Genomic DNA, 142,670 nt, shown 5'->3' on the forward strand with positions numbered 1-142,670 from the left:
ATTGGAGATAAAAAGGACACTCCAAGTTTTCCCAGACAAAGAGAGTAAAGTTCATACACAAATAAACAGGAATCAGAATAGCCCCAAACTCTTAACAGCAATCCTGGAAATGTTGCAACTCTGAAGGGCTTGAGCCAAGCCTTACTATGCCTTCAAAAGTCTGGAAGAAAACTGTTCTCAAATGAGACATTTTATATTGAGCTAAATTATCCACGTGTGAGATAGAATGGTGTTTTCAGATATTAGAAGTTTCAGAAAGTTGCCTCCTATATCTCTCATCCCAGCAACTCCTGAAGGAGGACTTGTTCCAACTATACAACAGCAGCATCAACCATGAAAGATGAAGGCCTGGGACCCAGGAATCGGGGACCTACCATCGCCGGGACCTACCATCGCGGGAACCTACCATCGCGGGAACCTACCATCGCGGGGGCCTACCATTGCGGGGACCTACCATCGCGGGAACCTACCATCGCGGGGAGCTGAAAGCTCATCCCCAGGTGGGCTGAGGGCAAGTTCCGGCCACAAAGTAGGCCTAGAAGCCACAGAGAGGGAACCAGGAATGGCGGAAAGACTAAAACAGAAAGAAAGTCACCCAGTAAATTACCTGATGTGTTTGTGTTGAAAAAATTTTAGATTCTCTTGGAGAGTTGGAGAAAGACGTAGTTAAAGGCGCAAAGAAAAACGAGTCTGTTATTTTCTAGAGGCGATCATAAACTTCAGGAAAAACAAAAGGTTGTGCAGGAAAGGAAACAATGCCGTAATTTGCTACATGGCCTCAAGGTAAACAGTGTTTCCATGGCCGTAGTAACACAAACACTAAACATTCAGTTCACCAAAAATTGGGATCAATGGATCAACAGGATGTGGGAAAGGAGAAATCTATATATGGAGATAGTGTAAGGCGTTCCATCCTCATGTTCCGTATGAGAGGTCAGTGAATAATGCTTAAAATAGGAAATCAAGAAAGAACAGCATGAGTCTGTTTCTTAGAAATACATAGGTGTATGAAAAGAAAGAGTCAAAAGAGTCAAAGAAAAGTGGTTCCTTCTAGAAGACACTAGTGCCCACCTAGCAAGTGCTCGTCATGTGCCCAGTGCAATAAAGCTCAGAATGATGGCTACCCTTCCGTACCCCTGCTGAGAGCGGGGGCCGGTGCTGGAGTGAGGCTAGACCACAGCTGCTCTTTAGTGTAAACTTGCGTTCAGTGTAACTTTTTATTTACCTCTGCATAAATAGAAATTAAATGTCAAAAGTAACAAAAGCGCAGTTCTCTATGGGAAGGACAAATAATTCAAGGAATTCATTGGCGCACACATCTGTGAGACAGGGGTGGTGGCCTGATTACAAGTACAGCTGGATTCAGCAGCTCACGTGATGTCACCGGGGGCTGGGGTGGCGGACTCAAGTCAGTCAGTTCGCCTGGGACTTTCTCGGGTGTAGCACCCAAATTCCCACCCTCGGAGGAAACTGGTCCGTCCCCGGCAAAACCAGGACCGGTCACTCTAGCGAGCGCCCAGTGTGTCTGTTTCTCTGGTCTGCCTTCCAGGGGACCGGCGTCACGCTCACCTCCCACGGGGTGGCCCCTCCAATATTCGTGTGGCTGTCCCACCCCAGGGGCCCCAGGCCATTGACTTCACCATGCCTTTTCAAAAACCGCTACTCCAATTTCATTTTTAATCTTCCTATTTTTTTGTATGTTTAAGCTTTTTGTTAAGCCTCCCACGAAACCTTTTTTTGGGAAGCAGTCCATCTATAAATCCTAAATAAATAAACACATCACTCTCCTTCCCACAGCTGTCCTGGCGAGAGCGGCGTTCCCAGCGGACGTGCCAGGCTTCCCGTGGGTGGGGGCTACCGCAGCAAAGTGAATTCTTTTGCCTGAATTATCAGGTTTGCTCATCGAGCGTGGTCAGTGAGCAGGAGCCCTGCCAAAACCCCTCTTCATGCTGTGCTTGGTAGATGACCAGTGAGGTCATTGTTTTCGTTTTAATTCATCCACGGACAGGTTTGGGCAAGAAGCCGTTTCCCTGGATTGTGGTTCAAGTTCTTGGATGCGGGGTTCCAGCATTGGTGACCTTCAAGGCCGGAACAGGACCAGAGGTCAGAGCAAAATTTGAAGCACGACAGACCTGGGTTCAAACCCCGTTCCTGGCTGTGTGACTATAGCAAGTGACTTGCTCTTTCTGGACCCACAAACTTTTTCCCTGGGGTCTATTCCAAGCCTGTCAAGTACCTCTGTGTGAGTAGGGATTGGGGGGCTCCTTGGTAGATATTGCCCTCCACACATTCTTGGGGGCCAGTCACAGCTTCTCACACGGGGTGGACTGGGACAGTGAGTGGAAAGGCCCAGACCAGCCCCTGGCCACAGCTCACAGGGCAACAATGAGTGGAGAGATGTCCCCCCTCCTGTCTCTGGTCCTACCCCTACCTCTAAAGTGTTTTGTGTCTCACCAGAAAACCGATTCAAAACAGAACGCTCAGAACAGAACGGAATAACTCACAAGACTATGCAGACTAAAAATGACGGACAGGTCAACCACTGGCAAGGATGTTATGCCGGTGGGACTCTCACCTGCTGCTGGGGATGTCTTAGTGTCCACCACCCCGCACAACAGCTGGGCAGAGTCAACTCCAGCAAACAATTCACAGGTCCTTGACCCAGCTCTGCCGGTCCCTTCCGAGCACCAGAGCTGATCGGCAGGGGCACAGTTCACCAAAAGGCATAAATGCAAGGATGTTCGTGGCGGCAGCTCCTCCTGCAGGAACTGTAAGCCAGCACGTGCCCACTAGCAGGGAAGAGTGGGTGAACGAACTTGCTGCATTCCCGTGTTGGGAATAGGGCACGGCAGTGAGAATATGTAGATGACGACCGCATAATGTTTAGGGAAAGGGGCTGGAACGCAGGAACAGGTATCATTCTGTTCTGTTTGTAGAACTTTCTTGGACATGCAAAACCAATATGGGGACAGGGCTTACAATCAGGGCAATGGTGACCCTGGGAGGCGGGGCTCTCTCAGAAGAGGTCTTTTGGGGCCATGATGCTATTTCTTGCTTTATGCCCAGTGCAGAGACCATTGCTTGCGGCTCACTTGGTGACTATTCACTTTTGCAATTTTGTGCCCTCTTCTGCGCGGATGTCGCCTTTCGGTAGGAAATTGAGAATAAGTGCCATGATAGGATCTTGCCGTGTTTCCCTTGTCCAGGGCATGGCAGGGGCCTAGGCTGATGAGAGATCCGCTTGGCATCTTGTCTCAGCTGGAATGTCACTGTCTCTGAAAGCCTGTTTTAACTCGGCCAGAGTACTGCCAATCCCCCTGTGATGGTCCGTTTGTCCCTAGCCGCTGTTTCTCTTGTGAGCCACTTTCCATGGCTGGTAGGCTGTCCCTTGCTGGTTTGGGGCATCAGCGGAGGGTGTCTTCTGTCCACCTGCCAGCGTGTCTTCCTTTTGCACTGGAAGGTGCATTTTCTGGGACAGTGCCGGGTGCGGAGTCAGAGTGAGGTCCTTGCAGGTGTCTGGTGTGTTGAATGGATCAGACATTTATCAAGAGACCAGAGGAACAGAAATGTGCATAGCATTTTACGTGCAGTGAGAGGAGAAGGTTGGCTTTCTCTGCAACGTTTTACCTCTTCCTGGGAGCTGCTGGCTGTTTCCAGGTCTAAGAGGAGGAATAACTCCGTTCGCTCCAGGAGCGTTCTGATGATCAGCTAGATGCCGCCAGACAGAGGCTTCAGACTGCCGCTGACGGTGAGCACGTGCAGTGGACGGCCGGGACAGGAGGTCACCACGGGGCAGAGGCCAGAAGAAACACCGTCTGGGGCGAGGTCACTGAAGCCCTCCAGCACCCAGCGGCCCCGCTCCGGCTGAGGACATGTGGTAGGAGCAGTGTCAGGTCTCTGTGCAAGCATGACTCCATGGGTGTCAGGGGCCACGTGGTCCAGACTCTGCCACCCATGTCACACCTGCACAATCAGGCCTCCAGCCCCCTGGGCTATTAATACCCCTGGAATGTCACCAGGCTGGCTGGGAAGCAAAGACCCTTGCTGGCATTTAGCCCACAACCGCCGCCCCATCTCAGGCCAGGACTTCCGAGGAGATCCGCTCTGTGTTATCAGCAGACCCACTCCAAAGATAAGGAGCCTCCGCTTGGCCCCACTAATGGTATTATTTTAGGGACCACTCAGAAGGACAGGATGGGATGGGGCACAGGCAGCTGTCATCCTGTCCTTCATCAGCACACTACGCAAGAGTAGAACAAAGACCAGCGCTTGTTGGGAGAAACCATCCTCCCCAAAGGCAGTCGGGGGAGAGCCGCGCTCAGACGCTCAGAGCGGTTATTCCCAACCCCTTCCTAGGACCTCTGGGTAACCCACCCGCCCACAGGCAGGCGGGGTGGAAGGTCGAAGCCTCTGCTCTCCAGCTCCGGGCTAGAGGAATGTGTAAGAGGACTTGTGCTAAAGCCTCCTAAAATAGAAAGATCCCAGATCTGGATTCGGTTAGAGGGTCAGAGCTCAAATATGTAATTTTTCTGTTGGCTTTAACAATTGAAACCATTTTTATTCAGCGCATTTCTATAACTTAATTAAGTTGGATATGTACCATTGAGGGTCAAGCACAAAGGTGCAGGCCTCTGAGCAAACTGTGGTCCCCACCTCCACCCTCCCCACCCCCACCCACTTCCACCTTGGTCCCCACCGCTCTCCCCACCCCCATCTGACACACGCACAAACCATTCTTGGAATTATGTCATCTTTTACTCAGAGGCATCATTTAATGCCGCAAGTTTGGGAGAACAAGTTCCGAGGCATTATTCCCAATTTCCCCAGCCACTCTCTGTCACAGAGCAGCAAAAGCAGAGAAGACAGCCACGGGTCTCGGATGAAGTCAGCGAAGAGGTTCACCACTCCACTGGTGTGCCTGGACACACCAGAGAAAACTTCTCGCTGGTGATCCCAACATGTGGCCGAAGCTGCCCATCAGGTGAGGCCGACTAAGAGACCCCAGGCCCTCGCCACTGGGGTCCTTTCCCTCTGAAAGGGAGGGACACAGAGGGTCATGGTTAAGGCCTCCCCAAGTTCATGCAGCTACAAGAGGCAGACCCTGTCTAATTCCAAGCCTGTCGAGGAAGCTATGCTATGTGCGAAGGGAACAACACAGCCAACGAAACAGACAAAGGTCCTTGCCAGGAGTAGGACTCCTGCACAGGTGACCTAGGGCGAAGAACAGATGAAGCTTAGGGAACAGGCTGAAGCTGTCCTGAGGAACAGCATTCCTGGGAAGGGGCTGGAGCCAGTGCAAAGGTCCTGAGGCAGGGCACGCCTAGGGTGTTGAGAAGGGCAAGGAGGGTGTGCAGCAGTAGCAGAGTACATGCAGGGAGAGGAGATGGGTGAGGTACAGGGGGCTGATGAATGTCTCCTTAAAGCTGTCCACATCCTAATCCCTGGAATCTCTGAAGATGGTACCTTGCAGAGATGACATATGCTACTTTGTGTCAACTGCTTTCACCTATAGAGCTTCCGACACCAAACATGGTAGTAAAGTTGGGGAGTCCCCCAGACCAACCAAGTCTTCAAATCTTCGGACACTACCTGGGTGTCCCATGTTGCACTGTATTTCTGGCGCTCTTCACCTGGAGCTTGGGCCGACCCCCAGGCTCAGGGCTCATCTGTAGACCACCCCCACACCAGACACCAGGTGTAAACCCAGGAAGTCACCTGCACTTCCGACCACCGGCTATAAATCAGGGCGTTCCACTACCCCTCCTCAGTTTTGATCGTTGGGTAAAACAGCTCACGGAACTCACAAGTTAATTTTCTTATGACGGTGTGCTCTAAAGGGTATGGGGCAGGAACAGCCAAATGGAGGCGATGCCGAGGGCCAAAGGGGGGCAAAGGGCGAAGCAGAGCTTCCAGTCCCTCTCCGGCACACCACCCTCCCTGCTCTCGCCTGTGATCCCCAGTCAGGAAGCTCCCCAAACCCGGGTTTTCAGGGGTTTTTATGGATGTCCCATTAAGTAGGCAGGATTGGGTAAACCATGGGCCAAAGGAGAGTAACTCAATCTCCAGCCCCTCTCGCCTCCCGGAGGTCAAGGGATTGGGCTGAAAGTTCCAACCCTGTAACCTCAGGGTCTGGCCCTCTGGCTCAGGCAAGAGTCAGCTCATCGGCATAAACTCAGATGTGGCTGGAGGGAGCTGTTTATGGGAATCAGACAACATCTCGAAAATGCCTTCTTCCCATCCCTCCAGACATTCCAAGGGTTTTAGCAGCTCTGTGCCAGGAATCGGGGACAAAGACCATATATATATATATGGAAGGGGCCGCAAACCCGGGGGTGAGGACTCTAGGGGCTGGACAACTTGGATGCGCCCCAGGCTCTGGAAGGAACCAGCCCTCTCCTGAGGGCTGAGAAGCCCCCTGCCCCCCAGAACTGTCCGGAGCACGTCTGTGCTGCTGGAATGCAGCGCTGCTGGGTACTTGTTACAGCAGTCCCGGGAAACCGAGGGAGGGGCAGCTGCTGTGGGCCTTTCGGGTGCCTTTAGTTGAAGCGGGGCTTGGGGAAGGTTCTGAGCAGAGGTCTCTCTTGCTTAGCAGCTGCGCTGGCTGCAGCTGTAAGCCAAGCCCCAAGGGAAGTGCTCGGCTGACATCCTCTCCTCTAACATCCCCAGTGTCCCTAAGAGGTTATTATTACTGTGCCCATTTTACAGAAGAGGAAGCTGGGGGTTCAGGGAGCTATGTGGTCCCAATGTGGGGCTTTGAAGCGTGCCAGCTCTCCAGAGGCTCACGTCCTTCCTTTAACGGGGCACACAGGGTCCTTCGTATAGTGGCCGCACCTGCTAGAGGAGCTCTCCTTCAACTGTCCCCTGGAACAAATGCCCAGCTGTCTGCTGTCCCCCACCCTGCCCCCATCACCTCCCGCAGGTGCTCATGGCTCTCCTGATGAGGCAGGCAATGCCAGAAAGTGGACTCCGACACCAATCCAGCAGGCTGGACATCACAGGGCTTCTCCGGAAGGCAGGAGGGGGGCTCCCATCCCTTAAACTGTCTCCCAAGTTACCAGGCTCCTGTCTCGTTGGGCTTGACTTCAGTTTCTCTCCATCAGTGCCTCTCACCCGGGATCACTGTGTTCCCAGGGGACATCTGGCAATATCTGAGGACATGAGTGGCTCTCACAACTTGGGGTTTGCTACCGGCATCCTGAGGCTGGGGGCAAGGGATGCTGCAGAGCATCGTACAGGTTACAGGAGGCCCCGCAACAGAGAATGACCCGCGCCAAGTGGCCGTGGTGTCAGGGCTGAGAATCACCCTCCGCCCGTCACAGGCCGGCCTCGCATCTCTCGGTTGGGGTCTGCAGGCAGCCCTGTAGGCAGGCGGCGTCACCCGTGGGGTTGCCGCACACTCTGCCCACGCACCCATGTTGCACCCCCTTCCTGACGCCCTCCTCAAGCCACCCTGATGTGAGCGCCTTCTGTGCCCCTCTGGGCCCCATGTCCTACCCAACACTTTCACTGTTGTCAGCCCCTTTCCTTGGTTGTTTGTTCTCCTGCTCCCGCTGCCCGTGGATGTGCTGTCTAAGAGCACGGGGCCCCTATCTCCCTGTGGGTCATGGTGTGTCCCCGGTGCCCAGAACCCTGACCACAGCGCCTCCAAGCTCAAAACGCACTCGCTGAACAGCGGACTGAACTGAGCGTCAAAGTCTTTCTACTCACCAGGCACAGGAGGGCCGGCGGGGGACGGGGTGAGGGGGAGGGGCTTGTTTAAAAGGCAGGAAGAGTTGTGGGACAGTAACAACAGCACATCCAAGCCAACAAGGGACCATTCGGAGCACAGAGCCCCATGCAGCTGCCTTGGGGGCACAGCCCGTGAGGCCGGCCCTGGAGGTCGGAGAGGGGGTAGAGTTCGTACCGTGTTGCAGTGACTGTCCCCAGTGTTTTGACAAGATCTGTGGCCACACCTGAGGGCACACAGCACTTCAAGGAGGGCCAGCTCTGGGCTTTGCCCTCCATGGAGTCGGGGTGGGGGGCCGGTGATACTGGAGCCCCGGCCTGCGGGGCAGCTCCTGGGCCTGCTAGCAGCGAGTCTGAGCCTGAGAGAGGGCCGCCCGCCGGGGCAGACGCCGACCCCCCAGGCCAGGTGCACTTTGCCTCCGTCCAACCAGCTGTCACAACCCCAAAGGCTTTGGAGAGCTCTGTGTTTTTCCTCTTCTATTTTTATTTTCTCAAATCTAAGACCAAGAGAGGCCAGGGCCAGAGTTCTGAAGCCATCTGAGCCAGGGCGAATCGATCCGCAGGCGAAGGGAAACATGTCGGGAAGACGTCTCAGCGAGAATGCTTGGAAGCGATGGATGGACTTCAACCTGAGGGTAGGGCCGGGTCCCGGTAAGGAGCGGGTCCCCTGGGAGAGGGTCTGTCCCACTGGCAGAGGCCCCCTGAGTCAGGGCTGGGGCTGAGCTGCCTCTGCTCAGCCCCGCCGTGGTAGCACAGCTTTCACTGATCTCCCCCCTCGATAAAGAGCGCCCCCTGGAGGTGCTCAGAGCCCAGGCCACCAACATCCAGCAAACGTGTCCACCTCCCTAAGGTTTCCACCTCCCTCAGTGGGGGCGGGGGCCGTCAGTATATGGCTGTCAGGCTTGTCCTGAGAGCTCAGCGAGCTCAAGTGTAACGTGCTCCATATGCCTTGGGCGGGCCCCGGCCCAGAGGGAACGCTCCAGAGCTCACACAGACAGGTCAGTCCTTCGTCCTTCCAGGCACAGATGAGAGTAGGTGAGGTGGTGAGGGGCTTTATAAAGACTTCGGGGATTTCGGCTAACGATTCTGGGTACAACTCAAACTGCACCACTCCTTTGTTGGGGCGGGGGGCTTCTCAGTGGGAGGACCCTACATTTAGCTCTGGTCATCGCTCTCCTGTGTGCTTGCTACTTGGCAGAGAGTGTCTGTGTCCGTGGTGCCTCTAACCTCCTCTGTAACCCAAGGTGTGCAGTGGAACTTAGGTGAGATGCAAGGAAAAACACGGACATAACCCCCCAAGAGGTTTGCCCAACATATAACGATTGCTTCCAAAGAAGAAAGGATTTTGCAGGTGCATTTAGGGCTCCTAACCAACTGACTTTAAGTTAATCAAAGGGTGATTATCCTGGGTGGGTATGACCTAATCAGGTGAATCTCGAAAAGAGAGAGATCCTCCCACTGGCTGTGAGGAATGAAGTGGCGACGTTGTGAGAAGCCCACTTGTAAAGGAGGTGAGAGTGGCCTCTAGGAATTGAGAGTGACCCATGGCTGACGGCCAGCAAGAAAATGGGGCCCTTTGTCCTAAAAGTGCAAGGAATTGAATTTGGCCCACAACCTGAATGAACTAGGAAGAAGACTCAGCCTCAGGTAAGAATGTAGCCTCCAACACATTGACTGTAGCCTTGTGAGCTCCTGAGCAGAGAACCTAGCTACGCCTTGCCCACGCTTCTGATCCACAGAAGGAGTAAGATAATATGTGGGTGATGACTTAAGCAACAAATTTTGTAATTGGTCTGGAGCAATAGAAAACTAATACAAATAGCTAATTGCTATTTGGGATACTCCTGCATCCCTAAAGTTCTGATAGAGACAGGCCCCTGACTGCCACCTAGAATAAAGGACTATCATCTCTAGTCTCCTCTACAGCTAGGTGTGGTCATGTGACTGTATTTTTGTTACTTGGAGGTGAATGGGTATTCTGTGTCTGCTCTTTAGGATAGCTGCTTTGAGGGAGCATTCAGCCTAGAATACAGACATGATGGCTGGTGCTCCAGCAACCATACTAGAACATGAGGTAGATTATGAAGATAGAAACCATGAATTGGGATGACAGAGCAGAAAGGTAGAATGGAAACCAAGGTCACCGAGAGGGTAGAGAGTTGCCCACAGTGAAGGTCCCACAGCTAAGTAACTGATCGCAGGCCCCTCTCCCCCACACCCACAGCGTCTGACTTGGTGGCATGAGAATTCTCCATTCCAGAGAGAGATTTGGAAGAAAGCAGCAGCGGTCTTCCTCTAGAGCAGGTGAGCGAGGGTCTTCTCGGCAGCCTCCAGCAATGAATTTGAGCAGGTGTCACTTGTCACCCCACACAGCGGGTAAGGGCCATCAGTGTTCACCCCAGCTCCAGCCTCTGCAGGTGAGGAGGGGAGAGGTTCAGCTGCGTGCTCTCTCCTTTCTTCAGGGTCTCAGCCTCTGGGGTTCTTTCTTGACTGCTCCATCTGAGGACTTTGGTTGCCAACCCCTCACTTCTTTCCCCCGCTCACTGTTTTCTTCCCGATACATCATTCCCTGCCACTAAATCGCTCACCGTCAGTGTCAGCTTGTCCATCCAGCACCACCGACACAGCGCCCAGGGCTTGGGGTACCCCCTGGGGCCCACAAAATGGCTTAACGTCTTTTAGAATCGGGAGATAAAAAATAAACGTGACTCAGCCTGATTTATATTCATCTTTGTTCCAACATAGTCGTAAAACAGAATTTGCATGCTTTTGCATGAAGGGCGGCTCCGGGCAGCCATGCTCTGGTGCCAGGTACCGTCTGTTTCCCGTGCTCCCCGGATGCAAGCTTCCTGCTGCAGATACCTTGCCCTGTCCCCCATCTCCAGAGCGCTGGGATCCAGCGGGCACCGGGAATTAGCACATGAGCAGGGGAGTGAAGAAATGCTTCCAGCCAAAGAGACAGGTCAGGCTTCCTCCAGGTGATCGCCGCTCCTATGAAGGGCACCGTGGTTCGGCTGCCCTCCACCGCGGTCATGCCCATGTGTGGTCTGCTGGCTCCCCCAGGGCTGACCCGGCCTGGATTCCTGTGCTGCAATGGCCCCACCGGAGTGAGAAGAGCCACAAGCCGAGGAAGCCAGCAGCCCGAGAGGCCAGGAGAAACGTGGAAGGATTCTCCAGTGCGCCTCTGCATGGGGCACAGCCCTGCAGATACCTTGATGGGTGACTTTTGGCCTGACTTTTGGTGACAATACATTTCTGCTGTTTTAGGCCCCCACTCTGGAGGAACCAGCCACAGCCACTCCAGGAAACGAAGCCCCAGGAAATGGACACGCTCACCTTCTCCAAAAGATCCAAACAAAGAGGACTCAAAATGTACGTATGAGAATTCTCAGAGCAGATAGCCTCCATGACCACCGCTAACCCCCACCCCCCCGCCCCGACCCCAGCCTCCCAGGACAGCCCACACAAGCTGTTGCTGGCAGGCAAGGGAGGACCCACAGGGACGGCCTCCAGCCCCAGCCCGGGGACGGAGCTTTGCCTTCAACAGTGTGCTGGCGAGGGAGAGCCTCGGGCAGCTAGGAATCCGGAGGGAGACCCAAGGCCTGCACTGGTGGTTCAGGAAGTCAACACTGGTTCAAGGACTGACACCTGGGATTGGGGGACATTGAGGGGGTTGGGGCTGGGGGCCAGGGATCCCCACAAGCAGCCCCAGATTTCAGGTCCAGCGAGCTCAGGGGAGACCGGGCTCTGGGGCTTGAATCCCAGATCCAGTACTTAGTCACTGGGGACTTTTGAGTAAACACTTTCACCTCTCTGTGCCCACTCAGCATGGCCGACGGGGACATCAGGCCAAGCAGTGGGAGTAGGGGGACCCCACATAGGAGCTCAGAGAGCAGGGTCGAGAGAGCAGGCGACAAGAAACGGCTCCAAGGTGAAACCGAGCAAGAGAGCTGGAAAGCAGGAAGGGAAATGTGATGGCAAAAGATGAGGCCTCGTGTGGTGCCGCAGCCACAGACACACCTGCCTCCAGGGGCCCGGGTAGGTGCCAGACCCGGGGGACGGTGAGCCAGGGATGAAGAACGTGTCCTTTCTGCTTCTTCCTGAAGGTGTGGCCTTCTCTGCCCCGCTTTTACCCTCCTCCTCCTAACAGACACATGGGAACAAATACACAGCTCTCTGCAAGTATTGAAACAGCAACTGCCATTCACCGCTCCATGGGGGAGGCACTTGGGAGTCGTGGTGACTGGGGCAACAACCACACTTCGGCTCCAGCAGAGAGTTTCCGTGCAGAAATGCGTCCCAGGTAGCCAGCTCTGCCATTTCTCCAGGGAAGCCAGAATTGGGGATTTTTTTTTCACCCCCAACCTTCTGGTTCTCAAAAACAGTTGGCCACAGATTCACTTTTTGAAGATGTATAAACACCACGTGGGGTGTGGGGAGAAGACACGTCTGCAGGCCACATCTGGCCCTCTGGGTTGTGGCTCTGGTCCTTGGCCTGGAAACAGAACAAAAGCTAACTCGCGCATCGGGACAGTGACAGGAGGGTTTGGAGATCACAGGGGCTGGAACTTGTTAGGAGCGGCTGCTTCATTGGAGGCAACGGGAGAAGAGCGAAAAGTCTGGCCAAGTAACAGCTGGGGTTCTAACATCCATCAGGTGACCTCAGTGTGCACTTCAAAGGCAGAAGGAACCGGAGCTGTTGTTCCATGCTGCATGGCTGAGTGAGCTCTGTGCATAGTGAGGCGGTAGGCCCGGCCCCCACCAGGCCCCCAGGGGTTCCTCCATGGCTTGAGCTAATAGCAGCCCCCAAACGACTGAAATAATTTGCACTGGACAATGTTGGCTCTGGGGCCTGTGCTGCCTTAGTTTTGGGTGTACACATCCCCCACCCTGCCTTTCTTTTTTTTTTCCTTTCTTTCTTGCGCCTCTATTTTATTGGGATGACTACATCTTTAAACTATGTTAGCAGTAAACACAGCTAATTTACCCCCTGCCTCTTTGAAACAGCTGTTGACAGCTGCACTGTAATTCAATCAAGGATCTTTGTAGTGGAGCCTACCAAATTCCCATTTATTGTTGGGTTCCATCTCTCCTGCCTGGAGCCCCACACAGCTGCAGCAAATGTTGACGAGCGCCCCTTTCTCCCCAGGGCCTGGATGATAAACAGCGTGTTAATGGCGGGGCCAAGGCAGAGAGTTCTTAGCAAACCAACAGAACTCCAAAGTCCAGGAGTTGAGAGAAAAGACAACACACGGACATACATGGCCCCAAGAATCAGAACCAAATGTCTTCTTTTATTGAAAAGTCAAAACCCTTTTTATTTTGTCTATTTATACAGAAAATTCGCTGAAGGCTGCTCTATACAAAAGCTGAAGGTACATTGGTCTGATCGTTAATAAATAGTCTTAAATAAGAAAACAAACAGGCTGGGGAAAGCGAGCTCATCATCCTGAACAAGGGACTGAAGGAGGGTGTAAAATGAGCTTCCAATGGACATAAATAATTTCTTTGTTTTGTAACAACTATTTACATGTTTCAATGTACAAAGGATGCTAGCCAGAAACCAGGTGGGGCGTGGATGGGGAGAAAACTTGCACCGAGAGGGAACCACACAGAAATCCCCAGATCTGCCAACAGATAAAACAAAGCACGGCAAATACAGTGACTCTTCCCCACTGACCAGGCAGATTGGAGGCTGCGGCCTAAGCTACTGAGGAAGAAAAATAAAAGAAAATAAAAACGGGACCCCAGTGTTTCTAGGAACCAACTTAATCAAGATGGAGAAATGATTTCCTGCTGGACTGGGTTCCAAGGGCAGAGGCGTTGCCTGGGGAACCCTGCTTTTTGTTTACAGACAGCCCAGAGCGCCACAAGGCCTGCATGGTAGCTGGGGGCTGGGTGCCCAGCATTTAGGGGACCCGCTGGCCAAGGCGAGGGAGGCTCATGCCAAGAGCCACATCAGAGATGGCACCTTTGAATTGGAGGACTCAATTAGGACGTCACTCTCAAGGCAGTTTCTAGATCCTTCCATTTGAGATTCACGTCCACCGTATCCTGCCCCTAGCAGATCTCCACCGTGCCATCGGCTCCTTACCTCAAGGAGCTGATAGTTTGCAGAGTGCTCAGGAGGGGTCTGCAAATGAGAACAGTGGCTACAGCGGCCCTGGCTGGCACCTGGACTCCAGAATGCTGCTAATCATGACCAACAGGGGAACCCACCCGGGGGAGGGACAGCATGCCTGCCCACCCCACCCCCATCTAGAGTGAGGGCTCATTGACACTTCTTAAAATAGGTCATGTTAGCTAGAGTTCAGGGTCAAGGTGTGGGCTCTCCCGGTGGCTGTCCTCTCATTCCATGTTGATTTTCTACCACTAGGAGAGCTAGAAAACCAATTCCAAACATCCGTCGGCGCTTCTCACGCCTATTTTAATTTCCGCCACCATGCACCCAACCGAAGGACGGGACATATTTTTCCTTCAAGGTTAACACACCGCCTCCTCCCAGCAGAAATTTGCCCTCTCCCTTCCCAGTCACATCTTGGGTTTGGGCAAGTCTATGTAAACAGCAGGTCTCTGCAAGCCTCAGAATGAAACCAGAACGGAACGGAGAGGGGGCCTCCCCTGCCTCCGCCGGCCACGGCTTCTGTTTATGAAATCAGAGTAAACCAAGAAATGGGGATAAATTGTTTAGGAAAATATATCTGTAACATCCTAACCATTTTCATTCATTTGTTTTATTGTGACATTTATTACAGGAACTTCCGTGTCAATTTCCCTTGAGCACAGACACAGACGTGCCCACCCCTGGCCATGCCCCCTTCCTCCTGCTGCTGGGTGGCCTGGCTGAAGGGTGCTCCTAATTACCCCTGGGAACGAGTCAGTGCATGGCTGAGACTTCACAGCCCATGATCAGGGCTGGGCAATTTTTCTTTATATATTTTCTTTCCTTTAGGTTTTGCCTGCAGCAGCGTGTAGGATCTTGTCCATGGGAGGTTGATGAAAACCTGATCAAAAGGCATTTGCCTCTCCAATTCCTTAATCCTCCTACGCCCTTAAGGTTGGGGACGGGGGCGGGGCAGGTCTCGCGAAAGGCGGTTGCGGTGCTGGGTGGTGGGTGGCACTGGCTGGTGAGAGACCAAGGACCCCGGAACAGCGTAGTGCCAGCGGGTCTGACCTCTGTGAGGTGCTAGTGGCAGCCACAGGCTCGGACGACCATGTTTCTGTATTTCTTCAGGATGACATTGGAGCTGTCGTCGAAGTAGAGGACAGAGATGGCGTTGAGCTGAGTGGGGGCACAGCACGGCTTGGGCACCGTTTCGGGGTTGATGAAATGGACCTGGAACACACAAAGAATGGCGGCATCGGTGAGCAGCGCTGGGTCCCTACTCCCGTTCTATAAGGAACGTCAGCTGCTTGGACAAAATGACGCACGTGACACGCCCCCTTGAGAGTGACCACACATCACACTTCCAGTTCTGGCCCGTGACGCATAACCTCTGGTGCACAGACCAGGGGACCAGAGCACAGAGGTGTCCACAGCTGGGGAGTTAGCGGCCAGGTGGCTCTCCACCACCCCGCGGTCCTACGCACCACACCGCGTTCACCGCGTCTTTCTGCTCCACCACCAGGAGCCAGAGACCCTCAACCCCCAACCACGACCGCCCAAAACATCTCCAGACATTGCCAAATGTCTCCTGGGAGGCAGATCTGTCCCTAGTGGAGAACACCTGGGTTAGACAGTAAGGGCCAGCAGGTCAAATCCCGTCCTAAGGCCCGGTTTTGGGAATAAAGTTTTATTAGCACCCGGCCAAGCCCATTGGTTCCAGAGTAGCCAGGGCTGCGTCTGCCCTGCGAAGGCCTGAGCTTAGGAGCTGCAACAGAGGCCTTCTGACTCACGAGGCTAAAAATATTTACCATCTGGCCTTTTTCAGAGAAAGGCGGCTGACCTCTGGGCTAGACCTGTCCTGTCCAAGAAAAATACAATGGAAGTCACACGTGTAATTTAAAACATTCTAGCGGCCACGTTTGGAAAGATGAAAAAGAAATAGGTAAAATTAAATACAGTACTTCATTTAACCTGGTATCTCAAACATATTATCATTTCAACACGCACTTATCACAAAGAATCTTTTTTTTTTTCTGTCTTTAAAACCTAGCATGTTCATTTTACACTGACAAAGCACCTTGATTCAGATGGGCCATATTTCCAGGGCTCAAGAGCCACGTGTAAAAGTGGTTACCGGATCGGATGGTGCAGGTCTAAATTGTCCTAGACGCTCCTGCCTCTTGAGCAGTAAAACTTGGAGGACCACACTGGGCAAGCACTTGGTTGGACGTCGGCGAGAAAGAAGGGGGTCCAGAAGGGAGGGATGACGGATGAAGCCAGATGCCGCCGGGCTTCCTGCTCCTTCCTGCTCTGGGATTCTGTGCACCTCACAGCAGACAAAGGCGGGGGTGCGGGTGGCAAACAAACTCAAAGGCCCGAAGGGGACACGCAGGCACCACCCGACGAGTGAAGGAGGCAAGGAGTAAGACAAGAGGGGATAGTGAGGGTTGGGGCAAACCCAAGGCAGATGCTGCCCTTGGACCTCCGCCAATCAAGGCCAGTGCAGCTGGGTGTGCCCAGTGTCCAGGACAGGCCAGCGATTTAGTTCTGCTTTGTTTGCATGTGAAACTTCCAGGTTTCCAACACACTGCGCGTGCCAAGTGAAAGCATTCTGGAAGCCTCCAGCCTGTGACCTCTGACATAAGACAGCACACTTAGAAGCTTTTTTATTATGGACGATTTCAAACTTTACAGATCTAAACCTTCCCCCCAGCTCCTCCATCCTTGAATAATTTGAAAGCAAATCCCAGACATCAGCTCATTTCCTGTGTTTTTCACCAGGACCCCCAAAGGCAAGGGTCCCCCCCTTTTTTTATTTGCTTCAGAGGTAGAATTTCGTGACTCATCAGTTGCAAACAAGACCCAGTGCTCATTCGGCCAATGCCTCCTTCATGTCCATCCCCCAGCGACCCTGTTGTCCCGCCCACCTCCCCTCAGCAGCCCTCAGTTTCCTAGAGCTCAGCGTCTCTTATGGCTTGCCTCCCTCTCGATTTTCATCTTTCTTTATTTTTCCTTCCCTTCCCCCTTCTTAAGCAGGACCACAGAACCTCTTTTTAGAATAATCAGCTCGTTCTGATCCCAGAGCCCCTTCGCGACACGCGGACTGAGTGGGTGATCAGGGGAACGCCGGGCTCCCCCTGTATGGGCCATGAAGCAGGTCGGAGGGTAGAGGTGTGCCCTTGGCAGGCAGGAGACCCCCCCCCGGGCACCTCCCAGGGGCATCAGGGCTGGACCCTAGGGCGCACGCGGGCATGGGAGAACAGGCCTAGGCCAAGAGACAGGTTGGGAGCACGATTCATTTCCAGCTCAAGGCCTTTCAATCCCAAGCAGGACTTCAGAGTTTACCTTTGGGGAAGGAAGGGCCTTGGAAAAGCACAGCTAAAAGAGAAGCCTTCCCTCGAAGGGCAGAGAGAGGTCCAAATGAAAGGAATAGGTGTTTTTTTTTTTTTTTCCCAAGACATAACATGTGAGGCAGGAACAAGTTTGCCACTGAACAAAAGAAGCCAAAAGCTTCAGAACAAACAGAACTGTAGGACAGAAGGGATGGCCCCGGGTCGTGAGCTCTCCATCGCCAGGAGCATTCAAGCCAGGGAAAGGACCCCATGATGTTCATGGCAAGGAGCTAGATAACCAAGATCCCTGAGCCTCAGATTCTAGGCAAAGAACCAAGTTCCGAATTTTTATCACTGTTGCTGTTTTCCGTAGAGTCGTTAATCACTTCTCCCAAGAGTCAGCAGGGCTGGGTACCCTGTTAAGAGCTTATCTTCTTATCACAGTGAATCCTCCAAGGATCCCCTGGAAGTTCAGCCTGAAACGGCCCCTGCCCCGCCCCGTCTCTCTGGCCCGCGGTCCTGTCTACCAGCTTCCTCGTCCTTCCTCCTTTGCTCACCTGACTACTTCTCCCTGGAAACTGAGCCCCAAGGGCAGGGAACAGGTCTGTGCTGCTCCCTGCGGTGTCCTCAGCTCCCAGTGCGGTGTCTACCTGCAGGAGATGCCCTTGGATGGCTGAACCCCAAAGATCAAGGCTAGGAGGCAAAGACCTGAGCTCGGGGGCGAGACTGTTTATGAGCTGTTTATAAACAGCCGGCCTGAACCCAGGGAAGCCCGGGCTTTGGGAACCAGGGGTGGGGACACTCATGGGTGACCAGCAGACATGTGGCAACCGAGAACAGTATCCAGAGAGAGGCAGGGCCAGGGCTAATGTCACCATGAGGCACAGGGACATTATCCAAGATACCTTTAGGAGCTCCTGAAACTGCTCTTCTTTCTTTCCGAATCGGGAGAAATCTGTGAACTTTAGGGTCAGAGACTACACACATCTTTACGCCAATGCTGTTATAAAGTATGATTTTAATCTTTTTTCTTTCTTTCTTTCTTTTTTTTTTTTTTTTAGTGGAGGAAGGGGCCTACGCCAGGAGGAGAGCCCAAGGCCCGTGAAAAGTCAGGGCCCCAGTCGGGAGGAGTGCTAGGCGGGTCCCGCGCGCCCCTGCCCTGGCTGGCCCACCCAGAGGCCATGCAGCCCACACTCACCAGCGTCTGCACGATGGCATGGTTGGTGGCGTTCATGTAGGAGTTCAGAGGAAAGGCGCACTCGCCCTCACAGTAGTAAGCAGCATAGCCTTCAGGAGCGATGATCCAGTCCTGCGGGAGGCACAGCATGAGCCCCACAGGACCTCTCACGCCCCAGCCCCCTCCTGCGGGCCAGGCTCCGTGCTTCCAGGGGACAAAGACACAGCCCACACCGTCCTGAGCAGCTGGGGGTCCCACAGGAGCGGGAGAGGCGGAGGCTGGACGATCACAGTCCCCGCAGAAGACAAGATGAGGCAAAGACCACCCAGGGGCTGGGCTGAGCCCAGAACGGACGCCGGCACAGCCTTGCTGGGAGGTGGCCCAGAGACGTGTGACCGGGGCTGGGGGGAAGGGGGAGGCGTCAACTCCAGCGCTGTGAGAGGTGGTTACAAGTTGGCAGTTTGCTTTGAGCAACGTGGGAGAGTGACGACTCGCCCACAACACTGAGAATGAAGTGACTGTGTAGACAAACCCGCCCGTGCCTGGTGCACATGCATGGCTTGGTCGAGGATGCTCACAGCCAGGCCCGCCTTTAGGGCTGGGTCAGCCCGGGGATGCTGTTCAGATAGCATGCACACCCCTCACGGACTCAAGTCCGTGGACTCTGTCTGCAGAGGAGCTGGAGCCTGGGGTCGGGCTCCAGCACCAGGACGCAGGCACGGCCAGGCGCCCTGTGGGGCACAGACCCACAGGAGGGCTCCACACCGGCTGTGGGCTACTGTCCCACTAGTGCACGGTCCCCAGGGAGGGATCTGGACTCCCTCACCAAACCACAAGCCCGCTGAGGAGTGGACAACAAAACCACTGGTCTCGGGGATCTCAAAGCCCTGTTCCAGATATTTGAGCTCCATGAGGGCAGGCAGAGGGTCACACTCCCTGCTGCGTCTCCTGAGCCTGGAAGAGTGCCCAGAATGTCAGAGACGCTCATAAACAGTCATTAGAGTACGTGACCCTCATGCCTGTCCTAGGATTCATCCCCTGCCGTTTGTCCCATTCTGTCTGAATCATTCCAGAAGGAGCCGTCACGGTCCTATGACACAAGCTCATCCCCAAACAGGTGACAGGTGCCGGACCAAGCACCCAACCCGAGCTGGGCCAATCCACCCCTGCCCCGGGGAATCTGAATCATGGAAGGGGAGGGATGGACAGGGCAGCGGGGGATGGGGGGACCCTGCAGGCGACGGGCTCTGCCCCATCAGAGAGGAGCAGCCAGCCGCAGGATGGAGTTCAAGTTCCCACAGCAAATGAGGCTCGGAGTCCAGAGTATGGGGGCTCCTGGTTCTCTCCTGAATCCCCCCCAAGTTTCTGCTCTTGCATGCCATGAGGCGACCCTCAACCTGACATCTCGACCTGCTTAGGACTCTTGATTCTGGTGAGAAACGTGACTCACTGCACACACAGGACGCAGGCCCGCTGCTGTGGGGAACAGCGCAGGGACACCCACGCTGGAGCTCTAGCCATCGGGGCCCGTGCGGCCACCCGTCCTTACCTGCCAGCCCAGGTCGCGGAAGCTGACGTACAGCTCGTGCTTCTTGCATGCCTGCCTCTGGTCGCTGCTGCTGTTTTCTGCATTGGCGGGAGACAGGGGTGCGGGTGGGGGAGAGGAAACACACACACATATTAAGGCTCCCTCAGTCTAAGGCAGTGGTGTGAACACAGACAGACTCAGCTAGAAGGAGACCTTTCCAACACAACAGCTGTTTGAGGACCCGTAGCCTTAGAACTCATTTTCACCCCCAGCAAGCAGCCTGGGTGGGCAGTGCCGTCACCCCCATCCCTCTTGTGCCATCTTAGCCCCGAGCCCTCTCCGGATCCGTCCGTGGACCTTGGTCTTTCGGTGCACAGGTGTTGTCCGGATGCTGACCGCTGCCGGGAGTCCATATAGGAACCCACGTGCCACCATGCTGGCTGCAGGGGCCTGCTAGAGGGGTCTGCCTCTGGTCAAGCTCACCTGCTGAGGCCAGCCTGCCTTGCAAGACTCACCCTCTTCAAGGGCAGCAGGGAGGGGCACAGACCGGGCCTGGGACAAAGTCCCCACCACCAGGAAGAAATGAGAGGGTGGAAAGGCCAATCCCACTGACCTCCCAGAGAGACATACCACTACTGAGGTTTGTTTGAGGAGCGAAAACTATGCACTGGGGTTTTCCAGAAGTATGTAATGTTTGCAGGCATCTGGGCTAGGGTTTGAGCACTTGGAACATGTAGGAAGCTCTGCCCCCGCCCCCTCTCTCTCACACATGCACACAAACACACACACACACACATTCTGGTGTTCCTGCACAATTTTTCATTTGCAGCTATGAATATTTCTTCCCCCTATCTATGCCTTGTCTTTCCTCCAGCTAGAACTTTCTAGGAGCTTTCTTTCATGCTCAGAGCAATGTCTCAACACCTGCCCTTGGCCTGTATGGCCCAATATGGCCCTGATTCCTAAGCCACAGTCTTCTTTCTGTGCTGTGGTTGTACTGCCAAGCCTGTTCCTACCTCAGGACCTTTGCACTTGCTGTCTCATCCACCCGAAATGCTTCTTCTTGTAATCTTTCTAAGTCTGGCTCTACTTGATATTCACATCTCTCCTCATATGTTGCCTCTTCGACACTGTGAGGTCACCACTGGGTCCCTAGAGCCCAGTGTCAATCAATATTTGTGTCATTAACACACATATAAAGAAGTCAATGCCTCTGTCTATGGCTGTGATCCTTCCAGGCCTCAGAGTCCCAGAAGGTAATACACACCAGTGGGTGAGGGACACAAGGAGAACGGCTCACAGGGTGGAGAGGAAAGTCCAGGAGACGACCCAGGGTTGTCTGCTTGCCTGACCTGCACTTGGGAACCATCCAAACGCACCTATTTCTACCTGCCCGGTCAGTTCTCTCAGATGGCTAGGTGAATGGCCCTTCTGGTGGCCTCAGGGGCTTGTGGCAACCCCAGCCCTTGTCACTGACTGGTTCAGAAGCCAGGACTGAGCTCACCAGTTCTTATCTCATCCTCAGAGTGAGGATTGGTTCAGATAAGAGCAAAGGATCCCATTCAAGCCAAAAGGATATGCTGGCAGCATGCTGGGGGCTTCTGGAAAAAGTTTCCTAATTCTTAAGGAAGACCATGAGAAAAGATGCTCATCTGTTGCTCCTGTTGCCTGGGAACAGCAAAGGAGGAGCGCTGATGGTTACCTACAGCCACAGCCTTGAGGAAAAGCCAACACTGAACATGGGGGACAAGGACAGTAAGCCAGGGCTTTCATTCTTGTTGACTTTCTGGATCAACCAACCCTCATGCCCACCCAAACTTGCACTGGGAGTCAGTGGCTTTCCTAGTGGTTGAAGCCACCTGATCTGTGTTTCTGAGACTTGCAGCCAAACCACCCAAGGGCTCCTGCCTGGAAAGGTGCATCTGGCGTGGGGGTGGTTGTCAGCTAGAGCCCAGGTAAGACCATGGTGGTGTAGATAGACCCCAGAGCACACCAGCTCCCAAGTGGAGTCTGACCAGTGGGTCAGGACCAGGCAAGGGGGTGTGGCTCCAGCTCTGAAGCCAGACCCTGGCTCTCCTAGACCTTGGGCTCCTCATCTGCAGAGCAACGAGGAAGTGCCCACTGGGGCAGCCATGTGTGTTCAAATCTGTTTAGCACAGCACTCAGCTCATAGCCACCAGAGGCTGATTATTATCCTTCCAGCCCACCTGCGAAGAAAGGTTAAAACTATATACACACTTCATCCCCCCCCCACACACACTCTTTAACCATTTGGAGTTAATGATTGCTTCCTCCAAACCCAACACCAAGCCACATTTGGAAGAAGTGAAATACCAATCAGTTTCCTGCGGTCCCCAGGAAGTCTAACTGTATGGCTTCTCGGTTAATGAGAAACAATAAGATAAAAAGGATATCACTGAATTCCCTTCCCTGGACCTCAACTTCCCCATCTGTGAAATGGGTGTGAGACTTGAAATGGGTGTGAGCCACATGTGGCAACCATACACTGTAAGTCAGGAAGATCTCCTTAGACACCTGCTGGGCGTTATGTTGTCCTAGAAGTAATGAATGTACAGGCACCCGGGCTACGCCGAGGCTAGGAACAAATCTGAAATGAAGTGATGAGCGAGGGGGTGAGGGTGGGATGGAGAATGAAAAGGAAGAACAAGGTCAAGGAGAAGAAGACAGGGCGGGAGGCAGCAGAGGGCACAGCGATCAGAAAATGGTCTCCAAGAAGCCTTCCAGAAATGCGTAGGTCTGAGATGAGCACATATGCACGGCTGGGTGGTTCAATCCCGTGCAATTCCCACCGCCACCAGCCTCTGTGAATATTCCTGATTTTGTACATATCTTTATATCTATAGTTCAGCAAAGCAATTTTTTAAAGATTTGCAAACCAGTGAGAGAAATCACATTGAATCCATTATGACAGAATTGCATGTGTCTTTACAGGAGGGATCCTGGCCCTCAGGGACATTCAGAGCTTCTGAGATGACCTCAGTGAGGGTGGGGTGGGCACAGTCTCACCACCTCAGTACCCAGTGCTCCACCCATGCATCCCTCCATCCGTGCATCCGTCCATCCATCCATGCTTCTGTCCATATATCCCTGCATCCCTCCATCCATGCATCCATTCATACAAACCATTACTGAGTGTCTACTGGTTTACAGATGCTGCTTTAGGCATCAGAGCTACAGGTATGAACAAAACAAAGCCCTGCCCTGGGGGCACTTGTCTTCCAGTGACAGAGGCAGACAGTAAGCCAGTGAGTAAACAGAAACTGCATCCTGTCGAGGTGGAGAACAAGACAGAAGAGGAGGGTGGGCTGCCAGGGAGGCTGTGGGATAGAGGGTCCTCACAGAAGGTTCTTCCGAAGAAGTGATGTTTGTGTAAGAACCAGAAGGAAACTAGCCAGCCAGAGAAGCATCCAAAGGAGGAAAATTCTATGACGAGGATGTAGGGGAATGGAGAGGAGGGTGCCCTCCATGACCGAGAAGGTCAGCAAGAACCCTAACCACAGCAGCTGCTGACCAAGGACAGAGACGCAGGTGCTAGAGCCTTCCAGGGAGGAGGAGGCATGAGCGGAGCTCACCAGCAGGCAGTGCGGGAGGGGCGCACGGTCTTCTTTGCTGGACTGACTTCCGAGGCTGGGTGCCCGGGGAGGACAAAGAAGGAATGGGGGCCTGGGGTTCTAGCTGCAGGGGGGTAGGAGGGCCTCTGGAGGGCTGGGTGGTAATTAAGATATGAAGGTCAAGGTCAAGGGAGCCATCAGAGAAGAGCCTCAAGAGATCTATTGGACCATCTGCAATACTGTCTAGAATGTACTGAGTGGAAGTCCAAAGACGGCCTCCATCGCTGTGGCCACGCGCGCGGCCGCAGGTAGCACCGTCAGCGCGCAGCCTCCTTCTCCCTCTTCACTGGAGGGAGGTGGAAGGTACAGGGCAAGGAGGGAGAGCGTCCCTCAGCCAGCGATGTGGAAGGACCGAACATGTTAGCTTGGGACACGGCCGTGGCAAAGAAGTTTCACGTCAAGTGCCAACACTGCTGGCTGCTTGATGTCATGAGTGAACAAGGACTGGAAGCTTTGGGAGGCTCAGTGAAAAGGTGGTGCGACCATTGATTAGTAATGTCTGCCATGAGCAGAGGCAGGGCAGGTGTAGGCCTGAGAGTCACTTTTCCCAACCCTATCTTCAAGCAAAGCAATGATATTTGGATGAATGTTGAAACCCAAGACATTGAAATCTAACAGGATTTGGATTTTGTGAGCAGCCTGTGAGCCCAGCTGTGGGTGTCAGTGGGGGATGGGCGCTGGCCCTGCCACCAAAGACCCAGCCACCTGCACTACCTCTCTAGGCCTCCTCGGATTGTGGGAGAAAGCGGTCGGAAGTCCTGTTTCCTGACGACCTCATATTAGCAGAAAGACTAGGACAGGGAATAAGAGATGCCCGCAAAGGAGACCCCAGCTCCCCTATCCCTCTGGTCTGGCCCCCCTGAACCCACACAGGTTCCTCATCTGCCTCGACCAGCCCCTGCCCGAGCAGCTCACAAGTTACAACCTCCAGATCATTTGGGGAAGATGCTTAATTCCTAGGGGGTTGGGTGCAAACATGGGAGGGGAGAAAAAAGTGGGACCCAGTCTCTCAACCCCAAACCACACCCCCTAAGAGCAGGGGAAGGCTCTGGGGCAGGGTGGGGGGTGATCAGTCTACAGGGACCTCGCAGCGGACCACAGGCAGGGGCATGTGTCCCTCCCACACTTGAAGGGCCAGCACATGAGAGGGTTCAGGATACCAGCCATCACGTGAGGTAAAGCCCTTCAAAAGGATGTGTAAGTATGCGTACACACACATTCAGACATTCTGGTTTACCAAGCCTTGGGGTGGGGGGGAGGGGCAGGCATTGGTATTTTTTAAAAAAATTACATTTCCGGGAAGGATTGAGATGAACTGCCAAAAGGACTAGGAAGTAGAAAGTCCCAGGATGTCACCTTACACCAGTTAGAATGGCCCGAATTAGCAAGACAGGAAACAACATGTGTTGGAGAGGATGTGGAGAAAGGGGAACCCTCTTACACTGCTGGTGGGAATGCAAGTTGGTGCAGCCTCTTTGGAAAACAGTGTGGAGATTCCTCAAGAAATTAAAAATAGAGCTTCCCTATGACCCTGCAATTGCACTACTGGGTATTGACCCCAAAGATACAGATGTAGTGAAAAGAAGGGCCATCTGTACCTCAATGTTTATAGCAGCAATGGCCACGGTCGCCAAACTGTGGAAAGAATCAAGATGTCCTTCAACGGACGAATGGATAAGGAAGATGTGGTCCATATACACTATGGAGTATGATGCCTGCATCAGAAAGGATGAATACCCAACTTCTGTATCAACATGGATGGGACTGGAAGAGATTATGCGGAGTGAAATAAGTCAAGCAGAGAGAGTCAATTATTATATGGTTTCACTTATTTGTGGAGCATAACAAATAGCATGGAGGACAAGGGGAGATGGAGAGGAGAAGGGAGTTGAGGGAAACTGGAAGGGGAGGTGAACCATGAGAGACTATGGACTCTGAAAAACAATCTGAGGGGTTTGAAGGGGCGGGGGGTGGGAGGTTGGGGGAACCAGGTGGTGGGCATTAAGGAGGGCACTGGGTGTGGTGCAAAAACAATGAATACTGTTATGCTGAAAAGAAAGAAAGAAAGAAAGGGTTCAGGATACCAGCCATCACGTGGTGATGAAAGAAAGAAAGAAAGAAAGAAAGAAAGAAAGAAAGAAAGAAAGAAAGCCAGCCCCAGGATGGAGGCAGATTCCAGGCAAGCTAGATAGGTTGCCGTGTGAGGGAGTGAGAGCGCATCCTGAGGATGATGTAAATGAGTGTTTGGTGTGGATGCAGGAAGAAGTCAGGTGTTGAATTCAGCGTGAGGCCTGGTCCCTCTGCCTTCATTACACCCAGCAGGCCTGCAAGATGCTGGAGTCTGCAGGATGGATTGTGCCGTCACATGCTGCCTGACTGATATGGAAAGAAATCTGGCAAGTTCCCCTCTTCTGACCCTTCCTGAGCACCCCACCCTGCTCCCTGCCATTCTCAGCACAGCCAGGAGGATCATCTGATCATCCCTGCCCCCACACCACAGCTTAAAGCTCTGCAAAGGCTTCCAAATTTGTTTTGGATGAAATTCAAACTCAAGATGTGACTCTTAAAAAAACTCCTGATCTCGCTCACCTTGCCAGCCCCACCCTCCTCCTATTCCACGGCCTCCCTCTCCCCTCAAAGGAGCCCCACTGCTTCCCAGCCTAGGCCTCTCTGCCCGTGGGTCTCACTCCCTGGATTACTCTGGTCCAGCGGACCCACCCAGGCCTCGGGGTACCTGCTGGTCCCCGAGCTCTTGGTGGGGCATCCTTCTCTGCAGCTCCCTCCTCCAGGACGTGTCCATCCCCTAGTCACCATCCCTTGCCTCTCAGGCCTGTTCATAAGGGACAGCCCCCTCCAGCCTGGCCCAGACCCCGAGGGTGGTCCATAGCTGGGCTTTCCCCAAGGGACCCCAATGGCTAGAGCCAACACGGAAGAGGTTTCTACTGTAAATTAAGGGATTCGGCAGGATTTTCGACAGGAGGCCTTACAGAGCCTTCCGAGAAGCCTAAAAGCAGAGTGGATGCACCGGCCCGTGAAGAAGCCTTCCAGAGTCCCTGCACACCAGCTTCAGAGACACTGAAGCCATCCGGGGCCCCGGGGGTCAGGAAACCCTGCTCTAAAAACTCCACCAAGCATAAGCGACCAGTCCTTTCTTTGCCTTCAAAAAGGAAAATAAAGAGAAATGTAAAAACTGGCTAAGTGAACCCAAATTAGCTGATGCTAATATAAGGTTAGTCTGGGAGTGGGGGCTTCTTGGCCACCGTGCGCCCCCTAACATGCCCCTCTGGGCCAGCCTCAGGGCCCAGGAGCGAGCAGAGCTGAGAAGCTCGGCTCCGAGTTCCCCACGCGGCCGGCAGCCCGGTTCCCGCTGGGGACCCTGCCTGGCTTTGGAGCCCACCCGGAGCCCTGATACGGCACAGGGACGCGCGGCGTAAACCACCCTGTAAAACGTGGTGGCTCCGCTTCCTACGGCTGCGTCAACGAACGACCCCAGACGCGGCGGCTGAAAACAACGCCCGTTCATCTCCTTCCAGCTCTGTGGTTCGGAAGTCCAACGCGGGCTGGAGTCTAGGTGTCAGGGGGCCGTGTTCCTTCTGGAGGCTCAGGGAGACATCCACTTCCCTGTCTCTCCCCCGCCTTCTCGTATGCCACACTCCGTCCCCACCTCCAAAGCAGGGGACGTCACACCTCTCCGCTCTCCTCCGGCCTCACAGCTCTCTGACCACGTGAGGCTGGATTCTCCCTCCGGAAGGACCCCCGTGATTACAGTGGGTGCTGGGCCCGCCTGGACCATCCCGGCTTATCTCCCTATTCCACAGTCTGCTGATGGGTAACCTGCATCCTACGGGCAGCCTCGGCCCCTGTGCCTTGTAAGGTAAGATATTCACCCATCCCAGGGATTAAGACATGGACATCTGGGGAGCGGAGGGCGCACCCCTCAGACAGCCACACAGCTGGCCCCGGTGAGGGGACGGGGCAGGAGTTTTCTTTCAGCCCCAAGCTGGGCTCTTGGGATCTGGGTGGTCATTTCTGCAGTCCGTGGGGAAGATGGTTTGGTGGTGAACTTATCGGCATCGAGGTGCATCTTTTCAGAGGCGGCGCTCAACGTCTTGGAGATTGTGGGGCAGGTCAGGACGTGGGCCTGCAGGCCACAGGCACCCCCAGTGCTGAAGAGGCCGGTCCAGGCCCACCAGGCTCCCAAACTCATCCCAGCAACCCCAGGCCACAGGATGCCAGCAACATCCTGGGGCCTGGTCAGCCTGGAGGAAAGGGACCACGTGGCAGCCAAGCCCCGAGGCTGGCAAAGGCAGGCCCAAGTGAGGCTCAGCAAATGCCTGGTAAATCATCAGAAGACACTTAACAGGATCACTGGGGGCACCAGAGCGCATCCTGGCGAAGCCAAGCAGGCTCAAATCCCAGGGCTGCCTCTCACTTGCTTTGTGCACGTGGACGAGTTACTTAACCTCTCCGAGCCCCACGTCTGCCCCTGCTATCAGATGGGAGACCATCCTCCTCAGAGCCTCAAGAGCCACAGAACACCACGCACACCCTACAGCAAGTACCTAAATGCCTCCGGCCCCGAAGTCACGCACTAGCCAGTACTTCCTCCTAATCTTTGAATTGCTAGCTATGAAAATGCTACCTTTATTTTTAATTTGTTTTTACTTACCATAATGCATCATGGCAATGAACCGAAAAGTACCCCCTAAAATACACTGTAAGATCTAGTGCTCTTTTTTTTTTTTTACTTATAAAAACAAAATATTTCCAACAAACCTAAAAATATCCCGAATAATACACAAAAAACTCACTACCACCCATTAGCAAAGGAGCCATGAGTTTCAAGTATCTTTTGCTTTAAGAACTAAAATCGAAAATACAGCAAACTCCCCCATTTTTCTTCCTTTTCACTCTCAAGCAGCGCCTCCCTGGGAAGGTGGAGTGGTGTCTTCCCGCTTCATGTTTCTAGAGCTTTCTTTCATTTACTTGTAGCTGTCATTTTGACTACTTGGAAATTTACACGACTGGCTTCGTTCTACTAATGCTTGGCTACGTGCCTTTCGAAATGAACTTACTACTTATACACAGTTAAGGCGGTGAGCTCCGCGCAGGATGGGATTTTGAGTCACAAGCCTACCGGGGTCCTACTGTGGGTCCCTGGGGTCCGTGCATTAACCTTCCCAGGCATACCTGCCACGTTGGCCACCCGTAGGGCTTCCTGGTTCTTGGGCGTCTTGGAGCGGTTCTGGCTGCGCTGCTTGCCCCCTGTGGAGCGGGTGCTGCGAAGGTGGACCTCCGTGGCCTTGAAGAAGGCCACCATGAAGGGCTGCTTGTTCTGCGGCCCGTGCCGCCCAATCAGGCCCGCCAGCTTGGGGTTGATGCTCTGCCCTAGATAGGAAGCAGGCAAATGCACAGAAGATCGATTTCAGAGGAGAAGCAGTGCGCGGGGAGGGGCTGCACGCCTCACGGTCCACTCCTGCACCTGCTATCGGTCCATCCACATCCAGCAAGTGCTTATTCAGCATTTACTCTATGCCAGGTTGCTCAGGGGCTTGGAACACAGCAGGGAAGCACACAGAGGGGTCCTCTGGGTGTGCACACAGTGGGGCAAGGTGTCAGGCAGGCAGCACAGACCACGGCAGCCCCTGCTGATACGTGTGCACACAGTGTAGGAACCTGGCTGAGGTCTGCGGGCTCCGGCTAATGGAAGTGCTCCTTACATTTCATTGGCCAAAGCAGGTCATGTGATCCACCCAATTTCAAGAGGTGGGAGAACCCTGTTTGCCCAAGGAGGGTGGGAGCAGTTGCAAACAGGCCCAGTGACCACCACCTTAGGCATGGAGGGGCTGTTTGCGCAGAGGACTGGGTAACAGCGACGGAGGGAGCCATGTGGGTCCTGGGGACAGGCCTTCTGGGCAGAGTGTACTGCAAAGGTAAATGCTTGGACGTGGGAGGGAGGTGGGGTGTTCAAGCAACAGGGAGGAGACTGCTGCTGGGTTAAAGCACAGACTGGGGGTGTGGAGGGACGAAGGAGGGATCCGTGGGATAAATCAGGGGGATAAATCAGGGGGAGGGACAGGGTGGGCCCCAGGCGGCGGGGAGCAGAGCTGGCCAGAGACAGTCAGATCCTCGGTGATTCATTTTTCAAATCGGTCTTTGGAATTTATGTTGAAGGTTTTGTTTTGAAATGATTACAGATTCACAGGAAGTTGCAGAAGAAAATGTACAGGGACGTGCCCTGCACCCTGCCCAGTTCCAGCCCACAGTCCCATAACTAGAGCATATCCAAAGCCGAGAACCACAGAGCCCGGGTCTACTTGGAGAGAAACAACCGACAGCATTTGCCAAGGGACTGGACAGAGAGTGTGAGAAGGTGCAGAGTCATCCCTGACTTCCACGCTCTGGGCCCGAGCACCTGGAAGAAGGGAGGGGCGTTTACAGAGGTGGGGAAACCGAGGCAGGGCTGGGGTGAGGTGGAGAGAATCGGCCGGGGAAGGGAGGGTGGAAGACAGAATGCAGTGTGGTTCGGCGGCTGCTGTGTGCAATGTCCACCTGTCTCCGGAGGGAAACTGGCGAGTGGGCAGGACCATCCCAGCAGCAGTGCGGCCCCTGATCCAGGGGGGAGAGATGGACCCCGAACCAAACATGCTCTGGCCTGGTGCCAGACTTCCCGGATTCACGTGTTGCCTCTGCCATTCAACACAGACGCTTCTCAAAACAGAGCTTTGCACGTCAGACACGCTCGAGAAATGCTGGCCCGGGGCGTGGGTCGGGGTGACACAGAGGAGCTCCTCCGGGGACAGGGTGTAGCTGGGCAGCGAAGTGACAGCTGAGCCCAGGCATCCAGTCTCCACCACCGAGAGGGCAGGGTTCACCCTGGGTGCCCAGACAGGGAGGATCTGGAAGGAACTTGGGGAAGAAGAAGACACCCAGAGGATACAGGACCCGAGAGACAGAGAGGAGGGAGCAGATGGAACAAGGACCGTGTCCTGTGTGCTGCTGCTGGGCGGGCTGGGGCTGGGAGCAGGGAACAGGCCAGCAGCGAAGGCCACCGCCCGATATGTACCGGGTGTCATGCCGCAGGGTGATAAATATTCCAAAGGAAGATAAAGCAAGAGAGAGGGTAAGGAAAGCTGATGTCACTCATGAGAGAACAGCCCAGAGGCCGAACAGCCTGCCCATGGACACCCAGCTTGGAAGGGACCGAGCAGAGTCTGGACCCAGGCTGTGTAAGAGGGACAGAAATACGTAAGATCCAGCTAGGTTGGAGGGTCAGAGGCCAATGAACGCGGATTCTGGGGGGCGCCGGGCCCGTCCACATCTGGAATTAACTTCACCCGGAGTCCCCCGGACGGGCCCAAGTCAGGAAACCCAGCCTCCCGGGGCCCAGATCGGCACCAGAGGTTCGCTTGGGTGTTCTCACAGCTCGTGTTCAAAAGAGCAAGCGTCCCCCATACCCCACGCTTGTACCTTCACCCCCTGGAACGTTCGGCTCTCCTGCATTCTTTAGCAAGGGTTTCCTCGAGTTCATGCATTTATAATACGAATGATTCTATAAAAGAAACCATTAAAGTGGAGCCCCTAGGAATTGTATTTTGCCCTACCCCCACCTGGAAGGCTTTTAGGGCAAAATAAAAATGCCTCGCCTGAAAACCTGATGCTGTTCCAGGCACAGTAAATCCGAGGGCTGCAAGCGGGCTGCGCAGCACCGAGGGAGGGTGTCCGGCCGGCTTTCGCGGCGGTCAAGCACAGCCAGGCCCGGGGACCTGCAGCCTCGGGGAAGCAATCGGTAGACACGGAGGAAAGAAGGGACACTTCCGGGGGGTCCGAACTCGCATCTGCCGCTGACCGCCCGGTGTGGGCCAAGAGAGGTAAAGTTGGATGCGGGGGCCTCAGTGGCCTCATCTGTACAGTGGGGACGAGGCCATTTGTCTCACCCATGCCCCCTCTCCATGGTACCCAACCCAATTTTCATTTCAGCCTTTGTGTCTTAGCGGCCCTGCCCTGGTCACAGGGGTGAGCCTGTGGTCTAACGGACAACTAATCTTCCAGCCACGGTGATTGACTCAAGGATGGGCCTAGGACCCAGTGCAGCCCATGAATGGAAGTTTCTGGAGAAGAAACTTCCCACTTAGCATCCAAAAGCAACCCTCTCTCTCCCCAAGAAAAACAGGTAGGAGGAATGGACGGAGCCCCAGAAATGGCCACCAACTGGAGACCACGAGAGGATCACATTTTCAAATGGGGCTGATCTGGTGGAAGGAAGAGCAGAGAGACAGACACAGGATCTCTGGTGACGTTGCTGAACCACTGGATCAAACCAGTCCTGAAGTTCCCTTCTTGCCCCAACCACCAAGATGACTAAAACCCTGTGATTGTTTAGTCTAAGCCGCATACACGTGTGTCTACAAAAACAGGTGTGCGCAGTTCCTCATAATTGGGATGGTACGGTTACCACTGTTTCCTATAAACCTGGGTTTTATGCAATACACCGTGGACATCTTTCTCCAACAGCAAAACACCCCAACCTCGTCCCCTATGGCCACAGAGGAGCCTCGCATCTGAAAATGCCTTTACCTCATCCATGAGGTTAACGTCCCAGGCTTAAAACAACCACCCCACTGTTGGCCCATTGTTCATTCAGCAACTACTAGTGAACACCTACTGTGTGCCCCACTCTGTGCGAGGTGCAGGCACAGCAGTAGGCCAGAGGAACCCCCAAAGGTCCCCCTGCCCCCCAGGGAGGAAGATAAGCCCAGGGACGTGGAGTATGGTGGCCACGAAGAAACTAGGACTGGGTCGGGGCTGGGACAAGGGGGGACTGGTCAGGGAGAGAAGGCCTCTTAGCCACGGGGATTCTGGGGGAGGAACGTTCCCCATGGAAAGAACGGCCAATGCCAAGTCCAGGAGGCAGGAACACACGATGTGTGTTTGAAGAACAGGGAGGAGGGCTAGGGTCAGAATGGGGGGGGTGATAAGGTTGGGTCCCTGGGGGCCTTTGTGGGGGCTCTGGATCACAGTCTAGGTATTGTAGCAGCCACAGAGGGTCTGGAGAGGGGATGTGGCCAGACTTTGGTGGTGAGAGGCCCAAAGAGGCTGGTGTGGGGGGAAGAGGATGGCCCGGAAATGAGCCCCTCCCTCCAGGCTCTCCTCTAGACTCCGCGCTTTGGCAGCCTCTCTGGGTCCTGCCCACGTGCCCTGCAAGCCAGGGCAGGGTGGTCCCCTCCACCCACTGCCCCAGCACAGGTCAGGGCCCCAAGACGGGCCACAGCATGTTCACCAAACAGACGGCGGCAACACAGTGGCTGGTCCTGGGCCTCCAGCACTCGGGCCGTTGGGGGGCACAGGTGTCCTAGGAGCATCCCTCCCCCAGAGTCCTGACAAGCAAAATTGTCTGCACACATCCACAAGTGTCCCCTGGGAGGCCACAGGTCCCGGGTGGCGAGCCACAGCTCGGCACACATCCTCCCTACAAGCTCCACTCTTGGACAGACACACAAAGTTACATCCTCGCCGTCAAGTTTTTAACGGCAGAACTCCAGAGACAAGGTGGCGTTTTACCCAGACAGTTAACGGACCAGGAACCTAAATAATTAATTCATCTTTTTTACACATATTCATGGTGCACAGGCAGGGGCCAGGCACTGCCCTGTACCCTGAAGGTTACACCCACAGTCTGGGGAAGGAAGTGTGGAATCAGATAAGCTGTGACCACATCTGGGAGAGAAGAAATTTAAAGCATACACCAACATACGTAAGTATGTACGTGCATAGGGGTTTTGTTTTAATACCCCCCCCCCAAAAAGGGCCGAGAAGGGTTTTACTGGAGGAAAGGACATGTGGGTTGTCTGGCAGAAGAATTCTGTTTCACTTTATGATATCACAGGGCATTGGCTTTCCGTAGCATAAGCCAGGGCAAGCATCTGTTTTGATGGTGTGTCTCTAAATGTCCAGGGTGAGTGTCACAACTAGGGAGCCAGGCCACATGCACCGGGCTGATGGCTGCAGGGAGAAGTAACTGATGGAGACAGGGAGGCACGAGAAACCAAATACTTGAACCATAAAGTCTGTGTCTTCAGGGAAGTTGGAAAAGATGTATAGTCCAGCTAAGAATTAATAAGTTAAAAAACAAAACAAAACAAAAAAAACATCCACCTGAAGATTTGCCCAAGAGCAGGTTTGCCAGATTTTGCCAATTAAAGTACAGGAAGCCTGGCTGAATCTGAATTTCAGAGAAATGAATAATGCTGGCAGTATATGGGACATACTTATGCTACGTAATAACTTATTGTTTATCTGAAATTCAAATGTAATGGGATGTCTTGTATTTTAATCTGCCCAGAGGCCCTCCTCAAGTGAGGAGAAGACGGTCTTCCCAAAGTAGCAGTAGATCTGATCCCCTGTGCTGGCTGCACACGTACACCATGGGCGAGACATCTGGTCTACCCCGTAGGCAGGTATGTGGGCTCAGAGCAAAGGCTCACTGCTTTCTTCTTCTTTGGTGGAACGCATTGCTTGACTCTTTGTGGGCTGCTTTACTTCTGTTTTTGTTTTGGGTTTCCTTTTTTTTTTTTAAATGTTAGTGTTTAAACGAACATCTTGTATACAGATGAGTGAGTCTTCCCAAACATACAGACTGAGGTGGTCGCCACTCTGATCAGGATGCAGAATGGCTCCTGTGCTGCCTTTTATCTCGTGCGTCGAAGCTGGAGATACTGCTGCTTCCTGGGGACACTGGTCAAGGTCTGGAGACATTGTGGAGCTTTATGACTTGAGGGAGGTGCTTCTCCATCTTGTGGGTAGAGGTCAGGGATGGTGCTAAACATCGTAAGGTGCTCAGGAGGGCGCCCCCCCATGTCAACATGCTGATGGAGAGGAACTCCACTTTCTAGACCTGCTCTTGCTCCAAGACCCTTCCCAGACTCCCACACAGCTCCTCCTAGGATGGGCACTGCAGGCTGCTCAGAGATGGCCTCCTCCCTAAAAAGGCAGGCAGAAGGAAAGAAGATCCTCTAGCCTGCCTGCTTCCTTCTTCCATGCTTGGGAATGTGGAGGCTGCCGTCTCACCAAATGTGATGTGGTGAGTCTTAGGACACAGCATGGAGCCAGGAGGGAGAAGATCTTGACTACTATTGATTCTGTAGCCCAGGGCTTGGCCAACTGCAGCCCGCGGGCCAAATCCAGCCTGCCGCCTGTTTTGCAAATAAAGTTTTATTGGAACACCGCTTTGCACATTAGTGCACATATTTATCGCCTGCGTTCATGCTCTAATGCCACGGTTGAGGAGCTGTGACAGAGTGTATCTGGCCCACAAAGCCTAAAAGTTAATTCAATATGTGGTACTTTATGGGAAAAGTTTGCTGACCTCTGCTCTAACCAACCCTAGATCCGCATCCTTCCGGACTTGTAAAGGAAACCATAACTGCCCAAGATAAGGCACTTCTGTTGTCTATCATTTGCCTGATAGAGTTGCCCGACAGAGTTGGTTCTCTCTGTTGCTGGCTCACAATATAGACGAGGAACAAGCCTTACCGAGTGTTTGCTCTGCACCAGGCACTGTGCTGGGGCCATTCCACGTGCTGCTGCTCAGGCAGGCCCCTGATCCCACATTTACAGAGGGAGAAGCTGTGTGGAAGCTGTGAACTTGACCACCACACCATCGCTGAGTCCAGGTGGATAGACACACAGGAAGGAAAAGATTGCTCGGGCATGAACGTGGGCAACCTACAGAGCCTCAGACAGCAGGAAGGATTCCCCAAGGCATGAGGAGGAAGGTCTTCCAAGGGGGGAGCCAGGTGGGTGGTGGTGTGGGGGCAGGACTCTGGGCCTGGAGGACAGGGACAAACCAGTGTGCGTCAGGCCACTGCTGGCAGGTCCTGGAGAGGCAGGAGCAGAAGCTCCCCGAGGAAGGGGCATGGAGCCCGAATGGGGTCTCTTGGGAGAAGAGAGAGCACAGCCCCATCACAGAGAAAGCGACATCTTGGTTTTGTGATTTCTTTGTTTTCCAAGCCCAGAGCCCCCGTGAAGGCCCCCTGGTGGAGGCCCGCAGCAGCAGAATGCCCCTTGTGGGTCGGGATCCTGCAAAACGTGTTAACTCCAGCCGCTGGTCTCCATGGACCAAGGCCCAGGTGACGGGTGAGAATGTCTGTATGGCTTGTGACATCCGCCGGGCCCCACTAACCCCGTGTTGTCCCAGCCACGGCCGCACACCCAACCCGGGAAGGACCCATCCCAGCCTCTGGGTCATCAAGGCCTCCTCCTGTCTCTCACTCGGCTTCTGCACAAACAGGATGTGAAGCAATCGCAGGGCGAAGGCACCTCCGAGCCAGCTGCACGGCGGGCGGGAGCGCTCGCCAACCTCGGCTTTACGCGGCTTAGCCTCCGCGGCTGTCGTGGGCGCGTGGCTCACCTCCTGCTCCCGGCGCGGCGGCCGTGGCCGAACGCTGGGACAGCAGACACCCTCAATCCTTTAAATGCCTTGCAATCCCATTCAATCCCTTCGGGGAAAATGGAGAAGAGAGGCACTTGCTCTCGCGCCTGAGGTTAGAAGTCCGAGGCACCCTTTGCGCACAGACGTCCAGAACACAAGGAAGGAGACACGGGGCGGGTGGCAGGAGAAGGGGCCCTCCGTGTCCGAGAGCAGCAGCTGGAGGCAAGGTGGGTAGGAGGGACCGCCAGATTGTCTTCTCAGATTGGAGTTGGGCTTTTCAGCGCTGCCCTCCTGAGCCTCCAAGTGATTTCTTCTCTGGGCAAGAGAGAGGGAGGACACTATAACCTAGAACAAGAGGCTGAGTCCTTGTCTTGGGTCCAAGTCCAAGTCCAAGTCCTTGTCTTGGGAGCAAATGTCCAGGTGTTTCCACATCTGCAAGGACAGAGGTGCCTCCGTTCAAAGCCATGTCTTCCTCTCCCTGTGGCTTGGGACAGAAGGTGGCAGTGGAAAAACCCCGGATAAACCCTCCTGAGGATCCCAGAACTTGTCTTCACGCCTCCTCCCTGACCTTTAGCATACTGTCTCGTCACTCTCCACTCCAACGAGATAGCGGGCGACGTGATGGCAAAGTCCCTCAGGCCGTAGCCCAGGGCCTGCGACAATCCCGGGCTCATCAGATGCTTGTTGAGTGAAGAAATGTGTTTCCAGTGCGGGCGGACAGGCTCTGGACTACAGGAAGCAGGTTCTAACACCCAGGTGCCGGGGCAGGGAGAGGCCGGCATTGCTCCCCAGCCTGGGACGCGGACCCAGGGCTGTCCCGTCCGCAGGCACAGTGCCCAGGCCTGGGTACTTTCAGGAGCCCGTGAAAATGTTTTAATGTCTCTTAAAGTCAGAAGACACATGAACTTTTGAGGGTTACAGAAATTGTTTTCATTTTTAATCCAACCAGGATTCTATTCATCTTTATACTGTCGTGGTCATGAAACATCATTTTTACTAGTTTTCTTTTTAACAGAGGGAGGAGCCCACAAAAGTTACATGCAGCGCTGGCCACTTCTGTTGGTCCCAGGCACGGGAAGCCCACTGTCCTCTGGGTTCTTTCTCGAGCTCTTTCCTCCCCCAGCAGGAAGCAGGACACTGTAGGGTCCCGGGCTGTCTGTCCCCAGGGCTCAGCCATGTCCCCGGCGGACGCTCCTGGGGTACGCTTTCCCCAAGCCTGGTTCCCGCGGACCACATCTCCTGGAAGGCGTCCCAGCAAAGAGCGAGTCAGGCTGGGGGGCTGGAGTCAGAACCAGCGCCAAGCCCAGGTCTGCCCGAGGAACTGGGCGACTTCAGGCAAGCGGACCCCCCCTTCTCGGCCTCGGTCTCCTCGTCCACTAACGTGTCGATGCTCACAGCCACACTCCCTGGGTAGGTCACCGTGATCATGAAGCTAGTCAACAGCAACCATGACGCTGACAGGAGCATGCAGGAGGGAGTGTGGTCAGGGTGCCCGGCCCAGGGCTCAGCATCTCACAGGAATTCACTCTTCTGCCTGATCATTATTGCGTCCGTGGAACAGAAGGGACAAGCCATGGAGAGGCTGCGCCAGCTGCCCAACAGGACACGAGGCTGTCCGAGGAGCAGGGCTGGGCTGCCGGCTCCAGGGTCCACGTGGGAGCCGCTGGCCATTCCCTGGTCTGCACAGGAGCCCCGAGCCGGCAGCCTGGCCCGCAGCGAGGGGTCAGCCTTCACCGGCACCACGGGGACAGCCCCCTGGCCAGCTGGCTAGCTCTCTCTAGCTCCGGGGGAGCTGGAAGGCATCAGCACCCCTCCGTCCTTGCCTCCTCTTCGCTCCCACTCACTCGCCCCTGGAGCAGGGGGCACCCCCTGTGTGGCTCGGGGGCAGCTGCCTTTCCTCCTATCTTCTGTGCAAAGGGAAAGACAAGTAGATGCCAGCCCTCCTTCCCCCAGCGTCCTGTCCCCGGATGAGACACTGCTCCCACGTTGGCTCCCAATGAGCCACAGGTGCCTGGCGCGTTTATGGGCTTCTCCCCTGCACAGGCACGCTCTTTGCTGCTCCCCGGGGGCACTAACAGGAAGGCACAGCTGTTGGGAGAGGGAACAGACACACTCATCCTGGGTGGTCTCAGGAGGGACTTGGAGACCCGGTGGGCAGGAGGCTCACATCACACCAAACATAAAGCTTCTCAGAGAAGATCTGTGACATCTGTGCCTCACGAGGCTGGAAGCAAGCTCACCAGTATAACTATCATCAACAGGCCCATTGTTTGGGTGGGAAAACTGAGGCCTCTGAGATGGGACAGGCTCCGTATTCGGCAGCCAGCTAGCGGCTACAAGGTGCTGCTAGGGTCCGGACCAGCATTACACTGTCCCTGTCGGAACTGTCTCGGTGCTCCTTCTCCTTTCCTCCCAAAGGGGGCACTGGGGGCTGGGCCCGGGTGCCACTGCCCTGGAACTCGGTTTGCCCAGGTACCACAGGAGGCAGCCATGTTCACTGAGTTTGGGTTAATGCCAGCAGTTGCCCCCGAGGCGGGGACCCCATGGCTCCCACAGGCGGCACAGCCGTGGTACACCGGCATACGGAACCCCGAATCCATGGACTCCCCAGCAGGCTCTGCTGGTCTTTCACGGGGGTAGGGATTTAACCTGACAGGGTGCTCAGCCCGAGCATGGTCTTATTGGCAGGTACCCCAAAACACGGGGCATGACTGTGTCAGCAGGTCAGCACTGGGCCAGGCCCCAAGTGACTCAGGGAGCTCATGAGAAAAGGCAGCTTCCTGGCCCAGCCCTCAGGGACTCAGCACCCACGGGTCTGGGGTGGGGGCAGGAATCACTAGCCTCAACGTGCCCCCCAGGGGATCAGGGACACTGGGGTCAGAGGGAAAGCAGCTGCATAGCCAGGAGCCCGTGGTTTCAGAAACACCGGGCTCACTGGCTATATCTCATTCCCACGAAGATCCCCAAATTCATAGTCCCAGTTAGCCATAGTTCACTCTATCCCTCTCTGATGGTCTGCGTGGGTGGTCCTTTCCCGACCCAGGCCGCCAGGCCAAACCTGTCGGCTGGGTATGCACAGTGCCTGGACAGAGCAGCCCTATTCCTGAGTGGAGGCATCCATGCCCAGCTCCGGGCGCCCCATCTAGGAGGGGGCGGGAGGGGAGGAGACAGGCCCTGAGTCATGAGTACAGTTTCCGATCCTTGCTCAAACCCTGGGTAGCATCTTACAAGCACTAGGCTAGCCTCCCCTTAGATGAAGAGAGATCCCCAGGGATCAGCCCGAATATGGAGTCGCACACCTGCCGGGGGCCTACTGTCCCATGAGGATCTTACGGGCAGCACCTGCCTAGTGGCCCCGTGGTGGGAAGGATAAGAGGCTATGGCATTCCGCACTGACTCTGGGCTCAGCTGCTGTCCCGAGTTGAACAATTAAGCTCTTCACTTACATGAGCTCATCTGATCCTTCACCACCCACCCTGGAAGGTGGAAACTATTATTAACCCCACTTTCCAGATGAAGGACATTAAGTGACTCACCCCGAATCATGTGGGTAGAAACAGTAGAGGTGGGGTTTGAACCTGGTGAGTCTGGCCTTCTGAGTCCAAGCTTTAACCATCAGGCTGTGCCATCTCACTGCGTGCTAAGCTTCACCTGGATTCTGGGGGGAAGCAGAAGCTGGAGGACATAAGGGCACAAGCCCCAGATTTTTGGGAGAGAAAGATAATGGCAAGCCTGACACTCGGGAAACTGGGTTGGGTGTCAGTTAAGAGAAAAACCAAACTTGGGCCACCCCAAGCCAGCAGGGCAGACAGGGCAGAGAAGCACAGGACCCATCAAGGTCAAGATGGAAGATCTAGACAATATCCACGAGTCCAGGGAAATGGCCACTCTGAAGAGAGGAGTTAAATCTACTTTAGCCCCATTTTTACTTCATCTCCAATATGTTCCTCGGGAGTGTTTAAGTAAAAAGAAGACCTGAATGACTCTGTTGTCAAATAAGTTTAGAATTCCTCTATGCTTTGTGCCCCATCAGGAAATTCACAATGGATATTTGCAAAATAAAGATTCTGATAAGTCCTGCAGAGAAATCTGCTTAGTTTATCCAACCTCGCCTTTTCACTCTTAACTGATCATGAATCCTTCCCTTTACCCTGGGACACCCACTGACACTTCATGGGACACAGTTTGAGAAATTCTGGCATACAGCAGGGATTGCATTCTTTGTCTATAAATAATCATCTGAAAATAATACATCTTTTCAACTTTGTGGACTACAGTCTCTGTCACGACTACTTAACTCTGTTGTGATAGCATAAAAGCAGGCCTAGATAATACATAAATGAGTGAGTGTGGCTGTGTACTAATAAAACTTTATGGACACCAAAATGTGAATTTCATATAATTTTACATATCATGAGATAGTCTTTTTCTTTTGATATTCCTCCTCCATTTAAAAATGTGAAAACTAGTTTCAGCTCAAAAGCCACAGAGAAACAGGGTGCAGGCTGAATCTGGACCACCGGGCATATAGTTTGCCAATCCAATATAGAGCCATGGAAAACTCTAGCAGTTCCAGGACCTCCCCTCTTTATGGGGAAAGAGGAGGAGAGGGAGGCTGAAGGCTCCACCAGTAGAAAGACCAGCCTGGAAGCGAGACAAGTCTTAAACTCTGCTGCACCTCCCACAGGGTGCATGGCCTCAGGCCAGTCTCAGACTGAGGGGGCAGCTCCAGACCAAAGCGGTGGCCTCCGATAGGAAAGAAGAGAGGCACAGCCCAGCAGCAATGAAACAAAAGGTGAGACAATTTGGCTACATCACCCCAATCCATTTGGCACCTGGCATTAACCACAGTAAAAGAGAAAAATGAAAAACTGACAAATTATTTGCAGCTCAAATCACAAAGAGCCAGGTGTCCTTAGAATCTAAGGAAGAAAAAGACCAACGCTCTGTCAGAGCAATGGGCAGAGGGGATAAACGCATGGCAGGCAGGGAGTTGACTGCAAGCAGTGCACTGGAGAAGGGGATCAGCCTCACAGAGCAGAGAAGAAAACAAAGCAAAGCTACAAGAGCCCATTTGTCATCTCCCTGATGAACACGTTTGGGAACGTGTACTGTCACAAAGAAGGGGAAGCAGGTGCCCTCATGTGCTCTGATGGGGGCGTGAATAAACGGAGCCCCAAGGAGGGCAGACTGACAACACCTGTCCAAACTACGCACAGATAACGTCCCCTTTGGGAATTTATCCCAGGGCTACACTCAGTGGACAACAACATGTGCACTGAGGTTTTCCACTGCAGCCCTGTTCGTAAGAGCAAAGGACCAGAAAACGCCTACACGTTCTTCCCAAGGGGGCCCTGGATAAGTCAGCGCGGATAGTAGCAGTGTAAGGACACCAACACCATGAATAACAAGAGAAACAGCCCTGGAGTGGGGCATGTCCAAGGCATCAGGTCTAGACTCAGCTCTGCCTCCCAACACGTGGCCCAGGACCAGCAGCCTCTGCGGCAGCCTCTCCTCCACTCCAGGCTTGCTGGATCCGAATCTGCATTTTACCAGGATGCCCCCGGGGGGATTCCTATGCGCACTGGGTCACTATCTTAAAACTCTTTAGCATTAACACCCCCTGTGGCCCTGTGTGTTGGAGAGGAGGAGGTTCTGGAAGGTGAGGGAAGTTGTCCAAAGTCACAAGGCGAGTGAGTGGCAGAGCTACACTCAACTGCACACATACACGACGGCACAACAGCCCCCAAACAAACAGGGCAGCTCGTCCAGGGCTGCGAAGGGCCAGCTGTCAAGGTTAGTGATAAAAAGCAAGGCGGAGAACACCATATGTGCCACGTCACTACTTGCGGGAGGGAAAAAATAAAAGCAAAACAGAATCTATATGTAGTTGTTTAAATACCCAGAGGGCATCTCTGAAAACACAGCCTGGAACAGGGAAAGGGCAGGTGCCCCCATGGTGGAAGTGAGCCACTCAGGCGGGCCCAGGAGAGGCGCATGGTTGCGCGTATCTGTAACTTGCATTTTGAGCCACTGGCAAATATTACCTACTCTAAAATAAATGTGTTTCTAGTTTAGGTTTTTTTTTCCCCCTGAAAGCTGGTGTAAGGAAGAAGCTACCCACCCAAAGCCATCCCACACTTAATAAGAAACATGCTTTGGGGGAAGACGTGGGCAGGAGCAGTCCTACCCGACTTCCCACTCGCCTTCTGGTCACCCTTGTCCGAGCAGGCGGGTGCCCGCAGAGTGACCGCGAGGCGCAGGGCGACACAGACCAACCGTGGATTCTCCGAGCATCTGGGACTCAGAACCACATTCAGGGTCTCTTGGAAGGGGCTTCATGCCTTCCTTGCACCGGTGCTGTGGTCCTTCACTGGGACAGTTTTGTTCAGCAGGGAACACTTGGTAACACCTGGAGACATTTTGGGGAGATGCTACCAGCCTCTAGTGGGCAGAGGTCAGGGATATTGTCAGACATCTGCCATGCACGGGGCATGCAGGATGTTCTCCGTCTCCCGGGCGGGGGTGCCCGGGTCAGCGCGTCTCAGATGCGTAATGTGTTCCGCGAGCACCTGGGGCCCCAGGCACAGCACTGGTTCTAGCAGGCTTGGGATGGACCAGAGTCTGCGTTCCCAAGACGATGCTGACCCTGCTGGTGCGGGACCTCACTCTGTAAGGGGCCCCACCCGACCCGGCTGTGGTCAACCGTGTAACCATCTCTTACAAAGGGGGTGGGTGTTATTTTTGCTTGGGATCGACAGGCTGAACGGTGAGTACTGGCTGGTCGGGGCTGGGGGGCCCTGTTTTGACGGAAGCAGGCATGAGCTTGCCGGGCTCCTGCGTGATTCCAGGAGCACGGGCTGCGTTAGAAGCAGGGAGGTGGTGGCCGGACACCTACCATCCAAGGTCTCCACGCAGAGCTGCAGGCCCAGATTGTGCCGTGGGTTGACCACCCAGTGGTTGCTGGTGGCGGTGATGTCGAACACCAGCCAGCCTTCCTCTGAGGCCCAGAGCGTGCGGCTGTCCAGCAGGAACAGGTCTGACTCCCTGCAAAAGAGGAGAAACCCAGGCTCCAGGTCAGCAGGCCATGGCTCTGTCACCCTGTCACCGGCCAGCCGCTGTTGGAGAGAAGGACCATGTGGAGTACGGGAGGCAGGAGGAGGGCCACCAGGCTCCCAAAAGTGGGTGCATCAGAGCAAGATCCAGGCCTAGAGACACCTTCGTAGCTGTGATGGGGAAAGGGAGTGTGGAAGAGGCATAAAGAGATACACACAGCAGACAAGGAGCTGCTCCAAGGCCAACTCACCCTTCCCACATGTTAGGCGGCACACTAATGGGACAGGGGCAGGACGGCAGGGATTTATAGCCTCCGTGCTGCTGGGAGTCTTGGGGAGGAAGCCCCACTTGTTAGATTACTCACCATGTGCCAGGTACTGCCCCGAGAATTCTATACACATTATCTCATTCAACTCTCACGACCCTACGGGGTAGTGAGACGGTCATCTCCACGGACTACGGGGAGGCCATAACTTGCCCCAGGTCATTTAGCCAGGACGCTACTGAGTTAGGGTGTGAGCTCAGGTAACTGAGCACCAGTGAACAGGCTCTTCATTTCCACGCCATGCAACTTCTTCATAAGCCCTCCAAGCATTAGGAGCTGAGCTCCTAGACTGACACTATTTACAGAGATAGCCCTTTAATCCTCTTTTTTCCTCACATTTTGCAGTAGCAAAAAAAACTACAAATGACATTGTAGTGTCTGGAAGATGGATGGATGGTTGGGGGAATGGGTAGCTGGAGGGGTGGATGGTTGGGTACATGAATGGTGGTTGGGTGGATGGGTGGTTGGGTGGGTGGGTTGGTGAATTTTTACCTTTGTGATAGCAGAATTCTAGTATACAAGGTCTCGTAACATCTCGCGCAGTTTTACTTAGAAACCTTTGAAGTTTCAATATTTTGAGTCTTTAATAATCAGGTAAAGTATTTGAGCCCACCCCCCCCCATTGGGCCAGACGCCGGGGTACAACAGTGAACAACATCTAAACCCCCTGTCCCGGGACATCGACCATCTCCATCCTGTCAGACCTGGAGTGATCCAATTTTCCGGGGAATTACGGTGAATTTTCTCTGACTCCTGAGCACTTACCACGCGCCAGGCTCCAGGCTCAAATGCCTGACCAGCATCATGTCAGCACTGCGTCCTTATGACAAGTCTGTGAGGAGGATATTAGGGTGCAGACCCCAAAACTGAGGCTCTGAAAGGCCCAGTTGTTTGCCTTGGGGGACTAGGGTTCCCTGTGGGCTAAGACGGAGCCAAGGTAGGGCTGACATCCAGGGAGACGGACTGCAAGTCCACGCCTGCCACCACCCAGATACACAGTTCTTCTGGACACTACCTCTGCTCAGCTGTGACGACCGGCATTTCAGAGCCTCTGGCAAATCGAACTCACTGTGCTGTAAGGCACTGAACCGTGGGCTGGACGCCAAGGAGGAGGTGCCCCCCAGGACAAGGCACACATTTCCTATCGGCCCCGGTTCCCGATTCTCCTATTACCCATCACCCCATCATTCATCTCTACCGTGTGCCCTGGAGGCTCCACATTCGTGAGGTTGCCGGACTGTAATTCTGCTGCCTGCCGTAACACACGGATGTCCACCAGTCACCTTCGTGTGTGCAGGCATCATGAGAAGGCACGCAGAAAATAAAGCAGTAATTTGAGCCAGCGTTCAAATTTACTTGAACGCAGAGCCCACTGGAAATGTACGGGGAGAGTCCCGTGTCCTCAGCGAGGCGGACACAGGGATGGAGAACCAGCCTCAGCGAGAGAAGGAGCCCAGGCAGGGGAGAGGACGTCGGGCTGCCTCGTGCAGCCCAGCTGTGGACGGCAGGAGCCCGAGCTCTACCGCTCTCTGGGCATCGCTCCAGCCCCAAGTCTGAGAGCAGAGAGCCTAGCTGGCCGAGTCAAGGAGGTGCCCAGCCCTTGGCCGTGGGAGGGCACGGCACTCCACGGGGAGGGGGCGGCCTCACCGGGACCGCAAGACAGCAAGAGGGGTTATCGGCATCTGTCTCGGCGAAAATCTCAACAATGGCAGAACCTGACTGAGAAAATACCGAGTTATATTATACGTGTGGGAATGAACCATGACTGGGGATCTCCTAGCCAACACTGGAGGATGTGTACTGATCCCTCGCCGGTCCCTCTGAGCCCACTCCCCGCTCCGACACACAGAGAGGCTAGAAGATGCTAGAAGGAGCGATAGCTTTTTGGAGCCACAGAGGGTATCGGAGACGCTAACTTGGCCCCGTCCTGCCCCAGTGGAAGAATAACAAGACGGTCTTGCACGACCACATCACTTCCATTTCTTCCCTGGCCCCTGGACGGGCAGTTCCAGAACCGATTTGGGGGACACCTGTGTGGGTTTCCTGCCTCCAAGCAAGAGCTCCCGGCCGTCTTCACCTCCAGTGTGCCTCGACCACGCCCTCCGGCTACCGGGCCCCGCCGGCACTGTCCACGAACCATCAGCTGCTCTCAACAAATAACAGCGAGCAGAAACTCCAGCCCAAACCAGAACAGCTCCCCCGCTCAGACCGGCTCCCCGGGCCCCGTAGGAAGTGTCCACACCACGGCCCAGAAGTCGCAAGTCTGGGTGGTGACTTTGCTGGAAAATGTTACTTGCCGGAAAATGTGACCAGATATCTGGGTAAGCCCTCATGGGCAGTAAAGCAACGAAGAGTAAGTTGGGGCTCTCGAACAGCGAACGTCTTGCCAAACGATACTCAACCTTCTTATTACAGGCCGTGACACTGAGCACCAGATGGTACCGGCCCGCACTGACTCATCCTATGAATCAGCGGGAACGCACCGGCTCCTCTCCCCGGGGCCTCAGCCTGCCGTCTATTCCGGGCCTGCTTGGAAGACGCAGAGCCATATTCAAAGGCACTGGGGCAGGACACCCTCGACGAGGCTGTGCTTCTGCACCCAAGGTCCAGGCACAAGGCTGGCCCACAGGAAAAGACAATGGAGGAATGGCTCTGCGACTGAGTCTGCAGGGACAGGTGGAGAGTGGGCTCGTCTAGCTGTCACCTTGAGCACCTCATTAGAGCACAGTGGTTCTCACACTGGGGAGGACCTCTGTGACGTGTTATTTACCTTGAACACGTTGGCCCCCCGACCCAGGCCAGGTGCAAGCAGAGGAGGGGAAGGCTCGGGGTGACGGTCCCCCAAGGAGCCCGACGGCACTCCCCCACCCTCAACCCTGCTGGAAATCCAGGTGCTTCCTTCATGTCGATGCTCTGGACACCCAACCTTAAGACGGTTGTTCTCATTTTACAGATGAGGACAGTGGGCCCTAGAGAAGTAAAGCACCACCCACGCTCAGTGACCTTGAAAGGACAGAACCAGGCACAGCATTGGAAGTCTGACCCGTGAGCATGTGAGCCCTGCCCCTTCCTTAACTCACCTCTCACCAAAGGAAAAGAGACACAGGGGGTGGCTGGGTTCTGCGTGACACCTCTTACTCTCACAACATTGTGTGGAGCGGAGAAAATGCTAGAAAGTATGAGATCTGGACGGTGGTGAAGGGAGGAGAGTCGGTTGAGCCAGCAGACTGCTGGGCCTCAGTTTCCTCCTCTGTAAAGTGGGGTTGATGCCGCCTTCTTGAGCAAGTGGGGAGACCCAAGAGAAGACCAGCTTGGCAGCAAATTCTCATGGCTTGTCGGAGCACCCTGCAGTTACAGCAGGCACGTAGGAACAGGAGCACGTTCCCTGCTGGATATGGAGTCCCCAAATCCACAAGTCAGTAGACTGCATATCCATTCAAAGAATGTGCACTTCGACTCCAGGTTCATCTGACAGGATGGTCAGGGTCGTAGACTTTCTGCAAATGGGGCCACTCATCTCGGTACCCACGGGCAGCTCTCCCATTAATCAGTGGGGGCTGCTCCCGGCCTCTGAAGTCTGGGCTGACCTTGCAAATTGCTGTGACCAGTAGGACCCAGTGGAAGAGAGGCCCTGCTCTGTCTGAGGATTAGCAGTTCTGCTTTTGCTCTCTGGGAAGCTAGCCGTGGATCCCGAAATCGGACTTCTGTGTTAGGAGAGAGATTGCCTGGAAGGGGGCAGAGGCCACGGGGGGAGGGGTCTAGAAAAGAGAGAGAAAGAAACCCAGCCAGCCCCCAGCTGAGCTGCCAGCTTCATCACTGACCACAGCAGATGCTGTAGAAAGTACAAGAACCTCAATTAGTGTCCTAATTGAGCCCTGCCCAAATTCCTGAGCAACAAAATGACTGTTGAGTTACACGGTGTTGTGGGTAGTCTGTCCCTCACAGAGACAGAACCCAAACTATGGTTACGCCGTTTATCACCGAAAACCTGAGAACCACCTACTAAGAAACACTGGTAAGACATGGTGGTACGTACAAGCTTCCATACAGATCAGCACTTCCTGATGAGGGGGATTCCTGATGAAAGGGTGTTAAGCGAAAAGGCTTTATGAAACAGAATGTGAGGCATGTACGTTTCTGGAGAAATACAAATGCTAAAAAATGGTGAAAAGAAGAAATAGAAAATTGGAGACGCACAACATAACAGAAATGAAAAGTCTTTCTCACCCCCGGTCCCCAAATGGTTTTGCACTGTGTTTTTACCCAAATTGCCAGATTATCAACTGACAATTCCTGCTTGTACAAATCGGTCAAGAAAACGGGAGAGGACGAGGTGGGGAAATCTAGTCCGCCATGGCCTCCAACAACGGACACGGCCAATGGGAACAGACGTCTCTATAAAGATACACGAATGATCAGGGAGCCCATGAAAGGAAGATCAGCATCGTCAGTCACCAGGGAAATGCAACTCAGAACCACGGTAAGATAACACTTTCTCCCACCGGATGGCTAAAACCAAAATAGACAGTAACAAGTGCTGACGAGGATACCCAGTAACTGGATCGCTCGTACACTTCTCATGGGACTGGGAAATGCTGCCACTGCTTCAGACAACAGTTTGGCAGTTTCCCAAAAGGTGAAACACAGAGCTACAATTTGGGGTAATTTTACCACCCAACAGAAATAAAAAATAGATCCATGCAAAATCTTACACACAGATGTTCATAGCAGCATTATCCGTAATAGTCCTGAAAAGCAGAAACAACTCAAATATCCATGCTCCGATAAACGGATAAACAAAGTATGGTAAATCCACACAATGGGAAATTATCGGGCAGTAAGAAGGAATCTTCAAGTGACACCTGGTACTACACGGATAAACTCGGAAATCATTATGCCGAGTTCAAGAAAGCAGACACGAGACCGTGTCTGGTGCGAGTCCATGTCTATGAAATGTCCAGAGAAGCAAATTTACAGAGACAGAAAGCTCAGTAGTTGCCAGTGGCTGGGAGAGACGCACAGGGGGAGGCTGAGTGCTGACGGACACGGAGTTTCCTTTTGGGCTCATGAAAATGTGGAATAGGAGTGATGGTCCCATAGCTTGGAACAGACTAATAAAACCACTGAGCCTCTTTACAAGGGCAAACTATATCATCTGTGAATTCTATATCAATAAAGCTTTATTTCTGAAAGGGATATAGCCAACTGAAGCCTGAAATACAGAACACAGAGCCATTATGCCATAACACGTTGTCTCCTCGGCCCATGTTCATCAATAGCGTCTAATTCAGTGGGCACCTGCTGTTTCTGAAAGAAGCAAGATTGACACGGGACAACCTATTCCCACGCTCCACCGGAGCGGCATGATGACCCCGAGGGGAGGGAGGTGGCCTGGCTCGCAGCCCCCTTCCGTGGGTACGGACCACGTGCCTGCCCCTCCAGGCTCTCGGAGGGGCCTGGAGCTGGGACGCATATGCGGCCTGCCTTGCCTCACCTTCTCCAGCTGCTCCCGATGAAAGCAGCAGCCTCGAGACCCCGAAGGTGAACGGCTCCCTCCTGAAACCGAGCTCGCCCCGAAACCCTGCTCTCTGTGAGGCGTGAACCGCCGGTGACCCCAACGTCGCGGCACGGAGGGGTGTTAATATTTAACCACCAGCCTGGGAACAGGGAGTTGCTGGGGCTGGTGGCCTCCTGCTCCCGGGGATAACCCTGAGAAAGCTGAAAGCTAACCCACAGGGAGAAGCAGGAGGGCGGCCCGCCACCACGAGAGCTGGTTTCCAGCCCACCTCCCCCGGAAAGTTCCACGACACTGGAAAAGTGGGTATTTTTAAGTCTCCAGCGTGGGAAGGTGGAAAGTCTCCCCCCCCCCCTCTGGCTCCTTAGAAATGATTCGAAGACAGATCTCAAGGGCCTTTACCATGACCCCTCCCAGACCGGAGCCTCCGGGAGATGAGTGCGCCATTCAAACCAGCCCCAATCGGGACAGCCCCAGAACCTGCAAACCAGGCAGCTTGGAAGTCTAAGGGTTTCTCTAGGCCGGTGCACCCCAGGCAGGAGCCCCAGGGAACAGAAAACCCAGCCGGGCCCCATCCTGTCCCCAGTGCCCATGGCCTCATCACTGGAGCCACGTGGGGACGAAGCCTCCTTCCCCCTCCTGCTTGAGGGTCCCAGTGGTCTGGGGTCTTAAGAGCTGAACAGAGCCTGGGATATCTGCTCCCACTGGTTCAATTTTCAGCTGGGGAGGCCAGACCTGGTGCACAGGGCACCAGTGGCCACACGTGAATAGCCAATTCTGGGCCTCCGTCTCAGGGGGTATGTCCGAAAACAGTCTCTCACCATTCTAGCCTGAGACCCGGCTTGACAGTCATCCCCCCACCCCCACCCCCACCCCGCGTCCCTCAGACACAGCCCATCACCTTTGGGGAGCACCCGTGGCTGAGGCTTGGAAGGGCCACACCTGGAGGTACCCAGGGTTTCTGCAGGAGGCCTGGCTGGCAGCGAGAGGCCCAGCACCCGACACTGAGGCCTGGGAGCGCTCCTGCCGCCCTGCTTGAATGAGTGACATTCTCTTACCTACTCCTCCTTCCTCCAACGGGGCACATAGGGTCAGGACCCCGCTTTATAGGTGAGACAGTGAAGGGGTCGAGAAGTTAAGAAACTGTCCTCAGCCAGGGAGTGGCAGGCCCCAGATAAGAAGCGACACGGAGCCACCCTTCCTTCCCACCGGGACCACACACAACACACACACCCTGCGCCAGGAATCTTCCCAGGAGTTAGAGGGCGCAGAGAGAATCCAAGAGAATGTGGCTGGCCCCAGGCCAAGTGACCCCCATCCAAGAAAGAGAAATGAATTTCTGACTAGGTGCTGGGCAGAGTCACACACACACACCCCCGGAAGCCCACATCCTACCCCCAGAACCTGTGACTTGTCGAGTCAAGGGGCTCTGCTGATGTGATTTAGGGGGCCCCCTATCGTCACCAGGGTCCTTATAAGGCAAAAAGGGTGACACGCCAACCAGAGACAGAGGTGTGAGAGAAGTAGTGTCTCTAGACACTACTAGACACTTCTGTCTCTAGTGTCTAAGGACAGCAGTAGTGTCACAGGGACGGGACTGCTAGCCAGAGGCCGTGAGCCAAGGGATGAGGGTGGCTTCTGGAAGCTGGAGAAGATGAGGCGACAGACTGTCCCCCCTGGAGCGTCCAGCAGGGGCTCAGCCCCGACACACCTTCAGAGTAATTCAGTGAGATCCATCTAGAACTTCCGACCCCCACAGACATAACATGACGAACAAACAGGTATTGTCTCAAGCCACTCAATTTGTGATTTGTCACAAGAGCCGTAGAACGAATGGAGTTTCATTCCTGAAACCAACCCCCAGGTCTCAGGTGCTCTGTGAGGAGCCAGACGCGGGCTCGAACTCCCGATGAGCTGAGCACATCACCCAGTGAGGGCCGTTAGACCCCGATCAGGGGGCAGGAGGAGAGGAAGGAGTCCTCCAGGGCAGCAGAGGAAGAAAAGCAGTCCAGGGTCTCCTGAGGCAGGTCAGAGGGATGGGCAGAGCTAATGCAGCCAGGAGGGCAGGAAGGGCATTCCAGCTGAGGGAACAGAGGATGCAAAGCAAGGGGAGAGAGGGGAGGGGAGCCTGCAGCCAAGGGAAGGTTCTGGTCCAAAGAGAATAGGGAAGCTGGGGGAAGAGTCTCCAGCAGGGGTTACCAGCAGACTCCCCTCCCTCACCCCTGCGTTGACCCTCACCCCCACCCCCCGGCCCTCTGGAACACTGCAGGGCTGGACACTTTAAATCTCCGCACGCTGCACTACTGCGGGGCCTTGAGAACATGCCCCAGAAGACAGAGCAGGAGCGAGCGCGGTGGGGAAGCCCCAGCTTTCCCGGGCTGACATGATGTCACAGAGGGGAAGAGGGCATGCTGCTGCTCGGCCCAGGATGAGTCAGGCTGGGAAGCCAGCAGCAGCCCCCGTGCACCTGGAGTCAGACCAGCACGCAAACACCAGGCCCGCAGGGGCGCTGGGAAGGAGATCAAAGGGCCCAGGGGGGAAGTCGGGCGTGGCGCCGCGGGGAGTGCCCCTCCAGGGCCCCCGGCTGGGGTGGACCCAGCCCAGGTCCCCAGCACCCCACCTGCGGCTCCAGGGAATGCCCTGCCCTTCTACCAAGTCACCCAAACAGTCCCTGGCGTCCCTGGGACAGGAAGATGAAGTCGGGGAGGTCCGAGGCTTTTTTTAAACACGCTTTAAGACTACGCATATCCAGGAAGGCTAAAATTAAGTCATTTGGGAGGAAGGTGGAAAAATACACAAAGAAGCATGGTACCCTCCGCCCAGGGCCGGAGCATGAGTCGCCAGCCCACGGTCTCCCCACCCCAGAACCATCTTGTCTGTCTTTCTGACTGTCTCTCTCTCCCTCCTCCCTTCCCGCCCCTGCCCCTTCGTCTGGGCATTCACAGGACAGTCAACAACACTCCTGTCTGCAGTCCAGGAGGCCCATGCTGTCAGAAGTCAGGAAGCAGATCAGCAGCCATTAAGGTCGGGGCCTCAGTTTCCCCACCTTCAAATGGAAGGGTCTGAAATTTACCAAGGTCTTAAAAACTGCCCCCATTAATTGAATACCCAAGAGAGGAAAAGGCTCTATATTCGAATAAGGGTGGAATGCACCACAACACCCCTCCTTGAGAAATTTCAGAATGTGCATTAGCTCTTTAAAGGCTCTGAGAAGTCCTGCTGCAAAGAACGTCTACTCTGGCTTTGGCATGTGATAAAGAGGCTCTCAAACATGTGTGTGCCCATGGGTCATGGAGGCAGGAAGTGGACAAGGAGGAGCAGAGCTAAAAATAGAAGGTTCTCCCCTATGAGGGATGCAGCAACCGACAGAAGAAAACAATCAAGAGGTCTGAGTGAAGTTCAGAATCCTCTTGGTGAAGAAGCCCCCTGGTTGGTCCTTGGGTCACACTTTGGGTGGGCAGGGACATAGGTATTGTAACACAAGGCTTTGGGTCTTAGGAAAGTTAAAGTAAAATCCCAGGGGAGTGACCCTGGGCGAGCCTACTCCTGTCCCTCAGCTTCTTTTATTTATAAAATGGGTTAACTATAAGGACTGTTCTCACATGGATTAAATGGGATGACAGAGTCAAGAGGGCCCAGCCAGTGTCCAAGGCCCGTGGCTCTGGGCTGGAGCAGACCTCAAAGGCAGAGTGAAACGACCCCCGCCCCGGATTTGAGCTGCCTCAGCCCCAAAGCAGAGAGCTCATAGCCCAGCTGGGACCCTCACTCAGGATGCAACGATCTTGGAACAGGCCTAGCTCCTGATCCTGAGAGGGGCTGCTGATTCCCACGACAGCTGCGAGGCAGGGGCTGTGGCCCTTTCCACGGGTGGGAGGCGAAGGTTCAGGGAAGCCAGCAGTGGTTCTGGTGGTGGAGGGAGAGCTGCCACCAGGAGGATCCCGGGGGGCCCTACTCCCTGCCTTCCTGCCCCGACCTCCTCGGCCCCCAGCAACCCTCGAGGCCTTCGGAGCCTCGTTATCTGAGTAGGTGACTGCTCTGCCTTCAACCCTTGATTAGCTCTTAGAACAAAAAGCCCAGAGTCCCGAACGTGTTCCCCCTGCCTCCCGACACCCCCTGCCCGGCCCCACGGCTCCAGCCTCCCCTGCCTCCCCTCAGGCCCGTCTGGGCAGGGCCTCCGCCTACACAGGCCCCCGCAACACGGTCCCCCGCCCTTTGATCTCCGGCACACCTGCGCCTCCTTCGGCCCCCCGGGGAAGCTTCCACCGACACCCGAGAGGCACGTTGTCAGGAGACACGCTCCGAGCCTCTCTTATCCAGCACTCGGGCTGGTGTTTAAATTAGTCTGCAGAGGTCTTCGAAGCGTCCTCTTTCCCGACCAGGATTTTGAGCTCCGAGGCCACAAGAACATGGCCTGCTTTGCCGGCCGCTGGCGTAGCCCGGGCACCTAACACCGCGTGGCACGCAGTAGGTCTCAATTTGCTGTTGAGCGAACGTGCTGTGCCATCGGTGCGCTCCTACCAGCCCAGGGGGCGGTCTCTGGGCTCATGTCCTGTCGTCTGTGTTAATAAAAGAGGAAAAGCAAAGGTTTCCTTTTCAAGTGACTTTAGTGTTTTCAGCAACGGATTCACCCCCAGTTCCTAGGGCCTCAGGCCACGGCTCCCCCCTACCCCACTGCCCATGGGGGGTGCCTGGTCCTGGCCACCGGTCAGCCCCGGGCCCTGCACAGCCCACCCTCCAGGCCTGCCTGTGCCCTCGGGGGGCTGCCGGATGACCCAAGCAGAGCCCCAGCGGGAAGCTGCCGGGGGTGTAGGCGCCATCCCTCCATGCCTGTGCCCTCGTCACCGCCAGCACCCGCTCCTTCATCGGGATGTGTCCAGGGAAGCCAGGAGGACACGGATGGACAGAAAGCCACAGCTAGGAAGAAAGCCAAAGGCCAAGTGACTTTTGGCCCCAACTCTTGTTCCCCTTTGCTTCCGGTCCAGGGTTTGGGCCCCCGAGTTGCCAGACACTGGAGGCCCTGTCACTCCGTCCAACCGAGGAACAAGCCACACAGACACCAAAGGACAAGAGGTGAGCCGTGCGGGTGACATCAGTCACCAAGAGGCCTCGGGGCGGGGGGGAGGGGTGCCCTGCAGAGACCCAGGGCCTGCTGGGGAGCCCGAGAGGCTTCGGAGGCGGCTCTGGAAACCCGCGGCTGGGCGGCTGCGTCCACCTGGCACCGCGGAGGCGGGCGGAGGAGACTCCCCGGCCAGCAGACTCCTCTCCCCAGCCCTTCCCCGGTTGCCCCATTTCCTCCAGCTCCAGCGCCAGACCAAAATAGACCGAGGTCAAGGCTGCCTCTTCCACGCACACTCAGGGAATAAACAAACAGACACAAACACAGCTTTCACGCTGGTCGCCCTCCCTACCTTTCTTTCTTTTTCTTTTTTTTTTTTAAGAACCACAGGCTGTTTTAAGATTCCAAACCCAGAGGCAGGGAAGTCAAGTGAAGCGGGCAGATGACGGGCAAGGGAAGTGAGCCTTGCAGCAGGGTCTGCGGGCAGACACAGGGATCACGATCGCCAGGTTTGAGGCTTCCAGAAACAAAGGCCAGATGGGAGCGCCTCCGTGCAGAGTGGGACGGGGTGTCTCAGACTTAACTCTGGCCACAGATCCTGAAACGGAAGATCGGTGGCCAGAGGGGAGGCTGAGGAGACAGCTCACCGAGGACCCCACCGGCCGGACACCCCATCATATCTTCTGTCATATTTCGGGGGCCCTCCGCAAAGACAGATCCCGAGTCAAGGACTTAAATGCAAGTAGCCCGAGAGGCGCCCCCCAGGAACCACCTGGACACGAGCGAGAGCGTGAGGAAGGAATGAAAGAAAGCCCCAACAGGACGCCGTGTGCAGCTGGGGCTCACACCTCTGGGCCCCCAGGATGAGGGTGAACACCACTCCGCGTGGTGCTCCTCAAGGTGACAGGAGAGTGCGGGACTGATCCCTGACCACCGGCAACGGAGGGCTGCCCCCGGGGGCCTCCGCCCCTCCGTGGGCTGCAGTCGGTCCCAGGGTCTGAGAAGACTCTCGGGCAGGAGAGGCCAGTGCTGAGTGGAAGCACCCGGGTCTGCGGCCACCGCACTGAGGAGGGACGGGGGCTCTGTCCGAGGCCCCAGCTGGCAAGGCCGACATGACAGGAGTCACACACACACCCCCGAGGTGGCCGGTAGCGGCTGGGGGAGGAAGACAGCGGGCAGGACATCCACCCAAGACACCCGTGGCCGTGGTGCCAGGGAGCGGAGAAGGTGATGGAGAGGAAGGCGGCAACACCCAGGAAGCAAGACTGGGGGGTCACAGGTTCACCTGGAAATTCAGGGTCCGGACACGCACCCCGGGCCCTCTGACGGGAAAGGGATCCGAAGCAGGACTCTGTTAGCAAAAGCTTTCCAAGAAGAATCCCCATTTCCTTTCCTTTGACAATAGGTTTCTCTGGAGGCTTTTGGTTCTGGCTCTTCGTCCTACCTGACTCCCGAACCACCCTGCCCCCCTCCCCTCCACGGCCTCCACCTGCGGGCCCAGTCCCTGAGCCAAAGGTCGAGTGCAAATCCCCAACCCCACAACATCCAGGGGAAAAACGACGTCTGCTTTTGGACCTAGGTATCATCTTCAAAGAGTCCTTAATTTAGCCCTAAAGAAGAGTCAGTGGCCAAAGAAGTCCTATTCCTTAAAAGGCTCTTACAATCCAGTCTTCATTCAAAAAGCAAAACCGTCTGCTCTAAGCCGGGCCCTGGAGGGTCGGCGGTTGAAAGCCCCAAAGGTTCTGGGTGTTCCGGGCTGAGGACCTAGTGATCTGGACTCCCAGCTGCCCGGGTTCAAGACAGCGAGACCGCTGCGCGACGGGGGAGTAGAGCTTCGTTTTAAAGCAGGCAGTGCCGTGGGGGCAGCCGGCTGGCCCACTCAGGAGGAGCGCAAGGCTCTCGACCTCGGCGTCATGAGTGTGAGCCCCGCTCCCGGTGTAGCGATGACTGAAATAAGGAAATGCACTTAAAAAATAAAATACAAAGAAAACAGAAAAACTACAAAAACGGTCAGATTAAAAAGACGATAGGTAGGGTTGAGACAGACCAGCCGGAGTGGGAAAGGGTTATGCACACTCGGCGAAAAGCCGGTCATCAGAAAAGGGCAAAGTCCAAGAAACTCGTAGGAGGAGATGCCTAAGGAGACGGACGAGGACAAGTCAGCTGGTATCCCGGGTGGGATCCTGCAAGAGAAGACAGGCCGTGAGGATGAAACCAAAAGGAATCTGGATAAATGACTGGCCTCAGTTAATGGTAATAATGCATCCACATCAGTTCTTTTTTTTTTTTTTTTTTTGACAGAGAGAAACACAGCAAGAGAGGGAACACAAGATTGGAGTGGGAGAGGGAGAAGCAGGCTTCCCGCTGAGCAGGGAGCCCCACGCGGGGCTCGATCCCAGGACCCTGGGATCATGACCCAAGCCGAAGGCAGACACTTAACCGACTGAGCCACCCGGCACCCCAACATGGGTTTATTTTTCACAGCAAGTGCACCATACTGATGTCATCGGCTGATGGGGGAAGCCAGGCACAGTGCATACTGGAATTCTCCGTACGTACCCAATTTCTCTATGTCTAAAAGTTCTAAAAAAAAAATAGTCTAATAAGAAAAAGTAAATTATATTTTTTTCAAAAAGCTGGTTTGGCAGTATAGGTGCGGGAATTAAACTAGAATAGACCAGATGGACAGGGAGATGGGGTGAGAAAAGCAGGGGCCGGAAAACAAGAAGTGTCCAGAACAAAGGGGGTAGGCAAATGCCAGCCTGGCCATACCAGAGGGCGTGTGTGCGTGCGCGTATGTGTGTGCAGCCGCCACGGTGTACCTGTGTATATGTCTGTGTGTTTTGTGTGTCCCTGTGCACGCGTATATGCCTTTGTGGATGGGCGTGCCTGTGTGTGTGTGTGTGTGTGTGTGTGTGTGCACATGTCTGTGTGTGTGTGTCAATGTGTCTGTGTACGGGAGGCAGCTGGAAATGAGGCGGGAGCTGGGCTGTGGAAGGCACGCCCCGGACTGAAGCATTTCAAGGCAAAGCTGCAGGGTGTGCAGGTGAATACGGCTATCCGCGCACATCTGCAGACATCCATGCCCAGCAGGGCCCATTCCGCGGGCAGGGGACCTGTGCCATTACTCAGGGGCCCACCCGCAGAAAGACTCCCTGCATGGTTGAATGCTCTGCCACCACCAGCTTGAAATCCAAGGTACATTCTTAGCAAGTGGACCCACATTTTCACTTTGTTCTGGGTCTCACAAATGATGCGGCCAGTCCTAGGTGCTTGTTTTGAACCATCAAATAATTACAGCCACTTCCAGTACAATTTCAACTATGGACACTCTGGAAAAGGCAAAATTATAAAGACAATTCAAAGAAAAACAGGAGCCATCAGGGTTTGGGGGAGGGGAGGGATGAACAGGCAGAGCTCAGAGGACTGTTGGGGCTGTGAAAATACTCAGGATGACATCATAATGTTGGACACAAGTCCAGAAAATGGACAAAGCCCAGAGAATGGAGACCACCAAGAGGGAACCCTAGTGTGGACTACAAGCTTGGGGAGATGATGACGTGTCCATGTGGGTTCACCCATGGTAACGGTGGTCCTACTCTGGCTGCGGATGTTGACATGTCTAGGGCGAGGGGTTTAAGAGGAAACCTCTGTACCTAAAATGTCTCTAAAATAAGATTAAAAAGGGTGCCTGGGTGGCTCAGTGGGTTAAAGCCTCTGCCTTCAGCTCAGGTCATGATCCCAGGGTCCTGGGATCGAGCCCCACATCCGGCTCTCTGCTTGGCGGGGAGCCAGGTTCCTCCTCCCTCTCTCTCTGCCTGCCTCTCTGCCTATTGTGATCTCTCTCTCTCTCTCTCTGTCAAATAAATAAATAAATAAAATTTTAAAAATAAAATAAGATTAAAAAAATAAAAAGAAGACTTCTCAACACCCGTCCTGTTGGGGTTAGAAATGAGAATTTCTGGGGTTTTTTCCCTCTCTGTTTTTTAAAGATTTATTTATTTATTTGAGAGCTAGAGAGCAAGACTGAGTGGCCGGAGGGGCAGAGGGAGAGAAAGAGAGAATCCTGGAGCAGGGAGCAGGGAGCCCGATGTGGGCTGTGAGATCATAACCCGAGCTGAAGGCAGACACTTGACCAACTGAGCCTCTGCCAGGCGCCCCTCTATGTTTCTCTTTAAACCTGCTCCCATGTGGTTCCAAGGACAACTCAATTTGGGCCTTACAATCCCAGACCCTGGGACCCATAGAAGCCTGTGAGCAGGTGCGTGACAGGTGCGAAGCAGTGTTTCGGGAGTGGAGAGCGGTCAAGGTGAACAGGAAGGTCAGAGGAAGACAGGGATGGGGTAGAACTTCCTATGCCGAGCATGCGTCAGAGCCAGCAGCACCCCTGCGGCCTGTCCAGAACCCCAGCGTCTCAGACCCTCCTAAGTGGCTCCACGGCCCCCAGGGAGCTTCCCTCCCAGATGCCAGCACACACTCCACACCCATCAGCATTCAGACTGGAAGTGCCTGGGGACTGCCTATCCGCCTCCACACCAGTGCTTCTTAATCGGGGACGTCCTGCTCTCGGGGGACATGTGACAATACCTGGAGATCATTTATGTTGCTGCCGCTTGGGGGTGACATCTCACGGGTACAAGCCAGGGACGCTGCTGACCTCCCCGCAATGCCCAGGATGGCCCAGCTCATGCAGGGGTCTGCAGGGACACCACAGCATGTCAGCGCAGCCACGCCTGAGAGACCCAGCCTCCCGCCCTACTGACAGAGGTGGCGGCATGGACCCTGCAGCCCCTTAAGCCCTGACGGTGGGAGGGGAGGGGCGTTAAGGGGTGTGACTCTGACTCCCAAAGCCTCTGCAGGAGGAGGGAGCCAAAGTCACCCTCCTGAGACTCTAGGTGGCCTGGCTGCGTGCCTTTGCCCACCACTTCCCGGTGCTCCTTCCTTTGCTGAAAACATTTTCTAATTACTCACTTGCACACACAATCCTCGTCTGGGGCAAGCTTCCAGGAAAGCTGACCTGAGACCAGTGGTCAGTGGGCTTCACTCCACGGCAACTCACTCAGCCAGCAGCGGCTGCCTCTCCTCTCTGCCTGGGGGTCCCGCTGAGGATCAGGCAGGAGGGAGCTCCGTGATCCATTAGCAATGCCTGCCTTGGATCCCGGAGGGGGCGTGTAGGCCGGGTTCGGGTTGGCTTTCCTTCCTCCGTTCTGGGAGTGGGAAAACGGAATGCCTTGGGCATTGTGAGGGGCTGGGGGGTTGGGAGAAGAAAATGGTGCTGAAAGGCTGGCAGGAAGACAAAGGAAGGAAGAACCAGTGTTTGCAAGAACCTTGGGCATTTGCCCAGACGCCTATTTCCACCATGAACTTGAAACAACCAAGGACTTCCATGAGCATGGCTGATTCCTTCAAAACATCATCTTTTGGGTAAGCCTGCCTTTCCCATTCTCACTGAGTTCATATTTGAGCAGGCCCTTTTCTTCCCAGCTACAGATGACCGCTCATGACCAAATTGAAAAATATTAATTCTCTTTGTCTCCTGCCAAAAAGGCTAAAGCAATTACAGGCCCTGATATGAAACACAGATGTTAATACATTTGGAAAAACAGGCTCCTATAGGCAAGCAGAGGTCCAAGTATGAAGTGCTTTTGGAATTAAAGTGCCGGATCAAGTTATACAGACAGCCCCCGATGCAAAAGCCATTCTCCCGAAATTCATTCCAGTGTGGGAAACCCAGGGCCACGGCACACATGCTGACATTTCCCCTATGTGCAGACGAGAACCAATCCACCCTTGGGTACCCCCTGGCACACAGCTCTAAATAATATAATTATAATCATCACAGGGAAACCTCCCTAAGATCGAAAAGTATTATAATTACAGGCAATTTTCACTTTTTTGGAAATTGGGCTCAAATGCTGAAGAAAGACTGCAAACAAGGCCTTCTCGAGTTTCAGTCCTGGAAGAGAGAACTCACTGGAAGGTTTACCAGGACGGACCAGTCCCCGGCTGGAGGAGCTGGGAGGAGCTGGGAGAGCGCGAGGCCGCCCTGGGGCTCCTCGGCCAGCACTCAGACAACTGGGCTGTCCCTGGCATCTTCATGCCAGGCCCTGGCTTGGAGCTAGGGACACCTGCAGGCAGGAGGCGGCCATGGTCCCCTAGTTCAGGAAGTCCACAGCTTGGGAGAAGGCTACACACGTTTTCTTCCAGTCACGACACACACACTCACAGGGTTTACAGAGCACCTGCTGTGTCCCAGGCTCCTGGTACAAAGAACAGAACAATGGGGAAAATACAGCCAACTCCCACCGTCACAAGACACCTGTCCTTGCTTAGCCCCTGGGCAACTGTCAGGCTCAGATCTTCGGGGAGGCTCCCCCAGGGTTTCTGACCCACCCAGCTTCCAAGGGGTGGAATGGGGGTGGATCCAGATATCTCCAAAGCCCCCAGTCTTTCCCTCTTCATCATGCAGGATCGTAGAATACGCGGGTCAGGTCTTTTGTCTTCCCTGCCTCAGTTTCCTTTCCCCCATCATTTCCTGATTCCTAGGACTGCCGTAAGGGCAAAGGAAGAAAAACAGATCGGACAGGAGAGAGATGCAAGCTTCCTTTCCTTAATCCCTAACCTGGCACTGTGCCTCAGTTTCCCCTCCGTGAAGTGAGATGGGTAGTGGTACCTCCCTGGGGAGGGAGGTTGTGAGGAGAAGGACTACAGAGGGCTGCACGGCAGTTACTCCAGGCAATTAGCTCTGGCATCACTGCTGTTCCAGAAGGCCGGCCTCTCCTCTCCGTTCAGAGAGGTGTCCCCAAGGAGGGCGGGGCCGGGGTCGCGCAAGCGTAATGGAAGGCACCAGCCAAATGGATGCCGACGGACAAGCAGCAGCCCTTACCCGCAGGCAGGTCTGCAAGGGGACCACTTCATGGGGGGACATTTGTTCACCTTGACCTTAGCCGTCAGGCGTGAAACCCTGGAGTGACCAGAGTGGGGCAGCGGCGGAGGCATGCCCCGTGGTGGAATCGTTTGTGTCCTCTTGGAGAAAGACGGCTGGGCCCGGCCACTCCCCTCGGGAACGCTACCTGCCACTCAGCTGCGCGGCGCACCATCCTCGAGGCCCGGGAGGGAAGCAGGACAGAAATGCGCGCCCCCACGGGATGGATGAGGGACTCACCCAAGGTCCCGCAGAGCCTCAAAGGAACAGCCAGGGCAGGGAGCAAGTCCACTCCGGGCAGCCTCAAAAACTATCAGTGTCAAGGTGACACCAGGACCAGCTACCTCAGAATTGTCCAGGCGGGACCCCAGCACCCCAGCTGGCACGTATTACCTGGTTTTGAATTCCACCTTCGTGTGTGACCTCGGGAGGGTCACCTAACACTCTGTGCCCCAACGGTCTCATCCACGAAATGGGAGAACACGGACTTCTCGAGGTCATCAGGAGGGGGTTGGGAGGACGCGGGCCCTGGCTTGCGAAGCGCTGACCGGGTCAGTCACAGGCACAGAACCTGTCGTCACTGATTCCCCACCAACCCGACTCTCCCCACAAAGACAGGCTTGGGATGAATGATGGAAGGAAACAAAAGCACAAAGATCAGGAAAACCACCAAGGCCCACCAGTCAGCCACAGCCTGCAGGACCGGAAGCCAGAGGCGCTAACTGGACACAGGTTGTCTGTGATCACAACTGCCCAGCAGGTTGTCCCTACATGCAGGCTTCTTCCAGAGTGATCCCTCCGGACACGGGAGGGGACCCCAAGGGGACCCCAAGAGGCATCAGGGGCCTCTGTTCCTGTCCAAGCAGCTCCGAACTGGGATTTGACAAATGTACTAAGAAACGTGCCAAAGTGTCCTTGACCAGACTGCCCCAGGCCCTGCTCTCCCCTGACCTTCCAGCATGTCTGGCAGGTGCCTACTTTCCTGCCTTTTGAAAAGACTATAGAGAGCTGAGTCGGCTGCTCTTGAGAAAGCAGCACAAAACCAGAGCTCCCGCCCTGGGGCTGAGGTGTAGTGGCGAGACGTGCAAGCCAGGAGACGGGGAACCAGGCACGTAGGCCTTCGGGAGCAGCAGAAAACTGCTTCTGGAAGCTTCCGGAAGCCTCTGGAGCCAGAGCCCGAGGGTATCCCCACCCTCAGCCAGCCCCTTCCCTGTGCCACTGAGACTGTCAGTCAGGGTCAGGACCGCACTTCAGGCTCGGTCCTACAGAGGAAAACAGTTATCTTTGAGAAACCAGGCTAAAGGGAACACAGGAGTCTGTCTGTCCCCTTCTGTCTGTCAGGCAAAGAAGAAGGCTCACAGAGGGGAGCGAAGAGAGCTCTTGGTCACCTCCTGTCCACAGCCCGCAAGCTAGACAAAAATGCCCAGCCCCACCCCCACGACTCTGACTTATCTGGAGTTAAAAAAAAAAACAAAAAACCTGCTTTCCCCCTCCCCCCAGTGATTCTAGCCCACAGCCAAGGTTCCCTCCTGAGAACCAAAGTTGGGAAATCACAATCACCATTTGAGGCCCAGGTGAGGAAATCAGGACACGTGAGAAGCACCACGGTGCTGTCGTAGCCAAAGACGCGAGCCCCGGAACCCCAGAGACCCAAGTTCAAGTCCCAACTCTGTCACCTTCTAGCTGTGTGAGCCCAGGTAAGTTACTCCCTCTCCCTGCGCCAGTCTCTGGCTGGGGACTTTCTCTGGAAAGTGGGGATACCAAGTTTTCCAAGGATCCTTTCCAAGGTACGTAAGGAAGCAGAAGTGGCCGGCACAGTCACTTCCAGAAAGCACCAAATGATGGCAAGCCTAGAGCAGGGGGTGGGGAGGTGCTCTGGTGCGTGACCGTGTCCCTCTGCCCAGACATGCTCATGGTGATGAAAGTCAGGAAAAGAGTCAGTCCTGCTACCAAGTCCTTAACCTTTACGTAGCACGAGGGAGACTGGCGAAGGGTCCAGAGAGCTGTGCCCTGGAGCCCTCAGTGCTCTCCCACTAAGACCAGCTCTGCACCCCGCACCCATGCACCTTCTGCCCCCATCCCCGTTTCCCTGAATGGAAATCACAAGGGCATCCCCTGCGCACTTGCCAGAATGCAGAAGCTCATCCCCACACACACCCCAGCCCCGCCCCATAGAAGTGAACTTGACTGCATTTTCACCAGATCTCCAGGAGCCCAGTCACCAAACTGATTAAGGACAAGGAAACTGCTGGGCTTCCTTCTCGAGAGGGAGGGGTCAGAGCTGTGGCAGGTGTGAGGGTTCTGGGGGTGCTGAGGACACTGCCAAGGAGCCCCAGGACGCTCCCTCCATGAGAGGAGCCGGGAGCGCTGGGGGAACCCGGGGAGGGCCACTGGGTGTGACAGAGCCCTCCCCCGGCCCCAGCAACAAAGGGACACATGCTTGCCTCCTCCCTCTCCTCGCCTGCCGGCTGCCCTGGCAAACGGCCCCTCGGCCCCCACTCCAGCCCGTCACGGGGACAGCTCCTTCTTCCTCAGTGACTCAGGCTGCGGCTGAGCCAACCTTGGCCCCGGAGACCACTCTGAGGTCACCCTCCTGGCAACCAAAGTCCCTGAGACTGACCGAGGGACACTTTTCATCCAGCTGCCAATATCATCTCGACCTTGGCAGTGACTGACACCCTTTGATGAGGTTCTGCTGTCCTAGCAGGCCTGTGTGTCCCCTCCCGGGGTTTCTCATTAAGCACCTGCATCCCCCACAGACGGGGCAGCCCTGGGGGGAGCAAGCTTGGACCCAAGGTGTGTGTGGGGGGGGGGGGGTAAGGATGGAAATGCCGAGTCCAGCCCAGAATGAAACCGATTAACTGATGCGATCCCCTATAAGCCAGGCCCAAGCCGGTCCAGCCTAAGTCCTGGGCTTCAGAAGAGGAGGAAAGGCTCTGACCCCTTGCTCCCCCAAGCACTACTCCCCCAGCAAGGCCACTGGAGCCAAGGCCCCCGTCCCTAGACCTGCCTCACAGCCCCACTCGTCCCACAGCCCGTCGAGGGCGGCTCCAGTGGCCTCCCCAGCTGTCCGGGGCAAGGCTGCGAGCAGGGCCTGAGGGCTGTGCAAGGCCTCCAGCTCGGCTCATTATCGGAATTTAATCTGGATTCCGAGAGATCAAGAGGACTTGGTGGGAAGTGGCTGCCACGAGGGGAGAGGTGCCGAGGCTAAACCAAAGCCGGCTAATCCCCAGCACCGCGGAGCCTTCCTGGAGCTCAGGCAGAGAATCGCCAGTGAGCCAGATGTCCCGGCCCCACACAGCTGGGCGGCTGACGGCAGCAAGACCCCAGACCCTTCGGCAGAGGGAGCAGGCTGGCCACGAAGTGGGGTGGCAGCCACAGGATCTGGGCTTCTCGGGGGATCAGATCAGCCACAGGCCTTCAGCCTGAAGAGGATGCGTGTCCCTTCCCCGGCCCCAGAGCTGGGAACGCAAACGAGCCCCCGCCGCCACACACACTTCGGCCTGCGGCCCACTGGAGACTACAAAATGAGGCATTCGGCAGAGACGGCTGCGGGGGGGGGGGGGGGGGGCACCATGGCAGCCAAATCTTGGATCCCCCCACCCCCATTTTCCTTTGAAGACCCCTGATTCCCCGAGATGATGGGGATCATGGTGAAGCAGACGGCGGGGATGTAGGCGAGGGTGGAGGTGGTGGTGGTGGTGGTGGTCGTGGTGGTGGTGGTGGTGGTGGTGGTGGTCATGGTGGTGGTGGTGGTCGTGGTGGTGGTGGTGGTCGTGGTGGTGGTGAGGATGACGGAGATGGTGGTGATACTGATAACACTGAACCTTTACTGAGCACCCGCTGAGTTCTAAGGAAGCCCTGGGAGGTAGGATGACGTTATCATCCCCATCGTACAGAGGAGGAGCCTGAGGCTCCAAGGTCATTGCTTCCAGAGGCCATGCTGGTAGGTGGTGTCAGGATCTGAATCCACACCCTCAAGAGCTGGGTGACGCACCCGGGGAATTACACAATACAATCATATGGCTTCTGGATTAAAAAAAAACAAAACAACCCACCCAGAAAACACATATAAATAATTCAAAAAATTTTTTTAACCTTTTAACTTCTGGAGAATAAAGGCCTTACAGCCTTCTTTCAGGGACAGAAAGGAAACTTAGACACCTGAAGACGGCAGCCCCGTCCCCGCGCTCCGCTCCCTGCCTCTTTTCTACTTTGCACTTGCCAGGTCATCTCCTCGGCCCGAGAAGCTCCCGGAGGGCAGGGGTGTGGGTCTGCTGCCGCTGCCCTGCACACAGCAGGTGATCAGACATTTGCTAAGGAGGAACCTGGTCTCCCAGCAAACCAAATGCCCCCAGAGTCAGGAACGCAAAGCGAGGCTCACAGCCCCCAAAGGGGGCCTGTGGCTAAGCTGCCCACAAGGGGCAGCCCGTTGCCCCTCGCCACCTGCCGGAGAGCCGCAGACAGCTGCCCTGCCCGTCCCTCTTCCAACCACGGTGACTCAGGCCTTCTCCCCTCCCCGAGGGCCTCTGGATCCACCCCACGGAACTAAGACAGGGCCGAGGAGGCAGCAGCCTCAAACCGTGACGGGACACGTGCCCACGATGCCAACAGGCTGACACAGGCAGAAAGACAAGCAGCTGCTGGCAGCCTGGTGGGGAAGAAGCCAAGGCTCGTGTTTCATTAAGCAAGGACCAAGTGGCTCGCCCCATCTGGGTATTATCACGTCCCTCTGTCCTCCCCAGAGCCCGTGCTTGTCCCCACCTTAGGACCACGGCCTTTGCCGTTCCAGCCCACGCCCCATGGCCAGAGCCTTCTTGTCATTCCAACACCCCAGCTCAGCACGGCCACGGCCACCCATGACCGCTTGATGGCTTCAGGAGGCCAGCTTGTCTGCGTCCTTGCCTCCCGGTTTGCTGCCCATCTCCTCCAGCCCGCGCTGTGGGGTGGAGTGCACCCCCCAAAAAGATACGCTCGAGTCCCACCCCAGGTACCTGTGAATGTGACCATATTGGAAAGAGGGTGTCTGCAGATTAATTCGCTTGGTTAAGTCAGGTGAGGTCGCATGGGAGCAGGGAGGGCCCCGAGGTCGAGATGGCCGGTTTCCTTCCAAGAAGAGAGAGGCACACAAGAGAAGGTCCCTCGAGGGTGCAAAGCCACGTGGAAAGAGAGCAGAGAGAGGACAGACAGCTAGAAGTCAAGAGCACTGACAATGGACAGACAGCCCTGGAAGCTGGAAGAGGCAGGAAGGAAGCCCACCCCTGCCCTTCAAAGGTTTCAGAGGCAGCCGACACCTCGCCTTCCAACTCCGAGCCCCCAGAACCCTGCGAGAGCCCAATTCCATGGTTTTAAGCCACACACCTCGTGGGACTTTGTGAGCACAGCCCCGGAAAACCAATCCTCTCCTCAGCCACCAATGTCCCCAGAGACCAGCTCCAAAGCCAGCGCCTGCCGTGGGTGCTCAGCAGGGGGGTGGGCGAAACCCATCTCTGGGCTCACACGTCTCTCTCCAAGTGCAGCGGCCTCGGACCCCCACAAAGGAGGTCCTGTGCCTGTCACACCAGGCTTGCCCCTCTCAGGGACCGATGGGTGGCGACGCCCCTCATGGGAAGCGGCCGCATCCCAGGCAACCCTGGGGACACTGCAGTGGCCAGGGAGGGCAAAGACCTTCCTGCCCGGCATCTCAGGAAACTCGGAGAAGAGCGGCCCAGGTGACACCAGCCAACCCTTGCATTCTCTTCAGCCAAACCCACTCGGAGCAGCCATTCCTGAGGTGAAGCCTCTTGCAGGACGCTCCTGAGGCAGGTGTGGGGAGCCTGCCAGGAGGGGCGGGGAGGGAGTGCGGCTCAGCGTTGGCACAAGCAGCTGATCGGGCGCTGGTGACAAATGGCCGGTGGTACCTGCGTCCTCGCCGGCCTTCAGGAGAAAAGTCAAACATGTTTTTGTTCAGGAGTCCTGAGGGGTCTGTCAGAGTCCCGAGCAAACAAACGGGTGTCACGCCCCAAAACGAACTCCACCCTTCTTCCTATATTCGGTCTGAGGGGCAGGGCACCGATGTCGGGGCTCACTGGGGGGCCGGAGTGCCTATTGTAGGATTCGGAGGTGCCTCCCAAGACCGCTCGCCGCCTCCCCCGCAGTACACCCTCCTTCTGGTAGCCTCCTTCCAGGAGCGTCTGCTGGCCTCCCTGTAGGGCGAGTGGGGCCGTGCACACAAGCCGGGGCCCTCAGTGCAGACTTGGTCCCGCCCATCAGACTGACAAAGACCAAAACAGCTCGATCAGAGATGATGTTGTGACACACAGGAGATCGGCCTCCCCCTGGCTTGTTGCTATAAACTGACACAACCTCCGAGGACAGCCGTCCAGCAAAATCGAACCGTTACCAACGTGTGCACCCTCGGACCCCACGGTTCTATCTCCGGGGCTGTAGCTGACGGACACGCGCCGGTGTGAAATAATGTTGTCCACAAAAATAACGCGCCTCCCGCCTGTCACACAGGTGGAGAACCTCAAGGAACAGGGAGCAGAGGCATCCTGGGGGTGGGCCCCAGGGCGCAGAGCCGGGATGGAGTCTTCCTGGCCACTGTAGCTGCTGTTCTCTTGTCCATGTGACAATGTGACGGTCTTACCTACGCAAAAGTGTCTTTTCAAAAGAACTACTTTTTGTACACCCAGGTACAAGTCCTAATTTGGCCACTGTTTCCCTGGGTGGCAGCAGGCAGATGATTCACCCTCGGCTTTCAGCTCCTAACGCTCCCCGCATCCTAGAGGAGCGGCTGCCCCACAGGGCTGCGGGAATACAAACCAGGTAACAAATGCAAAACAATGGAAACCCTTAGAAAGAGAGGCTTGGTTGTCTTAGTCTTTAAGAAGATGACCCCTGAAGGAGGTGGTGACGTCTCCTCTGTCCCCAGGGTGGTAACAGGTCCCCGTTCCCACTGCAAATGCTGGGACTGTCCATCAGGAGGCGCCCACAGCAACTTCCCGCCATGCCTTACTGGGGAACGGCATCCAGCCATGACAGGAGTCCACTAGCCTGAGCCCCACTGAGGCGGGGTGGGGGGACGGGGGGGGGGGTGTCACAGTCACCTCCGGAAGGACCGATATGCTCACTCCATGCTCTGGCCCATCTCTGAGCCTCCTGACCTCTCAGGAGACCTCGAAACCAAAGGGTCTCCAGACAGTCAAGTCTTCCAACCCAAGATCTGGGTTCCCTACCTCGTGATTCTTAGAAGGCCGAGTTCTCTCTCTGCCTGTTTATTTCTGGGTTGGGGTTTTGATCCCATTTTCTTACGGATCGCCGCCTTCACTGGTTGTCTGAGGTCATGTGCTGGGCTTCACGGTGCAGTGTAGGGCCCGGCACATGGTTGGCAGCCCGGGACATACATGGCCCGACCGCCCCGGCCCCAGCCCAGCCACCACTCCCTCCCTCCTCTGCCGCTGAGGGCAGCTCAGCACCCCTCCCCGGCACCGGTCCCAGCACCCACCTGCCCAAGTGCTCCTGCAGCACCTGGTAAACGCTGATCCGGAACGTCTCGTTGTCAAAGCGCTCCCGAATGTAGTCCTTGTAGATCCGGAATTCGGCTGCGGTCACAGCCTCCCCTTCCGGGATCTTGGAAAGATCAAACCGGAACTCCCGATGGTGGTAGCGTGGGTAGAAGAACTCCTTGTCGTGCTCCACTGGAGGGAGGAAGCACACGCCACGCCAAGGGCTCATTAGTTCCCGGCTCTCACTCTCCCGCCGCAGAGTCCAAGCCCACCACCCTGGTGCTCACCACCCCTTCTACGCTGCCCCGCGGAAGCCCGGAGACACACAGCCTTGGCCCTGTGGTCCCCTTGAACGAGAGCAGTGACTCGGCATCAACCCTCTGGGAAGAGTGGGGCACCGACAGAGCCATCCCAGAGGCCCTGGACACACTCTGGTTCGTGGGCCTGGGTTCAAATCCAGGGTCAGCCACTAACTGGCAGGCCTGCACAAGACCTGCTAATCTCTCTAGACCTCCATTTCCTTATCCAAAAATGAGGATCATTATCCTGCATGGGTTGTTGGGAGAGCTAAGAAAACTAACACCTCTGAGAGGGCTTGACAACGGTGAGCTATGACGCGTGTAGACAGACCTCACTCTGCTTGTCATGGGGTCCCTGAGGCCCAATGGTGTTCAGCCCCAGCAGCAGGTGGGAATCACCATGGGGGCTGTGGGAAAACGCTGACGCCCTGTCTCAGTGGTGCGCTGGTCAATGTTGAGGAATTGGGTCTCTGGGACCTTATCGGTCGTGTCTGTCAGTTTCCATTTTGGCCGATTTCAAGCTCCCGAAGCGAAATCACTGAAGATGGGGGGTGGGAGGCTGACATGGGGGGCTGGGCTGTGCTCACCCCCCTCTGAGCCAACTGACTCAGTATCTTTGGGGAGGGGGCCCAAAAACCGGTACTTCTTAAAGCACCCCAGATGTTTCTAACAACCGCCAGAGTTTCCAACCACAGCCTTAGACTAAAAGCAGAAAAAGCAGCGAACAGCAAGGTCGGGGGTGTGGCTTTTTAAAATGACTTCAGGAGGGGCGCCTGGGTGGCGCAGTGGGTTAAGCCACTGCCTTCAACTCAGGTCATGATCACAGATCGAGCCCCGCATCGGGCTCTCTGCTCAGCAGGGAGCCTGCTTCCTCCTCTCTCTCTGCCTGCCTCTCTGCTTACTTGTGATCTCTCTCTGTCAAATAAATTAGTAAAATCTTTAAAAAATAAAAAATAAAAATAAAATAAAATAAAATGACTTCAGGATAAAACAAGGCAAAGGCCTCAACTCTTCTCCTTCATACTGACAGTGAGACTGGATTGAGAGATTATGCCCATTTCATCGATAATAAATGTTAAATGGATGTAAGCCCCAAAGGAGTGTTTCTGGAAGGGGCCTGTGATTCCCGAGGCTCATGTATCCTTTGGTCCAAAACGGAGCAAGGATGAAGCTGGGAATCAAGGGCTGGAAAGATGCAGAAGGGCCAAGTTCAAGCAAGTGTGTGACATCTGCAGATGCCTTTCCTCTCCCGGGAGACACAGCCCCATCTCTGCTTCCTGCCTACGGTGGGGGGACGACCAGGGATACAAGAAATAGAGGAGAAATGTGCCCAGCTCCACCTCTGGCTTCAGCTTCCTAAGGCCTAGAGGCTCTCAGGCAGAGTCAGGGCTGCCCAGCTGCAGGCAGGACATGAACACCTTGGAGGAAAACTGTTCCCAATACCGGCAGCCCAATAGCCCTTCCTACAGACCTGCATTTAAAAACAACAACAACAGAACTGTTTTAAACCTTAATAATAGTTCTAAAAGATACTGGGATGAGGGCTGGGGTTGAGACGGATTATCCTCATCAGGCTGTTTCCTGTTGGGCAGACGGGGCAGGTGAAGTCTTCAAGGCCAGGGAACTCTGGCTAGGCACAGCAATGACGCTGCCTCTGGGGAGATCTTGGGAAGTGACCTCCCGTCTTCAGCTGCTGGAATCTTGGGCCATATGTGGAGAGCTGGCCACAGGAATGAACTCTCCAGAAAACATCCTGTGGTCACTGAAGACTGCACGTGTCCTCCTCACTTGCTCTGTCCTTGACCCCCCACCCGGAGCACGTGCCTCCTGACCCAGTCTCAGGGAAAGGCTAAGTTGGGGGACAAAGAATGCTGATGGGGGCGTCCCCAGCTTTGATTTATGCAGAAAGCGGGTAGGGTAAGGGTCTTTGTGGCAGCCTCTAGGAAGTGCAGCCCATGGTGGGGGTCAGCTGAGCCCAGGAGGGGACCTCGGAATGAGGGAGCAGAGCAAAGCGCCCTGCGTTGCTCACTGTGTTAATGCCCGGGGCCAGGCCTCTGTCCTCCTTCTCACGCCATCTTCAGGTCACCCTAAGAGGCGAGTGCAATGCCACGTTGGTAGGGGACGTACCTAAGAGCCAAGAGGGACTGACTGCCCTGCCCGGGGCCAGAGCGGGACCTCAAACCCAGACCCCGCCAAATCTTAGCCACGCCTCTCAGTGGCCACGCCTCCGGCTCTGCTAGGGCAGCTCTTAAGCCTGTGGTCAGAACTTTCTCGTTGCTACGCAGCGTACATACGAAGTGCACGCAAAATGCGTGTGTGTGCTTCTGTGTGTGTTGCTGCGAGTGTCCCGACGGGGCCTCCTCCCAGACCAAGAAACAGAATGTCGCCAGCTCCCCTTTCCTCTCCCCCAACTTCTCAAATCTCAGGTTGGTTTTGCTCGTTTCAGAATATCACAAACGGGAAATAACACCGTACATATTCTTTTGTCCGTGGCCTCTTTGATTCAACAGTGTTCGTGTGGTCCATCTGTGTGCCTGGGGACAGCCACCCAGCCCTGATGCCATGCAATAGTCCCCGCGTGGATTTCACCACGATACACATGTCCATTCTGCAGTCTGTGAGCATTCGGGTCGTTTCCCATTCGGGGCTCTCAGAGCAGGGCATTCTGGTCCCCATGCGCCCCGTATCTGGTGAATGTGGGGAGGCATGGGCGAAAGTGGAATTGTGTGTGCTCCCCATCAGTCGTATTGCCGAGCCGTTCACTCCAACTATCGCCCTGGGAGCTTTTTCAGAGGGTGTCAGGAGGAATGGTGGAGAAACACAAGTTCATCCTGTTAGGGAGATGGGCCCAGTCTGGGAGCCGTCAAGGGCTTTTTTGCAAGGGCCTGGCTGAAGGCAGTAAGGCAGTCACCCCTGGAGAGCAGCTCCCCGCCAGCGAGCAGTCCGTGCACGAGCCTATGCAGTCCCCCAGCTGGGCCCCCTCACTGAGTGAGCAGCCATGACCACTCCTGAGCTGCCCCCCAGCCCCGCAGCACCCCCCGACCTGAGGTCACCGAGGACCATCTCCTAACAAAATGGAAAGGCTGTCTTATGGCCATGATCTTGCCAGTCTTCCAGGTACCAGCATGCAGCACCTGGTTCTTCCTGCCTTTGAAAACCTCATCCTCCTGTGGTTCCTTCCCCTGTGAACAGCTAGCTTTTCCCCCCGACTCTCTGGCCACTCCTCGAACATCCTCTTAGTCCCATTAAAGTCCCCAGGAGCTGTGGAAGAACAGGGGAGCATCCCATGGGCCACCTCCCTCCCTGCAAGCTGACAGGCCACGTAAAGTCTCCATCTGCCTCAGTCCTGGATCCTCAGAGATGGGGGTGCAGAACCCCCCGCTTACAATGAAGAAGGTGAACAACGCAGAAGGACAAAAAGGCATATTCAGGGAGCACTTGCTCTGAATCGGCTCCTGCTCTGAACACTCCCAGCCCGGCGGGGTGGGATTCATCCCCATTTCACGGATGAGGACTCTGAGGTACGGAGAAGCAGGTGACTTGCTCAAGGTCACAAGTCACAAGTTTGGTCCGTCCCTGGGCTCCAAAGCTCACACTCTTGACCTTGACCTTTCTAAAGCCAAGTGCGCTCAGCTCGAATCTGTGTCCCTACCAGCTGTGTGGTCTCAGCCGAGTGATTTAACCTCTGCATGCCTCCCCTCGTCCCAGGATAATGATAGTGGCTCTTTCTCTGTACAGAGTCGGCACTTATGGCAATATAAGTTCATGTCTGCCATTGTCATGGGGCCTCTCAAACAGGGAGGTGAGAGAATGCCATCCACGCAGAAGAAGCCTTATTCGAAGGTGGGTATTTGCATAGTTCGGCTATGACAACTGTATTTGAAAAGTATCACAGTCAGAGGTAACACTAAAGAAATGTTTGAAGGAGCAGGGCATTAACACAGGTGCAACCATTCAAGTCACACCCAGGGAAGAAAGAAAACACTGACACATAATCACAAAAATAAATCTGTAGCAGCAGGTGTATATGTAACTTCTTAAATGTAGAAGATAAAACGTATCTTAACTGTTAAGACAGTTAAGATACCAAGGCTGTAAGGTTTCTTTTGTTAACAAGATATATGCATAGCGTCAGGGTAAATTTCTTGCAAACATCTGCAGGCTCTCCCGGACAGCTTCTGTCCTGCAGGCATCGCCTTCATTAATTATTTTAAGACAATGAGCAGTAGGAACCACGTTCACCTTCTGCTCTTCCTGAACCACATCACCGTGGGTTCTAAAAATAATTTTGTAATCTATCAAAGACAGTCTTTTTTTTTTTTAAAAGAGCAGTTCATAATTCAAAGTCCAAACCAAATTCCAAATCTCATCCCTCCAAGGCTTCCATTTTTACAGAAGCCACTCCACAGCAGGGAATCCACACCGTTTCGAGCTCAGGGGTCAAAGCAGTTCAACTGTCACCCTTGAAGTAGGTAGAAGAATGTACTTTTAGGGAGAAAATACAGCTTTCCACGTCTTTCTTACATTACCATACCTGATTACCCAGGACTTGGGGTTTTCAATAATTGTCTAGAGTTGGTATCTCCCTTTGTCCATAAAGAGAAGCTTTCCGAAAACAACCCAGACCCTGGGAAACCAGCTTTCTCTGCACCGCCCTGAACATTCCAGCACCCCACCGACTAAGAGAGCTCACGGCATTAACGAAGACTTTCATCTTCAAAAGATTAAAAGGGCCCAAATCCCCGAGACCAAAAGATAAGTCCAAAGAAAATGGATTCCGGAAAACACCATCCTGACAGCAACCAGCCCCAAGACTGTCCCCAGAGCCAATTCTAGTGTCATTTTACAAAAGCCTGGGATAATGACCCCAAAGCTGGTTCTGGGAGGGGTCTTTCTGGGCTGGAGGGTGTCCATAAAGGGCAGAGGCAGGTGGGAACCGGAAGCCACCCACTCGGGCGTCCCCTCCCATGACCCCTGGACATGCGAGAGGAGACCTCTGCCTCACGTACAGCCCCAGAGTTCTGCCTCCTCTCAGCATCTGAGCGCCTCCTCCCACTGACATGACACAGAAGGGACAGGCATAGCTCTCACTAAGTTAGCGTCCTCTGAACAAAGGGGTATGATAACCAAATGGTTCTTGCCCTGTAGACCTGCCGGGGCAGCACAGATTTAACCAGCACCGAAGCATAGGTATTGAGAATCGTGCTTTGTAGAACTATATTTAACCCTGTAAAATGAGGGCATATGGGTGCCCCAATATATTTATACTATGTCCATACTAGTCATACACCCCAGAATACAATAAATTCTTACAAGTGCGAGAAAACAGGCATAGAAGGTATCGTATTTCTTTTGCTCCTGCTGGGCAGGCAAAGAAGCTGCAGGACTAACCACTCGCTGTCATGTCACAAGTAGGTGATGTGACTGTACCACCTCTTTCTCTTAGAAAGCCTCACTGGGGCTCTCTCTGTCACACCACGTGGTCCCAAGGGAGCTACCATCTTGTCCCATGACCCTTTTATACAGAGCTGAGGCATGGGAGGGAACAAGCCCCAAGCTGGGCCAAACGCGGGATGTTTTTTATTTTCCTCACACCTGCTGCTAAACAGCCCCTGTTTGTCGTCTCTGCCTTGAACTCTAAGGGTGTAAGTTAGGACTGTGGGCCGCCACGTGCCCCTGCTGTGCAGAGGAAGCTGGCCCGTGAGAAGGAAGATGCCAGGCAGCGGGGCACGGACACCAGCCTTGAGGAGGGAAGCCTCTCAGGCTTGATCCTTTGGTGGGGGGGTCCCCATCCTTCCTGAAATTTGGGGTTTCAGTTCTTTCAGTCTGTGGGTTACGTGGAACCCCTCAAACAAGTCCCCTTGAAGCTCACTTGGAGTGAGGGTTTGCAACTTGACAGACCGCAACCTACCATTTGCAACCAAAGCTGTTCTGCACAAAATAATCACGAGCCCAGTAATATTCCACACCTGGAAATGGATGGGCGGGGAAACACATCCAGGCGACTGTGGTTACCTCCAAGTGACCATTTGCCAGGAAAGCTGCATTCTTTAGACTTGGATAATTTCCAAACAAAAGATGACTCCACTTTTCATATATATATATATAAAATTTATTTTACAGAGAGAGACACAGCAAGAGAGAGAACACAAGCAGGGGGAGTGGGAAAGGGAGAAGCAGGCTCCCCGCTGAGCAGGGAGCCCGATGCGGGGTTTGATCCCAGGAAGCTGGGACCATGACCTGAGCCGAAGGCAAACACTTAACACCTGAGCCACCCAGGTCATCCCCAAGATGACCCCTTGACCGAGCAGAAAGCAATGACTGACCCCATCATGAACCCCCAGTGCCCGGCACAGCCTGACACACGTAGGGCTCCATAAGGCGACTGGATTGAATATATTACTCTCCATGAAAATTCCTTCTAGCCTTTAAATAACATGCATACAGTAAAGCTACAAACCAAAGCTTGATTAACTATCTCAACACAAACATACCCAGCACGGGAAACGGTACATTCATTCCTCTGACCGTAGATACCTCTGGGGCCCCTTTTGGACACAAGCCGCTCCTTCCCAAAGGTGACTGCCAGCCCAACACCTGATGCCACAGACTCAGTTCGCCCGCCGAGCGCTTACCCTTCTGTGTCTGTGTCCGGCTGGTTGTCTGTAGTGGTGATCATTCATTTCTGCTGCTGTGTAGAACCCCATGGCGTGAGTGGGCCAGTCTATTCTCTGATGGGCCTTTGGATAGTTTCGCGTTTGGGACTGTTATAAACTGGGCTATGAGGAACATCCTTGCGTGTGCCTCTCGGTGACCACATTTCTATTGGGTAAATACTTTGAAGCAGGAGGTCAGAGGGCAGGAGAGCATGGTCATCTTTAGTATATGCATCTGACCATTTCCACGTCAAGAGTTGAGGGGTAACAGGCAATGGGGCCAAAGGAGACACAGTCCCTAAAGGAACAGTTCATTTTAGTTTATTCTAGCAAACCCCAGTGTATTTGTTTAGGTACGAGGGAGTTCACGGGGAAAGTGTTGAGTGCAGTCTTGAAGAAGGTGGGAGGTTGACCAGCCCCAGAGAAAAGGCAGAGGAAGTAGACTGGTCCCCCAAAGCTCCAGTTATGAACCCCTTTCATGACGATGAGGCTCTGGGAACCAAGAGAACCAACCAAAGACCATAATATAACCAGAAGCTAGAACTGAGCTTTCAAGGACCCTTGACTGCTTAAGATTCCATGTCCCAGATCCTCCCGCCAATCCTGATTTAACTCCAAAATTTCCAATTCAGGCTTCCTTCTTTCTTACATGGATGCAATTCATCCAGAAGGTTCTGGCACATGCCAGAATTCACTGGAGCTGACTGTGACCAAGGCAGCTGTCGGAAGGCAATTTATGGCCCCACAGCTTCAAGGATGTGAACCTTGATGATGACTTTTCATTCATTCAAAGATTTACATGGCGAGATGAAGGAGCTTGAAAAAGTTGGCAGGGGCATGACATAAACTGGGAGCTCTGGAAAATGGACCAGACATACCCAAGTACTCTAACAGGAAAATGTTCTTTCGGGAACACGAGTGCTGACACAGGTCTGCTACAGAAGAGAGGACACCTTCCTAAAGGCAAAGGAAAGGACTATCACGTAAGAGTCTAAAATAACAGATGCTCCCAAGAAAATATCTCCGTGTCTCCTCACACCCTCAAGCCCTTCTTGACCACCCCAGAGAGGTGTGAGAGCCCTCTGTCCTCGTGCAGTGGGACAAAGACAGATAAAAGCCCAGTCAGATTGCAGCTTTGGGGACATCTGGATGGCTCAGTCTGGTAAGCATCTGCCTTCAGCTCAGGTCATGATCCTAGGGTCCTGGGATCGAGTCCCATATCGGGCTCTTTGCTCAGCGGGGAGCCTGCTTCTCCTTCTGCCTGCTGCTCCCCCTACTTGTGTGTACTCTTTCTCTCTGGCAAATAAATAAAATCTTTAAAAAAAAAGAAAAAAAAGAAAGAATTGCAACTCTGTCAGCTGCCTGACCCCTGAGCTGGCTAATGGCTACTGTTTTTTCTATTTGATTCTTAACTGAGGTACCATATACATAAGACTTACCATCTTCACCATTTTTGTAGTTCAGTCATGTTAAATACATTTACAGCACCGTGCAACCAATATCCAGAACTCTTTTAATCTTGCAAGACTGAAAGATGCATTAAACGAGCCCCCATTCTCCACCCCCAGCCCCTGGCACCCACAGTTCCATTTTCTGTCTCTGAATTCAACTCCTCTAAGGACCTCCCACCAGAGGAATCCTATAGCACTGATCTTTTTGTGTCTGGCTTATTTCCCTGAGCATCCTGTCCTCCAGATTCATCTACACAGGAGCATCTGACATCTGTCAGGATTCCCTCGCTTTTCAAGGCTGAACGGTATTCTGTTGTGTGTACAGACCATGTTTGGTTTATCTGTTAATCTGTCGATGGACACTCAGGTTGCTTCGACCTTTTGGTTACTATAAATAATGCCCCTATGAACACGGGGAGGCAAACATTTCCTTGAAACCCTGCCTTCAATTCTTTTGGGTCTGTATCTAGAAGTAATTGTTGGTCCATAGGGTAATTCTGTTTTTAATTTGTTGAGGAACTGTCATACTGTTTTCCACAGAGCTGCACTATTTCACAGTCCTCCCCAACGCTACACAAGGGCTCCAATTTCTCCACATCCTCACCAACACGTGCTGACTTGTTATTTTCTGAGGTTGGGTTTTGTTTGGAGAGTAGCCACCCGAATGGGGGTGAGTCACAACTATAAAGGCCCTCTCACTGTCCTGAACATCACATCACATGTGTCACACACGACATCTCACTGATCCTTGTAAAAATCCTACTCAGAGGTAGGCACATGAATCGTGCCCCTTTTGCAGATGGAAACACTGAGGCTCAGAGCCGTAAAATGACTTTCCCACAGCCACACGGCTGGTCTGAATACCCACATGGTCTTCACCACTCCGCCATGCCGACTTGCTCCCTGACACTGGACGCCACCGCAGACGTCATAGCCACGGAGACAATCAGGTAAGGACAACTCTAGAGTATCGGAAGCTCTTGGCACACATGTGAACCCAAGAGTAACCTTAAAAGTTGCACTCGGAGAGTAAAGACTGCATTCGACTCAGGTGCCTCTTTCCTTTGCAAGTTTTGCTCCTGCCCAAGGTCAAAGTCGCCCTGGAGACAGGGTGACAGCTTGAAGACGGCATAGCATTCATCCGTCTCCCCATCCTCTGCCCTCCCTAGCCCCCCACATCGGGGTTGGGGGCAGGGCCCTGCCTGGCGGAGGGCACACAAGCAGCATTGTCTCCCTGCCCCTGGACTGCTGCTTCAACTCTCGAACTTTCCACCAAATACTTGGGCTGCCAACAAGACCACCTGGAGTCCCAGCGCCGGGCGCTCCGAGAGGGTCTTCGCAGACACTGCCTCCTTGTTAGATGGCCAGAGACGCAGGCGCGGAGGCGCGGCCGCTGGCAGGCCCCGCATTTGTCATCGGTGCCACGGCACAGATGTGGGGTTAGGGTGGGGGCAGGGGAATTACTGTACCACAAGATTAAACACTTCATGTCAACATGTGCACAGTATTGCTCGAACAATGTTATCATTGTGAATTGAATGGACCAAAGGGTTTAGGGCATGGGGTGGAGAGAGGGGAAAAAAGATGGGTTTAATTATCTCTAGGGCTGAAGCCAGTTGTTTGCCTAAAAAGACCCAGACGCTGGTAGAGCTCAAAAGAAAAATGAGCTGTAAGCAAATGTCGATCTCTCTGCCATCGACCAAGGACAGCCATTCCTCATTCACAGGCAGCCCATCTCCGCGGACGGAGGAAACCAGCCCGCAGGGATCCCTGGGTCCCAACCCCATCCCCAACTACAAAGGAGGGAAAAGAATGGAAGCTAGGTACTATTTTCAGCTCAACTAGTAATTCTCAACTAGGGGTGATTTTCTCCTCCCCACCCCCCAAAACCCCACTGAGGGCTATTGGGCAATGCTTGGATTCATTTTTGTTTGCCGGGACTCAGGGGGTGTGTGCTACTGGCGTCTAGTGGGTGGAGGCCGGGGACATTGCTAAACATCCTACAAAGCCCAGGACAGCCCCCCTCCTGCAGAGAATGGTCCAGCCCCACTGTCAGTCATGCCCAGCTGAGAATCCCCGAGCAGACGGTCAAACCTCAAGAGAGTCTGGGAACCTGGGTTTGGGCCGCATCTGGGCTCTCAGCGAGGTGGGTGGGGTCCCAGTTCTTCCCTCTGTAACAAAGGGATGGATTTCCCTGGTCTTGCCTGAGCTTCCATTACATCATACCATAGAAAGTCGCCCACATTCTACTGATTTTGACCTATCGATGGTTCAGCCTAATACCTCCAAACCGGGATTATACATCCATGCCTCTGGTGTGACAGCCCCGAGCCACATATGTTTACTGGGCACTTGAGAGGCGGCTGGTGTGGCTGGGAGGTGGTTTAAGTGTGCTCTGGTGTTCGATCTAAATCTAAACGGCCACATGGGGCTCGTGGCTCCCGCCTTGCAAAGCACAGATGCAGAACCTGTCTGTCATAGTGGAAAGTTCTTGGGGAACTTAAAGCAATGCTCTGTGGCATCCCTGTGCTGGCTTCTTAAAGCAACAAGATATAGGGAGAGCTTGTCGCAAGCCAGGGTCCGAATACACGTTCTCAGAGGCACAAGGGGAGGGTCCCCTCCCCCCACGCCGCCCACCAAAGTCATCTCCATTGTGAGAAATGCCACAGAAGCAATGAGAATTTAATCCTGGAGCTGTGTGTGAGGCCTGGGCTGGACGCCGGTGGTTCCAAGGCTCTCAGTTCTGTCTGTAAACGGGCATGATGACTGCCCCCTGCTCTGGGGGTAGGACCACCGGGAACCTGTCCGTTGGTGAGTGACATCACACGGAATAATCAGCAGACACATCAAGTTCGAGAACACAGGGCAGGGGCTCTGCGGCAGGTCCAGTCCGGCACCCCAGCCCCTTCCCTCTCACTGAGCTGGGCTCAAGTGGATGGCCACAGTCCCACAGGGCCACCGTCCCTTCACAGCCCCTCCCCACCAGCCCATTCCATGTCCCTCCCGAACTTAACTGCTCTGATTATTGTACTGGTTGGCCCGCTAACCTGTCTACGACCTGTCTTCTCGTCTACGTCCTCACCAAGAGTACACAAACTGAGCGAGGGCACAGAACAAAGGCTTCGACCGTGGAGCGGGGCTAGAGTGGGAGGCTGGCTCCGACGCCCGCGGGGGGCTTAGCAACTTACTTCTTTCTCCCCTGTAAGACGGGAGGATGGGAATACTTCCTCCGCGGGGTTGCTGGTGGGTCAAAACAGACCAGGGATTTGCAGACCAGTGTGCGCCAGAACCGTCTGGGAGCTGGTTCACACAGAGACCACAGGGCGGAGGCCCCGCATTTTTCATTCAGGGGTAGAGCCTAAGAACCGGCATTTCTAACACACTCTCAGGAGATGCTGACAGTCTGGGGACCCCACTTCGAGAAGCCCTGGCACGGGGGCTGTCTGGCTCGCTGGCACACAGGGAGGTCCTGAAAGACAGTAGCTGTCACTGTTTTGTTGTGTTTGCCACTGTTTCATCTGCTGTACCCACTTGCGTGGCCCGTGGCAGAGTCCCAAGTATCTTAGCAAAGAGTGTCCAGAAACTTCCCCCACGGGAGCCCTTGCCTCACTCAGCTCAAGAGGCCGTAGAAAGCTGGGGCTCAGGTGGGCCAGGGGGCTTGACGGCTTGGGTTGGAACATGGGCTCTGCCGATCGCCAGCAGGACTCAGGACAAGTTAATCCATCTCTGGGACGCTCAGCGTCCCCTTCTATTAAATGGAGACATGAAGGAGCCTTCGGTTATGAGGCTCCCTGAGAATTTGAGGACACAGAAGGCAGCAATCACGGGGCATGGCGGGGGCAGGGGGGGACCCTGCCCAGAGAAGACCCCAGGAGTGGCTGGCGGCGGCGAGAGGAGCTGCTGCGGGACAGGAGGGTGCTTCTCCAGACCTTCCCCCAGAGCAGTCACAGACGCCTGGGTCAGCTGGGCAGGCACAGCTGGTTTAAGGTATTTTAGAAGCAAATCAAATCAAATGAGAATTTATAATCCTTCCTGAGGTCTGGGTTCCATCAACCCAAACTCATTAGGCCCTGGCTGTGCAGGTGCAGCTAAGGAAGACATTGTTCTGCGTTTCCTTCACGCTGGGCTCCCGTCTCCCTTTCAAAATAAGAGTTTCTCCAAAGCCCTGTACCCGAACCGAAACACCACAGAGCCATGTGCACTCGTTCTGCACACAGGGTGATGTGGGGGGTGTGCAAAGCCTGTCCCGGGGACTGGCAGGGGAGGTTTGCTGGAAAACTCACAATCCTCAAGAGCTGACCCACTTGATATCACATTTTCAAGTTTTGGGGGTTTTTTTTGGTTTTTCCTTTTTTTTTTTTTTTTTAAAGATTTTATTTATTTATTTGACAGAGAGCGATCACAAGTAGGCAGAGAGGCAGGCAGAGAGAGAGAGAGGAGGAAGCAGGCTCCCTGCTGAGCAGAGAGCCTGATGCGGGACTCGATCCCAAGACCCTGAGATCATGACCTGAACTGAAGGCAGCAGCTTAACCCACTGAGCCACCCAGGAGCCCCCCCGCTTTTTTTTTTTGGTTTATTTTTAAGTAATCGCTATACTCAACGAGGGCCTCAAACTCATGACTCCAAGATCAAGAGTCACAGGCTCCAAGGACCAAGCCAGTCAGATGCCCCGATCTTCGAATTTTCAACAAGCTGAGCTGGGATTCCCAAGCTGAACTACCAAAACATCCTCAAAACCACACTGTTGTCCCCTGAACCCATTTCCGGTAAGGGAAGGAGAATCCATCATCAAAAACCGAAGAATGGCTTGGAAATCTCTGACACGTGGTCAGTAGAGATGCTGACGACTTACAGAGTGAGTCTCCAGCTCACACAAACAGTTCGAAGTGGGGTCATCTTACAAATCACTGGAAACGACCAGTAGTGACTTAAGAGAATTCCTGCACAATTCAATGTATATGAAGTTTAAAAACAGACAAGAGGGGCGCCTGGGTGGCTCAGTGGGTTAAGCCTCTGCCTTCGGCTCAGGTCATGATCCCAGGGGCCTGGGATCGAGTCCCGCATTGGGTTCTCTGCTCAGCAGGGAGCCTGCTTCTCCTCATCTCTCTCTCTCTGTCTGTCTCTCTGCCCATTTGTGATCTCTCTCTCTGTCAAATAAATAAATAAAATCTTAAAAACAATTTAAAAACAGACAAGACTAAATCTAGGCCATTAGAAGTTAGGACAGCGGTCACCCTCCGGGAAGACGCCAGGGGTCCTAGGAGCCGATTGTGCTCTGCTTTTGGCTTCGAGCGCCGTTCTGTGCCCGTCCTGTTTCCATGTCAATAAACCATGTTCACAGTAAACGTGGGCTGGCTCTGTTCCCCTTCCGTTCAACACAAGAAGTATTTGTCACCATATGCCCTCTATTGTAAGAGCCGTGATTAATGTCATGGCAGCTCTTGGGGGCAAAGCATCTCTATCAATTTTAAGACATTTGGGTTTCAGAAACACTGATCATCAAAGAAATGGGGGATGATGGGGTGCCTGGGTGGTTCAGTGGGTTAAGCCTCCGCCTTCGGCTCAGATCATGATCTCAGGGTCCCGGGATCGAGTCCCGCATCGGGCTCTCTGCTCAGCAGGGAGTCTGCTCTCCCTCTCTTGACTATTTGTGTGCTCTCTCTCAGTCAAAATAATTAATTAATTAATTTTGTTTTTAAAAAAAGGAAAGAAATGGGGGATGATCCCTAGAGCAGAGTTCTGTGGCCTCCTCCTGCCCTCACAAATGACCTGCTGTTTACTGACCTGCTCCACACCCATCTTTTGAGCCCGAGGAGCACTTCAGGACCAAGTTTAAGAGGCAGGGCTCAGAAAGCGGACCTCCAAATTTAAATTCACTTCCTGGTTGTGTATCCTGGACCAGCTACTTCTCTGTGCTCAGTTTCTCTGGTCTATAAAACAGGAAGGATAAGAACGGTCCCCACCTGAAATGGTTTTCATGAAAATTCACTACGTTAATTTAGGTAAAGAGAATGAGGATGCTTGGCCCACAGTAAGCCCCTGACACATGTCACCGACTTAGATTATTATCATGATGGTTAACAAAGCTCTAATTGAATAGTTGATGCCATCTCCAACCCCTCTCCGACCCAGCTACAAGGGAGCAGAAGCTGACTCCCAGCTATCTTAGTTATGTAGTGTGACCCACCTTCTAGACCCAACTGATACATGCATGAACACGTGATTCAAGGTGTCGAAGAGTCTCTCCCAGAAATTTTAATTAGGTGAAGTAGGTCAGTCGTGTCATCAAAAACCCAAGTTTCTTCTGTCTCTGGCTCTGTTGATATTTACATGTTGCCTCATGATCACAAGACAGCTGCCATGACTCCAAACATCACATCTTCACAGAACCACATTCAAGGCAGAAAAAAAAGAAGACGAAGAGCACAGAGAGTTCTGTTTGCTCAGCTGTCACTCATCTGGAAGCAAAATATTTTTCAGATGAACCACCTCCTACCCCATTCCTCCCCTAGCAAATTTCCTCTTATGTCTCACTGGTTAGGACAGCATCCTTGTGGCCATTCCAACCTGCTGGAAAAAGCTGGGAAAGCAACTGTGTGGCTAGCCAGATAGCTGTAATTACAAGGTGCCGTGGGTGGCCTTCTTTCTGCCAATCAGCAGGGGAGCAGAGGAACCCAGTGGGGCAGAGAGGCAGGAGGGCTGTGTAGGGACAGATGAGGGACACAGAGAAAATAACACTTGGACTCTCTACAGACTAGCAAGTTGCCGGCGCATCCTGCCCACAGGTTTGGGGATGCATTGATTTCCTTTTTTTTCATTTAAGCTAGTTTGAATAGACTTATTTTGCCCCCAACCAAAGAATTCTGTTACCCTCGCTGCCCAAAAGTAATCCCTAAAAATATCTTCTGCCTCCTTTTCCGCCGATCCTCAATTCTGTACCTAAGGATGTAATCAGATCCTCACACCTTAGTCTCTTGCAAACTAGCAGAAACAACCCATGCGCCCAGAGCCCACCTCCTGGAAATAAGTTGTTTCGGGCTCTCAGCGTACACACAGGGTTCCACTAGGACAGGCAGGCCTCCCCATCCCCAGCAGCTCCCCACCCTCGCCTAGCAAACAATGTGACACAGATTCTTCCGATGCCTTGAGTATCTTGATCTATTCGTTCTCTACCCAGAGAGAAACAGGAGCCACCTGTCCCCCAAGCCAAGCTCAGACCAAGCCCAGCCCAGCCTCTGCTTCCTCCCAGAGCACAGTGACTCCTGACCTTCTTAGGTCTTTTCAAATACTTTGGCCCCTTGTCTAAGGAGATCAGGAGGGATGAGCTGATAAAGTTTGTTTTCTGCAAACAATTGGCTGCGGGGTAGAGTCCTCTGAGGACTGAAGCTGTACTGACTTACAGGTTTGAGTTTAAAGAGAAGCTCAAGTGTCTTGGTGAGCTGCAGAGGGTCTGAACTCACGTCAGCACGCCGCACTATTATTTGGAGACCAGAAACCAGCTTAGGGCCCCTCCCTTTCTGTCACATAGAGGAGCAAAATCACACGTGCAAATAACTTCTGTAAATCAAACTATGTAGCACACAGGCAAGGACAACAAAGAGAAACAATTCAAATAATTTGAAAGTGGCTACCCCACAACCACTTCCAACCCACTTTTCCCTCTCCTGCCTCCCATTGTATTGGCCAGAGGCCAGTTTCATACGTTCCCACCCTCCTTTGCAGCAAAAGCTGGCCTTAGGAACCAGCTGGGTTCATGGGACTTAAAGAGAAGTTTTTTAGAGGCTTGTAGGAAATGAAGAGCTAGGCAATCCAGGAGAGCTCTTTGAACCTATCCCCTTTTTCCTGCCTTGAACATAAAATTGTGTGAGGATGTGATGTCTGGGGCTATAGCAGCCATTTTGTAACCATGAGGTAATGGGCATGAGGACTTTGAGGATGGTTGAAGGTAAGGCATACATTTCACATATACCTGAGTGATTATCACTGAGCTACTACCCCACACTTGGCATCACCTCCCTCATTTCTTACTGTTATGGGAGATAATGACATGTTTTTAACACTGAACCCACTGATAGGCAGGTGTTCTGAGACTTAGAACAAGTTCTAAATGAGACATCATTCCTTTCCACTGAAGCAGGGAGCCGGCTTTGGGAAGCATAGACCTCGCAGCATCCACCGTCCTTGAGGGCGGTGCCAGTAGTTAAAGATAAGTATTTGAGTCCACGATGGGCCCTGAACCTTAACCAAGCACTTCCCCTCATGTGCAATGGAAGCAGGAAAACTGGCCCCGGGTCTTCGCCCAAAGACACAGTGTGTGTATTTCTGGTGTGGCTTCTTAAGGGATTTCAAGGATAATTTTCACTCTGCTCAACTTCTGTGCACTGCCTTCAGCCTAGCTCCCTTGGAAGAGGTGACAGCAACATCACACTTTTTTTCAAATGCCCATGCCTCTTGTCAAAACCTGTGAAGTGGAAGGAGGGGGGCGGGTGGGCACCTGGGGGGCTCCGTGGTTGAGCGTCTGGCTCTTGGTTTTGGCTGAGGTCATGATCTCAGGGTCGTGGGATTGGGCTCCATGTCCCGCTCCCTGCTCAGCGGGGAGTCCGCTTCTCCCTCTCTCTGCCCCTCCCCCAACTTGCATATTCGCTTGCTCTCACTCACTCTCCCTCTCGAATAAATAACATCTTAATAAATAAATAAATAAATGCACCTTTTAAAAAATCTGTAACGGGAGTTGAGTAAAAAAAGTATAATTTTTAAAATGTGAAGTCACCTACAAATATGCAGTCTCACACAGGAGGGCCCCGAGCAGGGTTGGGAGAGGGATTCACAGGCATCCCGGACAGCTGCTGCCTGCAGACCCGTCAGCGTATCAGGGGCTCACCCATCACCTTGCTCAGGCTCACGGAAGGGCCTAGAAGAGTGCTCCAAAGGCAGCCCCCGGGAGGGGTCCCCATTTGCTGAGAGCTCCCTGTTACTGTCTGGGCTGGTCCCACAGGCCCCAAGGTCTGAGCCACCCCACCTTACAGGGACACTGCTAGGGACTGAACTGGGCCCCCAAATTCACCTGCTGGAGCCCTAAGCCCAAAATGATGGGACTAAGAGATGAGTCTTCAGGAGATACGAGGTTTAGATGAGGTCATGAGGGTTGAGGTCCCCTGCGGGAGCCAGTGTCCCCACGGGAAGAGGAAGAGGTGGGAGCTACAGCTCCCCGCCTTGCGAGGATGCTCGCAGCGGGTCCACAAGCCAGGGAAAGAGACAAACCCAACTCAGACCTCCAGCCTCCTGCACTGTGGGGAAATACATGTCTGGGCTTTAAGCCCCCCAGGGTAAGGTACTCTATTCTGGTCCAAGCTGACTGAGGCAGAAACTGAGGCCCTGAGTGCTTCCAGTGACCCGCCTGAGGTCACACACTGTCCCCAAAGCTGGGCGAGTGGCTGGTCTTCCCTGACCTCCCCTCTCCTCATGCGTAGTAACAAATGTGGGAATCGTGCTAACTAACGGCTGCTGTGGAGAGGCCCTCACTTAAAAAGGAGAAATGTCAGGTATTCAGATCAAAAAATGAGGGGACACAGGAAATGCCACCCCATGGAATTCTATATCAATGGAGTTCCAAAAATAAAAATCAAAAACCAAATACAGGTGCAATTTTACAGTGAATTTTTCATTAATTCATGAAGAGTGGGCCTGCCCACAGTAAGTGCGTACATCTGAGGGGCTGCTGGTGCCCTGAGCTGGCGCCAGGTCTGATGATGGTTTGGTGTTTCCTTCAAACCTGCATCGATAAATACAGATTGGAACCAGCCAGAGGCAACTTGCTTGGATAGCAGGACTTGTCCTAAGGGAACCAGCTTCCCGGTTTGATCGTTTCCTGTGAGCACCGTCAAGTTTCCTGCCTCTCTGTGGGCTACACAGCTAGCGGCAGACCCCAGCTCTGCAGAGCTCAGCGTGGGGGACACACGCACACCCCGCTATCACCCCCAGAATGAGCCGGTGGCGTCCCCTGCCCAGAATGAGCCGGTGGTGTCCCCTGCCCAGAATGCCCAGAGGAGCTGCCCCCACTAGGAGTGACCACATCACTGTCGGCAGAAGGGTCCTGGGCACCTCACGTCCCTCGGGCACCGTGCTTGGCTCTCCTCCTGCCTCCGCACAGGGGACCCCCCTCAGCTGCCCAGGAGCCAGGCCCGGCAACTGACCCAGAAGAGGAAACGGTCACGCACAGTATTATCACCCGCCCAAGCTCACGAAGCTACAAGGGGCAGAAGTGGGATTTAGACTCAAAAGGTTCTGACCCAGAGCTGGTCCTAACAACCACCTGAGATGTCTGAGGAGAACTGGGGAGGTGGGGTGTGGAGAGCAGGCTACAAGGACCAAGCAAATTTAGGAGGAGCCTAAAAGCGCCTTCATAGGGATTCACGGTGCACACCTCCCAGTCCAGAGGCCGAGAAGCCATCAGAGGAGCAATCTGCGTAAATCAGAGTTTCCTCAAGCGAGGAGGAGCCCCTCTGCATGGCCAGCAGGACAGACGGTGCATTGTGTCGCTGATCATCTGCAGAGCGACAAAGAGGGGGTGAGTAACACTCGGGATTTTTTCATTTTTATCCCTTCCCAGGTAGAGGGTTGGGACAGTCGAAAGGTCAGCAAACTTTTTTTTTTTAAGATTTTATTTTATCTTTGTGAGAGAGAGAGAGATAGAGCAGAGGGAGGGTCAAACGGAGAGGGAGGAGTAGACTCCCTGCCTAGCAGGGGGCCTGACATGGGGCTGGATCCCAGGACCCCCAGATCATGACCTGAGCCGAAGGTAGACACTGAACTGACTGAGTTCCCCAGGCACCGCGGGCAGACCTCTGTAACCCACCAGATAGGAAGTATTCCAAGGCTCTGGAGAGCACAGACTCTGTGGCAGTGACCCCACTCCCGCCACAGGGGGAAAGCAGACGCCAACAATACATCAATGTTCATGTCCCCAGTCAAGCCTTACAGACGCTGGAATTTGAATTTCATCTAACTTTCAAATGTCGTGAACTAGTATTCTTCTTTTGATCATTTATCATCCTTTAAAAAATTACATAAAAACCAGTCTTGCTCCCAGGCTGTGCAAACACAGACGGAGGTTCAAATTTGGCCTGTGGACCGTGATCCAAAGCCAGCAGCTTTCCCTGCTGGAAGCAGGTCTGGAGAGAGCTACAGACCATGGCCATGGCCATGGCAACACGTGGCTTCTGTGCTCCCCACCACCCCCGGTAAATTACCTGCAGACAGAGGAGGCCAGGTAAGAGAGGTTTTTGCCCTAATTCCTCCCAAGGGACAAAAAAAGAGAAACCACTTTGGTGAGTGTGTTTCATAACCTTTTAGTATCATGGGGCAAAAGGCACTGGAAGACTGTTCTGGTTCCCAGGAGGTGATGCTGCTCTGTAGAGATGTGACCTCCATCTCTGTCCCTAGAATGTTGCAAACCCAGGCCGCGCTGTGTCCCAGCAGAAGGCTCACATTCTGATTGCAATCTGTGTTCCTTCCAGCCGGAAAATAATCCATTCGTCTAGAAAAGCCGGCTTCCCCCAGTTATTGCCATGTACCAATGGTTTGAACCAAAGGCTCTCAAATCAATTTCCAACTTGGAGGAAAGCTACATTAAACCAGCGGTTCACCACTGGGGGCAATTTTGCTCCCTGCCCCCCCCTTCACCCCAGGGCGGGGGGACATTGACAATGTTGGGAAACGTTCTTGGCTCTCACGGCGTTGGCTTGGGGTGCCCCTGGCATCTGGCGGGTAGGAGCCTGGGATACTGCCCAACATCTTGTAACACACAGGACAGCTCTCACAACGGAGAACTGGTCTGGCTAAAAACGGAGGCATGTCAAGGCTGGGAAACTCTGCCCTAAACTACCTAGAAAAGGCATTTCCCAGTTCTTGGGCTGAGCCACAAGAGAACCAGAGACTTCTGGAACCTCTTTCCCACCCACCCCCCACCACCACCAAGCATATTAAGACGACAAGGAGCTCAGGGTTCAAGTTGGTATAAGGCAAGTCGCTTCATTTATTGTTTCCTCCTAAAGGAAATGACCAACTGGTGCCTCTACCCTATAAACGTTTACTAGCCCTGGAAGGTTTGGGGGCCCCACTGCCATTTTTAAGGGCTTCTCTTTCAGCAAATGTTAGGTCAAGTCAGTCAGACAGTGGAACCTGAGAGAGGGGAAGATGGTGGGGGGGCATTTTACAAAGTTCAGGACCGGGAGGAAAACCGAAAGACCTGACACGACCTCCCCGTCCTGTCTCTCGTGCTCATAAATGAATGTCTGCCTCACACGGGGCATCTTATGAACGGGGCAGAAAGAGTTTTAAAGGTCTCGAGGCACGGCTGCTTGGGGTTTTCACTCACCAGCTGAGTCCCCGTCGCTCTTGTGGGGCTGGAGATTGATGAGTTATTGGTCCTTGGGGCATCAGACCCTGAACACACTCCCAGACTGGGTCTCTGGGAGGCTTTCCGGGTACCTTGGACTTGGGAAAAAATGTAATCCCAAAGAAGAACACGGAAGAAAATGCAATAAATATTCAGGTACCGCAGCTGAGAATTAACAAGAGTTAATAACCTGGTTGCTTCCTTTGTGATAAACTTTTTCTTTTAGAATCGTTTCAGATTTACGGTAACGTTGCAAAGACAGTGCAGAGTCCCAGAGCACCCTCAGCAGGTTGCCCCAGCGCCAACACCCCCCGCCCCCAAGGCCATGGGACACTTGTCAAAGCGGAGAAATGAACATCAGTGCTCGTTTCTCCTTACTAGTAACTAAAATCCACATTGTTTTTCAGATTGCACCAGTTTTTCCACGGCTGTCCATGCTCTGTTCCAAGAACTGATCCAGGATACCACAGTGTACTTCCTAATGGTTTCTTATTAAGGGAAGGAAAACTTGAAGGGAACAGTCAGTTTACTTAAAATTTCTCCCCAATCGCATTCTCGCCCTTCTCTGTCCCCCTCCCCAGAGGCAGCCGGTGTGAGTCCGGCAGCCCCTGGTATGTTTCCCGCATGAAACTGTGTACAAAACCACTAAGGACATAGAATATTATCAGGTGCCGTCCTGAGTGTGTGTTTTGACACAGTGAAAAATGGTTACACCTTAAACATCCTTCTGCAACTTGCTTCCTCCCTCTTGACATTGTTTTGAATCGGTATTGATACATAAGAAAGAAGACTTTTGATTCCCTTCTGGTTTATTATAAACTCATAAATAAGTTTAATACAAATCTATTTCTCCAAACCCCTGCTCATGGACATTTAGACTGTGGGTGATTTCATACTATTACAAACTATGCAATATTTATTCTGGTACCTTCATGGTCTGTTCTCCAGTGCCTTGAGGTATTACTATTAAACGACCAATCTCTAGTCTCTGGTTCCTCTTGAGATCACATAAACTACCAATCTCTAGCTACCTCTGGGATTTCCCGCATCGGAGGAGCATGTGAGGCATAGAGGAGCCCCAGTATGTGGTACTCAGGACCCTGGGCCCTGACAATTGTTTGAAGTCATAGAGATGGAGAAGGAGGGGTTATCGTAAGCAGGATGGATAGCGGAAGAAAGGTCCACACTGCTCATCTCTATATCCACCTTCAGTGCTCCAAGTCACAATGTCAAGGGCTCGGTGTGTGCTTAGGTGGCCTCAACACCTCTCTCCTGTGTGTCCCCCGCCCCATGCTCATACCTCCATGGGGCCAGGAGGAAAGACTGTATGGCTTTACATTCAGCAAGAGCTGAATTCAAATGTCAACCCACCCCTTCCTAGCTAAGCAAGTTTTGGAGCCCCTTCTGTCTCCTCCCTAAAATGGGAATGAAACCACTTGCGTTGCAGACAGCTGAGAGAATTCAATGAGAAGCCCAATAAGGAGGGTATCGTAAATCCCCTGCTGCTACAAAAAGATCTCAACCCTCCACTTTATCACTATGATTTATTCCAGCAATGCCTTTAGGTGATGAAGGACTCTGTGAATTCGGTCTCTAGAGTCAACCATGCGACATTCCACCCCAGTACAAATTGCCTCTGAGGCTCAGGAAGAAAAGGGAGCAGTCCCATTCAGGGCAAGACTTCACGCCACAGCAGTCACCTGCAGGACCCACAGAAACCCGGCCAGGACAAGCACCTCCCCAGCCAGGACCCCAGAGGCATCCTCCTTAATTCTCAGGGTCGTGAACCAGACTAAGGCTGAAGCACGCTTTTGCTGAAAGACAAGTCCCAAAGAAGCGAGTCATTTACAAGTGGGGATAGAGAGGCGTGGTTATCCTTGTTGAACCGTGTGAACACCTCAGTGATGCAGAAACTTCTAGAAACATTGGTCTCCAAAATGGGGTGCGAGCATTTGAGGGAGGCTAGAGGGGTCCACTGGGAGATGGGGAAAATATTACAAGCACAATTAAGGAAATGTCAAGGACCGATGGCCAACGGGGAAGGTGGAAATGAGCAGCCGAGCTGCATAACTGTGAATGAAACTGAAAAGAGAGGATCTTGTTGAGGCCAACAAGTTCCATGTTCTTCCTGGAGACGGCGGGCCCTGGGGCCATCTCCCAGGCTCCTTCTGGTGCTTAGCATTGTAGTTTCCCGCCAACCTTCCTTCCGGTGTGACCCCGTGACTACCTCTGACCAATGAAATGGGAGCACAAGTGGGGCATTCCCCTCCAGGTGGAAATTTTAAAAGCCCAGGCACAATTCAGAGACTTTCCCTCTGACACAGTAACTGGTGACACTGGAGACAGGGTCATCCCCATCAGCCAGGGGACCTGAGCACCTCCCACCTGACCAAAGTGCAGAGCCTCTACCAACCAGGGATGGAGCCATAACTTCATACGAGAGAACCAACCTCTGTGGGTTTACCCCCTCCCCCGCCAAGATTGTGGGGGTTTCTGTTAACCACGTGAGGACTTCACTTAGTCCAAATAGACACATGAAGGATGAAAATAATCAAAATGCAGGACCAGACCTTTAGCTCGCTGATCCCCCATGGCTGAACCATGATTCTGAAAGACATTAAAGTCTATCACATAACATTAATGAATTTGTGACAACAAAATGAAACGTGTCTTGTTCATTAAAAGCGTCATGTCATACTAATTAATAATGATCAATTAGTTGAGATGTGTATTAACGATTGTCAGAATCTTATATTGTTTTTATCTCCTCACATGTATATTTTAGTCTGTTTTTTAAGGTAAAAAAAAAACATATATATATATATGTACTAAAACAGTAGGATTTATTTCTATTTAGGGTGTGGACCCAGAGATTTACTGGTGGGGACATGAAATCAAAAAGTATTTAGAAGACGCTGCATTAGAACACCTTCAACTCACTCATGCACACGAGCAGCCCACATCCGAGCACTGTGCCATGAGTATTTGGCAACAATGGGATAACAAGAGTGTCTGAAAAAGTAGTCAAGAAAGGAGTCCTTTATCAAAGGCCAAACACAAGTCAGTGAGACCACACAGTCCCTCGCTGGCCTCGGTGGGCAAGGTTAAATCCCCAGGCAGATGGGCACTGGGACCACGATAGAACCAGTCAAAGCCGACCGTCATGCTAAGTGTTTACCATTTTTTTCTTTTTTCCAACTACATGAAAGCAAGAGAGAGGCCGGCCTTACAAGACAGTACAGGCCGAACTCGGAGGCTTAAAAACATGCAAGTCCTCAATTTTGGAAACACTGCAAGTTTTTATTCACGGCCAAATTTAATTAAGCCAGACAACAAAGGATTGGAACTTGAAAGCTACTCTGGGGAGATAAAGATGTGAAAGAACAACATGTGACCTCAAAGATGCAGGGAAACCTAATACTCACCGAGTCAGGTTTTTCAAACAGTAGAGAAAGAGCTGAAGGGAATTTACGGGAAGCCTTGAGTGATTAAGCCCACCCCTCGTCTTGGGGCCCTGGAGACATTCTCTTTCGTGCCTGGGTCTCCAGAGGCTTCTCAACGTAGGGCATGGACACAGGGCTTTGTCGTGGCCCTATCCCAGCTGGGGGAGTGGGGGGCAGTCTTGCACCTGCTCCAATAAAGAGCGGCAAAGGCTGTGCTGTCCTGTTAATGAATGCTTTGGGCTTGTCACTCCCTTGAAGGAAAAGACAATTTGTACTTTGACCATCTTCCAGAAGGGGTGGGAAGAAATACTTCAATCATGTGCTTTTTTAAAAATTAAAACTTTTTATTTTGGAATAATTTTTGACTTAGAGAAAAGTTGCAAGGATAGTACAGAGAGTTCCTGGATACCCCTCACCGAGTCTCAGCTTGCCTCGGAATAAAATTTTTAGATAGCCATAGATGCTAAAAGTAAGAGAAAGAGTCCGCTTTATACTCTATTACTCTATCCTCAAATAAGTTGAGTCTTCTCAGTCAAATTTCAAGGACCTCTGAAAGAAGGAAATGTATGTGTGCAAACATACACACACACAGACACACACACATGCCTTTGGGGGGCCGTTTTCTAGACATCTTTAAAATAACATGGGTGGCTTCATCTCAATACTTTATGGTTAGGTATTTAAAAACTGATATTTGGGGCACCCAGGTGACTCAGTAGGTTGAGTCAGACTCCGGGCTTTGAATCAGGCTGTGATCTCAAGGTCCTGGGATCGAGCCCCACATCGGGCTCTCTGCTCGGCGGGGAGCCTGCTTCCTCCTCTGTCTCCTCCTGCCTCTCCTCCTACTTGTGATCTCTCTCTCTCTGTCAAATTAGTAAATAAAATCTTTTTTTAAAAAACCCTAATATCTGGACTGATACAGCAAAGCAATTAGTGATGCGGTCACCACCATAAAACAGGAGCCACTGTCTATTGTGCTCCTACTGTGTGCAAGCAAACATGATACAATTTTTTTGTCTTTATGAGGCTCCACGAAGGAGGGAATTATTATCCACCTTTATAAAAAGAGGAGACCCACTCAGAGATGTTAAGAAACTGGTTCAAGGTCACACAGCTAATAGGCACCCACAGGGGAAACAGACACATGGGTTTAAGCTGTGTCAAAAGAGAATCGCTGTGGATGCTGGTCCATTTTCCCTTGCCAAGTCACACCCTCAGCTGTCACCGAGAACTTCCGTTACACAGCGGTGAAGCCCCCAACCCCCCACTCCATATATCACCCAGAATTAGCTGCAAAGTGTCAGGAAACTTGGCCAGGCAGCCCCAAGCATCAGCGAGGGCTGGAAGCCTTCACTGTGAAGCCCTTTATAGAAAGCCGCAGTTGGCAGCCCCCTCTCCTGCATGGGAACAAATTAACATTGGCATTCCAAACACAGGAAAGGAAGGAAATTGGAAACACAGTTTATACTTGGCCAGCCCTTTGAAATACTGTACCATGCTACCGACATCAATTAATGGAAAGCAGGGTTGTGCTGAGAGGCTCTGGTTTGGAAATGCATTAACACACGTTAAACATGTTTGTACAGGAACCGGATTATAAGCACCCTGGCTCCAAAACAATAAAGCAATTACCCTAAAACTGGGGCTCTCCGAGTTGTCATTAATTCAATCCACTCCACACGGATCAGCAAAGGCTTTGCGCAGCTCCCAACAATGCCTTCTGCCACAAATGTTGAAAGGACACATCGCACATGCTTCTCGGAGCTGCTCACAAGTGTCAAACTTCATGCGCCCCTCATATCCCCCCAAATCATAAACACTCCCCTGGGGGTTGGAGGGCAGAATGCACAGCGGCAGCACCGTTGCTGGTCCCAACTGCCATTGCACGCTGGGTTCGCACAGTCTCTCGTCGGGGAAGGTTAACTGCAAAATATCTGTTCCATATTAAGAAATACCAAGTCACATTTTGGTCAAATAGTATTTTGTCAAATGCCGGTCCCTGCAAAATGCGGATCTCAACTGCAGCTGAACACATAGCTAATACCAAACGGTTCACAACGGTTCACATAATGGCCCTCGTCAGACACGGGATGGTTTGCAGTGCAAAGAACCCCCCCCCCCCCTTCCTCTATAAACTGTTTCAGGAATTGGAAAGAAAACATCTGAAGCTCTGGAATAAAGCACTATGCCTTGAGCTGCCCGGTACAAAAGACCCAGCATGCTGGGCGCGAGGACTGGAAACGACCAAAAAGGCAAGTGCCCGCCTAACGATTTTGTAAGAATGCTTCGGAGGGAAGCTTGGAGAAGATGTGGATGAATCCCAACGTTTCTGGCTCGCAATGCAAGAATCGGCTCGTTGCTTAGAAGCCCAGCCCCGCTAAGGCACCTCGCCCACGGATGTGCCCACCTGCGCGCACGCGCGCGGCCCCCGGGGTCCCAGGGACCCGCATTCCTGGAGCTCCCGCCCCTGCTCCCGCGCCCCAGGGACGTCACCCCACAACGCCACGCTGCTCTGGGATCCATCCAGTCCGAGCAGTTCCGGCGTGTGGAGCTAAATGTGTTATCATTTTCACCACAAATTAACAGTTTCTATGTAAATATTGGTATTTCCTCACCCCATGAAGGCGAGAGGAGGCAAAATGGCACCGGCGCATTTGATTCAAACTAATTAAAAGCAGAGGGTCGTGCAACTCAATATATTGATTTTACCAGTGGGACTTAAGTCTTTTATAATAAGTGTACACAGCTGCGGCGCTCTCCCACCACCCCGTTTTAGAGGCTAATCCTCGCATTCCTTCTGACAATGACATGACAGGTCCCACACATCCCCGCCTGCGCCCTAACCCCGGAGACACTGCCAGCGCGCATTACGGCGAAGCGTCGCAGCAGCCTGCCAGAAACACTGTGTCGACAGCCCCCAGCTAGGTCTGAAGAGTGATGGCCAAAAAATTAACACGGCCAGCCCTTCGGGCTCTCCAGGCTACATGTTCATCCCGCAAAACGGACGGGCAGGCCGCAGAGGGTGGGGACTGGGGAAGGGTTAGGACACGCCAATTCTTGCAAGGGGCCAAAGATGACCTTACCCAACAGGGAAAAAAAGATATTAAAGCGATAGCGGTGATCAATCAAGTTAGATGGGACTCTCCCCGGAATGAAGTCATCACTCGCCTCTGAGTGCAGCAGGCATGTGACATTCGCTCATATCGCAGGCATCCCGGCGGTCAGGGGATGGGACACCAGCTGTGTTTATCTCGCCGAGGTTTGATAGCCCTACTAGGTGATGAAAGGGCCCGGACCGCGGCTCGTTTCTCTCTGGGCATTCACAGAATTGTCCCTTTACTGCCCAGAAATCGAGCTTTACCTGGGCCACCTCCCTTACACCTCGGGTAGACCGCTCCACAACCGAATGAGAGCCCTTGGAATAAAAACCAAAAATAGCCCCATAGGCTGGCATCCAGGGCTGGGCCTCAACCTGCTTCGATTCCAGAAGGGAAGTACAAAGAAGATCAACAAAGTTCAAATCTGGGTCAGATATATCCTTGGGAAAAGGCGGGGTCCAGGGGGAGGGGGTGTGTGGAGAAGATCTTTGATTTAAGAACCAGGAAAATGAGGTTTGAAAGAAGTGATTTTGAAAGGGTTGCTAAAAACACAGCTGTTGGGGCTCTCTTCGCTGGAGCGTAGGCACTCTGCAGCAAGCAAGCAAGCAAGCAGGGGAAGCCTGTGTGACATCTGTATTAACCTCTGGCTGCTTACCAGTGAGGGCCGTTGCTCCAAGTGCTGGAATGTGGAACAGCCCCTTCCAAATTTTAACACAAGCCAGGTTACAGCTGCAAATGCTTGTGGCCCTGTGCTCCTTTCACGAAGCACTCCCTGAAGGAAATTTTTAAACTGTAACAGAATCTTTTTCTAATACTCTACAGTGGTAGGGCCTGTTCTTAAGGGGCAAGAGGAGAGATCTTCATGCCAAACACTTGTCAACAAAACGGACAGCCAGACGGTCTAAAGCAAAAACTACACAGCCTTCTCCCTGCTCCCCAGCTACGTTAACAAAAGCCACTTTTATACACGGAGTCTGATAATGACTGGTTTCCAACTTTTTTTTTTTTAATTGAACTTCGAAGATTAAAACAAATTTGGTTCTTTCATAACCTGGGCCAGAGAGGAACACGCATTAACACACCCCTAATGCCAGCCGGCTGCTTTTTGAAGATTCCAAAAAAGAGCTGCTGGATTTCTCCAGAGGGGCGGGGGGGGGGGGGGAGTGGTAGGGGGCTCTGGCGGATTCGGTCTGCAGAACTCACATTGCCTGGGGACAATTTCAGAGGGGGTAGCCTGTTTCGAATTCCAAAATTAAGTCCACACAGAAGAGTCGGGGGCTTGTTAATCCAAAGCAGTTTGCAAATCTCGCCATTGAACCGAAGGGGCCCCGGCTCAGATGATGTGGGTCCCCCTCCGTAACTCAGCTAGCGTCACACGGGGCTTCATCGGACAGGCTGGTCTTTGTCCGAAGCTGGGGCATCTGGTTTTGTCCTCCTCTCGCTCCCTCTCTAGTTTAGATCCCACTCAGCCTGGCAGAAAGCTTGAATTCCAAGGAGAACGACTTAGAGGAACAAAAACCAGTTTGGCTGCAGACAGAAGAAAGAATCAACGCACCAGGTCTGCAAAAGCCTTCAGGATCTGGTCAGAGGTCCCCCAAGCATGGCAGGACAGCATCGGTGTGCAATGGAGGGAGGAGGGGGGGCAGTGGAGAGAGCCAGCAGCCCCCCACTAAGTCGCCCCAGGGCCCCTGCGAGGGTTACAAAGTGATGATCTGATAGGAACGAATGACATTTTCTTATAATTGGATAAAGTGTGAGACTAAATGCACTTTTAGAAAACTTTGTATGTTACAGATCAATTATGATTTGCAACCCAAGGAAAAACAGTGTGCTTCCTCAGCAAACTTCGCTTCCTTGGTCTTCCTTGGTCTCCTACACATTCCCCTCCACCCCCACTGCCACCCCCACCCCAGGCCCCTCCTATGAAGAAACTCCCCAGCCCTGGACAGAATGCAGGGGACAGGCAGTTTACTCCTCCCGCGCTGGTGCTGAGCAGAAATGAAAGGCCCCCCCTTAAAGGATCTGCAGGCAGAGTCTTGCCAAACGGCAGGCCAGGTCTTCCCCCAACTAATTACCTCGAGTTTTAGGGACGGCGAGGGAAAGAAAACAAGGTCGGCGCGCTCTGTTAAAAGCCACTGCGCCATCTAATTTGGAGTGATGTTCCAGAAAGCAAGACCTGAGAAAGTCAGGACTGTCCCACAAAGCCCAAAGCCAGCCGAACTGATTAAGAGGCTCAGACAAGCTGGTCTTTGTCCTTTCAAGATGAAAGAAACGGGGGTAACGGGTTGAAAGGTGTGTGCACAGCCGAAGGAGGAGAACCACCCAGCTGTGGCCTTCCCAAACAAGTCCCGGCTTGCTCCCACCACTAAGGGGGAGCCAACAGCGCTGCCCCAAGGTTCCCAGAGGTACCCAGTCAGCAACCTTCCTTCTCCTGCTCTGGGCTGGGGGTGGGGCGCTGGCAGGGGGAGGAAGTCCTGACCACATTGCTGGTCCATAGAAGCAGGGTGCTTTTCTGCCCTGGGTTAGCAGAAGCCAGGCCTTACCAATGCCTTTTTAATGACCCCAGCCTGTCTCTGAAGGCCACCACTGGGACCTGCTGCATTCACTAGGAGTCACGGGTACCCAAAAGAACAGAAGATACCATAAATCCCTCAGCAGAGAAAGGGCCTGGGGTGGGCAGCTGGGGGGGGGGGGGACCATGGGCTTCAGGACAGCTACAGAGCCCTGCTTTAATTTACACACACACATACACATAGATACACAGATACAGATTTGGAATTTTTCTTCAGTTTCTGGTATAGGTCATAAATACACATTGTGAAAAAAAAAAATCACAGACAAAAGTGCAAACCATGAAAAATCAGAAATCAGACCCCAGCTCCCACTCCCAAGCCCCAGCCCCAGTCCTGCCCCGCCCCAGTCAAATCTATTTCCAGTTCACGGTGCCTTCTTCCAGTGGGAACAGATCATCTGCAAGCACATACGTAACCTCCCGGATCTGCACCTTGCTTTTTTCCACCTCATACATCTTAGAGATTGTTCTAAATCGGGACATACGGCGCTGCCTCCTTCTAGCTGGCTGCTTAGTGTAATTTAAACTTTCTTGAAGTTATTTTGGCATCTAAACCTCCCACCTCCCACCCCCCTGCTCTCTGAAACCCGTTGCACTATTTGATTCTTGGCTATTATTAAGGGCAGACAATGGCGACCCGGGCACCAGCGGGCCTTATCTGGGGCTGGAAGCCTTGGGATTGATCCCTGGCTTACCAGCGCCCCCACCCACGCCCTAAGCCCCCCAGCTGGGGGCTTCAATATCCTGGCGCTGTTAACGCGGCGCCTATGGGCGTGAGTTTGCTGTCTCGACTCCGTTCGGATTTTCGCAGCAAGTTACACACGTAGAATGAAATGGGCTCAGGAAACAGCGCTATCGGGGCGTGTTATCTCGGAAACCAAATATTTGACCATCAGTCCTACAGCGCGCTGCCGGGGGTTAGTTAGAGCAAGTGTGGTGAATGTGCGTGCGCGGAGGGAGGAGGAGCCACCGCGCCCCCGCTGTAGCGCCAGCCCCAGGTCCCCGGGACCCTTGTGGCTCGGGGAGTGAGCCAGGTTCCCCCCATCCGCCCCCGGCAGAGTCTGCTCCGGGATCCCGCGCCACTCCATTGCTGAAAACCGTGGTTTGCGCGCCACACGTGATAAACGCTGAAAATGGATTCTGCCCGCCTGGGACCTATCATTAAATATTTAAAATAGAAAGCTCCCAATGGCACCGTTTCTTCCCCAACCCCAGCCAGGAGAGCTGAGAGCCGGAGGTTGAGGGGTGGGGGCAGGAGGGCGCCCGGTCGCAAGGAGAGGGGCCCGGAGACACTGACGGCGCGCGGCATGCTAAGGCGGGCGCACCGCGAGGGGACAGGTAGGGCTGGCCCGGGCGGCGAAGGGGGCGCGACGCCTGCGAAGCCAGGTCCAGACAGGGCTGAGAGGGGCCCCGAAAGGGCGGGAAGGCAGCTTCGCCCAGCAGTGCCCTTTCAATCCAGGTAGCAGGGGCCGCGCGGGCCGGCACAGCTCACATGACCCAGCCCCGCGCTTTGAACTGAGCCGCGGCCGGCCCGGCGCCTCCAGCCCCAGAGGTGCGGCCGCCGACTTAACCCGGAGGGGGCTTCGGATCAGCCCTTTCCTCCGTGGAACTCCCACAGGCCAAACGAGCCCGGCTCGCCCTACCTGGGGCGCGCTCAGCTTGGGGTCCCCTGGGGCTTGGGAGTAGGACACCCTTGGCCAGGCACTGCGGTTTTGCAAACGGCCCCGGAGTGTAAAGATGGGCGGGCTGGATGTAAGAAGCGGCCCCCTCCCGGTCCCGAAGCGCCTCCTGACCGAGGTGCTCCCCCCCCCCTCCTGCCCTCACTCACCGAGGTTGACGAAGCTCATGACCATGTCGGCGTCGGTGAGGAAGTGGCTATCTTGCAGGCTGGCCAGAGGGGGGCCCTGGGTACTGAAGACGGCCTTGTACGGGTAGGAGAAGCCCTGGCCGTCGGGCCCGCCGCCCTCCTCCACCGCCATGGCATTGTACAGGTCCAGCATGAACATGGGCGCCGAATTGTGCTTGCCCTGGAGGTGGGGGCGCGGGCGATGGGGCAAGCCCAAGATAGAGAGGATCTCGCGCTGCATCTCCCGCCGCTCCTGGCTGCGGAGGCGCCGGTGGATGAAGCTCGAGTGCACCTCGTTGTCCAGGCTGAAGTCGGCCAAGGCGGAGCGCAGCAGGAACAGGGGCGCCCAGAGCGCCACGAAGCTGTGGGGCGCAGCGGCGCGCAGCGAGCGCACGTGCATCGCGCCGGCTCTACGCGCGACCCGGGCTCCGGGCACCCGGCAGCGGGGCCCGCGCCGCCCCAGGTGGCGGAGGCGGGCAGGCGGCCGTCCACGCCGCTCGGTCACTTGCTGCAGACGGGCCCCGCTGCGCCCGCCCCAGACATGGCCCCTCCCCGGCCGGCTGCGCTCTGCCCGGACCCCCGCCCCCTGCTCGGCGATAGCCCCGGGGCCCCTCGCCCGGCAGTGGCCCGGGCGCACCGCGGGGCTTAGAAACCGGCTGGAGCGAGCGAGCGAGTGAGCGAGCAAGGAGGCGGGCGCGGGTGGGAGGAGCAGCCAGCAAACCTAGGAGCCGGGAGAGCGAGCGCCGGGGAGGCAGCGAGGCGGTAGGCTAGCGAGCGCTCCTTCCTCCCGCTCCGCTCGCGCTCTCGCCCTCGGGCGGCAACGACCCACTCTCTTCCGAACTCCCGCGCGGAAAGCAGGGGCCCCGAGTCGCTCTCCCAGCCGCGCGCGCCCTTGATCGCACGACAGGCCGCCTCGGAAGCACCAGGCTGGTACGCGCTGGGGCCTGGGAGGAGGAGGAGGAGGACGGGCTTCCAGGGGCCCCTCCCGAGCCCGCGGCCTCCCACCTGCCCTCGGCCCCGCCCTCCCCCCGGCTGCGCCCAATGGGTTCATTCATTCCTTCTAGTGCGCTCCACAAATATTTACCGAGTGCCCACAGGGTGCCCAGCGCCGGGCTGAACGCCGCGGGGATGCGGAGGGAGGAATCCGAGCCCGCCCGACCCTCTCGGGACTCATCGTCGGGACGGGGAGGAGGCCTGAGTGGTACCCGTGAGATTCGTTTCTGGCCGAGGGAAAGAAGCTGAAGGAGTGCGGAGGCAGCGCAGCAATCGGAGAAGGCTTCCCGGAGGAGGTGACCCCAAGTCCTTGTCGTCCCTTTGCACCACTACCGCTCCATTTACTGCAAACACGCGGACCCCTCCGCGCCTCCCAGAACTTACCGCTAGCTTGTCTTTGCACTTGCCTTTCATTCTGCCCGGAATTCTATCCCTTCCACTTAATCCCTCCCGCCTCCACCTGCACCTAGCTCCGCCGCCGGCCAGCCCTCCACCTCCACGTGCCACTCGGGTGCCCCTTCCTCCCAGACCAGGAGAGAGAAGGTCGCCTCCCCTCCTCACCCCTACACACATTTGTTTTATTTGCTTTAACTTCCCTCACCGTCTGGAATTACTCTTTGAGTTATTCGTGCCTTCCTTACCGTCCTGTGTCCCACTGGAAACGGAGGAACCCCCCAGGGGCAGGGGCAGGGGCGCAGGCCGAGTTTTTGTCAGTCTCCTGTGCAACCGCAGCGCCTTGAACCCAAGTCCCTGTAGCATCTGGGACTGCAAAATTAGTAGAAATGACTGAAATTGTGTGGACTGCTGGATCCCCCCACACACACACACACACCTTGTGGGCCCTGCTTATTTCCAAGCACTCCTCAGCGGGAGCCTACATACCCTGTCCCCAGCCCACCCCTGGGTCCGCCCATCCCCATCAGCCCCTGGCAGGCAGTGTCGCAGGAGCCCCCAGCCCCCTTGCATCCCTCCAGGCCACCTCTGAGGGGCTGGGGCTGGCACCTCCCCAGCCAGCCTCTCTGTCTCTCCTCCCAGCACTCATTCATCCTGCGGCCCTGCCCAGCCCCTTGGAGCCCAGCGCACACTGGGCGTGGGCACTGGCGGTGGGAACGTAGGGGAATGTCTCTGAGACCTCAGGTGAATCACTGTTCTTCAGGAGCCCCATTCCTTCTTCTGTAAAAATGGGAGCAAAATAGCTCTTCCCCCAGAACACACGTGAGGCCTTGGGTACAGGTTCAGCCTTGCCGCCTTCCCCTCCTGGCGCTGACCTGAAGAGGCAAACCCACAAGCTCAGGGTTCCCAGATGACGGGCTAGATGCAGGGGCCCCGCGGGCAGTTTGGGATGAAAGAGAAAGAGCTGAGCTGGGGAGACAAGTGTTGGTGGGGGCAGTGTGGCTAAGGGGATGGGGGAAAGCTCCAGGATTGGTAAAGATAAACCTGGTCTTCTAGGGTTTTCTGGAGCAGCGGTGGTTCTGCCATGCGGCCCTCTGGGGCCTTTGGGACAAGGTGGCAGCTTGAGGGCCCACGTGGCTGGAGAGGCGAGCCCAGAAGCCAGGCGAGAAGAGCCGTGTGAGCTTGCGGGTCAGAGCCACTCCTATCACGTCTTCCTGCCCTGCTACTGAGACCCCAGACTTCCAGATAAAACAGGTCCCGAGCCCCCTGGCCACCTGCCAGCTGAGGCTGTCTGAAAGCCCCCACCACCCGCCCTTTCTCAGTGAGCTCCTCGGCAGAACTTGGCACGGTCCTTTCTGGGTGGCAGGCAGAGTGGGCTTCACGGGCTAACACCCACCTAGACGCCCCCATCTCCACGCTCTGAAGGGTGTCACACTCGGCTTTCTATGCTCCTGCTTCAGTATCGCCGCTCTTCCTCCTCTGTGAACAGAGGGCCCCCGCTTTCCTTTCGCACGGGGCCCTGCAAATTCTGGGGCCCATTCCGGTGCCCAGCACCGTGCGTGGTGAGGGAGCCCTCGCTGCTGCCTCCGGCCGGAAGAAGTTCCATTCACTCCAGGGGAGACAAAGCAGGAAGCTTCATCGGGAGGGGTGGCAGTGCTGTCCCTCGATTCCCTTGATTCTCTCGGGGAAGGAGGCGGTCCGCTCAGCCGTCCGCTCAGCCGCTAGAGCCCGGCAGCATGGGGGTCACGGGAGGGGCAGGGAAGAAAGACTCAGGCCGGCATCATGGGGCCTGGGAAGCCAACACAGGAACCTGCGGGGGCAGCCCGAGGGGTGCCGGCCGGCCTCCCATGTCTGCTGCTGAGGGTGCAACCCAGACCCTCTAGGCCTGTGATGAAGACAGGAAATCAGCAGGGTGAGGGAGGGGAGGTGGGAAGTGGGAAGGGGTTCTCCTGGAGGGGACGCCACGGACCTGAGTCCTGGAAGGCTGAGGGGAGACAGCTTTCCCAGGGACAGGTATCCTAGGCAGAGCGAGCAGCGGGCCCTGCAGGTCAGGGATGGGACCCCAGACTGGCCCCAGGGCTGGCCTTCCAGGGGCAAAGTCCCTGGGACTGCTCTGCGTACTTCCAGCACCAGCTGGGATGAAGCGGGGTTGCTCTCTTCCAGAAAGCAGCAACCTTCTCTGCTTTGCAATCCACTCTCCAGTCTGGGCAAAGGGGGGAGGTGCGGGGGGTGGGGGGGTGGGGGGTTGACAGGCATTGGAGGGAGGGGGGAAGGGGCAGCAGGTACTGGTGCTGCTAATTTACATATGAAAACAACTGGTTGGCCAGCATCTACCCTGTCTCCCCTCAACCACAGGTACACCCTGAAGCAAGGATTATCCCCCCCATTACCTTGCATCCTGAGCCCAAGGGAGCCTGGCACACAGCAGGTGCTCAGTAAGTACCCATTGAGTGAACCACAGAAGCAGAGCCAATACCTACAGAGCACTGTTGGCTGAGCACCTCCTAGGTAGGCACCGGCTGAGGTGTCTCCCAGACCCCTCACCCCTAGACCTTCTCTCTGGGATGCCATCTTTTCTCATGCAAGATGGAGAGAAAACATTTCTCCATATCCAAGGCCTGAGCAAGATAAGGTTCCCTCTGAATTCTCACAACCTCATTTAGGCTTATCTTTCCTGCAATCCATGCTGTGGGGGGGAGGGGGCGTCCTATTTTCTCTTCTCATCCCTGCCCCCCATCCCTACCAAGAGTGCCCAGCACTGCCGCAGGCCCTCAGGGAAGGCTTGCTTGACCACTGAACGGATGGATGGATGCAGACAAACAGGCAAGAACTGTCTGGCTGGGAATACATCCGATGCTGCTTCAAGACACGTGTGATGACACCGGCAAACTCTTTGAGTTTGTTTAGAGAAAGTCGGGTGGGAGTTAGCAGCCTGGTGCTGGAAGCCTGTCTGTCTGGTTTCACACCCAGGCCTGCCACCTGGACTCGTGTCTCAGACAGTGAAACTCTCTGAGCTCAGTTCCCCCATCTGTATAATGGGAGCCTATTAGCGCCCATCTCCTAGGGTCCCTTTTCTCCCAGGGCTGCCAGGAGGATTTGGAAGTTAAATCAATTCACATCAAGGGCTTTACAAAGTGCCTGGGGCACAGAGAAAGCATTTGATCAATGTGTGTTACCATCTGGATGAAAGGGAAAATATGTTAACAGGAAAGCCTTCTAAGTTAAAAATAACACAATTCTTCATGATGGTCTGCTTTTGGGCCAAGCAGAGAAGGGTACATTTATCCCGACTATGAGACCCAGAGCAGGGGTGAGGGGTGAGAGCAGGAGAGCAGAGCGGGAGCCCATACTGGAGATGAAAGAGCAGGGCTTGCATTCTGACCCCCTCATTGTCCCCCAACAGCCCTCCCCTGCCATCCAGGGCCCAGGAGCCTCCCTCCCTGGGGCCTCTCTCATTTCCCAGCAGCCAGCGCCCCAGCCCCCACCCCAGTTGTGGTTCCCGGAGCTGGGCACCCAGCGCTGGACTCCCCAGCCCGCCGTAACCCGATCTGCCCTAGTCTGCTCCACACCTGGGGCCCGCTTCGCCTGGCTGAAAGACAGCCTGGAAATGTGAGGGGTCTCATTGTATCTGGCCAGCCCAGCCCAGTGTCCCCACCCCACGCTCGCTGGCCTCCCAGCACCGGGCAAGGAGTTTTCATTTCATACATCACCAGTCACATCTTGCCTAAGCGATTTTGCCCGAGTCAGCATACATCTGGAAGGCAATAAAAAAGAAGGGAATCCTGCCGCCCTCACATTCACGTTCAGCGAGAGGTAGGGAGCTCATCTTCACCGTGGTACATGGTACCTTCTGGCCTGGAAGAAGTTCAGCAGGCCAAGGGGCTCCCTGGGGGCCCCCTCCCTAGCCAAGGCAGTCTGGGAGCTGGTCCCACTTTTCACCTCTCTGGCCAAGACCTGATGACCTGGGCCTCGGACACCAGCATGGAGTAAGAGCCCAAGAGCTTCCTCATGCACAGGCTTTAAAATCCTCCCATGTGGGGCACCTGGGTGGCTCAGTGGGTTAAGCCTCTGCCTTCGGCTCAGGTCATGATCCTGCATCGGGCTCTCTGCTCAGCAGGCTGCCTGCTTCCTCCTCTCTCTCTGCCTGCCTCTCTGCCTACTTGCGATCTCTCTCTGTCAAATAAATAAATAAAATCTTTTTAAAAATAATAAAATAAAATCTTCCCATGCAAATCCTTGTGTGTGTCCACTTACCCTGGAGAGGAAATTATTTTGGCACACCTGTAACGAAATTTTGCTTCCCATGCCAATCTTCCATTGCCCTGGGGATTCAGACTCAAACTCGTTTACTCCGGGGCTTTCTTTGCACAATTTTTTAAACAGAGGGGTAAAATGCTGGGCGCTCCCGTTGGGCTTAAGTACATGCGTCAGTAGCCACAGCTGCAAATGGAAAACACAGACACACACACACACACACACACACACGTACACGCGCACGCGCCAGAGAAAGCTGATCTCCGGATCTCCCAAACAGCTAAGAGGAAACTTCGGTTTTGTTTATTACTCGCACGGCTGTTATTTCTTCTTCAATTGGAGGAGCCGCTTTGGAACCTTTACTGTTCCTGGTTCAGCTTTGGAAGGAGCCCCTTCCTCCTTCCCAGATGCGAATAAGAGCAGCTGACCAGTTGGAAGCCAGGCACCCGGTGCGCCCGACACTGCCCAAGCCCATGTCACCCTCCAACGTGCAGGGGGCTGCTTGACTTCTCAGACCACAGCATAGACCAAGGTTCTGACAGTGACGTGCCCAGTGCATTATCTGAAGCTACATCTGTCTACGCAGTCCAGGCTCTTAAACACCTAGTTTAAGGTGATTTGGGAGCAGATGGTTTCTCCCCCTTGCCTAAGCCGAAAGCGCACATGAATTCCTGGGGAGCTGTCAAACGCAGATGCCCACACAGCTGGTCCAGGTGCGTCTTGAGATTCTGGGCTTCCACACAGTTCCTGGGGTGGGCGGGCAGGGAGGGGGAATGTGCTGATATTTCTGGTCTATGGACTACATGCTGAGCAAAGCTCTACATTTCTGAAGTTACAACTAAATTTTCTCCTCTTCCCACTAAAGGAGACCCCGCAGGAGACAGACGTGACAGCAGAAGGCAGAGACACCAGCCCAGATATAACAGGGAGGGCTGGGAGAAAGTGACCTGAAAACCACATTCCCATGGGAATGGAGGGATGCCATCCAGGAATTGGATTCTAGGGGCGCCTGAGTGGCTCAGTTGGTCAGTTAAGCGTCCAGCCCTCATATGGACTCTTGATTTCAGCTCAGGTCATGATGTCAGGATTGTGAGATGGAGCCCTATGTGGGGTTCTGTGCTGGGCATGGAGCCTGCTTGATCCTCTCTCCCTCTGCCTCTGCCCCCAACCCCCACTCCCTCACTCTCTGTCTAAAGAAAACACACAAATAAACACATCCTACCAAAAAAAAAGGAATTGTAGTCTAAGGTGACAACCTAGCTCTAATTTTCAAGAAAAGTGGAAAACCTGTTTGTGTGCGACAGCTCTCCGCGTGTATTGACAACTAAGTGGAATTTGTTTCACAGCTACCGGCCAGAGTCTGGACTCCAGTGTGCCTCTGGCCTTATAAAGAGCTCTGCTGGGTGTGGAGGGCTATCAGGTCCCCCCAAAACCAAAGGACACCAAAGTTTGTGCATTTCAGAGCAACTCCATTTAATACACTATTTGTGGAACATTCGGTGAGTGAGAGGTGGGAAAGTACTCCCACCCTCCCCACCAGACCCTAACCCTCTCCAGAGTCCCTATTTGGCCCTGGTAACTGATCTTTCGTAAACTCACCCTCCCCCCAGCTCAGACAATTCACCCACAAACATCAACATTCAGAATTCTTTCTTGAGGAGGTGGGGTCTTCACGGCCATTGCTTCTAAGGGTCTCCCTCCACGCTGCCCCTGGAAGCCCTTCTTTGTGTCCAGGGAATCTCCCATCTTGGGAAGCAGAGCCTGCCCCCCCAAGACAGGAGCTGCACTGCCCAGAGATGCTGTGTCCCAGCCTGCTTTGCAACCAGAGCATGTGACCAAGTCCCACCCCGTCAGATGCTGCTTTTCTGCACCTGAACCACTCTGCAGAGCCATTTAGGGCCATTTTCCCAACTGCAGAGCCCCCCCAACATGATTCTCAGGCCTTCCTGGAGGTTCTATGAGCCCCCCAAGATCCTCTGGTAAACTCCTTTCCTGTAGCAGTCAGCCTCAGATGGCTTCTGTTGCTGTAGCCACGAACCCTGCGGAATACAGCATCAGGGAGTTTGGAAGGGGCCGTGGAAATCATGTCAATCTGAAGTGTACACTCCTTCCCTTCTAACAGCAGCTGAAACTTTGGATTAAGGAAGCTTTTCACAGATGCTCAACGCAGAAAACAGAGCTTCTGCGGTGAAAGAGAGCAAGAAAGGGGGCTAAACTTACATTTAACAAATCAAAATGTGGGATGCCCAGTTAGATTTGAATTTCAGATAAACAATGAATAAATTTTGGTCTAAGTATGTCCCATACTTTACTTGAGACATGCTTAGACTAAAAATGTATTTCTTTGCTCGCTGAAAAGCATGTTTGACAGTTTAAGCCACAGGGTACGGAGTTTCAGTCAGTTACAGCCAAAATCCTACAAATGTGTGGTTCATATTCTTCAGCTTGAAGATAGAGAGATTTAGACCCAGAGAAACACGGCGGGACCCAACATCTCCCGGCTGTCTTTCAAAGTCGGGTTCCTGGCTTGCAGGGTCCTGGGAGCTCTTCCCTCCTCCACATCATGCCTCTCCTCATCTCTGCTCCTTCTTCCTTCTCTTATTCTTCCTTCTCACTCTCTTGCTTCTTTACTCTTCCCTCGTCACTGTGTTTTTGCCCATTAAAAAAAAAAAAAATTCTTCTACTTTGAATTTTATCTCTATTGCCTCCCCGCCTTGGTAAACCTTCACTCTAAAATAGGTTAGTCCAGAATCATGTAAAAAGATAATGAGAAAGATAAACAGATTTGACCCCCTCCTACATATGATGCAAGGAATAATGAGGGTCAGCCCTGACAACACAGCTGTCTGGTGCTGGGCACGTTGCAGATTATCTCAAATCTTCTAACAGCCCTGAAATTAGATGCTCTGTCTCCCATTTCACAGATGAAGATGTCAAGGCACAGAAGTCAAGGAGCTTGGCCAGGACAAAGGGCAATGCCAGCATTCACACCCTGGGCAACCTGCTTCTGACTCCCTTGTTTCTTCCAGCCACACCTGTCCATAAAGCCGGCCACGACTTTTATTTCCATGGTTCACACGATGACTGACCACTGAGTAAGGCTGCCGGATTTAGCCAATCAAAATATAGGACACCCAGTTAAATTTGAATTTCCGATAAACAATGACTAATTTTCAAATATAAGTACGCCCCAAATTGTGTGGGACAAGCTTATACCTACTCACCACCACTAAAAATAAATAGTTACGTGTCTATTGGTTTATTGTCTCTCCCCCACAGGAAAGTGGGTATGAATTTCAGCTTGATTTGTTCACTACCCTAAACAGAGTCCAGAAAGTGTCTTGCACATGGTAGACACTCAACAAATACTTGCTGAGAGAATGAATGCCCTCCTGGAGAGCACTTCTTGGTTTCTGTCTGGAACACTGCCTGACTCAGAATCAGGAGCTGGGATTGTCCCTGATACCCTGTCCCTGAGGCACTGAGTCACAGTGGGCATGTGCCTGAGGGCTTCATCCTAGAGCCCAGTGTCACCAGGGAGATCAGGTGACAAAATGGCCTTGACAGTTGCATCTAGACAAGAATGGCCCTGTGTTCAGGCATTCCGGTGTCACCAGGGAGAGGCTGAGATCAACAGGTGGGAAGGCTTCTCTGAAAAGGTGTTATCTGGGAGGGAGGCATGAGATGCATAGGGAAAGGGCACTCTTGGTAGGGGTGACTGCAAGTTCAAAGACTCTGAATTGAACCCCAAGAGCATCTGGGCCACCTGACTCCAGGAACACCTCCTAGTTGCAGCTTTCCCCAGGGCCCGGTGGATGATTCTCTGTGCCAGGATCCCCGGCCACCGGCGTCTTACCACATTCCAGGGGTGGCTGGTGTGGGTGTTTAATTTTTATGAGCAAAAAAAGTCAGTCCAAACCCCCAGCCTGGGCCCCGCTGCGTGCTCGTCCACGGCTGGGCTGAAGCTCGGCATCCTCATGGGAGGAGCGCGCTCCCGGGAAGCTGTCTGCAGTTGCAAAACCAGGAAGTGTGATGTTCCCAGACATCAAAGAGGTTGCAAAGATCGCGGTCACCTCAGACCCAGACCTCTTCCGGCAGCCGCTGTTTAGATATCAAGTCCGAGGACTTTTCTTCGGGGCTCCCTTGAACGGGAGAAGCCGCCACCCCCCACCCCCACCTCCAGGCTGTAATCTGCCCCACGTTCCTCTGTGTCTCTGGCACGATGGCCCTGATTTTGTTTTTATGGGGTAATATTCTTTGATTCCCAAATGCCTTGTGGGAACTTGCTGGAGGTTGGGGGTAGGAAGCGGAGAAACAAAAGGATGATTTACAGGGCTTCAAAAGCTTCATTATAACCAGAAAATTTAATTACAGACATTTGGTTGTTTCGTTTCCATTTTTGAAGGAGGAGGGGAAAAAATCAATTGAGTGTGGCCACACTGAGTCCCTCTTAGAGGTTAGGTCAAGGCATCTGTGACTTCTGCAATCCTTGTTGGCATTCAGCAATAAACAGGCTGGGAAGATAAAGCCGTCCTGGGTTTAAAAAGGGGGTCTGTCTCTGAGGCAGAATTTTTATAGATAAAACAACGGAACGTGACTCATAGAGGTCATCTTGTGAAAATGGCCCCGTGTGGACACAGATCTCTTCACTTGGGAGCTGAACCCGAAGACAGACGGGAAGCTTGGGGAGGGCAGGGGGAACTAGATCATTCTCTACATCAGGCTTTTGAGGAGCCTCTACTGTCTCGCCGCCCAGGCCGCCTTTCCTCTTTCTGTCCATTCATCAAACGTGCGCACGCCGGGCACGGAAAGGGACTTGCTGGTTGGGTCAGTTTAAGAATAGATGAGCTGGAGAAAGACAAACAGGTTTCTTCGGTTTAGAGCTTCTCAGTCTTTAATTAGAGTACAGTGTTTCCCCGAGCTCTAACATTAAGTCAGGAGTGTATCCAGTGCTGGGGACGGGAGCCTAGACCCAGGTGGTGCCTCTCAGAGGGAGGTCCTGTCCGGACAGCACTGGCTCCAGGCGCACACAGGGCGACCTCTTTTTCGTGGCTCTATTCTCTCCACCTCTCTAGCTCTGGGTTTTGATTCGGCGTCCGCCTGAATGTTGGCTTCATTATTTCCTGCCACAGACTGGCATCCTCTGCACGGCACGGGGACCCAGCCCCCGACTGTTCCAGACAAACGGTGCTGGCTGGTGACCGGGTGGAGAAGGAAAACTTCTTCCTTCCAACAAAAGGATGTCTAGGTCTTGGGCCAAGGAATGGAGCACCTGAATTTCCTCCACATTCTCACAGGATTCAGACCCTTGGAGGACGGGGACGGCGCCCTCCCACATGGATGAGGACGGTCTTCTTTGCTCAGTCTACAATGCAAATGCTAATCCCTTCCAGAAACACCCTTAGGGACACACCCAGAAATAATGCTCTGCCAGCCATCTGGGCATCCCTTAGCCCCGTCAAAGTGACACTTAAAATTAACCATCACAGGGGGTAAGAAGGCTCCACCCCAAACTTCTACAAGCACGGGATGGGTGAGTTTCGGAACCACTACCCAGGGGCAGGAGGCTGAGTCAGAGGTCACGCGTGTCCTGGGGGGAAGGAGAGCCACAGCCCTGACAGTCTGAACACAACCGTAGCAGAACACAAAGGCACAGCTCTCCCTACTCCTCGACAGCTTCCCAGATGTTCCCTGGCCTGGAGGGGTGAAGAGTCCCTCCCATCGCTTTCCTGCCAGACCTTGTCACCCGACACCCCCACCCCCAGCCCACCACTCAGGATGCCTAGGAGGGCCAGCGACGGCACATCTGACTTTACCAACCCTGAATAACGATCACTTCATAAGACTTCATGATGTGCCCAGTCCTAGACTCGGTGTTCGAGATGATAGGATGGCGTTCGGCTGCTTGTAACAGAAACCTGCCCACATGGCTTGGCCAAAAAGGACATGCGGGTTTCGAACATAAGAAGTGTATAGGCAGGAAGCCCTATAGGTTGAAGCAGCTTCCATGCAAGGACCTTCCTCCTCTCAAGTGCCCTGCGGTCCTTGGCTTGTGGTTTCCACCCTTGGGGTCACACATTTGCTCAGCTCCGGGCATCCCAGGAGTCTTCCAGCGCGATGAACCGAAGGAAGAGGAAGGACGAGGGAACAACACGTCTCGTCGGCCAACACGGGGTCACACAGGCACGCTTCGCTGCAACAGAGGCTGACCTGTGAATATTCTTGGCGGGTGCCATGTCGGTTCTGGTAGAAAGAAAGGGGGAGAGAATGGATGCTGGGTCAGCAGGCAGCATCTGCCCCACACGCCACAAGCCTGACTCAGTTCACCCTCCTGACATCCCCTCGAGGTAGCGACAGTTTGCATCTAGGGGAGAAACTGGATCGAGGGGTCTGCAAACCGCGGCCCGGGCACCGCATCTGGTCGCCCCGTCGTCTACTATTTTAGATAATAAAGTTTTATTAACACAGCTACGTCCAGACGTTGGCCTCTTCTGTAAGCCTGCTTTCATGTTTGACGGCAGAATTAAGTAGCCGTGATGGAAACTGTACATTCTGCGAGTCAGAAATACTTACAATCTGACTCTTTACAGAGAATGTTGACGGACCCCTGCGAGAAAGCCTGGTTGTTCAAGTGTGGGTGGAGGACCGGCAGCATCGGATCCCCAGGAACAGAATCTCGGGCCAGCGGAGACCAGAACCTGTGCTGACTCGCTGCGTGAGCCTGCATTTTCTCACCTGTAAAATGGGCACAACCATTCTGGTCATCTCTCTCCCTCACGCTGCCTGGAAGAATCAGAGGGGCAGAGTGGGGAAGTGCCTGGCAGGTGATAACTGCTTGAGAAACGGTAGGAAGTGGCTGGTGTTGGCCTTCATCTCTCTCTCTCTCTCTCTCTCTCTCTCCCTTTCTCTCTCTTTTTTTTCCATGTCATTCTCATAATCCACACTCTGGAATTCCTTGCGGGATAAAGAAAGACAGGTTTCTGCATGTTCCTGGTTGCTGGGCACTGGGAGAGAAACAGCCAAGACACCAGTCTAGTACCGAATTCTCTCTGGGGCTTTTATTCAACATCGCACAGCAATGTTTTGGTCCAGCTGTTGTACTGCTGCTTTCTGGCTAGTTCTTGGGTGTTTGCACAGAGGGTCCCCCTCAGGCCTCAGTGGTCCCATTTCTCCCCCGGGTTGTGTCCCAGACAGGAGGGTTGGTTCCTTTGACTCCTTTTGTTTAGATGTGCTTGTGAGCCTGTGTGAAAATGGCTGTGAGCTGTATCAGCCCCCACACGGCAAGAAAAGCCTACAGCCAGATGGGCTCACCCTTCTGGAAATGTGGAGGAAGAGTCTATAGGTCAAACGAGATGAGCTCCCAAACTAGTCAAACGTAGAAATTTCATCTTTGCCAATACATAAAATAATAGAATTCAAAACTAATTTAAAGACCCCAAAAGTTAAAAGAAAAAAATTTTAAAGTCTTTTTAGGTGGTCCTTTCCAAAGAATAGGAGGCATCGAACGTCTCTGACATCCCAGAAAGCCGGCCACAAACGTTCCCATCCCCCCACGACACACAAGAAGCTCCACAACTTTTTGCTCCAATTCTCCCTGCTTCCGGAAGGTTCTGGAGGTTTACCACAAAGGCCCCTGCCTGTTTGGAGCTTCTCAGCAGCAGAAAATTACTAACCACAAAAGCTTTCAGGACAGGCATTTAAAATCAACCCAGAGACTCTCCTCTTTCACGGGCTTCTGCCTCCAGATAATTTTTCACAGTCCAGTCCCACACCGTTCCTCGCAGACAGAATCAGCATCCAAACCAAGGACTCTAAAGAATTCTTGATGCATTAATACGACGATCACCTTGAACTTGCGCAGGACGAAGAGCTCCTCTGAGCAGGGGGCTTTCGAAGGCTTTTAATAGGAAACATTTGTGCCAAACAAAAAGGCTTCTCCTTGTGTTTGGCGTTAGCTGTAAATTATCTCCTCCAAGGATCCATCCAGAAATCTCTGCAGAGGGTGCCCTCCTCAGCATGGCTGATCCAGGGTCGGTGCTCAGTGCAGATAGATTTTTAGCTGCTGCATCCAAACCGCAACCAGGGCGGGGGTTGGGGGGACAATAAGAACAGAACTCCTTTTGTTCTGATTAAACTGTTTTTAATGGTCCCTTCTAGTCTGGGCCTTCGTGGACGTCTCAACAAGGCCACTCATTGAGACGCCCTTGAAAGAAGCAAGTGGAGCAGAGCACAGGGGAACCCTCGGGAGGGGCTGGCGGCCCTTTGCTCAGCCTTGGTGGTCCTGCCACAAAGGAAAACAGGGCTATTTTATGTTGTCTAAGATGGAAAAGGGGAGGGGGGATGGTAAGAGCAGGACGGTCCCACAAATTTCCATAATTAGTGCTTGCAATGTGTTATGGTGCGCACACACACACGCACACACACACATACACACTCAATGACATCAAAAGTCACCCTGGAGGGACAGAGGTTCCCAAAAGCTGCAAACACAGAAGCTGGTGGAGCATATGTTCCCCTGGCTTGAGAACTCAGGCTGACCACTTGGCTTTTCATCTAGAGGCCTGGGGAGTCCCTTGGCTTCATGCAGGATCCAGAATACAGAGGAGAAGAAATACGCCAACCACTCCCAAGACACAAGGTGTGTCCCGTGCAGCACCTCTGTTAAAGGTCAAGGGAGACAGTGTCCGTCCTCCCAGGGCCTCTCAGGCAGCACCTGCAGGATATGGTCTTGGTAAGAACAAGGACCCAAGAGAGGAGGCAAAGGAAGCTGTGATTTATCCCTTGGAGAAAGTTTCCCCACTTTGAACCGTACACGTGCAAGTGAGATTTTAAATGTGTTTACGTGCTCTTTTCTGAAGAACACACTTTGGTTCCCCACATTCGTGAAGTCTAGATCAGTGGTTCTCAGCCTGGTAGAGTCCTGCTCACCCCACCTCCAGGGGACATGTGTCAACGTCCGGGGACGTTTTTAGTTTTCACCACTTGGAGAGAGTATTACCGGCATCTGGTGGGTGGAGGCCCCGGGGGGTTCATCAATATCCTACCTTGTCTGGGAGAGTTTCCCATGTTGGAGACGGATCCCAACTAAGTGTCTGTGATGCTGAAGCTGAGAAACCGGGGGCTAGAAGAAAGGGACCCAGATGCCAGCCAAGACCCCACCCCTCTCACCAAGGTAACCTTCATTTAGTTGAAGGTTAGGAAAGATCGAATTGCTTTCTGACCAATGGAGGCACAAGTTCTCCCAAATGCGTCAGAACAACAAGGAGGGACTGCAGCTCTTTGAAGCAAGGGCTTGGGGGTTAGTCTTTATTTGGCACTAAATCATCTTAAGTTGCATGGGGAGATGGACTACAATTCACGTTATATTACTAATCAATCTTTCAGTGGAATAAATCATGTGGAATGATATTCTATTAAATCTGTAAGTAATTAAAGGTCATGCGGACTTCATGGGGAAAATTCTGGACTTTCATCAAGTTTCTCTCATGCTCACCACCCCCCTCGAAAAAAAAACACACCTGCTTCTATCGCAGGGGACTGTCTGGAGGTAGAACATGCTTATTATTTGACATAGTGATTTATTAAACATGTCTATTTTTTTTCTAGGAAGTAATGGGAAGGGGCTGATACTAGAGAACTTTGAACAGAGAACTAGATACATCTTAGGGTCCACATTGCACAGTTTGCATCTTGACTCTGCCAGCTGTGACCTTGGGCAGCCTACCCCCCTCCCACCGAACCTTGGGTTGTCTCATCTGTGAAAGGGAAAAAGAATCCTTCTTTCCTTGTAGAGTTTCACCATGATGGAATGAGATCATGGATTATAAATTGTTCAACAACCTCCCTGGACCCCAAGAGTCCTGAACGCTTGACCCAGGAGGTGTTAGTTATCCTTATGGTCCAGCTTTGTCCCTCTGCAAGAAGCCTGGAGTAGCGAGGTTCCCTGCCATGTGTTCTCAGGGTACCCTGCTTCTCTGCACGGCATTATATGGGCTGTCAGGACATTTGCAATTGGAATCTGCCCTTCCCTCGAGAATGGAGGCTCCCCGAGCACACAGTAGGTCACAGCACCTGGGACAAGCACACAGTAAGAGTTCAATAAATGCTTATGAGATGAATGAATGATGAAGAGAGTATTTGACCAATGCCAAGAGCCTGGATTTCTAGTCCTTTCTCCCCAACGCAGTAGTGGTGGACTTGGAGTAATGAAAACAACAGTCTCCTCTTTTCTTCATGTCTGAGCCATCAGCAGGTCCTTCTGCTTCCACTGTCAAGGTTCTACCCACATCTCCCACCTGCAGCTGGATCCAGGCCACCACCATCTCTGCTTGGACCATGGCTGTGGCCTCCCACGTGACCTCCCCGAAAGCCTCGCCATCTACAACTACCCCCGCCTTCAAGCTACCTTTAGCATGCTTGCCCTATTCTAGGTGTTCCAGCCACTCAGGCTCCTCCTCAAATGCCACCACCCAGACCACCCAATAAGAAGAGTTGCTTCTGCTCTGTGGCACTACATGTTATGCTCACTGTCCCCAAGTTAGGTACTCTCATAATCCATTTTAGTAAAGTTCGTCAGGAAGCTGATGATACTGATGTACAAAAGGAGACTCCTTTACACTATACCCTCTTGTTTCAGTACTTGCTTTGCTTTTCCCTCTTCTCACATGGACTGCCTTCTTGATGACCTGAGGCTTACAGCTATGCTGTTATTCCCCCACTGCTTTTCCCTATATGGCTGCCTTGGAAGCTAGTGGCCAACCTCTGACTGCCTGAAATCTGAGCTTTGTCTAATATCCAGATACAACCCACATTCTCTTTTAACTTCATTTTACCTATGACAGATACCAATAACCAAAGAATGACATATTTTGCTTTATTTATTAGTTTGCCTTTCCTTATGTATCCTATGATCCAACTCTCCGAAAGTTGGATCCGACACTGAATTCTGTTGCTAACTTGTATTTTTAGTAACTGATTACAGTACAGCTGCTGATCCCTATGATGGGTGACCATACAGCCATCACCCCCTGCCTTCCACCGTTCTCTTTTCAAATCACGTGTTCCCATGAAACAGGGTGAGGCTAACAAATCCCACTTCTGACACCAACTGTGATCTGTTTCTCCTCCAAATGTGTGCTTTTTCCTACCCCAACCACTACTCTAATTCTTTGGACACGAGTTGGATGTGTTGCAGCTCAATTCAATTCTGACATTACCTAGAGGTAGCATAGACCCCAGAGGTGAAGGGCTCTGTCTCAAAAGACTGTGCCAACATCAGGTGCCAATTGTAAGTCTTGGGACTCCCACACTTCTGACTGACCAGTTATAAACTCGAAGTGGGGGCCTCTTCCTCAGGCTTGGTAATTTGCTATAACTACTTAAAGAACTCAAGGAAATATGACTTATATTTACCAGTATATTATACAGGATATTATAAAGAATACAAATGATTAGCCAGATGAGGACATATATAGCACTGGAAGCATCCCAAACCCAGGAGCTTCTTGTGGAAGCTGTTCTTGTGGAACTGGGGTGCATAGCACATGCAACACATGGATGTGTTCACCAACCCAGGAAGCTCTCTGAACTTCATCATTTATGGTTTTGTATGGGGGTTTCATTGCATAGGTATAACTAATTTTAATTATTAACTCAGTTTCCTGTCTCTATCCCCAACACTCAGATTGGGGAATGGCACTGAAAGTTCCAAGTTTCTATCAAGATTTGGTCTTTCTGGGGTCCAGCCCCCAACATGAAGCTATTTAGGGATCTGCCAAGAGTCACCTCATTAGAACAAAAGACGTTCCCCTCACTCACTAGATTCCAAAGGATTTAAGAGCTCTGTATCAAGAAGCAGAGCCAAAGACCAAATATTATAATAAAAAATTCTCCTATCACCCTTATCACTCAAGAAATCCCAAAGGATTTAGGATCTCTATATCAATAACTGGGGATGAAGACCAAATATATATTTTCCATTATATCATAGCCTCTCCTCATTCATCTCTTATCTTCATGTTACTACCATTATCTATAATATTTTTTATTTCTCTGCTGTTTTGTCTTTCTCTCTTCATAGGACTGGCAACTTTGTCTTCCTTATCATTGTATTCCTAATGCCTAGAAAATTGCCTGGTCTATTTTTTTAAAATCTCAATATTTCTTGAGTGAATGAACATATTGATTTAAAATAGTCAATGATTGATAAATGGTGAAGAGCTTGGGTTCTAAAGTCAGACTGCCTAGGTTAGAATCCTGGCCACTACTCATCCTAGGCAAATGTCCTGGGGCATGTGATTTGGGCTGTCTGAGCCTCAGTTTCCTTATCCATGCAATGAAGAACAGCTGTATCCATTCTTGGGGCTGTTGCAAGAAGGAAATGATGTCCACATGATATGCCACCTTAGCACAGTGCTGCACCTCACAGATGTTCAGTGACTACCTGTAGGATGAGCTCACCCCTTGTGTTAGTACAATATGTGCCCATTCAAAACACCCTCACACTCTTCCATTTTTCACTGATTGAGGTCCAACCATAAGGAATTACTGATGTTGCGCCATTTTGACCTACAAAAACTGCAGTTTCATAGGATTCGTGGCAGGCAGGACCACTCTATTACTGATCCTGTTCTGCACATAAGTAAAATCAAGGTCAGGCAAAAGCCAAGGACCTTTCCCCAGGCCACACAACTAGGAAACGCTGGAACCAGTCCGAGTCCAGAACTTCTGCTCAGTGTGCTAGCTGGGACCCTTGCAGCCAAGAGAACTTCAGGATCCCTCTGTTCTCCACTAGTTGCAGGAAGGAGGTGCCATTTAAGGGTGGGGGCAACAGGCGGAGGGCCATGGCAGGAACTGCTTTCCAGCTGAGCAGGAAGTGAGCTCATTCTGTGATAAGAAGAGTTGTTCCTACCCAGCCCCCAGAAGAGCCCTGTCCCCTAGGAGTTTCAGCTGCTCTCCTTCCTCCCCTCCCCCCTCCTCCCCTCCCCCTTCCTCTTTCCTTCCTTCTTTCCTTCCTTCTCTCTTCTTTCTTCATTTTTTTACTTAAACAATGACAGGATTCCTTTCTAATGGTTTCACAGGCGTGAAATCACTTAGCAACCTTAATTATTTTCAACTTAATAACTTCCTGGGGCTGAGGGGGTAGCAGCTGAGCCCCCCGTGGGTGAAATGCCTTGCTGGTTAAGCTGCTCTGAAGCAGGTTCTGGAGCAAATGAAGCGTTTGACCAAATACCTCTCATATTTTCCCTCTCCCTGGTAAGCACTTTTGTTTGGAGTGAACCTTTTTTTCTTCCCCTGATAAACATGAGTGACTACAGTTGACTGCAATTTTTTCAGCTGGCTATAGCTTCAAAGGTTTGAGGGTTTTGAATTCCAGTCTTTTAAATTACTTTTTTTTTTCTTTCTCAGACACACCTACAACAGATAGTAGAAATATGAACTTGATCTTCAAATAAAAGAGAGAAAGGGTGGTGTGCTGTTGGCAGTAGTCTTCACTGTGGTCAGATTGGTGTGGACAGTTTCCAGTGGCGGAAACCCCATAGATCATTGCAACTCCAAGCAATGACAGGGGGACCAGCACTGTCAGACCCCCGCCCACTGGGACGCCTAAGCACAGGAAACAAGTGCCAAGCTCTGACCATGAGCCCTGCATGGAGATATAAAGTCACTGAGCCTCAAACCGCTCTGGGAGGTGGGTACCAGGATTACCCAGAGAGAAGCTGAGGCACAGAGAGGTTAGGCAACTGATCCTGGGTCACACAGCTCCATAACGAAGCTGAACCCAAACGTGGTTTGCCTCCAAAGCCGCCTGCCTCCCCAAAGTTACTCCTTGTACCAAAGGACAAACACTCGATGAGCAAGCACCTATAAATCAAGACTAATAAAATACCTACTTTGAAGTGCTACCATGGTGATTCGATGAGATAAAGGGCATGAGAGATTCTGATACGTGATTCCTTAAGAAACATTCACCCATTTCCTGCCTCTCCCAGCTGGCAAGACACATTTGTAAATACCAAAGACAAAGATTCAGACAGATTAGGGTTCAATTTGGGCACTCATCACTTAGTGTCCACGTGATCTGGGGTGAGTCACTTAACTCTTGCTGGGCCTCAATCTTCCTCACCTGGAAAATGGAGCTAAAGGGAGTGCCTGCCGCACGGGCTGGCTGCGGTGAGGGTACAGGGAGAAAGACGCGGGAGGGTGACACGAATGTCATCCGGGGTCTCAGAGGACAATAACAAGCTGGCGACCCACAGAGCATGGCTTGTCCTGGAGAGCCCAGGTGTCTCTGGGGAAGTGGGAATTCTGAGATGCAGACTGAGGGAGCTCCAAAGTGACTTTGCCCAGCCTTTGCTTTGTGCCTGGGGCTGTGCTAAGCTCTGCCCAGGAACCAACCCTGGCATTTCACTCTAGTTCTCATTTAGGCCTCCCAAAAACCCCAGGGAACTATGCCCAGGTGTGAGCAGACAGGGAAACGGAGGCTCGGAGAGAAGTCATTTCCTCAAGGTCGCACACGCAGAGGCGTGGCAGGATGAGACTCTCAAGCCAGCTCCTTCCCAGCCCTCACTCCCCATCTCTCGGCTGCATTTCCACTCATCAAATGCTCAGTGTCCGTAAGAAACCTAAGACCCTCCTCAGACAGCACCATTGCAATACCCTTACCCTTAATCCTCAGCTGGTTAGAAATGATTCAAGAAGAAGACTTTGGGGAAACTGCTGGGATATGTTCACGGTTAGTCCCTCGCTGGGCAGCTGGCAGCCTCGCTGTCAGATGTGAGCGAGGGTCAGAACCCAAATCCCACCAAGCAGCCAGGCTGTAGCCTGTGCAGAAATGTACCCCCCACCCCAAGCAGGAAGAAGTAAATCCCCGAATTCTTGCAGCTCCCCGCGCCAGCACTGGTCTGGTGGGATCTTCCCACCTCCTCTGTGGTGTCCGGAAACCAGGCAATTCTTTGCCATGTGAATGAATCATTTTAAATAGGGTGTTTTAACAGAAACATTCATCACCTTCTGTGCAACAAGACTTTTCTTTTTTGTTTGATTTAAATGGTTAAGTAGATAATGAATGCCTATCAGCTTCCCCACTATAGCTGGTAATCCTTCCAAACCGTCAATCACCCCGAAGATTATTATGGTCCTGATAAATTAACACATGGAGGAAATTGATGAACCAAGGGTTTGGGGCTGTCTGTCCCACAGGAACAAGGAAGAAAAGGCTGGGTTTTCTCTGAGACATTAGTCTGCGGACCAGTAAGGGTCAGGGGAGAGGAGGCCCCCACTCCTGCCCATCGACGCTGCAGTGTCAGCCCGGAATGGTCGCTTCTCTCGCCCTGAAAGCCCCCACCCCCTTCTGTCAGGTACAAAACGCCCTACTGTGTGCCAGGCACTTTGCTAGGTCTGGGACAACTAAAGAGAAAGATGAGATGACATGCTTGTCCTCGCAGAGCAAAATGGCAGCTAGGAGCTGGGCACGGATGCTCAGTGACCCGACGCCCTTCCTAGCCCCGCTGAGGTTTCACCAAGATTGAACCGGGCTGGGCTTGGCTTAGCTATGCTCCCCGGGGAGGTGACATTCATCTGAGAGTCTGGGCTTGCTCTGAGCCATGGAAGCCCCTTCTCTGTGGGGTGGGGGAGAAAGTCGCGTTCATTTCCTCGGGCTATTGAAGCAAAGTACCAGAAGCTTAGATGGCTTCACAGGAGAGGAATTTATTCTCTCACAGCGCTGGGGCTGAAAGGCTAAACTCGAGGGGAGGGCAGGGCTGTGCGCCCCCCAGAAGCCTTTAGGGAAGGATCCTTCTTACCGCCTTCCCACTTCCGGTGGCCCGCGGCGTTCCCTGGCTTGTAGCTAGCTGCCTCCCCCAGTCTCTGCCTCCACCTTGACGCCTTCTGTCCACACGTCCGTGTCTGAATGTCTCCTCTCCTTTTAAGGTCGCCGAGCTAGAATCGGACACCCCGCTCTGACATGACTGCATCTTATGACCTCAACTAACCACATCCGCATCGACCCTCTTTCTAAATGAGGTCCTGTGCAGACATCCAGGCGGTAGGACTTCAACATCTCTTCTGGGGCAGGGGGGCACAACTGAAGCCGTAACCGGGCGCTGTAGAGAGATCCCTGTGTGAGACACAGAGGGTGCGGTGGGGCTCCACACACTCTCTCTCGCCTCCTGCCTCACCTTCGTGGCGTGAGGCCTGCCGTTGACCCTCCTCCTCCCTTGGTTCCTCCTTCAGCTTCTTTGACCCCTGGGCCAGGCTGTGTGTTCAGCCCTGTGACATTCTGGCTGCTAGGGACACCCTTGCCTCCTCCCCGTCTCGGTCAGAGGGAACAAGAACCAGACGACCAGGGAACTGGAGGGAACCAGCTCCAGTCCATCGTCCGGGTCTCCAGCTCATGCTTGCGGTTCCAGCATGATGTCCCCCACTGCCCATCCACCTTCGCTTCCTGTCTGTCCACCAGCATCCATCCTGGGGGCTGCCTAGGGTCCCGCTCCGGCGCTGTGCTCTCCTCTCCAACTGCCCAAGGGCCCTGCACCTGCTCTCGCTCGCGGTCGCTGATCTGTTGCAGGTACATGGAGCAGGACACACCTGGTTGTCGTCAAGACCAAGGCCCGGAGCCAGCAAGCCCAGCCCCTGTGTTTAGCCAGGCCAGGCTTTGAGTGTCCTTCACACTCCAGACACTTCCGTGGGATCGGGCCCCGCCGGGCACTGTGCCCGGAAACCACTGTGCCCAGCAAACCCCAAGTTTGGCTCCTTCCCTCCCCTGTCTGGCTGCCCCTGGACACATGTCCTCAGGAAATCAGCACCTCAGGGGCTATTTCGCGGGGACCCACCTAATGCCAGGACTTTCAGCAATGTGGTTTCAAGCAGCGGCTTAGGGGCCAAGCTGACTGTGTGTGAGCTCTGGGAAGCCAAGAGCGGGGGTACCAGGGGGTCTATACGCGTGTATTTTGAGTGACTTTCCCCTCAGTCCATGCTTGGGGGCACGGGGCTGGAGAAGAAACCAAGAACAGACTTTGACCCACGGGATAAGGAGGTCCCGCTGTGTGAGACCTGTGGGGCCTGAAATCAAGTCTGTGAGCCCCGTCAGGATCAACGGGTCCCTCTTCTTGTGAACTTCTTGCTTTGGAAGTAATTTTAGACTTGCAGCAAAACTGTGGAAACCGAACAGAGGGCTTCAGTACCCGCCTCGCCCTGCTATCCTTAAAGTTAGCGTCTCACATCATCCTGCTACAGGGACGTGTTTTACTGACACATACTAGGGACCCAGGGCTAGCAGCTGTCTCTCCCCGGCTGAGAGGGGGAGGCAGGGAAGTGACGCTGCAGGAGGGGGAACCTGGCCTCATCTTCAGGGCAAAGGCATTCCAGGAAGAAGGAACAGCTTGGGCTGAGAGCCGAAAGCACCAGGCTCGTGGGTACTGTCAGTAGGACGTGTGGGAACTCCAGTGGGGCATGAGGCCAAGAGAGCTGCCTGCCTCTGCTGATGTGAAGACAGGGGATCCCTGGCCACTTCTTAGGACCTCCTCACACCCCCAGAGTTTGCTGTTTTCGCACCAAGAGAGTGCAAAGGGAGTGGGTAAGGAATGGATGAGGTCAGAGCCAAAGGCGAGACACAAAGCCACAGGACCCGTGCCTTGGGGTGGGGTCACGTTCCAGCTTCAGCATTCTTAGGCCTTCCTGATGCAGTGAAGGTAGTGACCTTGTCATCTGACGGCTTTTCAGGCCACTCAGGGTCTCACATCACCCCCCTCTCCTCCAAGCCATCCCCAGGTCTGGCACTTTCCTCCAATCCACTCACCCCAACTCCTTCAAAGAGACCAGAAAGCTGCCCGTCTCCGCCCTCATTGCTGGCCCCACACTCTTCCTCCGGGGTTCCTGAAGGGAGCTTTGTCTCCACATTCCTGCCGGCAACCCCCACTCAGCCTCAGGCTATCTTCCCTCAGAAATAGGTCTGTCTCCTTTCTGATAAGCCTTAGGGGAAGTGTGGGCGTCCAGGAGGCAAGTGCTGATCTAATTAGCTGAGGAAAGCAATTGACACGAAGGTGTGAGTGACAGATAGGCCTCACCGGGACCACAAAGGAGAATGGGTGAGTCCTGACAGCGAATGGGGAGGGGCACACAGGCGGGTGCCCCAGGAGTGCTAGAAACCCCCAGAGGGGCTCACCTGCTTCTTACCTGGAGGTGTAAATGCCTTCCTGGCTTCCGTCCTCACCTTTGCAGGGATTCTCGGCCCCCACCCTCCTCCCCACTAAGGGCTATCGCGACCTTGCCCAGGAAGAGTCCTGCCCTTCCATGGACAGAACCCTGCCCAGCTCTATGCCCAAATCATCCCCTACTGTCCCTATAGACCTCAAAAGGCACTGTCACTGCCAGCCACCAATGATACCAAACCCCCTACTGACACAGGCAAGAAATGACTGGCGGGGCCAGGGGGGGTGGTGGCAGGAATCACCCAAGGGGCCAGGAACCCCTTGGGTGGCCATGGACTTCTTAAGACCATCTTCAGGTAAATTTTATTTCGTTTCAAAATGAAATAGATGCCATCATCCCAAAGCCCCTTGTACAAGCTGGGTGATCTTTTTTTTTTTTTTTTAAGATTTTATTTATTTATTTGACAGACAGAGATCACAAGTAAACACAGAGGCAGGCAGAGAGAGGAAGGAAATCAGGCTCCCTGCTGAGCAGAAAGGCCGATGTGGGGCTCGATCCTAGGATCCTGGGATCATGACCTGAGCTGAAGGCGTCGGTTTAACCACTGAGCCACCCAGGTGCCCCAAGCTGGGTGATCTTAAGCAACACCTCTGTGCCTTGGTTTCCCCAGCTGTGAAGTGGGGAGGTTGTGAAGATTATCATGCGGGACGCATAAAGTGTTTGGGAAGTGCTCCATACCTGTGGGCTACAGTCTCCCATGACCTGCCTTTGCTGGAGAGTAGGGGAAAATAGTCAGTTGGCAGGAGATTACTTGGATATAATCTTCCTGGGGGTCGTTGATGGAATATGGACTGAAATTCAAAACACACTTCTTACCAGCTGCAATTGCAATTGCTTCGCTTGTTTGTGCCTCAGTTTCCAGACCTGTGAACAGCGCTAAGAGTGACCATTGTACCGATCTCTGTGAGGATTAAACTAATACACAGAAAGCATTAAATAATGTCTCTGTCCTAGAAAGGGCTTGATTCATAATATGATATTCATTGACCCACTGATTCTGCTTTTCCAGTCTAAATTCCAATTTTCAATTTTATGGTTCCTCCAGGGCCTTCCAAAACAGACATAAGGCGGTTCATTGCAGCGGTGTTTGCAATAGCAAAGAATGAGCAACCACTCAGATCTACCAGGGTTGGAGGGAACAATACACTATTGGTCATCCCTACAACGGATTCTCCTGGCTGTTAAAAAAGAAGAACTTGATCTGGAACGATGTCTAAGAGCACCTGGGGGCTCAGTCGGGTAAGTGTTTGCCTCACATCCTGATCCCGGTGTCCTGGGATCGAGCCCCACGCTTCTGCAGCGTATCTGCTTCTCCAGCTCCCTTTGCCCCTCCCCCACTCTCTTTCTCTCTCAAATAAACAAATAAAAAATCTTTTAAGAAAATAAGATGTGCCTAAAGGTTTAAAAAAATGTGACAAAAATAATAATGCTAGTGTTACCCGTGTTTATTTATCAGGATACACAAAAAACCCTGAAGAATTTTTCACAAGCTGCTCATTTCTGGGGAAAGGAATTTACTTTGACAATCGCGTTTCAATATTTAAAAAGTGAGAGTATATGGCTTGTGTAATCTAAAAATAACAATGTAATAATAAAGATACATTGAAATGAAAACGGCTGTAATTTGCACTCCTCAGGGGAGGTGGAGACTGAGCTCCTGCGAGGCGGCTGGGAACAACCATGGAATAGTCCGACTCTGAAAAGAGGCAGAGCGGGGGCTCCGGGGGTCAAATTCCATTGCAGTGACCTGGAAAGGGCTGCCCCGTACTTTGCAAAAGGAACCTCAGTGCACCGAGTGTGACTTTGACGTAGGTGAGCTGGGAGCGTGGCTGGGAGACGTTTTGCCTTTCAGAGGTAGGTGCAAGCAAGCAAGAAATGGGACCTGTGGTGCCCTACGTCAGCCCTACGTCAGTCCACCGGCCATCCAGAGAGAACTACCGCCACTTAGACCACGGAGACGTGCTGGACGCTGGCAGACGAGCCCCCACCCCCACCCCTGATCTTGGAATGTGGCCACTTGAAGGTGGGAGAGGAAAGATCAGAAGAGGGCACTGAGAACCAAAGTGGTCAAATCCTCCTTTCCTTTCCATTGCCCTGGGACATACCTGCTCTCTCAGCATCCCTGAGATGCCACACAGCTGCCTTGGGCATGAGCATAACTTGAACCAGTGTAATTGAGGGCTTTCTACAAGTAGGCAATGGACCCTCAGCATTACACTCATTTTATTTCATCTCTGAACAACCTAGGGTTAGGCTATTATCTCCCTTTAAGCGGTCAAGATCCTGAAGTTCAGAGCTTGAAAATAATTTATGCCAAATCACGCAAATCACAAGTGGGGGAATTGACACCTTTATAATGTGTACGCCTTTTTATACAAGTTACTATTTTTCCAAAACGTAAAAGCTGAAATTTCAGTTCATAAGCATTGGAACCGTCCCAACACACAACAATAAATAAACCACCAATGTCCAAGAACCTCATGGCCGGCAACCTCTTGAGAGATTTATCTTGCTATCCAATAGATGTTTGTTGAGCCTTTTCCACATATAGCACACTGCTCGACCGCTCTAGTGCTGAAACCGCCTGCCCAGATTTCAGCAGTGCTGAACACCTGCAGGGACCTCGACCAGTATTTTGAATGAATGAATGAGTGAGTGAATACGGGAATACACTTTGAACATGGCAAATGCACTCAAATTCCTGGATCAAAAATCCCGCGGATGAGCAGTTCAAGTCAGTGGGGAAAGAGAGAGGCTTTGACCACACATTTTTTTAAAATGTAAATGAGGGGGGCGCCTGGGTGGCTCAGTGGTTAAGCCGCTGCCTTTGGCTCAGGTCATGATCTCAGGGTCCTGGGATCGAGTCCCACATCGGGCTCTCTGCTCAGCGGGGAGCCTGCTTCCCCCCCCCCTCTCTGCCTGCCTCTCGGTCTGCTTGTGATCTCTCTCTGTCAAATAAATAAATAAAATCTTTAAAAAAAATAAATAATAAATAAAATGTAAATGAGGGGCGCCTGCCTGGCTCAGTGGTTTAAGCCTCTGCCTTCGGCTCAGGTCATGATCCTGGGGTCCTGGGATCGAGCCCTGCATCGGGCTCTCTGCTCCATATGGAGCCGGCTTCCTCCTTTCTCTCTCTGCCTGCCTCTCTGCCTACTTGTGATCTCTGTCTGTCAAATAAATAAAACTTAAAAAAAAAAAAAAGTCAATGAGTAAATAATAGGACCTTCCACCCTCATCCTATAAAACCTCAATCCATTGAATTTCAGCATTTGTAGGAAACTTTCTAGAACACCTTTTAAATTGGACTTCCTTATACTAATATCTGCAACTTGCTTTGAAAGTATCGCCAAAAAGCAGATGGAATGCTGGGTGCAACGAGGGATGGAGAGATGGGCAGATAGGAGAAAAAGCAAGTTGAGGAAAATGTTAATTATAGAACCAAGGCCATGGGGAAATGGATGTTCATGATATCATTTTTTCCACTTTTCTATATCTGAAATTTTTCAAAATAAGAAGGAAACAATTTGGACTTCCTTTTAAAGCAGCATGTTAAGTGGTGTTCCTGTAATTATTCCAACCGAAGTCTATCCGTGACCTGACCATAAAATCTCGTTTTTATCTTGTGACTCCAAAGAGCATGTGAAACAAGAAAGAAGAAAATCCGTCTGACAGAGTAAAGCCAGACTGAAACTTTCATGTGAAGAAAATCATTGTTCTTCTGATGGAGACGTGGTGGATTCTTTGCATTTAGCTGGGAACTGGGAGGGAGGGTCCTTTCATAATGGGGACTTTGGCAGAGGTCCCCTTGCTTGTGCCAGAGCCGAATCATCCAGGGGATGTTCTCTTGGGGTTGCAGGACTGGGGAAGCATCGAGGAGCCCTCTCAGTCTGCTGCCTTGGGGACAGCCAGTGGGAGGCATAGGACACATGATAACCTTGTCTGTGTTAAGACACCCTCCTTTGAACCTCTCCTTTTCAACATTAGAAATATTTAGCCAAAGAACTCATCCTTCTGCCTGCCTTGGTGCTGGGGTGTAGACGGCAGACTCTGAGATGCCCCATGAACCCCTCCTTCTGGTATTCATGTCTTTGTAGAATTCCTTCCCCCTGAGTAGGGACTGGCCTGTGATGTGGGCTATCACTTCCTGAGTAAGCTACAAAAGATTGGCCACTATGATACTGTGACTGATACAGGACAATACACTGTGATATTCTCTTGATATGTGATTCTATGATACTCCACTGCAACACGTACTACTTTATTGATAAACTATGATACTCCACTGACACACATTATGTGATACACTATGATACTTCACTGATACTATGTAATTCTGATCATTCCAATCCCTACCTCACTCCTGCTCTTAGAACAAGGACCAATATTCTCACCAGGCCCCCAGGGTGCTGCATGCCTTTGCCCATCGTCCTTTCTGGCCTCCTTCCCTACTCTCCATCTTCCCCTCTCCCCCTTCTCTAGCTCTCCAGCCTCACCCTCCTTCTGAGGTCATCACACTTTCCCCAGGGCATTTGCACCTGCTCCCTTTGCCTAGAGCGTTCTTCTCCACTTCTTGGACCAGGTAACTGCTCCTCAGACTTCAGCGCAGGTGTCACCTCCTCCATGAAATCTTCCCTATTTCCCCAGAGGAAATCAAGTTACCTCCCCCATTAAACATGCCTTTAAGGATCAGAAAACTTTTCCCTTTCCCATTATTATTTCATGTGATTTAGAATGTCTGTCCACCAGTCTAGACCATAAACTTCGCAAGGGCAGGACCATGTCAGTTTGTTGTTCACAGTGTCCTCCCCCTATTCACCCCCCCCATAGAGGCTCATTAAGTAAACACTACATAAGTTCCAGCCTTGAGGGGGAAGTGGGGCACATGGTCCAGATAACCCTAATTCAAGGCAAGACAAAGCCACACATGACATTGCAGTAAGAGGGCAGAGGAAGGTAAACTTGCCCCCAGCCAGAAAGCACAGAAGCAAGCCCCTGATGAGGATGGCACAGGGACCTGGCCTCAGAGAAGGACAGGAATCAAGGCAGCAGGGACAGTCGGGTTGAAGTCTGGAAGTAGGAATGAGAGAATGAGCCCTAAGTCCCTGTGATGAGGGATGTTTCTCTGAGTTGTTGTCCTGGCATTTTACAGTATGACAAGTTAGCTCACACCAAGTCTGGACAGTTAGATAAGGACCTGAGTTGAGGATTCTGCCATAAGTTCCAACTGCATTGCTTCCCCTGGGGCCCCTTTTAATATAGATATTAGAGTTAAGTTCGTGAAAAGTAGAGCTCACTGTGGATCCTCTGTTCCTGGGGTCTGTAAGTCATAAATCTAGTGACTTGGCTTCCTTTGTGTGCGTCTATTGAAACCGCACCTCCTATCAAGATGACCCTGTAGTTTTCACTTCGCCAAAGCAGGAGCCCAAATGCTAGGGGTGCTCCCTGCCCACCCTGTCTGGGTGGCGTGCGCCACCCCATTCCGCAGGTCACAATCCAGCATCGCCTTAGTTCCTTAATTCAGTGCGGCACTCAGCTTCGCTGCCGAGCATCAACATCTATTCTTCCATCTTTGTGAAGCAGAGCCCCTCTTCTCAGCAGGGAAATGGTTACACTAATGCGACCCCCTCACTTAAATGCATAAAATGATCTCGGTTATGGAGAAAGTATCTATAGTACATCGGGAAACCCCCAGGGTGGAATGTGGATGGCTTCCTCTCAGTGTGAGATTAGGGGTAATTTTTTTTTTTCCTCTTTCGTTGTGCTTTCCAACATGGTCATGTGATCATTTCTAAAAGGAGGAGAAAATATTGTTGAAGGAGTGTGCAGGTGGGTGGGGCAGATGACCCCAGAGAAGCTCCTTATTTTTCTACAATAGGAAAAAGCTTGGTGCTCCTGGTTGGCTCGGGCAATAGAGCATGTGACCCTCCAACTTAAGGTTGTGGGTTCCAGCCGCATGTTGGGTGTACCTAAGAATAAAGATTACCTAAAAATTTTATTAAAAAATTCTTTGTAGAAGATATGTGAACGTTTTTGTCTTCACACTTCAGTATGCTTAACACTTATTTTCTGGAAATTTCTCTTGGAGGCACACCCTCCTTTGAGTCCCGGGAGCTCTGGTGGGGCTGGCTCTGTCTCTATATGGATAAGCCAATCAGAGCACTGGCCAACAGTGACTGGTTCAGGAACGGACACATGACTCAGGCAAGGTTAGTCAGAAGCAGCGGCACTCAGTGCCAGCGTTTCTGTTGGAACTCTTGTGAAAGGGCACTTCTTTCCACTGGAGTGGCAGAGAGCACTGGACATAAGCCTAGAGCTGCTGACCACCCTCTTCCTGGGACAGCGCCTGCCTGAAGAAGGAGACCACATGGAGAGAAGCATTGTTGGATCACTTGGACTAGGCCCTACCTGAACTCATCTACTCTGGGCTTTTAAGTGAGGGAGCCAATATTTATCTTTCAGTTTTTCTGTTAAGCCAGTTTGATTAGGTTTTCTGTCACTTGTGACCTGAAGTGTCCTGCTGACACCAGAGGCAGAACACGAAGAGTTGCTTTTGAAGTGGCTTCTGTGGCCACACCCCCTTGATTTCTTCTGGGAGTTCTGCAGCTGGCTGCAGGCTGACACCCCTGCCCAACAGGCTTGGGCTTTCCCTGGGAAGCCTATGCAAATCATGAGGGCCGCCCAACCTCCCTCCTTAACACCTACACCCCTTTCTCCCCTGATTCTCCTGTCCCCTCACAGTCTTCTCCTTCCTCTCTGAGGCTGTCTTCTTTCCTGTTTTCCTAAGATGGAAAAATCATGAGCCCATTATGGCTGAGAGTATGGAATTTGGAATCAGATGTCCCAGACTTCAGATACCCAGCATCCCCACTGTGTGACCTAGACAGATTACTTAACCTCTCTGAGACTCAGTTTGCTCTTCTGTGAAGCGGGGATAAAAATTCCTATTCAAGAGGAATCTTAGATACCAGTTGGCTGCAATGCATCGCGCACAGGAAGTATTCATCAACATGGATGGCTGCGGCTAGTCTTTTCTTCCTCTTCCCAGCACGTGGCCCATGGATGCCCATAGCCTTCGGTGACCTTGAGCCACCTCTCCGGCAGTCTCCGTGGAGTCAGAGACACTGTTGACTTAACTCTTCAAACAAGGCCCACTCCCAAGGAAATGCCTGTCTGCTCAGCCACATTTTAAGAATATAAATACCACCATCGGCAAGATTCAAAGGCCAGGACCAGGTAATGACTACCCCTCCTAGGCCCGTGGTCTAAGGCAGGTTTCAGCTTGCTGTGCGTGGAGCTACTCTTCAGGCAGCCTTGTCTTGACAGGAGTGTTAGTGCTGCAGCTCAGCTTAAGGAATAAGAAGCACGTGGGAACTGTGCTGTGTGTCTTCTTGGCCCGCAGGTTCAGTGCCCTTACAGCAGGAATGGAACACAGTCAATGAAGAGATATCTGCTGGAGGACACTAAGGAACTGCATCACCAAAATTAGCCTGTGAATGAACTGGAACAGCGCACTTACCGTAAGCCATCACCATCCCTGGAGATGCTGCTGGGTTGGGAGATCTAGTACAAAGCCTCTTCCATTCATGGAGCACTCTTCAAACATCCTGCTATTTGTGTAGAATACTTACGGCCACTCGATACAGAAGGTCACACCCTGGCCCATGTCCTTGCATAACTGGGGATTCTCTTGGAATGGCATGGAAGTCAGTGCAAGGTGTCCCAGAAGCCACAGAGCACAGGATCGTGCCAGGCTTTGGAGCCAATCCTTCCGTAAGGAACGTAAGGACTTTTCTTAAGGGTAATACAGGGCAGAGCTGAGTTTTGTTTTTTGTTGTTGCTATTGTTGTTTTGTTTGTTTTTTGCGTGGTTGTCTCCTCCCTCCACCAAACTGGGAACTCACTGAGGGCAGGGTGCATCTTGTTTGGCTCTGCCTGCTTACGGCTTGCTTAGTTTCCCAACCTGCTAAATGGGAAGCATAGCGGTTCCTGCTTAGTGAGGCTGCTGTAAGGATTATCACAGCTGCCTTTGCTAAGCCTAGACCCAGCAGAGAGCATCTTTCTAAGTGTGCTACATGTATTACCTTTTTAAATCCGGACAGTGTCCCAGGGAGGTGGGTACTAACATTACTCCCAGATGAGGAAATTGATACCGAGGGGCCGGAGCAACTTGCCCAACTACACAGATGTAGCAAGTGCTGGGGGCAGACTTGAACCCAGACAGTTGGAGGCTAGAGCCCAGCTCACAGACCACATGCCTCATGGTTCTCCATATCAACACAGTAATAGGAGTGCAACACCCACAAGGCACAACGTCTCATCCTGTCATCCATGACTTGTAGCATTTGACCTTGGTATCCAACACACACCACAAGAATTCCAACAGTTCGTATATAGTGAATGGATCGGTGCCATTGATCATCAAGGCCCAGTTGCACTCCTGCAGTCCCAAGGGTCCTGTTCTAGACAGGACCGGGAATGGAGCACCCAAAAGACTTGCAAGGCCTCCGTCCTGGCACTTCTTCCACTGCAGTGGGAGGAAACCAGCTGAAATGGAGAGGCAGATACCGAACCAGATGTGATCCGATGTCAGACGGTGGTATGAAGAAAAACACAGCAGCCCAGAGGACGAGAGAATAGCAGGGGTCGGAAGGGAAATGACTTACAGTGTGTTTGAAAATGTGGGATTTTGACAATGAGAGGGGCAGACAGGGAGAAAAATCCCAAAGGGAATATATTGGTGACTCTGTCACACTTCAATGACATTAAATGCCATCACAGAGCGGGGAAAGTTATAGTAGGCGTTCTGGAATGTCGAGAGGGAGAGATGGTTGATGGGCTCGGTCTGCGGAGGCAGAAGCCACACGTGCCTGCTCCGGCTTTCAAAGGCACAGGGTGAAGAGAGGGACCATTCCCCCCAAAGAGATTGTTCATGTGCACCGCACCAGCCTGCTTAGGCGACCTCGGAAGGGTGCCTCTCCAGTCCTGCATTTTGCCTACCCTCGAGGGAGTGGCAGAAAGATCAGCACAACGCAAATTATGAGGTCATTGCTCTGTGACTGGCCCAGAAGAGGCTAGACCCCCCAGGATGGAACATCCAACCAGGTCAAATGCTGAAGCCGTCCCCACCCCCAGATGCCGCAGCTGGACGCACTGAGAAGCAGCCGAGACAGGGATTTACAAGCATGTGATGAAATGGACAGCTTCCCTGGTTGCAAATCATGCAGAAGAGGGTGGGTATCTTAGAGTTGCCAATAACCAGATAAGAAAACAGATCTGCGTGCAATTATCTTCTGACAACGAGTCGTGAGGCACACGAGCGGCGCCCCGTAGGACGCGGTCATCTGAGGACCGACGCCTCCACTGATGGCCTTCCAGCTTCTCTCCCTTCGCCAGGGCCCCCAGGGAGCTCGGTCATGACTGCATTCGTGTCTGGTTCCAGCGCTCCCAAGGGAATCAGCTGTGCGGTGTCCCGGATAAGGATCTTTGGGGAAATCCACCGAGAGGCAGGGATCAAGTTCAAAGCCCACAGAAACAGTGTCTGATGCGGATTTCCACCAGGCTGTGGAATTCCCTCATGCAGGTGGTGTTAAGGGATAGAAGAAGACCACCAGGGGTCCCTCCCCCAGAACCGCACCCAGCTGTTCCCTCCACAGGCTGATTCGGTGAAAGGACACCCTGTCCTGGGGACTGACGTCTGCCGGCTGACACTGAGAGTCGCCTCGGGAGAAGACGGGAAATGACAGAGACGTGGGAAGGGAGCCCAAAGTCATCAACAATCACTAAAACTACCCTCCCCCACCGCCGTGAGGTTGGATTGGGCGTGCAAAGCCTGTCTTCGCACATCCAGCCCCAAGGATCGAAGGACAAGTGTCAGCTGCCGTAGCGGAGTCCTGGATGACACATTGTGTTTGTCCTCTGTCTTGAGCAGCCGAGTACGTGGCTAGCTTGGCCGTCCCCAAAAGAAATCCATCTTGACAAGAACATTCTAGTTCTATTAGCCAGGCAGCTGAGCCAGGGGATTTTGGCTCTTCCTGCATCCCTGGGGAGTGCCTCGGGACCAAGCAGACATAGGGAGGAGCAGCTACGGGAGTGGAGGCCCTGAGCTGGGACCTCCAGGATCCCAGGGCAACGTCACTCTGCAGGATTCGTTGATCCTTAAAAAATGCTTCCATGAAGGGGCACCTGGGTGGCTCAGTGGATTAAAGCCTCTGCCTTCGGCTCAGGTCGTGATCCCAGAGTCCTGGGATCGAGCCCCACATCGGGCTCTCTGCTCAGCGGGGAGTCTGCTTCTTCCTCTCTCTCTGCCTGCCTCTCTGCCTACTTGTGATCTCTGTCTGTCAAATAAATAAAATCTTAAAAAAAAAAGTGCTTCCATGGGGGACAGCAGGATTCCTGTCCCAGGAGAAGCTGTCTCCCACAGGGGAGACAGGCCTGGGTTCAAGCCCCAGCTCCACTACCTTCTCGCTGGGGCCCCGGGGGTAAGTTCCTTAACCTCTCTGCACCTCCGTGGGTAAAAGGAGGATAACCCACATGGCCTCAGACGCCCCGGAGGACTCCGCGTGATGGTGACAGCAGACACTGGGTGCAGACGCAGTGTGCGCTCTGGGAAGGCGTCTCACCTACTGCGAGCTTGGCTGCAGCTGTGAACTCAAGGGCTTCTGTGTCCCCGCCACATAGGGCTAACATCGGTCAGACCCTGGAGGACTGGGAAGGCTGGGCCTACTCATTCATCGGTGACAATATGTCTGACAGCAGGTCACAGGGCTGCCAATTGGAAGTGGATCAGACATTAAGAAAGTAGGGGCCCCTGGGTGGCTCAGTTGGTTGGTGTCTGACCGTCAATTTCGGCTCAGGTCAGAGTTTCAGGGTTCCTGAGATGGAGCCCTGTGTCAGGCTCTGCACTGGCCATGGAGCCTGCTACGGTTCTCCTTCCCTCTCCCTCCGTCCTCCCCTGTGCTCTCTCTTTCTCTCTCTCTTTCTTGAAAACAACAACAACAAAACAGATAGAAAGTGGATTTCCTTCCCAGAATGTGATCACCACTGATGGGCGGCTCCACTAGGGATCCGGGTCCCTGGGAACTGGTCAGCGATCCAGAGTCCTCTTGCTCTGCCGTCTCCACTCCAGACCGGCTTGTCCCCTCGTGGTCACGAGATGCTGCGGCAGTTCCCGCTGTCACACACAGATGGGACATCCTTCAGAGAGCGTGAAGGATCTTAAAGTACAAATCTTCATTCCTGCTGTTTGGGGGGCACTCTTGATTTGCTGCTGAGTAAAAAGAGAGTAGATGGGTCTCAGACGTCTGACGGTGATCTCGCCGTAAGGACATCGCTCGTGTCCCCTCGCAAGCCGGCGCTCAACCTACCTGTTCTTAATCCCAGATAGGGGTCACCTCCTCCCTGGAGACAGAAGCCATGAGACCATGTCCTCCCTACCTCGCATGCTGCTTCTTCTAACTACCTTGAAATTGCCCTTTGATCCCGCCTCTCTTCATTAGGGCAGGAAAGCTTTCCTGTAAACCATGGTATGCAGGCCCTTGGGTCTCATCTACGAGGACGGGGCATAAGACAGACCAGAGTTTGAGCATGTGCTTACATTGACTATATTTTCTTTGCAATCAGAAGATGATGATACTAACATTAATGAGAAAAGTAGTAGCAGTGGGGCGCCCAGGTAGCTCAGTCGGTTGGGCATCTGCCTTTGGCTCAGGTCATGATCCCCAGGTATTGGGATGGAGCTCCGTGCTCAGCAAAGAGTCTGCTTCACCCTCTCCCTCTGCACCTACCCCCAACTCATGCGAGCACTCTCTCTCTCAAATAAATAACATCTTCTTAAAAAAAGTACTAGCCGTGATACCGAGGGCTAACATTTACTGAGTACTCCCTATGTGCCCGGACCTGTGCTAAACCCTTCACCTGCATCACCACAGTTAATCCTTCTAACAACCTATGGGGAAGGTTCTTCAACATCCCCATCTTAAAGATAGAGAAACTGAGGCCCAGAGGGATTGATCACTGGCCCAAGGTCCCACAGCTAATAGCTGGCAGAACTTGGGTGGGAACCCAGGGATTCTGGCCACAGAGCATACAGTCCAAGCCACACAGCCCGGAGCCAAGTGTGTCTGCAGCTGAGTAGCTGGGCTCCTCTCAGGGAGGCTTTCTTGTTTCTGGTCCTGACCGCCAAGCCAATGAGTCTTCTGAAAGAGATGCAAAATTGACTCCTCATCATGAACCCGGCAGAAATGAAAGCTCTTGGTCCCTGGAAGTCTTGTGACAGCGGGACCATCCCCTGAGAGGTTCTCCAACTACAGATGTGGTGACAGCTCTTCTCTGCCTGCCTCCTTGCTCTTTTCTTTCCAGAATCTTACCTTGTCTGGATAATACGCTAATGAGCTGATTGAGAAGGTCTGACTTACGGGCAGTGCTTCTCAAGGAAACCCACCTGCTCAATAGAAAAGCTGCCACTGGCAAGTAGACCTGAGTGGCAGGACCATGCGTGGATGCCAAGTGACACTGGGATAATTTTTAGTTCAAGGGGTTGTCCTGCTGCTGGGCCCACCTCTACATGCAGGACTAATTATAGTGCCAAAGCGTATGGGTATGGTTTTCAAGGTGGTTAGAAGAAGCAGCATGCAAGGTAGGGAGGACGTTGTGGCTGCTGTCTCCATGGTAGGGACGAGGGGCTGACTGCTCTCAGGCCACAGAGGAGGCAGCCCCTATCTGGGATTAAGAACAGGTGGGCTGAGTGCCAGCTCACAAGCACGAGCAATGTCCTTATGGTGAGACCACTGTCAGACATCCAAGAGCCATTTACTCTTTTCTTATTCAGCTGTAAATCAAGAATTCCCCCAAAAGAGCAGGGATGAAGATTTGTACTTTAAGATCCCTCACACTGTCTGAAGCCAAGTCAGGGACAGAGGGAGACAAAGTCACAGATACACAAAGGTCCTCAGTGACTTCTTTTCTATGAGGCTCATACCTTTTTCCCTTTGTCCTGATTACAGAATAATCACTGCCTTCAAAACCAGTTCAAACATTTCAGAAATGTATAATATGGAAAGTGAAATATCATTTACTAAAGTGGGATTATGTGACACCAGTGGCATTTTTGCCTCGAAAAAGTGAACCCGGACAGTGCTAGTTCCCATTATCAGCCTCAGTAGTTTCCTCTGTGTATCCGAAAAACCTGAGTCAAGCCTGTCGAGTACTGGAGAATATTTGCGTGTTTGCAACACCCCTGCTTTTCCAAGCCGTGAGCCAATGAATGTGCCAATTTTCACAGCCGCTGAATGTTTTAGAAAAGACCCTTGGTGCCCATAGAGGTCTCAGAAACAAGGATTGCTCCTAAGGCTTGAACACTTTGCACCGTTGAGGTATGTTATCCTCACGACCCTCTCAGGCCGGTGTGATGGGCGACCCCGCTTTATAGATGGGCAAAGGGAGGCTTGCGGACACGGGGTTAGTCTGCGGAGGAGCTGGGATGAAACCCAGGCACCTGAAGGGGAAGGCCGGGCCAGTGAGCAGAGCAGCCACACTCGGGAGAGTGCAGAGTCCTGGGAGGGTTGGGGAGGGGGAGACAGAGCCCAAAGGAAGGTCAAGGACCCACTCGGGTCATTGTAAGAGCACATGTGGGAAGAAAGCAGGAAAAGCATTCTGCTCCCTGCCAGGCAGGAAGGCACCCAGCAGCCGGTCCAGCGGGTGCACCAAGGGGACTCCGTGGCCGTGAGGATGCTAGTGGGCTTCTTGCTCCCTCCCCCGCTGGGGTGGGTCGGAGGCTGTGGGTAGGTCTCCGGCCTCCATGTCTGGGCAGCTGGGGCCGAAGTCCCAGCTTCCCTCCAACAAGGCGACGCCCTGCAAACACCTAGCCCTTCCTCAGTCTCCTCCTCTGCTCAGGGGGCGAATTCAAGAGCATGAATTAAGCTGTGCTTCCCTAAGCCCAGTGTCCAGGGACCAATGAATGACAAGGTCACGCCATTGTGACTCTGTCTTCTGCCCCCACTCCCAGGACACAACCCCCCACACACTGGATGCTCAGCTGCCATGCCTGGCCATCGGGCCCCCACACCCGGGTCCTACGGGGCCTCTCGGATGTCAGGAGGCTGGCACTGCCCACTAACTCGCTATGTGGCCTCTGCAAGTGTCTTGGCCTCCTCTGAGCCTCAGTTTCCATGTATGGAAAATGGGGGTCATGATAGACCTCCCTCTCCCATGGGACTGAGGTGTGGCTATAATGAGCTCATGGGCGAAGAGCAGTCTGCACAGGGCCCAGCCCCGGGAACATCCTTCGTCAACAACCTCTCATACTCCTACTGATCGACTTGACTAAATGTTACTGAGGGCCTCTGGTATGCCAGGCAGTGTTCTGAGGCCCGCAGTTTAGCAGCAAACAAAACCAGGCAAACCCTACCTTCCTGGGGTTTAGATTTTCGGGGGGAAGAAGGCAGATCATGTAGCAACGGGTCAGGTAGGGAGTGGTGCGGCAGAGCACTACAGTGGAGTGGGGGGGAGGGGGCACAGTCACGGGGAGTTTCAGGAAAGGGGTAGTCCTGGGCTGTGCAGCCCCATGTCATGGTCCTCCTTTCGGACCCTTGTGACTTGCTTTGGCCAATGAATCGTGATAGGTGCCAGATCTGAGTGCAACTGCAGAAGCACTGTGTGCCTTGCCAAGGTCCCTTCCCACTGCCACTGGGACCGAGAAAATCCAAGGAGAGGAGCCTGGGTCCGCCTGGGTCTCTGAGCAGCCATCAGAACCCCCCAGACCATGCCATGACATGCCATGACATGGCAATGCAGTGAGTGTGAGAGAGGAACCTTCCTGGTGCCGAGATACAGAGAGTTTAGGGTTGCTGATTGCAGCATCACTAAGCCTGATCCAAAGTCCCATGTCTTAAGGGGGCAGAAGCTTAAAGAGAGGGAGGCAGCAAGCCACAGGGCACTATGTGGGAAGAGTGTTGTTGCGGGGGGGGGCAGCAGGTGCAAGGGCCCTGAGACAAAAGATTGCACTGGTGCATTCCAGGTTCAGCAAGGAGGCCTTGAGGCTGAAGTAGCTCCAGCAGTAGGACGGAGCTAGAGGGGCAGAGGGGAACCCATTGCATCCTTGTGGACCACTGTAAGGCCAAGCACAAGGCTTACTGGTGTATGAGGAGGGGAGGGTCTCCAAACCAACCAGCACATCTGTCCTCCTGAGCTGTTTCCAACACCGCATTTAAAAAGTAACAGGGAGAAAATGCCACTGTTGGTGCCCCCCAACACACACACACACACGCATGTGCACACGCACGCACACACACACAGGCGGTGGGCTGGGGCATCCCGCTGGGCCAGCCCCACCCCAGGGCTCCCCTCCAGCTGGGACCTTCCAGCCGGCCTCACACTTGGCTGCAGGCCCTCAATCGTTTGGGGCTGGCACAGACTTTCCAAGCTGCTCTCTCGGCATCTGTCTATGACGATGACTGTTACAGAGCCTCCCAGGGTTGCTCCAGGGGTCCAAGCATCTGTTCTGCTAAATTTCTTTCTCCAGTAAACAACCAGGGCAAAGGCAGGGTTGTGTGGTGTTTCCACAGCTCCCACTGCCTGTGCCAAGCTCTAATAGGATGCAGAGATAATGAGGGGGGGAATGAAGGCCCCACGATCGGAGCTGAACGGGGGCAAGGCTCTGGCATCTCCAGGCCGAAGCTGTATCGCCCACGGTGCCCCTGGCTCTCACGGCACCCACAGCACCCACGACACCCAGAGATGTGGGCAGAGCTGGCTCCTAGTGGATCTGCTGACTTTGCCCCCCCAGTATTGCTTCCCTCCTTTGCTGTTCACAGCCTCCCAGCGACCTCCTTAAGGACCCCAAGGGACCAACCCTCCCCCTTATCAGTCCAGGAGGTTTCCAGGTAGGCCGGAAGCCCCCTTGCTCCCCATCCCCTGAGCCCCACATCTAGGCACAGGTCCATGGCTGAGGCCTCCCCCCAGGGTTTCTCCTTCCCCGACCCTTTGCGACTGGTTCTGTAGTGGTCACGTGACCCAAGCTGGGCCATCCCAGGTCATCCAGGATTTTTAGGGGAGCCATGTAGGAAGGTGAGGGGTCTCTCTGATTGGGTTTTGAAGAGGACAGGATGTGACTCACAACTTCTGGTGACCATCTCAACCACCACGTGGGGGAAGGCCTGCCTGAGAATGAGAGCAAAAGGCAGAAGAAAGCAAAGTAGAGGGACGGAAAGACACAGATTCCTGAAAGTAACACTTGAGCTCCTGGATCCAGCTACTCCTGTAGCCCCTGGGTTTGAGGGCTAAGTAATTTGTGTGGTTTCCTGTCACTCACAGTCAACAGGGTCCCAGCCAATTCGCAAACACACATCAGTAGACAGACAGAAGCAGGGTGTGGGGACGGGACAAATGCAGGACAGGATGGGAAGTGAGAAAAGCCAGGACGGTGAGGAGGTCTGAGAGTTACTCAACTGTAGTCGTTTCTGGTGTCCTTGGCACAAAGGCACAGCCTGGCAGAATCTGGCCTGTTACTCTTGGGCTTCACCCTCTCTGTCTCCCACTTGCGTCCTCTGTCTAGCTACACCACCCCCACATCCGTCTTCTATGCTATGTCATGAATGACCCCAATTTAGCAGCTTGAAACAACAGCTTTTTATTAGCTCACGGTTGTGTAGGTTGGAAGGACATCACAGCGTCGCGGTTCTCCGCTCAGGCTGCAGTCAAGGTGTTAGCCAGCTGTGCTCTCTCCAGGAGCTGAAGGTTCTCGTCCAAGCTCATTCCTGTAATTGGCAGGATTCCATTCCTCCTGGTTGCAGAACTGTAGCCCCATTTCCTTGGTGGCTTTTGGCCTGGGACAGCTCTTAGGTCCCAGAGGGCCACCACGTCCTGTGGTTCCCGACCAGCAATGGCACAGCAGATCCTCTCGGCTTCAGTCCCTCTGACTGTTCCTGTGCACCCCCAACCACACAGGACTCACTTTCCACGCTCCAAGGGCTCCGCCGATGAGGTTCGATGCCCCCGGCTTACCTCTGCATCTTGAGGTCAACAGACTCGGGGCTCTAATCACAATTGCAAAGTTCCTGCCCAGCAGCACGTAGCTTCGAGTCTGGATGAATAAGCAGAGGATGGGAATCTTGGGGGAGCCAACCTGAGGCTCCTCCAGCTTCCTTGTTCCTCAAACATCCCATCTGTGCTCTCCCTTGAAGCCTGTGTGTGCTGTTTGTGCCTCCAAAGAGCTCATCTGGAAAGTGCCCACAGGGCTCACCACTCACCTCCTCGTGATTGGGATGGTGATGGTGATGGCGCCTCCTTGGGAAGATGCCCCCGCCCTCCCTGCAGAAACATCACCCCTCTCACTCCCCAGCCCCTTAACCCTGCTTTGTTCCTCTTCATGGAGTTTATGGGGTATTACAGATGTATTCTGTCTCCCTGCCCCCCTGGATGGCAAGCTCTGGGACAGGGACTTTCACTGTGTGTTTGCAGAACCTGGCACAGAGTAATTGCTCAGTAAGTATATGTTGACTGGAAGGATGGACATGTTTCTTAGATTTTCTTAATGGTCTTAAATAGTCACCATGAGGTCTCTCTTGTGTTTAGCTGCCAGCCCTGGGCTCCGTGGGAGGCACACTAAAGCCGAGGCAGAGAGCCCAGGGATCAGAGCCAGATGGCCTGTGTTCCAAACATATGGGCCAGCCCTGCACCACAAGAAGCAAGGTTCTTCCTCTGTGACACAACGCAACACTAGCACCTACCTCAAAGTGTGTCCACAGAAGCAAAATAGCCCAGGTAAAGCAGCAGGCACCCAAAGCCAAACCGTAAAGGGATACCATTTCCCACCCTTGGAAAAGCGGGGTTGTCACAGATCGACAAGGATGGGTATGATGGGCCCTTGCGGGGGAATGTCCCTCGAGGCGGCCACTTCAGAGATTTACTTTGCAAACACTAGCCGACGTGAGGATGTGCACATCCTGTGTCCTGCCCAGAGACAAGCTCAGGAATCTGTCCACACCATCTACCAAGATACACTGCTTGTATCAGTAAGATCTCACAGGACACATTCAGAGATGCTACCAGCTTCCGCTGAAGGACTGGCAGACACCGGAACAAGTGCTTTCCACAAACAACCTCCCTGCATCTTATTCCCACTTTACAGATTGGAAAATCGAGGCTCAGGGAGGCGCACAGTGCTTGCTCAGGATCACGCAGCTGGGAAGTGGCAAAGTTCAGGCCTGCACCCTGGAGGGTGGAAAGGGGTTGTGGGGGCAGGGGAGGAAAATGGCCGAGTGCACGCAATGGCAGCATCAATGTGTCTCGGAGAGCGCCCTCTTCTGCTAAAATGCTGGCCCAGCTGTTTCACTGAGGTCTGGACGCAAGAGCAATGAAAACACACGTCCACACAAAAATCTGTACAAGAACGTTCGTAGCAGCATTATTCATAAAAGCAGGAACAACCCAAGCACCCATCAACTAATGAATGGGTAAACAAAACTGTGTTCTTCCACCCACTGGGAGACTGACTTGGCCATACAAAGGAATGAAGCACAGATAAACCTTGAGAACATGCTGATTGAATGAACCAGTCAAAAAGATCTCATATTGGGAGACCGCGTTTATATGGATTTCCGGAACAGGCAAATGTATGAAGACAGAAGGTTGCCAGGGGACTGCAGGAAGGCAGAATGAGAAGGGACTAAGAGGTACTGGGGGGTTTTTCCAGGGGCAGGGAGAGGGAAGAACACAAAAATCTTCTGAAAGTGGATCGCAATGGTGGTTGTACAATTCTGCGAATTTACT

General features: G+C 53.3%; 1 protein-coding gene across 1 annotated transcript; it reads right to left on the reverse strand.

The window, feature by feature from the left end:
- Positions 1-12,991: 12,991 nt before the first annotated feature.
- BMP7 (bone morphogenetic protein 7) lies at positions 12,992-101,035 on the reverse strand. Its single transcript, XM_082743641.1, has 7 exons — positions 100,039-101,035; positions 68,294-68,486; positions 42,829-42,977; positions 28,691-28,888; positions 19,890-19,966; positions 18,362-18,472; positions 12,992-15,061 (listed from the first exon to the last, which is right to left on the reverse strand). Exons 1-7 carry the CDS (start codon positions 100,454-100,456, stop codon positions 14,912-14,914), a joined length of 1,296 nt encoding a protein of 431 aa, XP_082599767.1. The 5' UTR covers positions 100,457-101,035; the 3' UTR covers positions 12,992-14,911.
- Positions 101,036-142,670: the final 41,635 nt, after the last annotated feature.

Source organism: Mustela nivalis (genome assembly GCF_964662115.1).
Source record: "Mustela nivalis genome assembly, chromosome: 8".
NCBI classification, from domain to species: Eukaryota; Metazoa; Chordata; class Mammalia; order Carnivora; family Mustelidae; genus Mustela; species Mustela nivalis.

Coding starts and splice junctions, on each gene's coding strand:
- BMP7 (XM_082743641.1), bottom strand. CDS start 100,456: ATGCACGTGCGCTCGCTGCGCGCCGCTGCGCCCCACAGCTTCGTGGCG. Junction 42,978..68,293: donor CTGCAGGAGCACTTGGGCAG/GTGGGTGCTGGG, acceptor CCTCTTTTGCAG/GGAGTCAGACCTGTTCCTGC. Junction 19,967..28,690: donor ACGGGTGGCCAACGTGGCAG/GTATGCCTGGGA, acceptor CCGCCAATGCAG/AAAACAGCAGCAGCGACCAG.